Source organism: Cupressus sempervirens, chromosome 11, assembly GCF_028749045.1.
Source record: "Cupressus sempervirens isolate cs-2001-9-10 chromosome 11, ASM2874904v1, whole genome shotgun sequence".
Lineage (NCBI taxonomy): Eukaryota > Viridiplantae > Streptophyta > Pinopsida > Cupressales > Cupressaceae > Cupressus > Cupressus sempervirens.
In genome coordinates this window covers 44,469,701-44,613,879 of record NC_143128.1, presented here as the reverse complement: position 1 = coordinate 44,613,879, position 144,179 = coordinate 44,469,701, and the positions used below count along the sequence as shown (strand labels likewise).

Below are 144,179 nucleotides of genomic sequence, written 5' to 3'. Positions count from 1 at the left end.
GCTTTCATTTCTATTTCAATTCAAGATTTGCTTCTATAATAGATTTCTTGAATTTATTTTTGTTCTCTTCTTTCCACCATTTATCCTGCTCGGGTTTGTGTTTAATTGGAGTATGTCCAATATTGTTTAGACTTACTACTCTTTGTCCATATTGGCAGTCTATTACCTTTGTACAAAGTGGAATCGCATATTCATGAGACCTTAGAGAAGAGTGCAATCATAATAACAATGAGCTAATCTAGACCCAAGAAATCATTGTTAATCAAAGACTCCATGAATATCTCATGTTTCCCTAACTACAACTGCTAAAATTGCTCTTAGGCCAGCATCTTAAGGACAGTTTTAAAACGGGAGTGTGCTATGAATGTAGATCTATCAAAGTTTATGCTAGATCTATATGATAATGTGGATTATATGAAGATAATAACACTAAAAATACTAGAACATAAGCATGTGTAAGCCTAAATGATATTAAATGAATGCTAAAATGATATCAAAATGACATGAAATCTCTATAATAACAATGCCAAAATGGATGGTAACTCTAAATGTACCTATAGTGCAGATGCCTAAAACTTGGGTCCTTTTGCTCTTGAATTTCCCTCGTATTTATAGGATTTCAGAAGGGGGTTGAGGTAAGGATTGGGATTTTACTTTTGACTAGAGGGTAATGGTGAAACTATAAATATCTCATAAGGCACCAAGAGGAAGAGTCCAAAAGACTTAGTTTATGAGGATAAAAGAGGGTTTTCAATTCCTTTAAATGTAAAAAGGAGGATTCTCACTTTTGTGAGGATAAATGGCTTTTATTGATTTATTAAATGTTCCATTTATTTTCAACTTTTGTCTTTTCCTTTTTCCCTTTTTATTTCATTTTATGATTTTATGAATTTTTTTTTCCTCTTTTTAAAGTGATTTAGGTCCTTTTGGATTTGATAGGTGATTTGATTGATTAATGACTTGATGTTATCATTGATTTGAAAGTCTATTATTTTTCTATGTTATCTGATTTTATCCTAATTTGCATTGTTTGATCAAAATTTGTGTTGTTTTAGGTCTTTGCCAATTCTTAGGTGTATACAACCTTCTATCACAATTTTTTGTTCGATGAGGTGTCCTCCTTCTTTATTGTTAGTTTTCCTCCTTTATTTTTTGTTGTCCTCTATTCTATGCGATGACTAGGGGTTGCTTGTTTCTTCTTTCTTTTAGAGACAAATTATTCTTTCTATCAAAGATGAATTGCATTAGGTGATATTTTTCTCCAATGCTTCTAAATTATTTTTTGCAATTTCTATATCTTAGAAGATCTTTAATTGCTAGTGAATCACCCTCAATTGAGACACTATCGTTGTTTTGTGTTTATCTACACAAGTTGATCTTATATCTTGTTGACTCTTATCATTGATTGTTATCCTCTTATTAGTGTGTGTTTGTTCCTAGCTTATGTCAGCACTAATTCACATGACTTGGTTTGTCTTTGTGTGAGATGTATTGATGTGGTCTTTGTATTAGGCACTTCCTTTCATGACTGCTCGTGCTTTCTCTATGTACGAGAGTTATATTTTAATCACCTCCTTTAACTTTGATCAAGAGAAGCTCTGAAGAGTTTTATAGCACTAGCACAAGCACAAGCCCAAACCCTATCTTTGTAATGACCACTCATTGTTCACTCAATTACATTCATTACATGCTTGCTCAACTTTCAACTACATATGAATATAGATCTTTAATGTTATTTGGAAGTAGAAAAAACTAGAAAAATAATTTGTTGCCATCACACTTCGCTATTAAATTTGTAATTTACAATTTGCATATATAATTCATACTCGTTCTATAAATTTTTACATTTCATCCCCTATTGAGTATTTATATATTTATTATTATTTGTTGAGATTACTATGTGTTAAATTTGAGGAGATTCGAACCCAAGACCTCCCAAATGAGAGAATCACACTTTACCATTGTGTTGTACCCTCTTGCCCCACATTATTTTATTTTTATTTTTTAGATTTTAATAATAGATTTTAAGAAAAACTCTCTCTCTCTCTCTCTCTCTCTCTCTCTCTCTCTCTCTCTCTCTCTCTCTCTCTCTCTCTCTCTCTCTCTATGTATGTATGTATGTATGTATGTATGTATGTATGTATGTATGTACAATATTTTTTAACAACTTGATAAAGAAATTATTTGTAGCCAACAAAAATCTTTTTTTTCATTAAATGAATAAGGAAAAAATACATATTTTAAACTAAAATAAAATACGTATTTCAAACTAAATAAAATATAAGCATATTTGTGGGTCTATTCAACCTAAATTTTCAGTCAAGCCCTAGCCAATTTAATAATTTCTCTCTAAATTTTTTGTTGTTGAATTTATGTACTTGGTTAATCAGCTCTAATTTCTAGATAGAAATTCGGGAACATAAAATTCACAAAGGTTTCAAATCAAGCATAATCAATTCTATTTCTAAAATAAAAACTAGATTTATTCCAAAGTTTTCATCCCATCAATTCCAACAATTGAAACCAACAAGCATAAAAGACATAAAGTAGGTAGATCTTTCCAATGAATTTTCTACATTGGGCTCTCAAATCCCACATTAATCCGGTAGCTAAAACCCCTACACAATCTAGTGAAAACTCACAATCCAAAATACTCCTAAGCTTTTAAGGAATTATTTTGCTTTGCTCCACCCAATTCTCTCCCAAATCCTATGTATTCTAAAATGACCAAAAAGCCTCTAATAAAGAGCCCTAACCTTAACTAGGGTTTCTAACCCCTAATTTGATAAAAAAGAAATTACTTTTAAATTAAAATATTTAATGTCTTAATTTATATTAATTATTCCATGCACATTAGGCAAGGGCTACAACACAACGGTAAATTGTGAGTCTCTCATCAAAGAGGTCTTGGGGTCAAATCTACTCAAAATTAACACATAATAATAATTAATCTTAACAATAATAATAAATAGTCTAAGCTTCAGCAAAAAAATTCCATGCACACTCAATGTACTTTAATTTAAAATATATATTCATTTCTTTTCTCTATTATTTTTGCATGACACTTAATTTATTATTTTAATTAATAATAAGAACTAAAGTTCACTTATCATGCACAACTCCAATTAATTAAATATCATCATATTTTTATATTTCTTTTCTAATCAAATAATATTTAATAATTTTAATATCATATGATTAATCCAAGTATCATAATTAAATTATTTACCAAGTAAATCACATAGTCAAATCCACATAAAAGCAACATAAGCAAAATCGACCAAAAATCAAAATTAAACAACACGCGCAAAGATAAACTCATAGGTTTAAAAAAGGGTAGGTGGTCAAATACATGTCCTCCTTCTCAGAACAATAGTTGGGCTTAGGTTGAGATGGCATGAACATTAAAACCACAATCTTACCATTGAGTTATTACAATACGGCATGCTCATCCTAGCAATGTAGGAAATTTGATACTTGGTACCTACTTTCTGCATAAAAGATAAGCATGTACATGAACAGATATATCTAAACTAAACAGGCAATGGAAGGGAGTGGTACATCATGTAGATACTCACAGGTGACTATGACTCCCTCGCTCAACAATATCAGGCATACCAAACAAATGTAAATATAGACACGAACACCATACACATACAAACATGGGGAAAGTATAATAAATGAATCACGAGTATGAATAACATCAGCTTCTAATATAAATAATTGATCATTATGAAGGTACAGTAATCATCATTCTAACACATATCATATGACATTATCATGAAAGCAATTACATTTATTAACTATGAGTAATTAAAGCATCATCACACGAAAGTAATCATAATCATCAAATAACACATGAAATGTATCAACTATGTAATCATTACTAACATCAAATATAATCATAAAGTAGTATCATATAACTCTAGAATCAAACACCCTAGAAAGCCAACACATGCATGAAAACCGACCTAAAAGAGTTCGGCAATAGGAATTGAAAAAGCAAACTACTGGTGGGCACTACAGAAATCATGTCTTTTTTTGTTTTTAGAATCGCTTATTTCAAAACTAGATAACACTATTGATTGCATACATTTTCTCTTTGATGGGGTGAGTCTTCTTTAGTTTTTGCGGGGGAACCTTCTGATCCTCTTCTTCACTCTCCACATTATCATTCCTTGCAGTAAGATATGAGTGTGGATACTCTAACACAACATTCTGAAGAGATCACTTTGCCTTTAAAGGAGATATCTAATTCTTTGGACTACAATGTACATTGGTCTTCATCAAATTCTAGTTTTTCATATTTAGTAGTGGCTAATTTCATTATGACTACTTTTAGCATCAACATGGAGATTATAGAGAACTTTTCAAAGACATACATCTTGATTTTTCTTCCTAGATATTCCTTTCAAGAATGGGGAGATTCCATTCATACATATTTGGTTTTATTTCTTTCTAAAGGAAGGAATGTTGTTTGACAATCATGGACCACCTTTTACATACAGTTTCAAGAATCAACTATTTACTACACGTCATGCAGGGATCCATTGTCTTCCATTTCACTTTATGTGAGATCTTATCAAGTGAAGGATACTACAGCATAGCAATTGCCATATACAATACAATATATTTTGAGGGTGGGTTTTATTCCCACTAGGTCATTCCTCTTTCCTTTCTTTAGGTTTGTCTTCTTAGTTAGACAAAGGGGGGTTGTTAGCAAATAAAACTCGACATGCTTTTTGTTTTTTATCCATGATTTTTGCATAAAGCTTCTTTGATTAATGTGTAAGCTAACTATGGAATATCTCTGATTTTTTTAGTTTTACTCTCATTTTTCTTCTTCTTTATATCTTGAAGAAGCTTATATTCATTGTAATTCTTTCATTGTAGATTATGAGAACTTTCATTTTTCTTCTACTCTAATTTTTTTTTCTTTATACAACATATTTTGTTCTATCATTGTAGCTAGAATATTTGTTGGTTAAGATAAAACTTTACAAAAGCGAGTTGGGAGTGTCTTTTGGAGTATGTGCATGAGGAGGAGGTGATGGTCCATACAGAAGCAATGGCAAAGAAGGAACAAGGAGTGGAACAAATCTTTGAGCCTCCCAACTTCTAGTACAACAAGTCTATGCAAGTTGAGAATATGGACAAAATGATGAAGAACCCAATCTCTTTGAAATAAATGCCCTTTCTCTGATGTTTTATTATTTATGTTTAAAAGTTCTATTGTTCAATGTTTTTGGAGGTTGTTTGGATTATATGTAGCAATTTATATGGTATTTTGGAAAACAATAATTGTCTTCTATCAAGTTGTTTAATGCCCATTTTATTTAAGTGGCAATTTTATAATTGATTAGTGGGATATATGATGGTATATGTGGGTAGCAAGTCAACAATTATTTAATGAAATACTTATACATGTATGTAAATCATTATAGTATATTAATAAAAATATAAATTATTTTTACCAATTAAGAAAAATGAAGTGAAGAGTGTTAGAAAGATGACAAACAATGATATGTGTTTGTGCTTTGGTTGTTTTGTAGGACAACTTAGTCATAGTTTTGTCATCTAAAATTTGTGTTGTCAACATTTGTTGTGAAGGGTTGTATTGCCCTTTCAAAAGCTTGTTTTACCTATATGATTAAAAGCATATTGAAAATAACATGTCATCTTTTTTAACATCTAAATCAAGACTGGCACAAAAGTACTTTAATTCCATTAACATGATCATTCATTAACTTGTAATGTTGCATATTGAAAAAAGAAACAACAAATAATTTTTTTAATCAACCAATGTATGATGTTTTCATTAAAGAAAAACGGATTTTAAAGGGGACCAGCATATTATGTTATCTCTATCTATCATTGTCTTCATTCCTAGTGTGAAGATAAACACATTGATTATATCTTCATTATTATTGATAAACACACCAACGTATAAAATGAATAAACTAAAATGACCGACATACTTAAAATAAATATATTAAAAAAAAATATGATCGCATTTCAAATTTCAAAGCATAAAATGTCAAATTTATGAAAACATGCATGATTGCTTTGAACTACGAGACTTCTTCAATCTACAAACTTTATTATTGGTACTTAGGAAATTTTTTGGAGGTATTACAAGCTATTTTATATTTATAGATAGATTTCGATCTCATTAGAATGTATCAAGATAAGTTTCCTTTATTGGTAAATACAATTATGGGGTTGATTTCTTTTTATTAAAAAATGTGATTAGAATGTGTAGATATAACTTTCTTTTATTGGTAAAGAAAATTATAGGGTTAATATCTTTTAATAAAAAGAAGTGATTGATAAAAATAATTATGGAGTCGATTTCTTTTTATTAAAAAAATGTGATTCTTAAGGTGTGGTAGTATCAAGATCATCTACATTTATAAGTTACCACAAGTTCTCAAGATGTCACATGAGTTCTCTCAAAATGTCAATATACAAATGTTGTCTTGACATACATTTAATGCCCTTGACAACATATGCAACAACAAAAAATATCAATATAATGGATGCAAGATTTGCAACAAAAGATAAGGCCTCATCAAATCAATTATATTGACCTTAAAAAAGCTTTCAGCATGTAGTAATGCCTTGTTTTTCTTCTTTTACTCAAAAGTGCACATCTTGAAAACCAATTTCCCCCTACATGTTTCCTTCAATGAATTCAACCAACTCCCATGTCATGATTTTGTTCAAAGTCACCATCTCTTTGTCCATGGCTCACTTACAAGACTCTTCTCATTTAACTCAAATGCCTCCTTTATAGTTCTAGATTAATCATCATCACTAGGAAACAATGTAAAGAAAATAAAAATCAAGTGGTCCATACCTATTAGGATCTCTTGTTTCTCAAGTAATTTTCATTAGGAGTGGAGTATAGTTGTTCTTAATCTAAAATCTTCATGAAGGTTGCCTCATTCAAGGTGCTTCATAAACCTCCAATTCATAGTCAAGAAAAATTTTGTTGTATTTTTAGTAATAGATGCACTTGCTTTTCTCAAAAAAAAATACTTTATAAGAAAATATATATCATTTGTCACAAGATTCTAAAGCTTGCATCCTTCAACATCATTTACTAATATACATTTTGTCACAAGATTCTACCCCTTCAACATTATTGGTTCCTGTCGTAGGTAGGATACTATAGCATTCATTGAATGCAACTTTCCAATTTGATTCTCCAATCAAAATAATGCATTTTTCAAAAACGTTATGCAACCATATAGTTATACTTTTTTTTTTTTTCATAATTCAAAATAAATTATTTATCTAGCAACTTATTGGTTGATGTATGCTATAGTCGTGTGTCACTACTGATTTTTTTCTCACAAAAATCATAAATTGCTTTAAAAGTATTCCACTATTGTCAAAATGACAAGTCATAACATTGAAATAAATATGTACCAACCATTGACATAGTCTATGAATATCTAGTACAAATTATTTAATAAGAATTGATATTCAATAGAACTTTCAAATTTTTAATTAAGTTGGTTGTCTTGAAGAAATTTCTAGTGTCTTTACCAACGCTCAAATTTAATGCAGCTTTCCAAAACCATCTAATTGTATTAAACAATGGTGGTTTGCTGAAGTAAAAAGTAAGACAATATGCACACTTTTCATTGTTTTGAGACTCTTTCATAGTTTCACAGGTTTCTGAAGACTGTTGTAGCAATTAAGCAAGTGTTGGTTCTATCTACTTTGAGTTAAAAGTTGGATATATCATTCCATTTTCACTCTTATAACACTCTAGTGATCATTTCCATCTAGTAATCTATTCCACCTATTGCACTTTGCATTTTCCTCGACAAGATAGTGGATAATTTTATAAATTGCATCCATCTGAATGAATTGTTTGAGAATTCAAATTGAACGTAAGTTTGGGCGTTTTTGTTTAGATGTGTCCTATATGTGTATATCCAAAACATTTTATTTCCTTATCATTTACTTTTGTTTTTTAAAATAAGTTTACTATGGTTGGATAAATATGTCAGACTATTTGAAATGGAATAACACAAATTTGTTGTTAATTAGTTGCTTATATGAATGAAAAAATCCAATTATTATCGTATTTAATGCTTCATTCCATCCATGCATTTTCCAGTTGTTAAAGTTATTGGGTCACTGTTAATGAGGGTTGTATTTGGTCTCTAAGTGTGTACTTTCTCTTCTTGCCATTATTTAATGCATGGACTTTATAGGGAGCTTTTTTAAGACATTCACTTGTGAACAAACAAGGCTATGTGTTTTTTTTAAGATCTGTTGATAGCGAAGGAATAAAGTTGGTGTCAGTACTTTTATTGAAGCTATGTATCATGAAGATCATTTTAGAAATACTGATATCTCTAGCAATAGGCATTTTCGTAGGTAGGCTAAATGTGAAAATCCTTAGTTTTGTTTACAGCTTTTAGATAACCATCATTTTGATGGTCACCTCCTAAATTTTCAGTATTTGTTTTTTAACAAAATAAAAGTGAATAAGTGTCATTTCAATGTTGGAATAAAAGTGAAATGCCTTTTCATGCTTTCTGAAAAATGCCAACATTAGCTTGGACAAGAAAGGTTTTATGTTAGCAATTTTATCCCAAGAACACATCAACCTTGCAACTTTTGTTTGAAATTGTCAAAAACCTTAATATTTCTTGCAATCTTCCCATCTTGGTTTGTTGAAATTCTTCAAATATTTCTAATTCCTAACATCCACAAGTCATTACAAGCCTAGATGTTAGGCAAATTGGCCCAACTTATGGCTAATTGTGTTTTCCTTTCAAGCTTACCACCGATGATTGTTAGAAATCCCCATAGAGAAACATGGCTCAAAGAACCTTCCTGCCGCAACTTTCGTCTTCGGTTCTTCTCACCAACTAATAAGCGCACTCATGCTTTCATGCATGTTGGGTGGGTAAAATCCTTTTCAATGTCCTAACATATTAACAAATCATCAAATTGTGTCAACAAAAAATGGCAGATGGGTAGCAAAATCAATCTGCCTAGGTTGTCCGCCTCACAAACACCTATCTTTGCTAATATTCTATATTGTAATTTGTTCTTTTCAATTATTAAAAGACCCATTTTACATATTGACCATGAAAATGAATGTCTATTATTTTCAATCTCTATAATTCATGAATGAAGTAATTTTTGTTTGAAAAAACTCCATATCCTCTATAATTCATGAATGAAGTAATTTTTGTTTGAAAAACTTCATATCCTTCTTATTGTTTTGCTTAGGAATATTTGTATAGATTCTGAAAGTTTTGTTTTGGGTTATTTATTCTTTTTGTTTAAAACTTAATTATGATCTAATTTTAATATTTTTATTATATTTTATCAAGATATTCTATAATTTTAATTAATAAATATACACAAAGAATCATTTTTTAAAAATAAAATTAGCATACACTTAAACATGTTAATAAACAAATAATTTTGTTAACATTTACTTTAATTAATTTTAAATATTTTGTGATAATTTTATCTGTCATTTCATATTACCTAGTAGATTACTAAATAACCCTCTTTTCCCTTTGGTTAACCTACTCTATATATGACAATTTATTTATTTAGAAAACTTTTAATTTTTTACATTTAATTATTTTTTAATGATAGATAATGAGACAAAGAATAGTAGCCTAGTAACATTTTACTATTGCAACTGAAAATTAAAACAAAATATTTGAAAGTTAAATTCAGTCTAAGCGTACCCCTCATGCAATATCAATACTTTGACTACAATTTTCAACTCAATTTTTACATCGGCAAAAACTAGACGCTATATGTCCTTGTTTAGTTACAATTGATATGAAGCCCAACTTAGACCTCTTCTTTGAAATATGCATGTATGCATAGCAACCAAACACTGTGTGTGATTTCAAAGATAGGGCTTCTTGAACATCCAAACATATAAATAAGAAATGTACTAATCAGATAACAAACAGAATTCTTTTCCCAAAAAAATTCTGTCGAGCACACACCCCCGAATCATACAACCAGTCGTTCAATGAGTGCAATATTCAGCTTCTCTACATCTTCGGTAAAACAAAAATCAACATCATACTCGTTTTTGTAATTTCTAAATGTTCATGAAATATCAAATAAAAGAATAATTAACAAGCAGTATCTTTCAATTGTCGGCAATTAAATTGAAATCTGAATGTATAATCTTAAAGATGGTCTGCAAATCTGTTACCATTATTTGGCTGCTGCTTTTAAATAGCTGCAAAGAAAACGGAAGACTGCACTAATATGGAAACCAACCACCATACAATTGAAAACTAAGAACTAATAATTTACAAGCAATATATAAATTTAAGTGCTGGAAATCTTCTTAGATGCTCTTGTAAATCTAGCAGGATCAAAGGGGTTCAAATCTACATTCTTTGCCTGTCCATCAATAATAAGTTCAGCCAAAGATTCACCAGTGGCAGGTGCATTCAATATGCCCCAGCAGCCATGACCGGTGGCTACATAAACACCAAACATACGAGGAACCTTACCAATTAGAGGTTTCCCATCCTCGGAAGTGGGTAGAAAGCAAGCCTATTCTGCTCTTAGTTCAGCATTTCCTAAATGGCTTGAGACTGTTTGAGCTACCTTCTGCAGTGTTATTATTGATTGCTTGCAGGGTAGAATTTGCTGAGGGTCGTCTGGGACTTCTACTTCCTCTGACGGACCACAGATGTACACATCACCTGTTCAATAAGAAATTTAAGACAATGTCTGTCATTTTTTAAGTGCTGGTTTAAAACAATATTATAGGATAAGAATGAAATAAGAAACAATTTTGAATTCACACAAACTAGGCAATCAAGAAGCTATTTAGGGCTCCATTTGTTCTATCTTAGCCTCCTCGCTCGGTACTAGATTTCAGATCTTGTCCAATTGAAGTTTTAACTTCTGTGAAACAACAAAATAATATATGCGTGACAAACACCTATAGCTATTTGATCCTACTATTTGAGGTTCATATAGAAATCTTGGATAAAACTTTTGGAGACAGCATCAGAATCAAAGTTTCAGCATTTGCAAACAATAAAATCAGCAGCCAAAGAATCGAAAAGTACAAAGAAATCACAAAAGTTTCCCCAAACAAATGCACTGAAAACACAAATGACTTCAAGCAAACGGGCTGGAGATTTACTTGTGGTAATAGGCCGCTTGCTTTTGGACTTCATTCGGGTCCGTTTGGTTCGTGGAATTTAAAAAATTTGGATTTCTACAAACTTCGGTTTAGCCAAATCAAGGTTTTGTATATCTTCATTCCGATTTTTGGAATTTTACTGAAACCGTTTGTTTCACTAGGAAGATGTGTGTGAAGACACATTTTTTATGCGTAAGCTTGGAGTTGAAGGCAAATTTCAAAAAGTAGTCCAATCTATTGTTTTTACACTCCTTAAAAAACAAAACCAGGTTTTGATTTTCAATTCCTACTTTTTTTAGGAAGTTGGAAAACTTGGTTTTGAGGCAAAATTGGAAGTCCCATATACTAATTCCATTTTGCAAATTTTGAAACAAACGCACAAATTCTCAAATCCGGATTTTGAAAAAGCCAATTCCTGTCATCTTCCCGAAACCAAACAGACCCTCATATAAATTGGCCCTCCTCAAAGAATAATAAATAATAAAAGAAACAAAAAGAACAGCTCAATCAAACCTTAAGTCTAACGAGTAGAATGTGGATATTAAGTTCCTGAGCCATATATAATTTATGTTTAAACAGGGTGTTCCAAATGCAAAATCTCTGTTTATACAAATAAGCAAAGACATTTCAGTAATTGAGCACCTTAAATTGCAGGAATTGCCGTATTCATTGAAAATCATATGGATTAATCAAATCGAAATAATATCTTTAACTTTTCATAAGCATTTGACAGAGGGAGAAAAAACTATAGGCAGCAACCATGTGCGTCTACAACAACACTTCAAACACAATACATTCAATGTTTAGGGCGTGAAAAAAGGAGAAAACTAGCAAAAAAAATATAAGAAAAACCTGACCTGTAGGGCGCGGGTACACCTCAGGATCCATGGACACGCCCTCAGCTGTCTCATAATTCAGAAACAAAGCCTGCGGTCCTATGGCTTCCGGCATCTTTGGCCTCAAAACAATGCTATGCACCTTAACCCCCCATATCCTACAAAGCTCCGATATGACCGGGCTCTTAGCAGACCAGGGCCCCATGGCCAAAACCACACAATCCCCCAGCAAAACCTCTCCATCCTCCACCACAACCCCACTCGCAACATTACCCTCACTTAACCTCACATCCTTAACCTCTCCCTTAACCACAGTCACTCCATACTTCTCCACAGCCGTATCTAGAATCTTCCTGGTGAAGAGATATGGATGCAGCTGAGCTGTCGTCTGAGGCGTCCCAATGGAAGACGCACGCGTGGCAGGGCCATCGACCCAGTCTGGAAGCTTCACACCTCGCTTGGGAGAATCTGATTCCCGGATTGTTAGGGATAGGGCTTCGAGAGGGCGGAAGCCGTAAGCGGTCGGTCCGCTGAGGAGATCGGCCAGGTGACCGTGGAGCTGGAAGCTGCGGCGTGCTAGGGCTGAGAGGGGGCCATTGTCGCACCAGTCCAGGGCTAAGAAGCCGCCGGCCTTGCCAGAGGCCGCACAGGCGGGGGCTGATTTTTCCACCACGGTCACATGAGCGCCCTTCTGGGCCAGGAAGTATGCCGTGCAGGCGCCTATTACGCCCGCGCCGCAGACTATTATTTTTTTAGGATTTGCAGTTGGGTCTGAAGAGGAGTAAGATGACGAAATTGAAGATGATTGCATTGTAATGAGAAGAGTGGTTTATAGTCTGTGAAAGAATTTGGTCTGCCAGCAGACATGGGATCAGAAATGGTGTGCACCTGATGATTGCTGAATTGGATCAAGGATTGTGTATTGGTTTTTTTTAACTAAAATATAGCTTGGGAGAACCGATTGATATCAGTGATTTGATAGGTTCTGTTCATGAGTTTGTTCTGTTTATTTGAATTACGTTCACAGGCCGTCATGCCCATTTAAAGCCAGAAACTGTATCAAACTAAATTTTTCTCAATTAGGTTTTAGGTTTATCAAACAGTCCTCTTACAACATGTACCCAAAATTCACATAGGTTTTTCTATCTCTTATTTATTTGAAAGTATGGGCTTGACCCTCTCACAATTAAAGAAACTACAAATAGTCATGTACGACAAATTGAATTTAGAATTATCATCAATAATCTTTTTTAATGATTCTTTGTTTAAATAAAATAAGAAAGATATAGGAAAGAGGATTTATTAGTTGAGCAATCTATGTAGATATTTTGAGAAAAATTTAGGAGTTTTGCATATGATAAAATTGATTGATATTGTAATAATGCTAATAAAAAGTAGAATATTTTTCTATTGGGAAATGTAGAACTTGGGGTGTTAGTTGATACAGATTATGACCCAAATCAAATCAAACTCAATTCTTTATAGTGGCTAACTTGGCAAGTCATTTACAAGTAACTAGGCTTTAATGCCACATTCTCAAATATGATGCACAATATTGTGATTTTTGTCAAGGTGTTCAAGAAGGCAAAAAATAAAGTAGATCAATATTTGTGCATTAAGCCATGCTTTATTGGTGTGCTACTACAACATCACATGATTTGTTAGATTTAAAGTAATTTTTATTCAATTGTGTATAGTCATCCACAACCCTAACAACTTTAAAGTCTCTTACAAAATAACTTTCATGTCAAATATAACATTCTAGGTGGCTAGTTGTGTCATAAAAAGGAGTCATGTTGATTTATCTAGGAGATTATGCATTGCATAAGGTTTAAATCATACCACATTATAGTATTAGCTTGATAGTGTCTGTCATGTGATGGGAATAGTGATATGAACTTGTATAAACCACCTCCAAAGAAACAAAGTGGGGGTATGAAAAAATACAAAATATATGATATTTTATTGGTTGAAATTGGCAACGCAAAATGTGAAGTGTGAGGTGTTAGGTCATGTATAAAGTTCTAGTCTCTACCTAAAGGAAGAGGTTAAACAAATCAACAGAACCTCATCCCTTCTCTTTGAGGCTACATATGTATTGTCATGCATCTTCACATATTATGTAAATTTGAACTCTGGTGATATATGTAAATCCATCCAACAATAAACTTGTGAGATATAGCGAGCAATAGACCCTTGTATTTAATAGACCTAATGCATATCGATGGTCTATCAAGTTTGAGGCTTGTGGTTTATAGATTATCGAAGACAATGTTCTCTTCAAGGGTAGTGTATAGTGAGAATCAAAAGTAATAGAAATAATTAGAACAAGATCTAGGTCATCCAAATCACATAGTGGTAAACATCGTGATTAAACTTCACAACAAAAATAAGTTAATAGATCTAGAGGCCTACATCCATTCTCTTAGATAACAACTACAAATTCCCTTAGTACTCCACTGATTAAGCCTACAACACCTAATATATTTTAAGGGAGCATAACCCATTGCCTAATTAACAAGAAAATTGCTCATCGTCAATGTTTGTAACAAATCTCTCTTTTATTTACATCATATCAAGCAACAGAAACCCCAAGTATTTTAATAATTTTTTAAAATTTTGAGCAATTAACTTATTTTTTGGAAATGAATGTATAGATGACTACAATGTAACTTACTCTTCTTTTTAATGAATATCATCGATATGTGATATGAGAAACTCCAAGTCAATACTTTTTGGCCGCACATTTATTGTATTGGTAAAAAGGTTTTAAATTTGAAGTTGAGATTGTCTTTCATATTGTTGCCAAAAGATGTTTAGAGTAACAACTACATCAAAACCTTGAAACAACATTGTCCCATATATATAACCAATGTGTTCAAGAGGTAGCTAGCCCAAATCACCAATAAGAATAATCAATTGCCCACCAAAAGCACTAAAACATATTTCATCAATTTCACTAGCAACAAAAGAATTACTTGATGTAATATCTTTGTGTGAAAAGTGAAATTTAAAAAATGCTCTGCTCACAAATGCGATCTCAAAAAGAAAACTCTATAAATATGCATGTTATCTTGTATGAAGGAGAGAGCATCGAGTTACTTCTTAAAGACTAAATATGTAATTCAAACAAAGAATTCATTTGGCTCTTTAGATCTAGAGGATTATTTGGATAAACCTCAAGGATGCATTCCAAAGTGATTTTCTACAAATACCTTGGTTGGGTTATCTACTGACATAAATGATGAGGGGTGGATTTTGGTCAGACGCCATAACGAAGGAAATATAATAAATTTTCTTGCCAAACCTCAAGAGATAGGTGAGATTTGCAATCAACTTATTATGCATCTCAAGTTCCTCAAATTTGGCATCCTTAGTCACCTTTTTACCCACTATTTGAAAGCATGTTTTCCAAATCTTAGTATTTTGAACCCAGTTATCAATTGTATTAGCATGTACACGAGATGAGGAGTTGAACTGGTTAATTATCTTAGCACCTTCTTTGATAGCATCATCCTCTAAAAGACTGATATTGAGAGTGAAGAATTTTTTTTTCTTTGATCAGTAAATGGCGAAGGCCTTTATAAATTTTATTAAATCAAAATAAAATTAATAGTTGTCCTCCATTCAAATGAGCACTGGTAGGAAAGAACGAAGAAGAAAACCTCCAATCTAGCTTGGGACAATAGTCCTATATTACTACATTTTAAAAGGGGCATACCCCAGTAGAGTCTTTACTAGTTTTAAATTACAAAGAATATAGGAGCATACCCCTAATAGATTACATCAGTATTGAATACATGATCATTTTTTATGCCTGCTCAAATCCACCTTAGAGCTGACCAAGCCCTCCACGCTAAAAAAATATTTTGTCTACTATACTTATCAATCAACAAAGTTAGTGATCATAAAAGCTAGAAGGAAATAATCAACCATCAGCAAAGGATTCACCATCCCAAATAATACTAAGTTAATAATTTATTCATTAAAAAGATCCTACATCTAATATTGCAGAATTAGAAATCCTAAAGTAGCACCAATAATAAAACAACCAAAAAAGGAAATGCCTTGAAGAATTACCCTTTGATATCCTCTATGTGTTTAAAATAAATAAACTCCAGCACTGTGATAATGAGAATGCCTGCTGCCTTGAAACCATAGGGATGAATAAAAAAACTATAGAATCCATAATAGCAGATAGATTTAGGCCATTTAGCTATAAAAGAAGATACAGATTTTGTCCATCGCATTGAAATTGCCCCTTTAAGATATAAATCTTAAAAACACCATAGAAACAGACAAGCCAAATTAATCTTCATTATAACCAGAATTTATATTAGAACAAAACCAAGGAAAAGCAGAGATATTAGTATGAGCGAAAGACTAATCTACTGAAATCAAACTTAAGAGTCTTAAATCTCCAATAAATTTCGGTAACCAAACACAAATCCCATCTAAATCGTTAGAAAACCAGAAAAAACCAAAAACCTACTTATTGCTTAATAAAAGGAAAAAAACCCCACCGTGCCCATCTTAATGCCAGTCCATTCAAATATGCACTGGACTGAGCTCATTTAAAATTTATAATAATTTTAACCAGATTTATATAAGCTTTATGCCATTTAGTTATTTTACAAAGTAGAGAACCTTCAATATACAGATTGCTATACAGAGTATTTTGTCCAAAATCATGAGCCCTTTCCTTCCTATCTATACTTTAGAAAACACGACTAGGAGGGCTAATGTACAGTTGAGAATATCACAAATATATGACAAAAGCACCAAAATGCTACATGGCCAACCTTGTAGGAGCCTCCATTACTTTTTCCAATATATCATGATAACTTTGACCACATCATTTGGATTTTATGCCTTGAAAAAAGGAGGAAACTCGAAAGAGGACTTCTCCCTGCTAGTCTTCTCAATGTTTGGAGTACAAAAATTCACTCTATCAAGGTCTTCAAACATTACCCCCAAGTGGATGTATGCCTTGTGAATTTTGAGGTAATTTACCAACCACCCGTGCCCAACCACCAGCGCTATCTTCCTCCACCCCATTAAAAAATGGAAACAAGGTTCCATTTTGGGCCAAGCTAATATGAAAGCTACTCTATCTCTGATAACCAAAGCGGGGTGCCTAGAGATACTAGCAATAATCAGGCTCCCCGGAGAGTGCTCCATATACATTTTAGGGAGTGGAAGACATAAGTTTTCATCAAGACCCATAATTGCCTCCTCAATACCTTTACACCAAGTAGATTGGAATATATTCAGGCACAGACAAATCATGGCCCACTTTCTAAAAACAATTCTTGTCATGCAACCTATAAAAGTTCCAATGACATCACTATGTGTCCTCCAAGAGTGGTCATGTACTTGAATACTCCTTCTCCTATTGCTCGACTAACAGCAATTCTTGTCATGCCATCAACCAATTTGAGGATATTGTTCCATCATTCTAGCTTCACATTCCCCATAAAATCCATCATTCTTACTTCGGATGAATGAAATACACAGATATTAGTGTCCATGTGCTCTGTTGCAAACCCTTCCTACTAATGGCAATTCAAGGAAATAAAAACATAGAACCTAAGGCGAAGTCTCTCGAATTTTCTCAAAGCCAGAATAAAAGATATCACCACCACATCATGAAAAAATAGGCTATCATGTACTAAGGAAATCATCCACTATTGCTAATGAATGCTCTGTCCTTGTTCACGAATTTAGTGAACATCTTGTTAAAGAAAAATAGGGTTCAAAAATCCCTAATGTTGTGCCTAATCTTAAATAGACCTTCGAAACCTTATCGAAAGGATACCTAAATACTAATAGCAAGCACACATATCTAATAAAACATAAATAATAAACTTAGAACCCTCCTTTGGTACTAAAAATTAAGAGATGAAGGATTAAAAAATAAAGAAAGAGCCTAAGATCTAAACATGACTAAATGCTTTCCATCGGCCCCTATATTAGCTAATAAATCTCCCTTAACATTACCTTCTCTATAGATATGACAAATCCTTATCTCTTCGAATTTGTCAAGCAAGAGGATTACTTCTTGTAGTCTTGAGTTAAGAATCCAATTTGGAGTTAATCTCTTCCTTATAGCATTTAAAACAATTTGAGAATCACCCTCAATAATTAGCTTAGCAAGGCCTAACTAAAGGCAAGTATTCAAACCTTCTTCCAAGGCTGAGAATTTCGCTAAGTTATTGGAGGTTGGATTGATGGGTTTAGCTTTTTTGGCTATCCAATTTCCTGAATCATCATTAACAATGCATCCAATTCCAGCCACCCCTGGATTGCCTCTAACAGCACCATCAAAATTGAGCTTGGTCCATCCCTTCGGAGGTGGCGACCACTTACAATTTTTCCTAGCCTCCTTGTCTGTCGTAGGGTATACCAACAAAGGATTAATCAAATTAGGCCACAACTTCTTGATTGTGCCATCCTAGATGGAAAAGGAGCCTTCTAACATTCTAGATTTCCTAAGGTAGGAATTCATATTTTCAACTATACTAGTTTCTATCTTTAGAATCAATTATTTTTCCTTCATCTCTTCATTGTTGAAAATCTACCTGTTTCTTTCTTTCCAAATTTCCCACATGAGGATAGACAGGCTGATGTTCCAAATTTTACTATATACGCCCTTACAAATATTAGTTGGCCAACCTGTGAGAAAATCCTTAAAATTTGCAGGGAGCGCAGAGGACCAACCAAGATTGTTAAAGAGCCAATCCCAACACTTATGAGAAAAAGGACAATTGTATAATAGATGATCGACATCTTCATAGTTTCTTTTGCAAAGATAACATCTAGACAGACCTACCAAGCCAATTCTCTTAAGTCTATCTGTCATCAGAATCCTATTTTGAAATGCTAACCATAAGAAAAAGCCTGCTTTAGGTAAGCAAGTCGAGTCCCAACACAACTGAGTAGGAATCTCCACTTCCTCCCACCTTTTGGAATTAATAAGGGTGTTATACCCATTTTTCACATTATATTTGCCATCATTAGATGTTGCCCAAATCAATATGTCCTTCCTTTCAACATGTTTGATCACCCTAGTGGAGATGATCTCTTGATATGCCAGAACCTCCTCGGGATTCAGATCTAATCCATCCATAGATTTCCAGCTCCAAATGGAGTTGTTATCAGAAATGGACCTAGACTTGTAATCTTTAACTCTTCTTCCCCAATGATTAATTAGTTTTTGTTTAAGACTAACTAAGATGAGACCATTGTCTATCGGAGGATGTCCATCCCATGAGTCTTCCCAAAAAAGAGCTTCTTCACCATTCCCAACATCCCAAGTTAAAAATTTGTTGATTAAGTGTCGACACTTACTCGTGAAGTTCTAGCTTTCTGAACCCTTCGGTAGTGATTTCATTCTAAAAATTGAACTTGGATCATCTGCATTAAGGTACTTATTAAAGAAGATCTTAGCCCATTTTTGATCTCTATTAGAATAAAGACGCCAAATCAATTTAGCCCCTAGAACTTCATTTTTCCATAAAAGGTTCTTGATACCTAAACCCCCAAGCTTCTTAGGTTTATAGACTTTACCCCATTTAATGAGTGCCATTTTTTTGGAATCCGCACCATCTTTCCATAAAAAGCCTCTTAGTTTAGCTCCAAACTTATGGAACAAATGTTTCAGAAGAGGGAGACAAGAGAGAGGATAGGTCAAAATTGTTGATGAGACCAATCTTATCTTAACACTCTTGCCTACTTTCGTAAGCCATTTATCTTTCCAATTGTCAATCCTGGCTTCCACTTTTTCCAAGGTATTATGCCATACCTTCCCTGATTTCGAGCTTCTTTCCAAATATATACCGAGATACTTACATGGAAAGAGACCTTTTTTGTATCCCATAATTTGACAAATTTGATTTTCCATTTTTTCCCCCGTATTAAGGAAAAAAAATTCATATTTAGCTTCATTAACTTTTTGTCCTGACGCTTTCATATAGCTATCAATGATCGATTTGTAATTAATTGCCTCCTTCTATTTACTCTCCTGGTAGGATTGTATCATCTGCATATTGTTGATGGGTGATATTAGGCATGTTCCTAGTTACAGTCACCCCTTTGATGTCTTTACTTATATAAGCTTTTGAAATAGCTCTTCCAAAAGCCTCGGCCATAATAATAAAAAGGAACCGGGATAAAGGATCCCCTTGTCTTATTCCCCTTGAAACTTTGAAAAAGCCTTTAGGCGACCCATTGACAAGGACCAAGATCCTTGTGGTGGAGATACACTTAAAGATGAAATTGATCCATTGACGGGAGAAACCAAAGGCTTCTAAAGTTTTGCATAGAAACCACCAGTCAACCATGTCATATGCTTTCTAAATGTCCAGCTTCATAAACATACATGCTCCCTTATTCTTAAGAGCTGAATGTATGACCTCCTGTATAATTATGATGCCATCTAAAATGGATATGCCCGGTACAAAGCCTATTTGATCTTTTGATATAATTTTAGGCAGAATTAGTTTTAGTCTATTAGCTAAGATTTTGGAATAGATTTTATAAATAGTGTTGCAAAATGTGATTGGCCTAAAGTCACTAGGATTTTCAGGCTCTAATTTCTTGGGAATTAGGGTGATAAACGAGTGATCAATTTCTGACAAAAGGGATCCACCCTTTCTTGAATCTTCTAATGCCTCCAAAAGATCTCTTCCAAGAATATCCCAACATTTTTGGTAAAAGAAGACCTAAAATCTATCTAGTCTTGGAGACTTCTTTGGATTCAAGCTAAATACCATGCTTCTAACTTCTTCTAGTGTTATAGGTTGATTTAAAGCTTTATTATCTTCTGGGGAGATCAACTTGGGAATTACTTTCAGCATTTTGTCTTGCTCTACTCTATTTGATCCCTCCATGTTGTTTAAGAGTTGTTGAAAGTGATTGACAAAAGTATCAGCAATTTCAAATGGGTTATCAGTTATCTTACCTTCCTTATTTCTGATCCTCGCTATAGTATTCTTTGTTCTATTATAGATAGTTGAGTTATGAAAATATTTTGTATTTTGATCTCCTTCTTCCAGTCACCTTTCTATGCATTTTTTGTTTCTAGAAAACTTCTTCCTTAGTCAAAATATCTTCTTGTTTTGCTAACAACTCTTTTTCTAATTCATAACTATCATTATTTATACCATATTTAATGACTTCTAGATTCAATTCTTTTAATCTATCTTCAATTTCTAATTTTTCTTTAAAGATGTTCTTAAAATGATCTTTGTTCCATCTCAGGATGGATTCTTTAAGCATCTTCATTTTTGAAACAAAAAAAAACATTTTTGAACACTCAAAGTTGCCTTGAGACCACCATACTTTGATGTTTTCTAAAAAACTAGCATCCAAAAACCACATTTTTTCACATTAAAACACACTTTTGATGGGTTTTTGTGGTTTGGTCAATTCCAATCTAACAAGAAAATGATCAGAATCAGCAAATGGCAGAATCTCAGCCTGGATGATTAGATTATTGATATTTAGATCTCCTTTGACGAAGAACCTGTCTAATTTGTCCACAATATATGCAAAATCCTTCCTCCTGTTGTTCCATGTGAAAATCCCGTTACAACAAGGGATATCAATTAGATTATGATCTAAGTACCATTCTTGGAAGTCCTTCATGGGTTGAGAGATTCGTGCAATTCCCTCAGTTTCTTCATTCAGATTTAGAATTGTGTTAAAATCTCCTCCTAGAATTACTAGGATATTTTGAAAATTTCCCATATAGGTACTAAACTCTGTCCAAACTATTTTTTTCTCTAAAGTGTTGACTGGAACATAAATATTAAACATAATAAACTTAATATTAAATTTAACACTACTAACCATAACACAAATCCAGTTATTTTTAGATGTTAAGATATCTAAAGAAATTTTCCTATGATTCCATATAAACCCTAAACCCCCTGATGCACCTATAGACTCATGCATGCTACTACTCCAAAAACCTAACTTTTTACCTAAATTAATACCTTATGATTTATTTAACTTAGTTTCTTGTACTAGAATAATGTGTAATTCAAATTTATTTAGATTTTGTTTTAAAATTCTTTTTTTGTTAGGGGCGTCTAATCCCCTAACATTCCATGTGGTGATCTACATGGCTCCATGGGAAGGCTCTTCCCTTTCCCTTTATTAAATAGATGACTGATTTTTTGTTGTTTCTAAGCTTTTCCATCTGCTTCTCTAAACTCCTTGAATGATTTTCTACCTCCCTTTACTGATGTCTTCCCATAGTTTCCAAGTACTTTGAGATACCTAGTTGTTCCAAGTTTTCCTGTGTACAGTTAACTATTGCTTTTTATGAACTTTCTTTCTTTTCTATGACTACATCTGATTCAAGTTCTAATAATAATTGTTCTGATAGATCGTTTTGAAATACAGTTTCTATATCTTCATGCTCTTCAGATATGTTTCCCATCTCTGAGTGAATAATAGATTTGTCCTCTTGATCAAATGCTTGCAAATCCCTTTTGAGATGTGTAAATGTGTAATTTTCTCCTCCCAGCTATAGAACCTTCTTCAAAAGCTCATCTTTTTGTGCCATGTTGTTGTTATCTTCATTATCAGAATCAAACACTCTACTTAGTTCTTCTGACAATTGTTCTATATAATCACACTCCTTCTTTAGTTGATATGTTTCTATTTCTTTTCTCATGTCCACTTTCTGATTCAAGAACTTTTGAAAATCTTGAATAGGAATATCTTCGGAGGTTTCCTCTGATAGTGCTTTGGATCTATCTAAATGATCCTTCTTTGGGGATGGGGTTTGCTAGAATTTGGTCAAACTTTTAGTAGGTACCTTTCCATTGGTGTTCTTTGCCAGATAGGGTTTTGTCCTTTGACTTACTAGGGTTTTCTCTTTTGGTCCACTGCTATGCTCTGCTCTAACATCAAATAGTAGATCCTTTTCCTTATCCTCTAAACTTCTTGGAGTGACTGTTGGTTCCTTATAATCCTCTATGTTAACTTCTGCCTAGATTTCTTCTTTCCTAATAGTGCTTTTGATTGCCCTATTTTTCTTCAATTTCCTTTCTTTTTTCTTAAGCTTCCTTTCATCCACTATAATGCTATGTAGTCTTCTATCTATTTGATACTTTAGGAAACTCTTTCATAGAATTTGAGAAATCCTTTTGATCTGTCTGATCCAAGGGAAGATGCTTGGCCTCATTTCTATCCACCCAATAATCTATATCCTTCATAGGAGTCCCTTGTTTGTTTATTGCCAAAGTAAAGCCCTGACCTACTGATTTGCCTTATCATGAAGTCCTGCCTTATGGTTCTTTTTGCCATCCTTATCCTCTCAATCATTTACCCTTAAATTTGCAGAGTCATCTGTTATGTTGGTAAACCTAGATTTTCCTAATATCTGCTTGTCCTGTTCCAAGCATTTTTTCCTTTCGCCAACCTTAGATAGATAGTATTCTAGGTTGGAGGTTCTTGGGAGAAATTTGAATGAGGAACTTCTATCATCATCAAGCCTTATGATTTCTGAGATTTTGCCCTCATACCTTTGAAAATTTAGATTATATGTAGATCTATTTGTAATTAGCTTTACATGTTTAGGATTTGAATTGTTTACATTCTTTTTAATAAGAAGTTTTAAATTATTACAACTCTCAAAAGTAGCATCCAGTCCAATTAATTCACCTATTGCTCTACCGATTCATCTAATGATTCCTATGAGATTAGGTTCTGGTGGAAAAGACTTAAGAACAAACCATGTAGGTGTTATTAGATCTAAATTATCCTCTCTACAGTTAGGTATCCAATCAAAGAAACTGATCACATGTCCCTTGAACAAATAGTTAGAAATCTTCAAATATTCTTTTTAAATTTCACCATTCCTGCAAAGCATAACAATGAATCTATCAGAGTAAATTGAGATACTTACTTGGTGACCATAGAGATCCTCTAGCCATTCAATCAAATGTTGAAGTTTTTCTTTGGGGTCGTTCCAGTAAGCGAAAATATTGAAATCTTGGCAACCTTGCAAACATTCCTCACTCTCTTTGATCCGAAGGATATTTTCATTGAAATTTGAAGTATTTGTAAAACTCCAGTAATTAGTACCATGTTGAAGTCCTCACAATTCTGACTCCAACACAACTTGAATAAGCAAGATTGGAGTTTAGATGAAAAAGTTACAACCAGTCAAAGTTTGGTCAAACTAGGACCAAAGGCCATAAAAAGGTGAAAAAATAATAATCTCAATGAAAGAGCTCATCAAAAGTTTTCCAATGGCATTCGTTTCATCAAAAATGGAGGTCATATGAAAAAGTTATGACAACTTGAAGTTTTCAAGACAAAAGGTAATTTTGATGACATCATAAATCTAGTCACCATGTTGATGTGGAATATATATATATATATATATATATATATATATATATATATATATATATATATATATATATATATATATATATCCTCCTAAGTTTACTTACCACTACACCATTTTGTATTTAATAAAATGGTGGACATGTACTTTATTTCTTTAAAAAATGATGAGATTTAAAAGAAAATCTCCTCAAACTATAAACAAATAATCAAAAAAAATCCTAAACTTATCCATCCAAAAGGATTTGTTTATTTTATATGTCTTATAATTTACAAGAGCCAAAATGAGGTTTTCATATGGTTTTATATTTGTTAATTTGTTATGTTAAAATGGGAAAATGGTTATTATGTGGTTATTTGGTTTTAGACCAAATATGACTAAATTATATGTATAAAAGGGGAGTTACTCTCCTTTAGAAGACAATTAGACTTGGGAGAAGAACTTCTTGTGGGAAATTAGTCTTTGGGAGAATAAAAATTGTTGTGAGAGATTAATAGGAGGTAATTATTGAATTCTTAGGAGAGATTTTACAAGGTGTTATTCTACACCAAAAATTGTAAAAGAAGAAAGAGGTTGTGAAGGCTTGGACCTTGAAATTTGTAAGAAAGCAATTTTGCTTGGTAGATTTAATAGAACGGTCCCTCGGTTGAGAAGCTGGACCCGAAGACATAGTCCTGATAGGGCGAACTCTAAGATCAAATTTTGTTGTGCCTCTTATCTCTCATTTCTTTTCTACCAGTTGATTATGTGTTGTTATTTTCTCCATTTCAATTACATTAATTTGCTTCAGTAATAGTATTAAATTAATTTTATGTAATTGGTTAGAATTCCTCTATATCAGTTCTTAATTCTTCTTCTTTGTAATTTCAGCGATTTTAAACACATAGCCACACATTTACTACATGGATCGAGAAATTATATCTGATTGTTAGGATTAAGTCATAATCTTATAGATCCTAAATCAAATCACTCTTGATTACTGATAATCAAAACATTTTCTTCATAATCTTCAGAGTGGAGTGGAGGATTCTTAGTGTGGGTTTGGTTTACCTGGTCAGTGGGATGCTCTCTACGATGCGGTGGAATATAAATGGAAGGCAACTATAACTTGGCTGAATCTAGTTGATGCGGAGGGGTTGTTGTGAGTGGGCGAAAATTGAAACCCTTTTGCCTTAGGAAAAAAGGATTCAAATTTTGATTTGCATATTTGGTAGCATTGAAAACAAAGATTTACTTATCTAGGATTTCTATACTATGGATACCTGATTCAGGCTTACTATGAGAAACCACCGATTGGCTTAATGGAAACTGCTTAGGGCATTGAATTGCAAACCTCTTGAAAGACCCGATGTTTAAGTCTGTCAAGGGAGCAAAAGAATTTGAAGATTCATCCATGTACTACCCTCCATATCTTGATTCAAACCTTTATTTCTATGTAACAAGGTTGCTTGCATTGTACCATGGTGATCGATTTGCTCTAGCAAACCCTAGTTTTTTCCTTTTTTAAGACCTTTTTGGTAATCGCCTGCCTGCATTATGGGAATTCACAAAATTTGCATGTTTTGATTTTTTTGCTCTGCCTACCATTTTTTCTGTCATTTTTCTATTATATTGAGAGTGAAGAATTGATTGTGAGTCACCTCGTTATTTAGGTGGGATCTTATTCCAATAGTTGACACAATAGGATGGTGATAAGATAGGTTGTAGGGAATCACTCTAACCAATTTCCTTTCTTTATCCTTCCTAAAAATAAAATAAAATCCTTATTAGTATAGGATCAATCTAATATACAACACACTCTTATGCCCCCTTTTCTGAAAGTTGCACCATGTAAACCATATAAATGAATGTCAATCCTTGTTCCCTACCAAGGGGTCAACATAGCAAAGCTTATTTACCATTTTATTCCAAAAACAATTTCTTTTCCCTTCTATTTAAACTTATTGCATCCCCTCTTGTCTTGAGCACTCTTCATCATGTTGAAATCTCCCCCCAAAATCTAGGGGATATCATATGGACCATAGACCCACTTCTAGACTTCTAATCTATCCCACACCTCATTGGGGGCATAAATAGAGCACACACAAAATACCTTGTCTCCATATTTGATAATAACCAACACTACCTTATTTCAAGGGGAAATCTCTTGTCTTCTAATAACATCTTTCCATTTAGTACCAATAAGGATAAAAAAATCACCTCTACCTTATCATAGTTGGTGGTGAACTATCTTGTATCCCTCCAAATACACTTGTTAATATCAAGATTGGACTACACTATTTTGACTTCTTGTAGCATTAAATTATCAATACCTTTATTCACATTTAGAAACCTTTTGATGACATATTTCCTATTTGGGGATTCCAAGCCGCTTACATTCTATGATGCTATTTTTAGGTCCACAATTCATGAAGGGATAGTATCCATAGGGGTTTTAAAGCCCCTATAACATTTGGGTAAAAGACCCCTATCAGAAAGGGATATTTTTCTATTATTAGTTGATCTAAGAGGCATTTTCCTCTTTCTTTTAGGCTTGAATTTAAATGAGTATTAAGCCTTTAAAAAAGAGTTTGGCAATTTCTTTTCAATTAATACTTTCTTTCTATAAATTTTGTTTTTCTTCATGTGTGTAATATTAGATTCCTCCCTTCCAAATTACCAATCTCATTGGGTTTATTAACATACAAAACAATTTCCCATTGGTCCTCATTGCTAGTACCTTCCAAATTCTTAGAAGGAGAAACATTGTCGAAGGAGATCCCAAAATTATTGATAACAATGAGATAAGAACTAAATGAGGGGGTAGAAACAACAATGAGTATTAAAATAAGGGAAAATTATAATTGAGAGTCATTTGAGTCATAAGCAACTTGGATGTTTTTATAAGCGTTGTCAATAATTGTAACTCCTTGTGTATCATCTATTAAATGGGTGATTGTATCCCCTATATTTTAAGTCCCTATTTGATATCTATCAGTAGTCATGGGGTCTCCTCACTTGGAATTAATCCTACCAAGAAAGAGGGTGGTATGGATAGGGATACTATTATTGCCTCTTTAATGAATTTGAAAATAGATCTATCAACCAATGAGAAAGATACTAGGGTAGAGGGGGAACTTTGGTTGGGACAACCATTCTAATGTTTCAAGTGCCAATTGCTAAGAATTATTGATCCTATGAGAGACATGGTCAAATAGTGCATCATTATATCCTTTATATGGAATATCCAAAGGAGGGGGAGATGGGATTGTTTGATTGGTCTATCAGTGCCTACTTTAATTCATTGTGTTTACTATTTAGTGTTTAAAAATTATCAACATCTACATTATTATCACCATTTCCATTAAAGTTATGTGTGCATGTGACCATCATAATTCAAAATGTGGGTGGGGATAATATGAGTAGAGGGAGAATTAGGTAGGCTAGTGTAAACCCTCTTATTTTTCTTCTTAGGCTTGGGTTTCTTATTTTGCAAAATAGGGCAATCTCTTCTCCTATTCCCTTCTATCCAATACAAAAAAAAAAGCATTTAGCCCTCTTAAAATTTTGAAAGGGAAAGAAAGAGTATCGTGTCGCAAATAAAATTACAAGGTACCTACTAAGTCAACACTAGGGTTAATAGACATTAGAAACTTTGCATCTAAATGTGGAAATAGAGTGCTAGACTATTTCATCTAGATGACTCCATTGGTAGAAACAAGGGCCAAACAGATAAAATTCCACATAAACAGGGGAACATTTTAACAATGGCCTATTTAGGGCTTGATAAATACATAAAATCATCCTTATTGGACTCCTCTAACCATGCCATGACCCAAAAGGTACAAGAGCCACATTCTAGTATTGCATTTTAACAATTGCCTTTTGAATTTTGACAATATTAAAGAAAATAAAAAACCCTTCCTAAATCATTCTAAAATAGGAATCAACTACAATTAGTTGTTGACTATTTACCAGATCTTGCACTTTCTAGATCTAAACCTATGCATTCACTACTTGTTCTAGCACAAGGGAACATGGAGAAAATGTTAGGTTAAAAAGGGTTTTCCTTGGTCAAACTCTAGTTGAGGAATTGACATTGAAATAAAAATAAATTACAAAAAAGGAAAGCATATTAATATGAGGTAAATATTATATGTACCTTGTAAATGTATATACCTCCACAAATCAAATTGAGATCATGATGTTTGTGAAGATACTTGTATGTTGTGTGGATGCAATTGTATGATGACTTTGAGTCTTGGAATGTACAAAGGTTTCAAGTGTACCATCCTATGAATTTCCTCTAATTCATCAAGATCTTTGTTGTAAACAACAATATGTACCCAAAATTCATAAAGGTTTTTCTATCTCTTATTTATTTAAAGCTATGAGCTTCATCGTCTCACAATTAATGAAATTACAAATAGTCATGTACCGCCACACGTGTAAATTACAACGTAAAATTTGAATTTAGAATTATCATCAATAATAAAATTTGTCTTTTTTTAATGGTTCTTGGTTAAAATAAAATAAAAAAGATATAGGAAAGAGGATTTATTAGTTAAGCAATTTAACTTTGCACTTCTAAAATTTCTGTGTAGATATTTTGAGAAAGATCTAGGAGTTTTGCATATGATAAAATTAATTGATATTGTAATAATTCTCAATAAAAAAAGAGTATTTTTTTATTGGGGAATGTAGAACTTGGGGTGTTCCCTTTGTTAGTTGATATAGATTATGACCCAAATCAAATCAAACCCTTTTTTTAATTTATAGTGGCTAACTTGGCAAGTCCTCTACAAATAACTAGGCTTTAAGGCCACATCCTCAAATATGATGCACAACATTGTGATTTTTGTCAAGGTGTCCAAGATGGAAAAAAAATTAAGTAGATCAATATTTTTGTATTAGGCCATGCTTTATTGGTGTGCTAATACAACATCACATGATTTGTTAGATTTAATGTATTTTTTATTCAATTATTCATCCACAACCCTAACAACTTTAAAGTCACAAGTACTTGTGCAATGTTATAAAAAAATGTTGTGAATAAACTCAACAAGTGCTATGTCAACTATTGGAATGCATGAAATTGTTGGGTCCTCTTCGTTTAGAATAAGGAAATTAGTATGTTGCTAAGATAAAAAATGAAAAATATAACTAACACAATATTTATCTAAATTTTTTAGTTTATGACTTCTTGATATGATAGTCTTTCTAGATGCTCAACATTTCACGTTAAATTTATCTAAGACTTTATTCTTCCATTGGACTTAGATCTTCTTGTGTTCGTTTATATTTAGTTTTTTCTTTAAACTAACCTCTAATATCCAAAATGTTCTTAATCAATTTTAAATATTCTTGTCTTATTTCTTCAAACAACAATGCACCAACAATTTCTTCATGCTTCAACTTAAAATTCATTGAATCACTCATCATGATAAATATATCCAATCAAGCTTACCATGAACATGATCTAGAGTAATGCATTGATCATATTCAATAACAATAATATCCATTAATGTGAGTTTACTAGTTACAATTCTGAAAACATTCAAATATTCAAAAATAAAATTGCCAAATGTTTATTATCCTTATAGAATTTAGCTTTTTGAAATAATCGATCATAAGGAACCACCTAATACATTGTCCCTAATTTTGTCAGAGTTCTACTAGTGGTATCATTACTTAATACATATCTCACCCATTAATTTCACTTCCTTTATCTTACTTGCTACTCACCTTAGGAGGCTTTTTAGAAGAACTCTTTCAAGAGCCTTTTGTTGTAACACCAAAGCAAGTGTAGTTCCTTTACTTTTATCAAAATCTTAGGAATCCTTCTCTTAATTATCTAATATAATAGCCAAACTTGAGAAATATTTCACCTCTTTCCACCTACTTATTGCCAACATACTAGGATTCAATAAGGGAAAATTGGCATCCATTTGAGTATATAGGCCTCCAACTCACAAATTAATAGGGAAAATGTCATTCTTTTATATATAGCTATTCATTTCATCCTCATAGGTTCTTGACTAATGGTCATTATTTTACATACCTCTTCTAACAAATCCATATTTTATCGTACATAAAACTTGTTTAAAAGATCATTCATCTATCTATCTTTTAGAGTTCTCTTATGTCATCCTTCCTTGTTTTGAGACTAAGCTAAGATGGATCCCTCTTTTTTATCCACCATACATGTTTTTTTCTTATACCATTTGGGTAATAGGCGAGAGGAACAATTTCTTGAAGTCCCTACATGTTTAGATTTAGGGCACATCTATTGCAAATGAATTGTAACAACACAATAGAAGAGTTTCTTACTTAGTATGTTAGATCCAAGAGGTGGATCCTAATAAATTTCCATATAATATTGTCATAACTTACTAAATTAATTTCAATATAAAAACTAACATATAAGTTATTACATTTTTTACCGTATTTTGTTACGAAAAGCCCACTAGTTTTCTAAACGCCAGCACAACCAAGTGAAAAATGTCACGCCTCCAAAATTCAATAAGAACCATGAAAGTTGTACCTAAAATAGAACTTGCATTGAACCCAACAAGTCATGGCTTAATAAAAAGCTCAACTTGATTATAAAAATGAGTCCGCTCATCAAAAACCTTATTATATCTTAAAAAGCTCAAAACAACCATAAGAAAATAGTAATTGGCAACCAACGTTACCTCCATATTCATCCAAATTCCATGTGCAAGAAGCCCATGGTTCCAAAAAGGGTAGTGACACTTGAATCCTGGTGCAGGAGCACCCTGACCACCTCCCATGGAATTGTGAAGCATAATTAGCATGTTTTTGAGTCATTTTATATTAGAAGATTAGTTATTTCAATTCATGTTGGTAAGTGTTCAATTAAGGTCATGTTGATCGATTTTCATATTTTAAGCAATGTGGGTCAAAGTGAGTAAAAATGTGGAAAATGCCATGCAAGGGCATAAATGGAGTATAATGTATTGTTAAGATGTCATGATAAGATGTTGGACCTATTTAGGGTGTCTAGGAAGCTTGTGAAAACATAAAATGCAAAAATGTGGAAAAACATGTAAAAGTTGCTAAAAACTTATTGTCAACAATTTTTCCACAAATGACTAGTTTTGTGGAAGATGGACAATCATCCATCTTGGAGGACCTCTTAGAGGAGGTTAAAGGTCGTGTTATGATATAAAATAATGTAATCTCATGTGGAGACATAGAGAGGATGTGGGGTGGAGATAGGTAAAGAGCATGTGTATGGTTTTTGTATAATAAATCAATATTATGTGAAAATCTTTCTGGTATACTAGTATTGACTGCAATTATAATACTTCCTTCCTTATTCCTTGGTGGTAATGATCCTTGAGCTTCTTAGATGTATGGACATGAAGTATAGTAGAGTTATTGATATTTAATGTTGTCTTGATCATTAGGTGATTGGCAAAACTTACTACTCGTTGTTTACACAGTAAATCCTGCATATTTCAAAAGCAAGATGACTTAGTGATTGAATGCTCCCATTTCATGGAGTAAGGGAATATTTTTAAAGGTTTTGTATTGTTGGGATTATCCTCTCTTAAGTCTACCTCATAAACTTGTTCACCCCATATTAGCATGGCAGTGAATCAACATGTGATCTGTCGTTGTACGAAAGAAAAATAGGGAATCAACATTCTATAAAAACCATGATAGTGGCTTGGTTGAAGTTGCATGAATGCTTGGAAGGTTTCCTTTAGTCTTAGGATGTTGTAGAACCATTTGGAAAGGAAGAAAAGGCAGGATATTGGAGTTTGGAAACTAGTCATGCTATTCAACAATGAAACCCTCACTATGACAAGGGTTTGCAGAATCTATCATCTTGTCAAGGATTAGGACTTTGAAGAATAGAAGTTTGTAAGATCTTGAGAAGGTAAAGCTATAAACAAGATCATTTGTTATTGGTATTTGAGAGTTTTGGTGAGTTATAGCTTGAGGATGTGTTCTAAGCCTATTAGCCTAGATTAGGGCCTATAGGTTATATGCCTTATTGAACAACTAGGAATCTATAAATTTGGAATTGGAAGGAATTCAATAAGGGGTGTTTGAATCTACCTTTAGTTTTGGTAGATGGTTGGAAGAGTTTTATTTCTTACCTAATTCCCAAGGAAGGGCTACAAGGAAGAGCCCTCATTAGGTCTATTTGTAAGAATTGGTGTTTTGAAGCCCACCAAGGTGTCTAGAACCTTATGATTGTTTGAAGTCACTTAATTGGCAAAGAGTTAAGCCTTTGGAAGTAGTTTGGAATATGGTGTTGTGAAAGATTCTAGAGGGTGTAAGGTAGTGGAGGTGTTAGGTGTTGTGAGAAGTAGTTGGTTGAGTTTGTGAAGGGTTAGGTAGAGACATTTGGAATAGGTGAGTGTGGCAAGAGGAAAAGGCCAACCACCTTGTCTCTAGCCTAGGAGAGTCCTAAGGAACTGAATACAATTTGTTTGGAAGGCTTGGAAGAAGCCTAGTTATAGAGTTTGGTTATAAGAACAAGTATCAACATCTCCTCCTCCTCTACAATATTAGTTTGAACCTCAAGAACATGAGTGCATTCACTCCTTGCAAGAGACCCATTCATATTCAATGTCCAAAACCTCTACTATGGGAACTTTCCCAAATTACACTTAGTCAACCTAGAACTATGATTTTTATGCACAGTTGGTGATAAGATTCTCAATTAGAGCATGTTTGAAAGGAAAAATCTAGGACAAAGAAGAGCCTACAAGTAAGGCTATGCAAAGAGTAGAAAACATGACAAAAAGCCACCCAAGACCTTAAGAAATCAAATTAAAATAATTTATATATAGGCTCCACCTAGCCCCCAAAACAAGCATAATGCAAGCCAAAGCACACATAATATCGTCCAACTACAAAGAAGAGAGCATAAAGCTACTCTTTATTCAATCGAAAAACCCACCACAAGTTGCTAAAAACATGATACAAATCACACTCTTCATTAAAAAATAACCAACTCCCTCACCCAAGCACAAGCTAAACGAATTACCCAAATCTTTCACCCCAATTGCAACTTAGAACAAAGAGGAAATTATAGCTAGGCTAAACCCTAACTTGTAAAAGAGTAAACGAGTGCAAATGACATCAATTCAAAACCAAATTCATTAACAATATGAGATTTATAATTTTTACAAATCTTGTATTATTTGTTCAAGATATTCACACCTCACAACATCTACGAACAACAAAATAAAGTTGAAAAATAAATATTTATAAAAAGTAATAATTTAGATGATTAATTGTTCATTTTTTACTTTACAAATATACATGTCCTATTTTTTGATTGGTGAATTCTTCACGAGGGAGCCATACCCCAGTTATTAACCAGTAAAATTATAAGGTATAGAGATCAACAACCCTATAAAATTGTCCAAAACATGTTAGCTTTCTAAATTTAATGTTAATTAAGCTTATTATCTATCTATATGGAAATATCATAGATATCCCTTTACCATTTTCTTCAACAATAACTTCATCATCCTCTTCTTGATCAATCTGTCCTTCAAGTCCACTACAAAAGACTAGTCCATATCCCCAAAAATGACTCTCTTCCAATAGCTTTTGGGAATTCCAACTCCCATTTTGCATTCTACTTATGGACATCATTATTTTTGCTTACCACTTTAATAATAAGCTTGTTGCAATTAGTTAGAATAGTTGGCTATGAGCTTAAATTAGGATGGAACCCTAAGCCCAACACATCATTGTCCATTGTTTTCTTAAGGTCACCACATCATCTTGGCCAAATTAATGCTTTTGTGAACTACCCAATGCACTTCTTCACTTCACCTAGATAAAACTTCACCACAACAAACATTGAAGCAATATATGAGTTAATCACGTGCTTGCGAATTATAACCATGAATATGTCCCCTAATATCATTTTCACTCAACACAAATCACATTGCATTTTATTTTAAAAACTTTCTTGAAATGTAGCTCCACATTTCACTTATATGTGCAATTTGTCACACCTTTGCAAAGAGGCACACTTTTGAATCCATAAATCCATTTACAATGATAAATGACATCATCTATCTTTTTTCCTCCATTTCAATATATAAACTCATCATAACGGTCATAACAATAATGAACATCCATATACAACTCCCACGAGCAAGAGCACATGTCATTTTGAATGTCCAATAAATTTTCTAAATGCTTGATAGTTTTGTTGTTGGGGTTCACTTGTGATATCCTATAACACAATGTCCTCATCAAGTGACAAATCGACAAGTTTATTAAGCACAACATTTGTTTCCCTATACACATGTTCAATTTGGAAGGATTCAAATTTTAAGAATAACTCACGACTACAATGGAATATGTTTTTTAGTTTTCAATGTAGATGACAACCTCTATGAAACGTGTTAATTCTTGATAAAGTGTCCACTTCAATTATTAATTTTTTCACTCCCAATTTGAAACCAATTTTTGAACTCCCCAAAAATATTTAATAGTTTGCTTCCTTGTTAGTGACAATTGATTATTTTTTAAAGTGCAAAACCTAGCACACAAAATCACCATGATAACAATAAATATACATCTAGTGCCTAAAACAATGGATTTCGTCATTCGATGATTTTCAAACTGCCTTAACTTACTTCTACTATTAAGTTATTATACTACTTCCAAATAATGAGAGCAATAAACATATGCTATTATTGTTAGTCGCTTTCCCTAATTCATAAAATTTATTACTTAAGATTCGATTGTGTTTACATCAACATATTGAATCACACTTCAGGATGAATCAATAATATATCACAAAAATATAATACAACACATTGATGGAAAAAAAAAAAAAACACATTCCAATCTACAAACAATAAGTAATTTTTAATTTTTTTTTTCTAACATAGAAGTATCCCCGCGACCTAGCTCAGTGCTCAAAAGAGGCGAGCTGAGGTGAGACTAATCCTCTGTGGGTGGGGCAACAGGGTCATATGGCAGTCCCACTAGTTAATCGTGGAGAGAGATTTGAGCCCGAGACCATGGGGGTGACCCATAGCCTTAGGTCTCTACTCTCAAACAGAGAAGCTAGCACCTTTCGCCAAACACTAAATAAAATTACATTAAACTTAAAATCGATTCACAAATTAATTTCTATAAACAACATTATATACAAACTAAAAGAAACCCGTACTAATCTATACAATTTAAACATAATCCAAATAAATAAAACAAACCCATCAACGTAAGCCAGATAACCATTATAGGCCATGTTGCTGTCAATGGCACCCTTCGAAGTGAACAAAACCCTCCTCTCCAACTCATCTACTTCCCAAGCCATAAAATGTAAAACAAAAACAAAACATCAAGGTACTACACCACATTGGCAGTACTTCACCATTAATCTACATATTGGCAGTACTAGCACCTTTCGCCAAACACTAAATAAAATTACATTAAACTTAAAATCGATTCACAAATTAATTTCTATAAACAACATTATATACAAACTAAAAGAAACCCGTACTAATCTATACAATTTAAACATAATCCAAATAAATAAAACAAACCCATCACCCGTAAGCCAGCTAACCATTATAGGCCATGTTGCTGTCAATGACACCCTTCGAAGTGAACAAACCCCTCCTCTCCAGCTCATCTACTTCCCAAGCCATAAAATGAAAAAACAAAAACAAAACATCATGGTACTACACCACACTGGCCCATTAATCTACATATTTACACCTATTCCAGTCCCATGTCTGCTGTGGAGAAAGAAAACTTCGAGTTACCATAAAATTCATTCCATCAAAATGCAAGCATCATCGCATTCGTCGTCAGATCCAACAGAAACCCCTAAAAAGGTGATAGTTTGTGGCGCGGGCGTAATAGGCGCCTGCACGGCCTACTTCCTGGCTCAGAAGGGCGCCCATGTGACCGTGGTGGAAAAATCAGCCCCCGCCTGCGCGGCCTCTGGGAAAGCCGGCGGCTTCTTAGCCCTCGACTGGTGCGACAATGGCCCGCTTTCAGCCCTCGCACGCCGCAGCTTCCAGCTTCACGGTCACCTGGCCGAGCTCCTCAGCGGACCGACCGCTTACGCCTTCCGCAGGCTTGAAACCCTATCCCTAACAATTCAGGAATCAGATTCGCCCAAGCCTGGTGTGAAGCTTCCAGAATGGGTTGACGGCCCTGCCACGCGTGCGTCTCGCATTGGGACACCTCAGACGACAGCTCAGCTGCATCCCTATCTCTTCACCAGGAAGATTCTCGACACGGCTGTGGAGAAGCATGGAGTGACCGTGGTTAAGGGCGAGGTTAAGGAGGTGAGGTTGAGTGAGGGCAATGTTGCGAGTGGGGTTGTGGTGGATGATGGAGAGGTTTTGTTGGGGGATTGTGTGGTTTTGGCCATGGGGCCCTGGTCCGGTAAGAGCTCGGTCATATCGGGGCTGTGCAGTATATCGGGGCTCAAGGTGCATAGCATTGTGATTAGGCCACAGGTGCCCGAAGCCATAGGACCGCAGGCTTTGTCTCTGAGTTATAAGACTGCGGAGGGTGTAACAATGGATAACGAGGTGTACCCACGTCCTACAGGTCAGGTTTTTAAAAAATATTTTTTCATTTATATTTTTTAATTTCTTATTTATTTATTCAAAATATAACTATTATCTCAATAGTGCTATATTTTTTCTTAAAAAATTGACAAAGTAATACAAAGTTTACCTCATTCTAACAATAACAATACTCTATACTATTATTGTCCAATAGATTCAAGATATATATATATATATATAGATTTAAAAAATGAAAATATTAGCGTATTTAAAAATATTTTAAGTCTATTGACAAACTTAGTGAATGCATGAATATTATGCATTTATATCAAAGTAACAAGAATTGGAATTGGTTTAGAATCAACAAAGGTCAAATCGTGAATCGACCGTGAATCAAAATCGAATCAACAAATTTAAAAAGCCCTTACAATTTTAGATTTTAACAATTTAAAACTTATTTCATGCACCATTTATTGAATATAACTTCAACACACTATACCATCATCAAATAGAATCTAACATACATAAACAAGGAACATAAATGATAAGTCCATCAACATATGTAAAATATAAATTATAGCTTAAGTAAACAGAAATCATAGGATCATAATGAGTCATGACATAGATATATAGAATTATAAATGTTTGTCCATAAAACCAATGACATCAAATCATAAATGTATGTAAGATGAAGATCCATGAAACATATGTCTATCTGTAAACAAAATGAAAAGACAAGTCTATCTACTCTAGCTCTTGCTGAAGCCTATCTCTCACTTTTCCTCTCTATTTGTCATACTCAACAAATAGAAGGCCTTTTAGAGTTATAAGAAAGAGAAATGTGAAAAAAAAAATCATTAAAAAAGTTGTATTTTCTGTATGTTTTTAAGTTGCCCAGTTGGGTTGCCCGATTTTTCCAGCTAATTCATGGTGATTCATGCCAAGAAATTGTCAATTTGATTCATTGTTTCACAAAACAATCGCCTAGTTTGAATCTAACCACCAAATTGCGTGAATCACCATGATTCTTGATACTATGATTTATATGAACTAATAACAATAAAATTTCAAACAAATAAAGTAGTAATTAATTGAGAATTAGATAAGTAATAACTAATAAAGCAATATAAATATATATTAATTAAAGATATATATTAGTAACTAATTATGATATTGCTATTAGTATTCATCTATGTAGTTTTTGAGTGAAACTCATTGACTCATATTTCATGAGTAGTGGTTCACGAAACCCATCTCTCACGGGAATGAATGTAACACTTAACACTCATTGGATCTAGGTGACACTCATAGAGGTGATGGGACTTCTTGAGAGGTCACCCATCTTATTACTACTCTAGCTCGAGTGTGCTTAACTACAAAGTTCCCTCCATGGTTTAATTTTCTTTGCTTGCAACCCTATTTGCAAAACCTTCACCAAATATTGTGCCTTGTGAACCATTCATTAGAAAGTCCCTTGAGCTCATCAAATAATTTGTTCGTTGAGTATATGTTTTCCAAGGTTGATTGAATTTCTTACCACTTAAATGTTCCTTATTATAATTCTCAATGATTTAGGACAATCAAATGAATTTGTTGTGTTTTTATTCCTCTTGTGACGATGATGTTTCCTCTTGATTGCCTTTTTATGTCTGATACTACCATGCTGATTTGAATACTCCATCAATCCTCAGACGATTGAGTTGGAATCTCTTTCTTCCCATTTTATTTGTCTCTTATTATCTTGTAGACCAAGCCTCCTATAATTTGAGTATTCATTCCAATGAGTATGCAAGAATATGTAGATTAGATTACATCCAACGTGGATTGGGTTTCTCTTAGTCAAACCTTTCATGGATTATATTCCTCAAGCCATGGATCAATCAACAACAACCCTCAACCACATATTAGTCTGGGATCATTGACTCCTCTACTTTCCACCAACTAGGTTTCTTGCCTCCCAATGACCATATTATTTATGTTAGGATTGTGTATTTGATCATCCAACAACCGACCTGCTATGATACCATGTTAAAGATCTCAGTGAATAATTTTCTATTGTAACTTGTAATGACACTTATTTGATTTATGTGTGTTTCAAATTACCTTCTCAATGAATATGTATATAATATTAAGATACATGTCTCTTTAACTCTCATTAATTACTAGTTCTTGCCAAGGTAGGATACTAATGCATTCATTTAGTTCATTTCTTCAATCAAATTAACTAATCATATTACAATTTTTTAAAGAATTAAATACAATTTCTAATCTTAATATCTATTTTGCATAATTATTTAAATCTTTTTTTTCTTTACTTTGATTGGATAACATTGATTTTAGTAGGGATGAAATTTATTTTTCCCTAACAAAAATTATAGATGTTTTGAAGTATGAGAAGTCATTTTCAACACAGACTATATAAGCTAATTAATATGCATTAATTAGTGTGCACCTGAGCAAGTTACAATGTATAGGATTCCTGTGCAATATATTTGTCTACTCTTTTTAATATAACCTGTGTTCCTCAATGTGTTAATACGAAGGACAATGGAAGGTAAATTCTTGGGAAATAAAAAAATTTGTCTTCTAAAAAATTTAAATTTAAGATAAGGCTACATGGCATGGATGATTATCTGACCAAACTTTTAGAAATATAAATAATAATTTATTTAAGATTAGGATGAGTGTCAAATACTCTACTCATTGCCATTTAAATTATATTATTTGACCTCCATAAAAAAAAATTATTTGAAATAAATAAATAATGAAAATGATAGAACAAAATACATAGTTTGAAGGCTAATTTGCTTAGAAGATTGTTAATACATTTACATTACTTATAAATATGTAACAACATTATATTTAAGTGCTTTAATTTGAGAGTTTGTTATTTTTTACATTTTCAAATCGACTAAAAAATTAAGATGCAACCAATATATTTAAACTTTAAAACTATTTATTTAAGAAAGCAAATTTAAATATGTCTAATTGGTTTGTAAGATGGTGAAAGGGTTGATTGTGATTTAAAGGTTTTTTCAATTATATAAACCAAGAAGCAACAATATATTTTTTCAAACTTTAAAACTATTATAAATTAGATTTAATTAATTAATAAATTATAAACTAATTTTTATTTTACTCAAGTAATTTGAAAATATATTTATTTAAAAAGATATTGACATAATATATTTAATATGGTATTACAAAGGAAAGTATTCTTTACTTGATTATATAAATGCAATCAATTATGCACAAATACACCTAATTTAAATGGTTAATAACCAAAATGGTAAAATTATATTAATTCTCATAGATATTATAGAAAAGTAAATGTGTTGAATAGATGTTACTTATAAATATGATTAAAGAATGATTATTGTAACTAAAGTTTTTCAATTAGATTTTCATCTACTTCTAAAATGGTGTCTCCTCCTTAATGAGATGCCAAGCTATGCTGAGATGTTACACACACACACACACACACACACACACACACAAAGTGTAATATATATATACACACACACACACACACACACACACACACACACACACACTTTATGTGATATATATATTACACTAATATAATACTAGTGTAGGATAGATATCAAATTTTTGAGGCTAATAGGCCATGCAAACATTTGATTTCATCGATTGGAATCGCCGAATCAAAGCTACACACGTTAACACTTTCCAGTTTCTCCCACTTGACTTACTCCCTCACATCTCGAATTGGATCAATCCTTACCAATCCATAAACAAGCAAGTTTCCTTCATTCTTGTCCTATATAAATATTTATGTTGCATTGAGATTTTGAGAAAATGCTTGTAAGGGGGTGTATTTTTTCAATGATTTTTTGGAGGTCGTTTATTAGACTAACTATTGAAAAAGGAAAATTTAAGAATGTTGAAAATTTCAAATTCGATAACATTGACAACTAAAAGGCATTCAACATGTACAATATAAAACCTTATCATACAAGTTTATGGCTTAATTGAGGTTTCACATGAGAATCAACAAGTAAATTAAAAAATGTCAACACTTCATTAATTTTATGGTCAATGTACTTATATTTTATATAAAATTTACAACAAAATGCCCAATGTATGTGGTCACCCACACATGTACAAAATATGGTGCATTTCTATTTGGTATGTGAAAAGGTTTTTTTTTTTTTTTTCTCTCCGATTTATGGAACTAGAGTAGGGATCTATGGCTACTTAAGCATGATTGAGGGAAGTGCCCCTAATGAAGTTTGAAGGTGGCATCTTGAGTGCACCCTTAAATGCAATATAGGGTGGTGTCAGGGGCAAAGCCTGTGCTAATAGGCCAAAATTAAAGTCTTCGACACCACATAGATTTTCAAGTCACATGCCATTTTCATTCTATAATAACTAGGCTTTAGATGTCCTCTAAATCTTATAAACTCTTACATTTATAATTTTGTACTTTTAATAAGAGCTTCCCAATAACTTGCAACTTGTTAAATGTTATAATAAATTGGCTCCCATGAGTCAAAATTGGAATATATTAATGAATATGGTCCAATTAATAGGATTTGAAGTTGGAGGAACCCTTACAATGTGCCTTAAAGCAGAGCATTTTGAATTTTTGAATTATCTCTCCTTTAATTAGAAAATAGTTTGGTCCCTCATAGTTACCATCCATTTGAGAGTTGGAAATTTCGATCGAAGCACCATTATAGGTATACAAGAAAGGTTAAGTACATTTTTTTTTTGCATCAAAGTATTGGATCACACTTTGTGACCTGTCATAAGGATGATAGGGATCAAAAGATAAAAATCATTTGCAATCTAATCCCTCCCCCATTTTCTCTTCTACATCGCTTTTGTGTGCCTAGTTTTGAGGGCTCAATGATTCTACTTTTGATTATGCTTATAAGTTGTTTGTGGTGTGATATTTTACCTACTTGGTTTGGATTGTACTTTCAACATCGAAAAATGTGATTTAGTATGTTAACTACATATAAATTTTTGCTTTCTTGTTGAGTGTTTCTATTAGTTTTTTTTTTTATTTTTTACCAAAATTCATTTTTGTCCTTGCTCGACTTTCTCCTCATCCTCCTCTATATCCATCTTTTCAAGAGCTAATCTACTACAGTATTCACTTACTCCTTATGCTCTCTTTTACTCATCCAAAATGTTGATGCAAAAAAAGTTACACAATCAAATCCATAAATAATATCAATAGATAGAACATTGATATGATTTTGATTGCCAGTCTTATGCCTTCTTTGATAGTCGTTTAGACTATGATATATTAGATTTCTTCATAATTATCATGATTATATTGTACATTAGAATCTATTCTTATGTGTATTTATCTTTGAAACTTCTTTATTATTATGTATATTTTACTTTGAGAATTCTTTGACATACGTCACACAACTACACTTTATACCATTAATTTTACCCAAACGAAAAACCAAAAAAAAAGAGCTTTAAAACATTTTATAAACGACTCAAAATTAGTCCCTACAAATCTATTCAATTTAATATATAATATAAATTTTAAGCATAATCCAAATAAACATTACAGACCCATCAACATAAGGCACCCAACCATTGAAGGCCATGTTGATGTCAATCGACACCCCCACAACTTCTCACTGAACAAACACCACTTTCTCCGCCAACTCATCATCTCACAAAATATAAAACAAGAACAAGAAACAGCATGATACTTCCCCACAGGAGCATTACTTCTCCCCTAATTTGCAAATACACAACAATTCCAGTTCAGTGTCTGCCGGGGAGGAAAAAAATTTCTCCACACCATAGAATTCGTTCCATCACAATGCAATCGACACCATCATCTTCTTCAGACCCAACAGCAACCCCTAAAAAGGTGATAGTTTGCGGCGCTGGCGTAATAGGCGCCTGCACGGCCTACTTCGTCGCGCAGAAGGGCGCCCATGTGACCGTGGTGGAAAAATCAGGCCCCGCCTGTGCTGCCTCTGGAAAGGCCGGTGGTTTCTTAGCCCTCGACTGGTGCGACAATGGCCCTCTCTCCGCCCTCGCACGCCGCAGTTTCCAGCTTCACGGTCACCTGGCCGAGCTCCTTAGCGGACCGACCGCTTACGCCTTCCGCAGACTCGAAACCCTATCCCTAACAATTCAGGAATCAGCGCCTCCCAAGCGAGGTGTGAAGGTGCCAGAATGGGTGGACGGCCCTGCCACGCGCGCGTCTCCTATTGGGACACCTTGGACGACAGCTCAGCTGCATCCAGGGCTTTTCACCAGGAAGATTCTAGATACGGCTGTGGAGAAGTATGGAGTGACTGTGGTTAAGGGCGAGGTTAAGGAAGTGAGATTAAGTGAGGGTAATGTTGCGAGTGGGGTTGTGGTGGATGATGGAGAGGTTTTGTTGGGGGACTCTGTGGTTTTGGCTATGGGGCCCTGGTCTAGTAAGAGCCCGGTCATATCGGGGCTCTGTAGGATTTCAGGGGTGAAGGCACATAGCATTGTGGTTAGGCCTCAAGCACCTGAAGCCATAGGACCGCAGGCTTTGTTTCTGAGTTATAAGACTGCGGAGGGCGTGTCCATGGATCCAGAAGTGTACCCACGTCCTACAGGTCAGGATAAAGTATTGTCTTTTTCTTTTGAATTACTAGGTTAAAAAAATAATCTATGTTCTATGATTGAAAATGGTTCTTGATTCTTAGTTTTGAGTTTCCTTCATTCTCGTTTTAGTTTGTTCCTGTTTCATTGATCAGTGTGCTCCGGTTTTAGTTGTTCCTGACCGTCTATCACATGTGACGTTGCATGAATGCATCTACGGTATGTTTCTGAGGCGTGTCACTCACAAACAGTATGTGCAGTCAGTTCCTCTGCCATGGTATTTGGTTTTGCATTTTACTGCAGTCAAGAGTTATGTTTGTGGTTTGGAAGTAAAGGATTGCCAAATATGAAGTTTCATATTTTAGAGTTTTAGAGATCGATACTCAGCAGACAGGAAGCTCCCTATGCTACTTGGTTGACTGCTGATGTTCCAGATTGAAGTGCCAGAGAAGGTAACCGTGCACAAGCTTGTCCCAAAGATTTACAATAGCTATATCTTTACTACACTTTTAACTGAAGCCTTAGTGCTCTTCTTACAAATGCCTATAAAAACTCTTTACATGAAAAAAAGATCATAGCTCACGCAACCAAACACAATATTTTAGAAAGTTGCCTCCTGTAAACAATTCATACCTTGACTGTACACAAAGTAGGTGTGTTGCTTAACAATAAGTGCTTATTAACCACAGCCTTTGCCCAACCATACCCTTGGGTTAATGGCCTGTCCAATAACTACTATCGACAAGATGCATAACTAGATCTCACTTCTGTTGAGAGACAGTTGTTTATAAGATCTGCTGTAGCAACATTTGTATACATACATTCTTCCTTGACTGCCTGTCCCAAAACTAAACAAATGAAACAGAGACCCTGGTCTATCATGGCAAATATTGGGAGTCACAAGTATTACCTTTGTACTCACTTCCAGTCCAATAGCAGAGTGAAATAAACAGTCCTGCTAAAATTTGAAACCAAAAACTGAATAATGATTAGTTGAAACAGCATGAATTGTTTGCATTTTTAGAAACTGCCTTGGGGCAATAATTCCATTGGCAAGAGTAATAATGATGTTATCTAAAGCACTTACCATGACTTAAAACAGTAAATAGCCATAGATTGTTGTCATGGCAATAAATTCAAACTTAATGGAACCAGATCTGGAATCTTCGATTGAGAATGAGGGTTTAGATAGAATATATGGTGAGCTTAATTGGTTAATTTGTGTGAGTTCTAAATTGTTTATAAAAATACTGATTGTGTTGAAATTTCATTTAACAGGTGAGGTATACATCTGTGGCATGTCAGAGGAAGTAGAAGTCCCGGATGATCCTCAACAAATTCTACCCCGGAAGGAGTCTATAAGAATGCTACAGAGAGTAGCTCAAACAGTCTCAAGCCATTTAGGAAATGCAGAATTACAAGCAGAGCAGGCTTGTTTTTTGCCATATTCTGAGGATGGCAGACCAGTTATTGGTAAGATTCCTGATATGGTTGGTGTTTATGTAGCGACAGGCCATAGCTGCTGGGGCATTCTGAATGCACCTGCTACTGGAGAATCTTTGGCTGAACTTATCATCGATGGACAAGCAAAAAGTGTAGATTTAAAGCCCTTTGATCCTGTCAGATTCAAGAGAGCATTCAAGAAGGTTTCTGTCTTTTAGCTCTTTTACGATGCTTGTGCACTCCAGCTCTCAACTTTCGAAGGTCTAGTAGTTCATCTCCAAATCAGGGCACTGCGTGTACCTCTCATGGTGTGTAAGCCACAATAGCTAGCTACAAAATTCTTTCTGTGAATAACCTTAAATGAAAAGTACATTCCGTACCTTTTATACTTTTGTGTAGTCTAGATTTTATTCATAAAAAAGGAACCAATGTAATTCTTGACTTCCGTGTTGTACATAAATAAAAAATCTTAAGCACAGGTAGTTGTTGCTAGGATGATGGATCTTTGCCAATTGCAGAAGGGTTTTAATCTTCTTGCTCCTGTCCTAAATAATTCTTTGTGTAAACTGTTAGTTTAAATTTGCAGGATATTTTGCCTTTCACTATCTAAGGGTTAGATCAGGTTGTATTCAGCGAGGCTTTCACATGCAAGTTGATAGTGACATGACATGGAAACATGTTTTCTTGTCCCATCAATGCGATGCCTCACCTTGTTGTTACGGTTAGTTTTCAAATCACTCTTTATAAATACTATAGTATTTAGACATCGAATATTCAATTGGAAATTTATAAATCTTATCAAAAATTGTTAGATAATTGTCTCACTTTTACGGGCCAGTGTTCACCTCAGCCACTGAATTGGGTGAGATTTAACAATAACCCCTTTTTGCCTTCAAAATTCTGGATAAAATTCAATATTTGTTGTTTAATATAACTGTGAATTTTGTAATCCTTAATTGTTTAATGAAATCATGTTGTAAAGTTTTATACCAAAATCTCTCTTGGAACAAGGACTGAAATGTTAAACTCTGTGGCTTTCATTGGTCGAGCCTTTCCCTGTTTCTATATTGTTCAGTTAATGCCCCTCTTGTTACTTTAGTGTAAAATTGGGTGCAGTACTGTGTTGCTGCCTTTTCCCTGGCCTTGCAAAAAATGATTGTAGCCTGCCTGGCTTGAATAGCACATTTTGAAGTCCTCTTACCATGTTCTAGTAGTTTGAATCGGAAGGGGTCATAAATTTTTCTATTTTCAAGATTTTGTTTGTACAAACCAAAGCAACAAAATGTTGTAGAAAAGTGTAAGATTTCCAAAATGAAGGCTTTATAGCTGAAAAGAAGGAAAAAATGTCATACAATAGTTTATGTAGTGCTTCTCTCATTTGACTTTTGTAAGTGATCTTGATGAATGCAACCTTGTTGATCTCTTCTTGAGAAGGGATCATGATTGTGACCATGAGTGGTCTACACTATTGAGGTGATTAGATTTATATTATTCTATCAGTTGCTTTGATTATGCTTTGACTGATTTATGAGACTATGATGTGAGTTATGGTTCACTGAGGTTTGAGCCAATGGGTACCAGGATCGATGTGGTATCATGAGGTTGTTTCGTGATTACCTTAAGATGTGTGCAGAGATTGCACTGTGTACTTTCACTTGCTACATTGGACTAGGTTCCTGTAGCAATGTAAGTCATGTTTATGACTGTTCATTTATGTGTTTTAAGTGCCTTTTTAATGTTGTGTAAACTACCATTATTAAATGTTTAATTAGTTGGAATTGGATTGTCCATATTGGATTTATTAGGTATGTGCTACAGATATTTACCTTGTTAAATTTTGATTTGAGAGATATTTTGTTACTCATGTTATGTTTTTCATTTGAGATGACCAGAGGGTTGGATGCTATACCTTGATTTCAGTATCATAGATGTTAGACTAATATGTTGTATAGTTGATCATATTGCATGATGATGCCATTTTGAGATGACAATGTGTTTTATGATAATATCTGATTATTCGATATTTGGACATATCCTTGATTTTGTTATATGATGTATTTAATGCAATGGTTATTTATTTCATTCCTGCGTTGTTATGCTTTATGCGAACGTGAGTGATGTAAATAGATTATTTCAGTATAATTAAATAAATGGTTAAATTATGTGCTTTAGTGCATTTATTGCTTTGGCTATGTTATTATATGTAATTGCACTTGACCGTGTTGTTTAGTGTGTAGGATTTATATCTTTAGCAGTGGCACATTGGAGTTAGTGAATCAACCATTCATATTTTGCCAATGTTGTCCTTCTATGGTCGACGTATCCTTATTTTAATTGTTTAATTAATCCTTTTGGTGATTGTTAAATCCGAACTCATTTGCATTATGTGATTAGACCAGTAAGCGTGTCTATGCATTTAGAGGTTCGCATTGTGGCGAAAGTTGTTAAGGAAATTTATGTGTATTTGGATTTTATTTTATTTTATTTTAAATTTTTGGCAGCTTTGCCATAGATGAATTCTTATTACTAGGAATACCCTGTTTTCATTTAGGTCAATTTGGGATTTAATTAGGTTGGCTAGTTAATTGCCCTAATCGATTATTCACTCAAAAAGTGAATAAGTATCCAAAAAAGAATTTAATTCCTCACTTCTCACTTTTGAATTAGAAAGTTGGAGAACTCAAAATCCTCTTCATGAGGATTTACTGTTTTGTTCGTTGTGGGAGCTACGAATGTGGCATCATTGCGAGGTTGGCTTGTTGGATCCAACTCAGGGAAATATTGGATTGTTGCGATTTTTAGCTATTTCTACCCGCTATTTATTTTATGGTTCAATTTCCCGTTTTTGTCCTTTTGGTTGTGAGGCAGGGCTTTTTCGTTTTATTGTTTCGTTTTTGTTTCTGCATCTATTTTTGGTAGCCGCTTGTTAGGAGGTTGAGAACTAGTGTTTCCCTCCGTTTTTGTATGCTAGCTCTACCTGGTTGGGCGGGTATGAGCATTTCACTGCTTTTCAAGTTGAGGGTTTGGGGTTTTGCACTGTTATGCTGATCATTTTTGCATAGGGTGTCCAAACTCAATTATTTTTGGATTTTTGGGGTTTTTGTACCCAAAGGTCAAATGGGTTTAAATTTCAAAGTTTTTCAAAATTTTGGGAGTTTTTACGTCGTTTTGCGTCACCCTATTTTCTATGGTTTTCTTGGCACATTGTTGGTCATGGACGTGAATCATTCGTTTGGATGTCAGTCAAACCATTGTTTCACTTTTATGTTTGCTTTAGGATGTGTGTTGCATCCATACTATTGATGTCATGTTCAGTTGAGTGATTTTATACTTGTTGTTATGGTATCTTTTAGACTTTTGTTCTTGTTTTGTGGACATTAGGATTCGTGTAGAATTCATACTCCCGAATTCAGGCCGGTTGAGTGATTTCAAGATTTATAGTTTTATTGTTCTTTGAGATTCATGTAGAATTCGTCCTCTCAAGTTGTTTTCGGTTGAGTGATCTTTTGCATTGTGTTCTCATCTAGTCCTTGTGTTATGATCTTCGTGATGGTGGTGTGCCACACACGAGTACGTGCACGTATCTTTGTCAGAGGTCTTCGGGTCTCAACTTTCTGTGGTACTTCTAGAAGTTATGATCATTGGGGTTGAGATGGGAGTATGCATGCCCATGGGCACTTGTCGTAGGATGAGCATGGGAAAAGTAGGGTAGCATATGGAGGGGGCTTCTATCCCGCAGCCTAGTGATCATTGTGCCCAAAGGGTTTGCGGAGGTGAGGAAGTTTGAAATAAGTGATAATTAAATAAAATGTGTGAGTGGTAATAAAACTTAAGATAATAAAATGTATGTGTGAGAGCCTTTCCGTTGAGGGATGTTGTATTCGCACGATTCGAGCTTGGGCTTGTCCATGCCAAGCGATTCTCCATGATTTCAACCCATACTTAGTAGCCTTATGAGTGTCTAATCAGGACCTGTACCACTTGCATTGTCTTAGGTTCTTGGTTACAACAATCATACTCTCTGGCATGAGTGTTAGCCATGGATGTTGTGGTTGAATCATTATCTCCATTAGCACAATAGGTGTGGACCTACAGGTGCCATGTGGTTGGGAGGCGTAGCTACTCATACCACTATTAGGGATCGATGTATAAATACAATGTTTTGTCCTAGTGCGACCGTTGCTAGATGTTTTCACTTGATGCTTCAGGTTCCAAAGTATACTTTCTTGTGATTTATGCTTTCATTGGAACGCTTGGATATCATGTTTAGATGATGTTAAATTTTGTTAGTTTGTGGTGACTAATCAGGGAAGTACTGTACATACTCCATAAATTTTTTTGGTACTATTCGCCGATTCGCCACTAAAGTTTGGGCTAATATTTGCCAATTTATGACCGACATGTTGTAACCCTAAAGCAGTTTAATACTTGTATAAAAGGGCTTAGGATTAGGGTTGTTTTATATGGTGATGTGAAAATTAGCTTGTGCGGTATTGAGCTATAAGGGATTATGGATTGTAATCAAATTGTAATCACTGAATTGTAATAATATTGGACTTGTTGTTTGATGGACGTAGCCCATGGATTGGGTGAACCATGCTAAATCTTGATGTCTTGTGTTTTTTTTCTGTGATCTATTATTTTCTAATATTGTTTATATTTGCATGTAATTGTTATTTCTCTGAGGTTTAATCCTAACAGATTTGACACATTTCCTTATTATGATGATTAGCATGTGATATGTGATGTTATCTACTTATAGGATTATCTTATGCTTTACTTATATCATGTTAGATTTACTTATGCTTTTGTTATAGCATGTTTTAGTAGTGATGTCCCTATTACGATAGTACCGACAATTTGATTGGTGACTTGAGATGTTACGTGCAGGGGATGACTAGGATCCACGCTGTTCTTATGATGCTATTGATGGTTAGGAGGAATCATGTACTTAGTTTGGTTGTTTTGCACATTGTGATGTTTTCAGTTATTGTGATGTTATTTTTGTTCACTGTAGTGTTGCTTTCAGTACGTTCTTTTGTTGCTATGGCTTAGATGGATATATGTTCCTCTTTCTTGTTTCATGGCATTTTGTTGTTTTATGCACTTGAGTGTTCGTTCCTTGATTTATGTGGATCCGGTACTCCCCAGTGTGGAGGCTCTGAACTCAATTTCTTCCTATTGTTCTTAGGAGTTTTCTTTCTGTTCTTGGGCAACCATGTGTTGGCATGGGGCGATACAACATCGTGTCACACGCCCATTGGAGTTTTGTTGTGTGATAATTTTCAGTATTGCACCCCCATTGAAGAAATATCGTACGACACTTGTAAAGTATCGCACGCCCTTAAGAGAAGTCTTTCAATCTCTAAAAGTGTTGCCCTCCTTTTGTGAAATGTCGCGCGATACTATAAAGTATTGCCCAGTGCTGATTTTAAGTATCGCCTGGCTTTTGCGAAAACCTGTCCGAGCGGACAACAGACACTTTTTGGTAAGATTTGAACTTTTAGAGAAGTGTTTTGGTTACCCTCTTAGGTGTTCTTCAATCTTTTGGTGTGGCATTTTGAATTCAGTTATACATCTCTCATTGTCAGTCGTTTTGTTCAGTAGTGGCGTTTGGAGATTCGTTAGTTGCTCGAATTGTTGGTGAATCTTCCGTTGCGATATTTGTGATCCCTGTATGATGTTGTCATGTGCATTCATACTTGTAAAAATAAATATTTTGGCTTGAATTGAATCCTTTTTCCAAGGATCTTCGGGCAGGGCATTACAATTTATGTAACAATTTGTTCAGAAGATTTTATTGGTAATGATAATTGTATATTCAACAATGAAAACAAAGGCAATGTTATATAGGCAATTCTATCACGATGTTTCTAAAAGAAACAAATTTAAACATAAGATGAAAATAGAAACTACCTAAACTAATTAAGATCACTAAAGAAACATTACAATATTTTATCTTGCTCTCTTTTAATGGTCATCATTCTAACAATCTTATAGAAGATAATCTATAGGTCTTTTGATCACAAATGCATAAAAGAATGCCCCTTTTTACCACAAAAGCATATGGAAAGATGCCCTCTTATCTTTAGAATGCTTATGTGAAATGAGTCTGTAGCTGAAACTCTCTTTCATTTTGCAAAATTTCTACCAAGACGACCAAAATCTTTTCAACTTGATGTTCAAAAACAAAAACTAGTGATCCATAACTCACCGCGGGCTGCACGACTCAGGGTTCATGGGCTATGACCATGCGGGGTTCATGGGCATGACCAAGATTACGGTAGTCATGAGCTACCCACTTAAAAAACAATACAAAACATAATATTTTTCCTTAATTTGATTTACATATTCTAATGTGCAATTAGTAGGGAAGAAGACCATCATAGAGAATAGACATCACGAAGTCCATAACAAGATCTCTCAACTAATTTAGAAGAGATAAGTGTTAAATTTTGTAGATTTTGTTGGTTCGTTTGTAGACATAGAGATTTTCAATCTTTTGGTTTTTTAACTTTTGAAATCTCAAATATTTTTTATTAAAATATAAATTGCATACTTCAATGAGAAAAGTAGAACAATAGCAAGCCCTTGATATTTTTTAAGAAAAAAATGTAAACAAGTATTTACAACTTTTCTAAAATAAATGTTCGGTCTATTGATAGTTTTTAAAATATAATTTGTATTTTTGTGTGTAATTTTGTCTTATTGCAACAACTTTCATGATTTGAAAACATTGATCCTTTCGAATGCCTCAAAATTTTTGGAAATATATTGAAGAGTTCCTAGTAGACAAAACAAACAAGCAAAATGCATGCTTTGTAAAGAAATTTATCATGGTGGCATCAACATATTGTCAACATACTTGGTAATGATGTTGACCCTTGTTTGTTAGCAACTCTTCAGACAATTTCTTTCTGTTATGCATGGTTAGAAAAACATGTAAAATATAAGGAAACTTTAAAAAGGCAACGAGAAGAGATAAATGCTATCGGCTCCCATTTATCTACAACCACAACTGCTGAAGATTATAGCTATGATAGAGATCTTTACCTTTGATATTGCTATATGTTGAAATTAAGAAAATGCCCCTAAATTGTAGTAACAACTAAAGACGAGTTTTATGATGATATTTCTAAATGAGCACGACATGACATCCAAGATTCGCTAGGTGTCTTGCTCTAAATATCTAACATATTGTGCAAAGAGACTTGCATCATGTGAAAAGTTATGCATTTAGAAATATTCAGAGACTCAAATTTAGAAATTGTAGACTTTTTATGAGGATATTAAGAGTCTCTCCATTCTATATATATATACATGCGCGTGCACACACATTGTATTAAGTGGAAATCATTGTACTTGAACATTTTTTGGCTAGGTTTTTTCATTCAAGTTGAAGGGTTTTCCAGGATAGTTATTGTGTCTTTATGTGTCTATCCTTATTTTACTTTTGTTTATTGTTGTTTATCTTTATTTTAGGGAAAAATATTAACATGGTATCAGAGTAGGTTTGATAATAATGAATGAGGGAGTGTTGAAGCTAGTAGCTGTGATGTAGATCTATATACCTATGGTTGACTTGTTCGAAATGCTCTATTGTAGCTACTATGCTTGTAGCCGCTTCCTTCTGTATATGAGTTTGTATTCTTTTACTCAATCAGAAGCAAATTCTTCTTTAATGGCTTCTTGGGCTCGAGATGGAGAATTCCTCTTATTTTCATATCATGTGACCACCTCTATCTTTTGTGTTTTTCATTTTGAATATCTCTTGGCTCCGTGTCAAGTGATTTGGCATCGTGAGCATGCATTAATCAAACTATCGACATTTATCATATCCTTAATGAGCTTTTATTTATTGGCGGCATTTGTTCATTCTCTTATTACCATAGAGGTCTCTTTACTTCTAATAGTTGTATGAGATCATTCATCTACCAATGATTGAGTTGTTAGGCCTTTTATTTGATGGAAAAAAATTGTTTTCACGATTATTTTATATATGTCGTTATTCTGAGTTGTTTTTTGATAAAGTATTGTAATAAGTTTGAGAATCATAGAGGTTACATTTTAGATCGTTTGATAAATTGTCATCAGGCTTACTGATTGATTCACTCATAAGTGACAATCTTGTAATTGACTCAAGGATTCACTCATAAGTGACAATCTTGTAATTGACTTCAAGATTTTACCAACACTAAAGTTTGGAATCTACGAGAGGTAAGATTGGCATATAAAATCAAATCATGGAGCCTTCAAGCATGTAGTTAGGTCATATCATTTATTGTTATGGTTGCTTATAGTTTAGCAAGTGCTATGTTCATCATATTAATGTTGGTCTATGCTTATTGTTCCATATTATTAAGAGATCATTATGTAGACCATAAAGATAAGTATTCAGTGATTATATCTTTGAATATATCATGGATTTTTATTATATCATTGGGAATAGTGTATGCTTTCAGCATTGATATCTATATTTCTCTCCATCACTATTAATCTCTCTTGGTTGTAGGACATCAAGAAGCAATTTGATGATGAGAGATCATGTGCAAAGTCAACATGGGGATGCTACTTGGGACTGAATTGATGATACATATATTCATTAAAGAGGAAGAAATGATATTCAGAGGTAGACTATTCAACTTGAGAGGGAGTTTGCACAATAGAGGGAGAATGTTTGACTATCTGCAAGATTGTGTGGTTGGGTGACTACTAAAGCTTAATGTTTGGTCAACTTGAACTCAATGTTTTTATAATGATAATCAAAATAGTGAGAATCTTTCCCCTACTGAGAGGGAGTTTATGTTGGAAGAGAATTTCAGCCATTCTTATACATGTTGTTAGTGAGTTCTTCTTTCCAAGAGAAGTTTGAGGTGTAATACCTTGTTCGACGACCCTTTGTGAGTAGGTATGGTGGACCACCCTCTATGAGTAGGCATGGGGGAAATGCACTCTTCTCTAGGAGAAGTTTGAGGTGAGAGCCCTTGTTTTACCCTTTGCAAATAGGTATGGTGGATCCAACCTCTACGAGTAGGTATGGTGGAAGTCATATGTGTGACTTCATAATATACTCTTATACTTTTATGAAGTAGACATGGTGAATAATGTTATGTTGAGATAACACTGAGTAAATTTGTGATGATAAATTGTTATTGAGATCTTTGGTTGCAACTATGTGTACATGTCATACTAAATATTTCTCTCTTGTTAAGAGGGAGTGTTGAAGATTATAGTTGCGACAAAGATTTTTACCTCTGATATTGCTATATGTTGAAATTGAAAATTTTCCTATGTATTCCATTAGTAGCTAAAGAAGAGATTTACGATGAAATTTCCAAGTAAGCACGATATGTCATACAAGGTGTGCTACGTGTTTTGCTCTAAATATGTAACATTTTATTATATAAAGAGACTTGTGTCATGCAAAGAGACATGCATTTGGAAATATGAAGAGACATGCATTCAAAAATTGAAGAGACTTGGTTATGATATGAAGGCTCTGTGTGTGTGTGTGTGTGTGTGTGTGTGTGTGTGTGTGTGTGTGTACTTGAATATTTGTTATTTTAATTAAATATATGCTTTTTTGGCATAGCTGAATTTTTCCCTTTAAGTTTAAGGGTTTTCCTATGATAAGTTGTCTTAATGTGTCTATTTTTATTCTACTTTTGTTTATTGTTGTTTCTCTTTATTTCTAGGCAAAAAATTAACAACAATTACATCTACATTTGCAGGTTGTATTGGAGAGGGTTCTTCCATGTCCCTCTTTCAACCCAGTGCTAGTGCTTGGATTGTTGCTCCTTCTAGTGGCAATATTACCCTTGGCCACAGAGTTCAGAAATCAAAGCTAAAGAGTTATTTTGCGTCACACACTACACTTGGTGCACAACCTTCACTTGAGAACATGTGTTGGAATAAGGAGGTCCATGGTGCCACATTAAAACAAATTTGCAAGCTTAGGTACTTGTGCAACATTTCATTTGTTGCAACTTTGTAATTCTTTTTGATTTGATTGCTTTACATTTAAAATTAAAATTTATAGTTTGAAGATGAACTTTTCTTTGTCTGAAGAATAATCACAAACTATTTGTGATAGGTATCCTTATTGGCAAGGCATGGTAGATGTCATAACAAATTGTCCCCTACTAATGCTCAACTAAGTGCACCCCTCCTTTCCCCCACCTCCCTCGCTCCAACATTGTTGAAATTGTCAATGAAATGGAAGTTGAGATAAAGGACCACATAGAGTCTTGTAGTCAAAAGGGTTGCACCATTATGACATATGGTTGAATGAATAGGAGGAATAAGACATTCCTATTTATTTTTTGTTTTTCACAGAGGTGATTGATTATTCCACTCCTCTAAATGCATTAAATAATTTAATTTATATTTTGATTTGTTGATTGATTAATGGTAATTGATTAAAAAAATATTTATTTTCAGGATCCAACATGATCTTGAAGTCTGTCAATGCTTCCTCACATGTGAGGAAAGCTACATATTAATGTGAGGTCATTGAGAAAGTAATACATAAGACAAGAGAAGAAAACGTCATGCAAATGGTGATGAATAATGTAACAAATTATGTTGCTACGGGTAAAATTTTAACTTTTTGATGGAGATGCATCTATGAATTTATGTAATATTTTCTTAACACCTCTAAATTTTTAATTAATTAGAAAGTATTGCAGGTAAAGTTTTGATGGAGATGAACTCAAAAAAAAATTGGTCTCCATGTGCGACCCATTATCTCGACCTCATATTAGAAGACATTGACAAACTCGAATGGGTCACAAATCCTGTATTAATAAGGTCAAGAACATTTGTATGTTTATCTACAGTCATGCATTGGTCTTTAGCATGATGAGACAATCCACAAGGCCAAAGAAGTTGCATGTCCTATTACCATGAGATTTGCCTTGATTTTTCACACTAAACTCCTTGTTGAAATCAAAGTTAACTTTAAGACACGTGTTTGTTGGCGAGAAGTGGACTACCTAATCCTATGCTACGACAACTACATGGATGAATGTGGTATATTGTATTTTTTATGAGCCAGGTTTTGAACCCCTTGTGCAAAGATCATGTAGGTAAATATATTTTTGTTATTTTTGCAACTTCTTAATTTCTCTTTTTATTTTTTTTCAATCTACACTTTTGATTTTAATATTATTTTCTTAACATAATATACAAGTCACAAAGCCCTTTGTAGGTCTCCTATGAGTTGTTGATAGAGAAGCCCCTATGGGCTACATATACAAGAGCATGGATATGGTCAAGGAGGCCATTAGATCTAGCTATGAAGGCGTTGAGGATAAGTATGACCTCATTTGGGAGATGATTGAAATGAGATGACAAAACTAACTTCACAAGCCCATCTATGCAACAACATATTTTCTCACTTCGTCATTTTGTCTATTTGATAACTTGAAAGTTGATGATAACCTAAATATAATAATGTAAAAGATGACTAACACATATAGAGTGCAAGAGATAGATGCATTTAATAATGAATAAGGGGTGATTTTTTGCAAGCAAGATGTGCACAGATGCTTAGAAAAAAGTGTAGTTAGGTAGTAATATATGTTAAACTTAATATTCCAAAGTTTGTGGTTATGCATTTTGATTTGCTAATATTTCCTTAAAGTTGGAAATAAGATTAAATTTTTTACTTTTTCTCATTTTAGATAGATGGAGTAAAATGTTGCAATACCAAACCTTCAAAAACTTACTATCACTATTTTGAGTCATCCATGCAACGCTTTTGGATGTGAGTGCATGATGCAGGAGCATCTTGGATGTATGACAATCTTGCAGCACCCAAAAATATTTTTGTTTTTGTCTATATTCAATAAGGGTTATATCAGTGCATAGTTACTATTTGTGGAAAATTATTATTTTTATTAAGTGGGTCATACAAGCTCAAAATATTCTAATTTCACAAGTGGAGGTTCATGTTAGTCTTATCAACCTTCTAGTGCAACTTTATTGTCATACCATATGTATTGTAGAAGTTATTGAGGTTTTTGGGTACATAATCTTTGAGCTCAATTTTGAAGACCTAAAAGACTCTGCAACGAGATTGAACCCTAGGTAATGGCACTTATGTGATCAAGGCATTCTAGCTTAGTAGTTATTATTTCTTAAAAGTAATTATAGTTTCCAATCATAGTTAATTTGCAAAATTTATGGCCTTTGGAAGTTGGGATACCTAAAATTATAATTTGTAATTATTTTGAGCCAATTTTATGTAATAAATATGAAAATAATAATTATTTGGGGATCATTCGACCTCAAGGGTTAGGGCTAAATGTCTAGAACCTTGCCGAGTGGTACAAAATTGCATATATAATGAAGGCTCATAGTGTTGTTGAGCAGTTCTATGTGGTGGTTCATGGCTTTATCTTGAAAAATATTGTAAATAAAGTTCCCATGTGGCTCTGCATATTTTATTTCTAAAAAAGTCTATAATTCAATATTTTTGGAGATAATAAAAGCCCAATTTTGTTCATGCAAGATTTTGTTGTTTCTCTATTTTTGTTGTGTGTTTGTGGTATTAAGGGAGTACACTTTGTCAGATGGTATCCGAGCAGAATTTCCTGAGTGTAGAGATAGATCGTCGACTGTGAGGTTATTTGTACCAGGGCCATAGTTTAGAGTTTCAATGATAAGTGATGTCTCCACAAAGTGAATGTGGTAGAAGAGCCAGAGGTGTGACACTTGAGGGTTTTAGAGCCCTCCACAAACAAGCAAAAGCATTGCAAGAAGAGATTTATTGAGGATGAATCTGGTTGTAAAAGATGAGAGTGAGGATAAAAGAGAAGTAGAAGGAAATTTTGAGTAGGAAGAAGAAGGTTAAGTTCTAAACCAAGAGGAAGAAATTCTTTTTAGGGCCATTTCCAAGATTGGGAAAAGATCTAAGTTTGAAGTTTCCACATTTCAGGAAATCTTATCCTGAAGGAATTAATCAATTAGATCAATAAACTAGAAGAATATTTTGAGTATGAAGATATTAAGGATCCTGATAGGGTCAAGTTTGCGAAGGCCAAACTAAAGGGTCATGCAAAGATTTGGTGGGAGGAGATCTAATTGGAGAGGAATAGAAAAAGAAAGGATAAAATCACAAGATGGGATCAAATGGTGGATACATTTAAGTGGAAACTCATTCCTATTGATTATGAGCTTGATCTGATGAAGAAAATGCAAGGTTTGAAGAAGGCATGAAGATTTGTTTAGGAGTATACAAAAGAGTTCAACTGAGTCCTCATCAGAAAATGCCATGTAGAAGCTAACAAGGAGAAAGTTTCCCATTACCTTGACGGATTGAGGACAAGTATTTAGGAGGAGTTGATTTTGGTTGGAATGAAAAATATTAAAGAAGTATACTAGTCTTCCCTAAGATTAGAGGAAACATTGAACAAGAAGTTTGAGAGTCAATAATGCAAAAGAGGGCATGGTGGAAGACCTAGCAAATGATCTTATGGAGATCAAAATAAAGATCATAAGAAGAAAGCTGAGGCCAATAGTAGTAGTTAGAATTATAGGGGAAACAATTTCAACCATTTCCATGATTAGAATCATAGGGATTAAAGAGGAAGGGGAAGAGGACAAGGATCAAGAACATGAGGCTTCCATGGAACATGTTTTTACTATGGAGGTGGTCATAGAGAATTTGAATGTCCTCAATGCCAACAAAGGATAAACAGGAGAACTAAAGGCCATGCTAGAGTTGCACATGTTGTTGAAGATACCAAATCATCACATTTTGAAGATGTTGAAAGAGTAGAAGTCTTGGTTAGCAGAAGATTCCTACTAAGTGGTGAGAATGAACCATATCAAAGGAAGAGCTTGTTTCCCACTAGGTGCAAGTGTGAAGATAGGTGTTGTGCTATGATTATTGATGGTGGAAGTATTAACAAGTTGGTGTCAGAAGAGATGGTAAAAAAGATAAACCTCAAGAACTAGAAACACCTGCATCTATACCCAATTGGTTGGTGATGGATGATCACAAGGTCATGGTCAATGAAAAGTGCGTAGTGAAGTTCAAGATTGGGGGTTACTATGATGAGGTACTATGTGGTATCCTTCCCATGGATGCATATCATATGTTGTTGGGTAGGCCATGGTAGTTTGACAAGCATGTTGTACATGATGGTCATGCAAATGCCTATTCCCCAATGAAGGGTAGAGTGTGACATAAGCTAAAGCCATTGAAGGACATAAAAGAAAAGGTATGTAGTACTACCAAAATAGGTTTTGTTGATGGAAATAATTTCCTAGAAGTTATGAAGCACAAGACTGTGTGTTTTGCTATAATTTTGAAGGAGGGTAAAGAAGAAGTATAAGATGTACCTATAGAATGTGTGGATTTTTGGGAAAAATTTCATGATATTGTATTTGATAATATGCTTGATGGATTACCAATAGTAAGGAAGATAAATCATTAGATGAACTTGATTCTAGGAGCCAGTTTTCCAAATAAGGCAATGCACATAATGACACCAACAAAAAGTAAAAAGCTAAACAAACAAGTACATGGGTTGTTGCAGAAAGGGTTGACTTGAGATAGACCAAGTCTGAGTGTTCTACCAACATTATTAGCACCAAAGAAGAATGGATTTTGGAGAATGTTTATAGATTCTTGAGCTATCAATAAGATCACAATAAAGTACTTTTTTTTATTGCCAAGAATGGATAATATTATGGATTGTTTGAGTGGGGATGTGTATTTCACAAAGATATATATGAAGAGTGGATATCATCAAATTTAGATAAGATAAGGGAATAAGTGGATGGCTGCATTCAAGACAAAGGAAGGAAATTATGAGTGGTTAATCATGCCTTTTTGGATAACTAATGCACCATGCACTTTTTGTAACGCCCCGCCAAGGGATCCAAAAGAAATAACCTAAAGTTTGACTAAGTTTGATAGCATTTTTTTAAAAAAAATAAGAAAGTATAACATACACATCAAACACAAAGTAGCGAAAGCAATAACATACATAACAGGTTACATTCCTTAAAGATCCCATGACGTTGAATCACATTTAAATCTAATCTAAAACTAAGTCCATCAATTACTACATCCATATGAAAGAATAATGAAAAGTCCAATGTCCATATAATATACAATTGTTCTGAATGCCTCTTGGCAAATTAATTCGGAATGCTCATTCATCCACTGTACATGTCACAGGGTATGAAAGGCTTAAAAGAATATACATAAGCAAGATAAATATACATCATCCTCTTCGGATACATGATACACATGCAATAAAATAAATGAAACCATCCATCATACATAATAAATCCATACATCAAGAGATATACATCCATCATAAAATGATACAACATCCAACATATAATATAACCATCTATCATAATGATCCATGAACAGAATGAAGGTATATGCCAACAAGAATACTCTAGCCATGGTGTCTCGGACGGATCTCAATGGTAAGAGTAAAAAGCACTACCACCCAACCATGTGGAACCTAAACGGTCCACTCCCACCACGCTGAGGAGATAGTCTTAAGTCCCAAATAGGATATCAAATCACCTGACACAAGAACTCTCTAAGTCCATGAAATCCTATAAGTATGCTAACTCAAAGGTTCCTAAAATAGATCGACATCTAAACCTAGAGGCACCACAAAGACACATAGGTATCTACTATGTAAGTGAGAAAGTGTCATCACACAAATCAAGTTCGGAGTTACCCGAGCAGTCCCTTAGGACTCTCGGGTCCCTAGTGATCCCTACGGCCACTAGTATCCTCTCGCACTGACAAGGCATGCTACGGAATGCAAGGTCGAAACCAAGCATTCTCTCTACTCCCATCCTAGTCTGTAATAGCACTCATGGCATGGGCGAGAACATACAATTATCTCTTATTAGGTTCATTTAAGTTAGTATTAAGTGTAAAGTTATCACTTATTAAACAACTTACAATGGGTTACCCCCAAGACCACTTAGGGTCCCCGACCCCCATTGCAAGCCACTTCCCAACATTACATAAAGATAACCTACCCTAAGCTCATGAAATCACAAATCATATAATCATAGCAAAATCACCTCAGTCATATACAAGTGACTGGAAAGTATCATAAAGATAATCATAGTAATCACATCAGTTCTCTACGAGCAACTGGAAAGCAACAAGATAAATCAAAATATCCATCGGTTCTCAACAAGCAACCAAAAGTACTCAACAAGCAACCAGAAGTAATCCAACAAAACAAACATACTCATCATAAACATACCATCACATACATGGTTGGGCAATAATGATCAAGATTGAGTCAACATGATACCACACTCACAAAACCCCCAAGCCTTTGGTAGACGTCCTATAATTGGTCAATACTCTAGTCAACCCAAAAATCCCAAACATAAATAGCATAAGGAAAACAAGGTACAAGCACATGTTTTTAGTTTTAAGTTAAATGTGGGGTTTCAGTTTCCATTTTCGAGTTTGCTAACAAGTGATGGAATATTTTCATCGTTTTTTCCTTATAGTAAATTCCAATATTAACTTAAGTATAAACAAATATTTACCCCATGATCAATTTCCCAAATTTAGTAAGGTAAATATTATTATATTAACTTTTAAGTTGCTGATGATAAGATTCCCGTTGATTCTCATTGATCTAGACTTAAATTAATGTTCATCTATTTTAAAACAATTAATTAATATCATTGATTAATAATATAGTTCACAATATAAATCTTATAAACAAAATATTATTAAATAATATTTTATTTAACATTTAGAATATATTAATAATATTAATCTTGTTAATGATAATTATTAATAAAAATAATAATTAAAAATTAATATATATTAAAAAAGCTATTAACAAATTTTAATAAATTAACAATGATAATTAAATAATTAAAAAAAAACACACACATTTAAATTCCATGTGTTTATAGCCCGCGTGGCTAAAATTACTGTCGACTGCACAGTATATGCTGCAAAAGGAAAGTGGGGACGGGGTGGGGTAGAACCCCCCCTCCCAAATTCATTTATATTTTTTTTAAATAATTTTTTTTAATAAACGAATTTAAAAATCGACGTTTTTATAAAAAACGTTTCAACAACAAAATTTTGTTTTTTAATAGTTTTGAAAAATAATGAATTTGGTTATAATTAAACTTATTTTAGATGATTATATTTTTATTGTGTAAATATATATTCTTTTACTAAAATTCATAATTGAATCTGATAGACAAATACTAGTTACCCATTCTTTATTTCCTTATCATTATGTATTTAAAAAAAGAAGATTTTCCAATAAAATTTTTACCCTTTCTGATAAGTTTTCTCAATTTATAATCTACTAGAGAGAAATTATATTGAACAATTAAAACATTCCATGTACAGAATAATTTCTCAATATCCAGAATTCACAAATATGATATATATTCTTTACCATAATTATCCAGACAATCATTTAGCAAACACGAAAAAGACAGGAATTAAAAGAACGTATTTAAATTATGCAAATCTTCACAAGCGTGTACCTGGACACTGATGCTAATTTGCTACACTCCAAAAATATGTAGAAAACAATTCTCCTTTCAAAACTTTCTCCTTCTCTGAAAATTTCTTTCTTCTCCTCCAAAATTCTCAACCTCTTAAAAAATGAACCCCCAATTTGTGAAAAAGGAGTTCTCTCCCTAAAATCAGGGCACTAATTGTGCATTCCCCCAGAAAACTCTTACCTTTTTAACTCTTTATTAACTTTTATTTATCTTTCTTTTATCTTTTCCATGCACATACAATAATCCATTAAATTAATTTATTTAATTTTTACTTGACCTCTTTTAAATTGATTTATTTAATTTAGTCTCATGCACATATTATGCAATCATAAAACTTTTAATAATTTAATTTTCTTTTCCCACTTCTAAATTTATTTTTGAACAATAATTTTGATAACTATCCATTAATTTAAATAATAATATTATTTAGCATTTATTTAAAAATGCACTCCAAATATATATATTATTATTAAATTAATTAAATATTATCATGTTCAAATTTAAACTTATAGATTTATTCTCAAATTTAATTTTTTTATTGGACTCTTTTAATTTCTCAATTAATTAAATAAAATATTAACATAACATATAATTTTCCATTTAATTAAAACATTAATTAAATCTTTTTAATTAGACTTAATTAACAAAAAATTCACCAAAACTCATAAAGTAAAAACACGAAAAACCCATCATAGTAAAGCACATACAAAAACATACTAAAAGTTTAAAATCACGAACTAACGTCATCTGACGCATTTGAAAGCTACATGACTCAGATACTTGTCCTAATTGTCAATTAAGACAAATGACCCAAAGGTAAATTTATCTCCCCTCTCTTACCAATTGAGATAATGCGATAGGGTACGCTCATCCTGGCAATTCAGGGAAGTCGATACCTAGTACCTGCAACCTGCATAAAATCTATGCATGTACATACACAATATATACTAAGCTAAACAGGAAATGATAGGAAGTGGTGCATCGTGTAGATCTCGACTAGCAGGTGACTACGACTCCCTTCCTTAACCACATCATAAGCATCATACATAAAGAAAAAAAACACGCACACCATACACATGCAGTATGGGGTAAGTATCCACAAGAAAACACATATGATAACCCATCTAACTAAACATCATCAATAATTTAATAGCATTATAATAATCATCATGCACACATGAAGTATAGAGTACCAAGTAATCTCATCATATATCAACTGAGTCTGAAACAATATCTAATAATCTCAAGATAATGCTACTAATCATCAACATAAAACTGGCCTGAAAGAGTTTGGCAATAATAGCAGAAATGTAAACTAAAAAATGTAGACTAGGGGCAGGCACTACATCCACTCCCCCTAGGATTAGGCTTACTCTTGGAAGCCTACAAACAAATAGGGATATAACTCCCGTAATCTAGGCACGCATCCTCCCATGTAGCTGAAGAGTCATTAGTAGGGTCCCATTGGACCCTTACCTGCTCTATGGTTCGACCCTTGAGGGTCAACTCCCGCTGCTCCAGAATACAAACTGGCTCCAAAGCCAGCTGCCCGTCCTCTACCTGCAATGCATTCCAATCAAGAATATGTAGAACATCAAGGATATACTATCTAAGTACTAAAACATGGAAAACATGATGAATGCGAGCAAGGCTAGGTGGTAAAGCAAGACGATAGGCAACTGGACCAATCCTCTCAAGAATCTCGAATGGTCCCACAAAGCGAGGTGCTAGCTTCGAGCCCTTTCCATAACGGATTAGACTCTTTGCGGATGCACTCTCAAGAAAACTTTCTCTCCCACAACAAACTGCTTATCTGTCCTATGTGCATTAGCATACTTTTTCTGCCTATCCTATGCCATAGTCAAGTGCTCTCGGATACGCACAACCTGTTGCTCCATGTCATGAAGCATCTCAGGACCCAACAGGATGCGATCCTCAAGACTATCCCAACTCAAAGGTGTACGACAAAGACGTCCATATAAAGCCTGGAAAGGTGTCATGCCAATAGAACTGTGATACCCATTATTGTAAGCGAACTCCACTAGGTAGAGATAGTCCTCCCAATGAGTTTGCCTATCCATCACATTCATCCTCAACATATCCTCGAGAACCTGATTCACTCTGTCTGTCTATCCATCTATCTTTGGGTGATATGTTGAACTAAAATTCAACTACACTCCACGATCATGCTATAGTGATGTCCAAAATGCAGAAGTGAAAACATGATCCCTATCCGAAATGATCTTTCGGAGAATACCATGTAGTCTCACGATGTCGCGCATGAAGACATTAGCTACAAAAGCTGTAGTGTAGGAAGACCTGATTGGTGAAAAATGTGCCACCTTAATCAACCGATCAATGGTGACCATGATAACATCATGACAACGAGAAGTCATAGGTAATCCTACTATGAAGTCCATAGAGATGATGTCCCACTTCCATGAAGGAATGAGATTCGGCTACAAAAGTCTTGCCAGATGCTAGTATTCTGCCTTAACTCTCTGACACTCAAGACATCTAGCCACAAAATCAGCAATGTCGTGCTTCATTCCGGACCAATAGAATAAACATCACAAGTCTACATGCATCTTCTTGACACCTGGATGTGCCAAGTAAGGTGCATGATGGGCCTTTGATAGGATCAATATGCGAAGCTCATCTAGTAGCAGCACATAGATCCTTCTTGAATGTCTCAAAAGGCCATCTGACTCTAGGACATAGTCTGAAAAGTTACCCTCCAAAGGTCTCCCTAAATCTATCTCTCTGCACACCTCCTGATACCAAGAATTGGTAGGAAGTGCCTGAAGTATTTGACACCTCAAATCAACACTAAGAGTCATAGATGATATCACATGTTTCCTGCGACTCAAAGCATCAGCTACTACGTTCTCCTTCCCTTGGATATACTTTACCTCAAAGTTATACTCACATAAAAACTCCATCTAACGCCTCTACCTAGCATTTAGATTAGGCTGCGTGAATATGTACTGAAGACTACGATGATTGCTATGTAGTTCAAATCTATGTCCCAACAAGAAATGTCTCCATCTCACTAAGGCATGAACTACTGTTGCTAACTCAAGGTCATGTGTAGGATAATTCAACTCATGACCCTTGAGTTTGCGTGATTCATATGCAATCACTCGTCCATTCTGCATCAGGACTGCTCTAATCCCCTCAAGGGAAGCATTTGTACACACCATGAAATTACCTTCTAGATCAAGTACTACTAAGATCGGTGCACTGGTCAAAAGATCCTTGAGCTTTCAAAATGCTTCCTCACATTTTTCTGTCCATAGAAACTTCTTTCCTTTCCTCTGAAGGGAGGTAATAGGATGTGCTATTCTAGAGAAGTTTTGGACAAATCTGCGATAATAACCAGCTAGACCCATGAAACTACGAATGTCTAACAAAGTAGTGGGTGCAGGCCAATCTACTATTTCCTGGAACTTCACAGGGTCTACAAAGATACCTTCCCCTGAGATAACGTGTCCTAAATACTATATCTCTGATTTAAAGAAATCACACTTCGCCGCATTGGCATAAAGTTGATTATCTCTCAAGCACTGTAAAACCAAAATCAAATGTTCCTCATGTTCCTTCTAGGACTTAGAATATATCAGTATATCATCGAGGAACACAAGAAAAAATATATCAAGATAGGAACAGAACACCCCATTCATCAAGCACATAAAAATTGATGGAGTGTTCGTCAGCCCAAAGGGTACCACTGTGAACTCATAATGCCCATAGCGAGTTTGAAAGGCGGTCTTATGAATATTAGCTTCCTTGATGCAAAGTTGATGGTATCCTGACTTAAGGTCAATCTTGGAGAACACTGTAGCTCCCTTGATCTGATCAAATACATCATCAATCCTTGGTAGAGGATACCTGTTCTTTATTGTCACCTTGTTCAGCTGTTTGTAATCAATGCAAAGGTGCAAAGAACCATCCTTCTTCTTCACAAAGAGCACTAGATCTCCCCATGTGATACACTAGGTCAGATACTACCCTTGGCCAAAAGTTCCTCTAACTGTAAACGCAACTCACTCAACTCCTAAGTGGTCATATGGTAAGGAGCTCTAGAGATAGGCTCCACTCCTGGAGTGAGCTCAATGCTAAAATCAATGTCTCTCTTTGGAGGCATGCCCAGAATCTCACTCGGAAAGACATTTGCATACTCCTGTAAAATAGGGTGATCTAGAGTCTTCCTTACAGAGTCATCTTCATCTAGCTCATTTACCGTAACAAAAAATACCTGACATCCCTTATGAAAGCTCCACTTCAATTGTATAGTAGAGATCATCCGTAGAGATATAGGTCTCGGTATCCCCACAATCTCAACATCCTTCCCTTGGTCATCTTGACACATAATGGTCTTCTTTCTGTATTCTATACTAGCCCTATGAGAGCCAAGCCAATCCATACCTAAGACCACATCGTAGGAGCCAAGAGGAATAACTCGAAGGTCAATTGAAGTCTCAAACCCTCCTATGCTAAGCCCACACTTATGAACTATAGAATCTATGGAAACTTTAGCGCTTGAGGCTAGTTCCACTTGCTAACCATGATCTTGCTTAACTGCTTCCAACTTACACTTAACAACTAGAGATGGAGAAATAAAAGAATCTATAGCACCTGAATCAAAAAATACAGAGAGAGGTGTACCTCAGATAGCTCTTGTAGTCTCAACTACTGTCCCTTGATGGTTCGCCTGACGGTGATCTAATGCTACAAATACTCTATGGGCTCTACCTGCATCTCCGACTATAGGCTCAGATGCTGCTGGCCTAGGTCCTGAATACTGAGATGCTCATTGTGGACAATAAGCTGCAATGTGACCCATCTATCCACACGAATAACATCCTGTGCCTCTACCAGATCCTCTCCCTATAGGTGGTGCATTTGATTGCTGGTGGCTATCCCTGCTAGCAAAAGACTAGCTGCTTTGTGCAGGCTGAGCTTGCCGATTTTGTTTATTGCATTGAGCATTGCGATTGTTCCTAGAGTTAGAACCACCACCACCACTCTGTGCCTGAGGGTAAGATCCCTTTTTCTACTGAGACCGCTGCTGAGACTGATTTCCCTTAGGGAAAGGAGGGTTCTTGTTCCCACCGTAGTTGTGGTTGCCCTTAGATCCTGCTATAGTAGGCACTCCCACAAAACCTCCATGTCCAAGGTTGACACTATGCTCTACAAGGATGGCTCGATGTACTGCATCCTTGAGGGTTTTAGGCTCAAATACCTTAACACCCCCAACAAAATGGTTGTTCAAGCCTCTAATGAAATGTTGTTCCAACTGTGCTAGGTTGTCATTGAATCTCGAAAAGGGCATGAGCTCATAGAACTTGCGCTCATACTCTACAACAGTCATAGTGTACTGTCTCAGGTTATGGAACTCATTTGCACTATGTTGCTTCCATTCCTTTGGTAGGAATCACTCATGGAAGCTCTCCAAGAATTTATCCCAAGTGACACTACTCATGTTTATGCCCAACTTATTTTCCTCAATAGTCCACCAGGTGGCCCCAAATAACTCTAGGTTGGTAATGGAAAATCTCGCCTTGACATTACTGTCAAAGTCCTACATAGCAAAAATCCTATCAAGGGCAATAAGCCACTGCTCAGCTACATAACCAAAACCTTGCCCGTTAAAGGGCTTGATCTTGGACCTTTGAAGGTCCTTCATCCGAGAAGATACAATGGATCTATGTCGATCCCTTTGAGGGCTCCTAGACCTGTGCCTATGCTCATGTCCTGCCTGATGTGCTCTATCCTGCTCATGAACAAGAGGTAGGCAATCAATGATGGTTCACATCATTTGCCTCAGATCAACCCCCTCAGAGTCAGCATGTTCCTCTCTGTGGTTCTCTTCTTGATGCTCACTGACATGCTCTTCCCTATTCTCTTCCTGAATGGGGCTCTCGTGGACAGACTCATGAACACTGATATCTCTGCCTCATCCATGGCCTCTGCCACAGCCAAGGCTACGGCCTCTAATGGAAGATCTCGTGCTAGATACCATCCTACAATAATGTCCAAGATACAGAATACTATAACAACCATAATGCATAAAATTGTAAATCACATATATATAAAAGACACATGTTTTGCAAACAGTAAAAGTGTCATTTTTAGTTTAATGTTTAAGTGTTGAAGTATGAAAAATATACAATTAACAGTTTAAGTTCTGTTTTCAGTTCAACTAGTTTCAAGTTTCAGTTTGGAAGAGTTACACATAATAGTTTAAATTTTTTTTTTGTTCTTGTTCAACTAGTTAACACTAGTGGCATTCCAATATACCCAGAGCTCCCAATGTAGAAACTCAGGCTCTGATACCAGATGTAACGCCCCGCCAAGGGATCCAAAAGAAATAACCTAAAGTTTGACTAAGTTTGATTGCATTTTTTTTTTTAATAAGAAAGTATAACATACACATCAAACACAAAGTAGCAAAAGCAATAACATACATAACAGGTTGCATTCCTTAAAGATCTCATGACGTTGAATCACATTTAAATCTAATCTAAAACTAAGTCCATCAATTACTACATCCATATGAAAGAATAATGAAAAGTCCAATGTCCATATAATATACAATTGTTCTGAATGCCTCTTGGCAAATTAATTTGGAATGCTCATTCAACCACTGTACATGTCACAGGGTATAAAAGGCTTAAAAGAATATACATAAGCAAGATAAATATACATCATCCTCTTCGGATCCATAATACACGTGCAATAAAATAAATGAAACCATCCATCATACATAATAAATCCATATATCAAGAGATATACATCCATCATAAAATGATACAACATCCAACATATAATATAACCATCTATCATAATGATCCATGAACAGAATGAAGGTATATGCGAACAAGAATACTCCAGCCATGGTGTCTCGAACGGATCTCAATGGTAAGAATAAAAAACACTACCACCCGACCACGTGGAACCTAAACGGTCCACTCCCACCACGCTGAGGAGATAGTCTTAAGTCCCAAATAGGATATCAAATCACCAGACACAAGAACTCTCTAAGTCCATGAAATCCTATAAGTATGCTAACTCAAAGGTTCATAAAATAGATTGACATCTAAACCTAGATGTTGAGATAATGGGTGTTGGACACATTGAATAATATTGTTATATTTTATTTTATTTTATTATGTAATGTTGTGCCTAGATGGACGTGCAACATATAAAGATTTCCATGAAATATTCTTGATGAGTTGTATTGTAACATTGTGAAAATATTTCATGTAATTATTTAATATTGGGGGAAAGAATTAAATGCCCAATATTAAATGTGGGGTCAGTGGGTTAGGTAGCACATGGTTTTAGCACATGGTTTATGTAATATCACTTAGTGGTTTTGTGGGACTTGCTACTATATAAGCAGCCACAAGGGTAGTTGTTATAGAGAGAGAGTAAGAGTGAGAAAGGCAAGAGTCGAGCGGGACAAGGCTTGACAGGTTAGCCAAGGGAGCATTTGTGAAGGTTGGAAGCATGGCATGGGATGTGTGGATTCATGCTTGTTCACATAGTTTTCTCAGTTGTGGCTATGGCCATGAAGGCTTCCATGGTTGTATGGAAATGGTATTTTTGCTAAATAATACATGGTGATGGATGCTTTTGGAGGCTGGGTTTTTTTCCTCAATGAGGGTTTCTCAGGGTATATCTTGTGTCACAATTTTGTGGGTATGTTGTCTATTCTTTTGCATGTGGCTTTTAATTTCATGTTTATTTCAGATCTATTATGGGTTATGTGGAAACAGTTATATTCTTTCTTGCCAAGTTTCCTTACACCAGAGGCATCACAAAGACACGTAGGTATCTACTATGTAAGCGGAAAAGTGTCATCGTACAAATCACGTTCAGAGTTACCTGAGCAGTCCCTTAGGACTCCCAGGTCCCTAGTGATCCCTTGGTGGGGCGTTACACTTTTATATGGCTCATGAATGAGATACTAAAGAAATTTCTAGGTCAGTTTTTCATTGTTTACCTAGACAATTTTTTTAATCTTTAGTAAGATATTGGAGGAGCACATAATCCATATTCATATGGTGTTTGAGAAGTTGAGGGAATACAATTTGTTGATTAATATGAAGAATTGTAGTTTTTTAAACAAGAATTTAGTGTACCTGAGATTTGTAGTTTTAGTAGAAGACCTAAAAATGGACCCTGAGAAAGTGAAGGTTATCCTCGAATGGCCTACCCCAAGGAGTGCTACTGAGGTAAGATCTTTTCATGGTTTGGCTAGCTCTTATAGAAATTTTATTAGAAGTTTTAGTAGTGTTTGTGGATCCTTGACAAAAATAATGAGGGGGGATAGGAAATATTTTAAGTGAATGGACTACATGAGCAAATATGAGTTTCAATATATTGAAATAAAAAGTTATATAACAAGTTATATTAGCACTTCCAAATTTTAATGAGGTGTTTCAATTTGAGTGTGATGATAGTGGTACTACAATGGGAGATGTTTTGAGCCATGAAGGTAGACCTGTTGCTTATTTTAGTGAGAAGTTAATGAAGACCAAAAGGAAATATTATGTTAATGATAAGGAATTTTATGCTATAGTTAAGCCATTGATGAAGTGGAGATACTATCTTCTTCCTAAAGAGTTCATTTTGTATACTTAATCATCAAGCTTTGCAATATTTGAAGAGTAGAGGAAAGTTGAATTAGAGGCATTTAAAGTGGTTTGTTTTCTTGCAGAGTTATAGATTTTTATTGAAACATAGGAGTGGGAAGTCTAAGATCAATCTGACCTAACCCTAAGATCAACAATGATGTTTAAGCAAAAAAAGATCAAAGCCACATATTTAAGGAGGTATAAGGATTAACTTAGAGAGGTTAGCAGTTGTTAATTTTGTTGACTAGTGAAATAGAGTAAAAGGCTGTGAAGGAGTAGAGAAGAAGTGAAGAGTGATTGCTTAAGGGGTTTTCCAAGCAGACCAGAGATAGTGATGGAGACATGAATGGAGTTCAATCAATGACTTTGCATATGAGCTGCATTGTGATCTGTATTTGCAAAGTAAGTTGTATTTATTAGATCAACCTACTATTAATTTCTAAGCATTGTAGCAGTTAAAATTCTTTAATGAAGGTTTACCTAATAGTCACTTGTAAATCCTTTAATCAAGGTGACATTCTAATGGAATGTTCTTAAGTCCATTAACAAGGCCACTCCTAACAAGTTGATTAAATATTTTAAGAAGGTCACACCTAACAGTGTGTATTATAACCTTTAATAGGTAGGCTCCTAATAGAGTTCACTTTAGAAGAGTGAAAAATTGGTAGCATGTTACTGGTGGTTTTTTCCAAATTGGGTTTCCACATTAAATCTTGGTGTTATACTTGTGTGGATGTTATTTGAGATGTTTTATTGCTTTAATGTTTTACATTCAACAAGTTAGTTATTATTGGGACAATGGACTACAAGTTTATGTCACTAATAAGTTATTATAGTGACTGAGTGGACTAATGAATAGATCTAAGTTTTTTGAAGTATTCAAAAGTTCAAGTGGTATATTTGAACCTAAGGATAATTGATTCACCCCTTTCCCCCTTAGTTATTCTAAGTCATTCTGACAACTTGGTCTAGACAAGAACCCACAATATATCATATGAAGGGTTTTTGGTTCTGCAAATTATGTTTGGATTCCAGATGCCAAGCACACCAAACTAGAGTTCAAGACTCAGAAAATAATATTTACAAGGTATACTAACTCTCATAAGGCATATATTTATATTGATAATCTCCTATTCAATCAATATGTGGTGTTGATGAAGAAAGAGGTCCATTTCAACCTTCTCTTATTTTTAGCCTTGAGGATTAACATCTAAAGGGTACATATTTGGATGATCAACTTCCTCCCACTTAACTTGATGGGATGGGACATATTCGTATGACAGTATCTCACCCACATTTCCTTAGGACATTCAAGGTCCACACCAAAGACCCCTAGTGATGTTGTTCCTCATGCAATGATGTCACTTCTACTCTTTGACCAAAGTGGTTGGCCAAGCACATTAGAGATCTTATGATGATAAACTTATTGAGGGTAGTTCAACTAGGAAGGAGAAAACATTAGAAGATTAGAGATTGTTGTAGAAAAATGAGAGCAAGAGAATGCACATATTGTAAGAAAGAGCCAAGAGAAAAAGATAGAGACCAAGATCTCTTTCCAACAAATATTGAATGAGATTAAAAGATGGATTTAAAATAAGAGAATATGTGAGAGAAAGAGGATTTTAGGTTATTCCAAAAGGTTTTGAGCTATTTATAATGACCAAGATAGGTGCCAAGTGAAAAGAAATTGAGCACTAACATTTGAATGTTAAGATGTTTCAAGATGAATGCTCTGTAGATGTCGAGGAAACATGCTAGTATCTAAGTAACCCATGCTCAAAATCATCAAGTCGCAAGGAAACCATGCAACTCATGCAAAGATTTTGTTGAATTACAATTGTTGATATGGATTTGGAGCATCTTGAGAGTGAAATGTTGATGTTGTTCAACTTACTAAAAAAATGAGAGAGGAAGGGGGGTGAATTAGTTATCCCACGCTATAAATTCTCTTCTTTATCGATAAACTATTAAAAAACAAAATAATGACTTATGATCTATCACATAAGAAAATTAAGCATTTAGAGAGAATATAAACATGAAAGCACATAAAGATCGACATAGATAACACTAAGGTTTATGTGGAAACCCAAACAAGAGAAAACTAAAAAGATGCTAATTCTCATGAAATGAAATACTTGTTAGGGTGACACCAATTAAGTTGATTTTTATATAGGATCAATTCGTCTTTTTCTCACTACAAGTTGACTTACTAATGGTTGTGTTAACTACTCTTAAACATGAATAATATTATTGTCAATACAAAGAGGCTTATTACCAAGATACATGAAAAAAAATTGAATCCACCATTGAGATCATTGTCACCAACACTCTCATCAACACACATATCTCCTATCAATAGATTCATAATTACTTACTTAAGCTACTCAAATGATTGAAATCCTCACTCTTCTTATAATGCTTGATTTTACTAACCATGTTGACCAAAATACTTTAAAATAGGTCATACTAAGACATTTTCATAGTGGTAAGATATGACATGTGAACCACAATAACCAATATGACTTTCTTTGTGTATGTCAACATGAAGCACCATCTCCAAAGCCATTGGTTCCAATAGAGATAATAAATACATTACATAATAATAGTTGGGATTGAAACACAAATGAACATGATCCAAATGGGGTCAACACCCCAAAAAATGATCCTCCATGGATATATTGCACACAAAGTAGTACTAAAGCTGAAATAGGTAAGGATAAACATGTGAAGCACATATTTTGGTGAACACTTCTACCAAAACCCACATACCATTGGTATAATTACCAATGACACTAAGACTATCAATACACATAATCAATATAACCAAAACATAAAAATGCATAGGATATGTTAAAATCAATGACTTCCAATAGTAACATCATCATTAAGGATAAACATGTGAAGCACATATTTTGGTGAACACTTCTACCAAAACCCACATACCATTGGTATAATTACCAATGACACTAAGACTATCAATACACATAATCAATATAACAAAAACATAAAAAAGCATAGGATATGTTAAAATCAATGACTTCCAATAGTAACATCATCATGAATGACATCAACTTCACATTCTAACAATCTTCCCCTCTGTCGTTGATGGCAACATTCATCAATAACAAAATAAACAATGCCAAATAATATTAAAGTTCACTTCTCTTCAACTTCTCCAACTTTCTTCCCCTTTGACAACAATGGAAAAGGACCAAGAAAACTGCCCCTTATAAAATTACCCATATCTCCATAAGAGGAATTCACCAAAGAAAGATCAAAAAATGAATACACATGCAAAAATTTGGAGTAATGCATACACTGATGCACTCAATGAACACTACGATTGGGTAGAATTCCCAACTTCCAAATTAGATACTCAAAAGTATCCTTGCACAAAGGTTTTGTGAATATATATGATCATCTTCTCCTTTGTAGGAATATACTCAAGATTTACTTTTCCATCCAACATCTTCTCTCTAATAAAATGCTACAAGATAGATACATGCTATGTTCTATAATGATGTATTGCATTCTTGACATACTTATAGAACTAGTATTATCACACATGGTTGAAATTGGTTCATCAAAAGTAACACTATATCCTTGAAGGTATATTTCATCCATAATACATAAGTACACCATGAGGATCTATTGCAATATATAATGATTTTTGTAGCTAATAGAGTTATAAAATTCCACTTCTTCCTTGATGAAGCAACTAATATCCAAGAAAGTAATCTCCACCATCAATACATCTTTAGTTGTCCATACATCCTACCCAATCTACATTGGTATAAGCTATCAACATGAAATCTAAACCTTTTGGAAACCATACTTGAGAAACTCTTCCATACCTTTCAAATATCTTAAATTCTTTACACTACCATAGCATGTGATTCTTTTGGTTCTTTCTAAAATCTATCTGCCAACATACAACATATATGATATCTAGTAAGGTAGTAGTCAAGTACAACAATCTACCAATAATTGATCTATACTTACTTGCATCTTTCCTTGGTGACTCATCTTCCCTAGTTAATTTATAACTGATTACAATTGATTACATACTAGTTTGGAACTTTCGAACCCAAACTTATTCACCAATTCTTTGACATTCTTGGATTGAAAAATTAAAATACATTTACTATTATGATTAATGTACAATACAAGAAAGAAATTCAACTAATCTATCATAGATATATGAAATTATTTCTACATCTCCTTTGCATATCTCTTGCACAAATCATCCTTGCCTCCAAAAGTAATATCATCAATGTAAACAATAATAATCAAGATCCAATCTGAATATATCTCACAATACAAATTACTATTTATAGAACATATTTGAAACTTGTTTCCAAAAAAAATAATTGTCTAATTTGCTATGCCAGGCTCATGATGCCTACTTGAAATCACAAGATGCCTTCTTCAATCTACAACCTACTTCTAGTTATTCTTCTAATATAAAACATTTTGGTTGTTCAATATAAACCTCTTCCTTCAAATCTCCATTAAAAATTGCATATTTCACATCCATTTGATAAACTTTGAAATCCTTGTATGCTACAAAAGGTAGAACTATCAAAATTACCTTTGTCCAAGCTACATGAGCATAAGTCTCCTCAAGGCTAGTTCCTTCAATCTGAGTATTAACCTTTGCATGCTAACCTTGCCTTGTTCCTTAGACCTTGTTTCTATGCACCCATTTTGTACCAATGACATTTTTTATTACTAGTCTAGGGACAAGTTCCTAGGTATTCTTCTTCAAAGTCTGATCATATTCTTCCTTCATTACTTTTACCCAATTCTGATCATTGCATGCTTCTTCTATAGATCTAAATTCAACCTCCAATAGTAGACATAAAAATCAGGATATTGTGTTGCCCTAATTTTGGAAATAACTCCTTATCGCCAATAATCAAATTCTTAAAATGTTTTCTCTATACATACCTTGGTTTCTTCATTGTATATGTTGGTGCCAATTGTGTTTCTTCCTCTTTTTTCTTAATATATTTTCCTCTTATCTCTATATCAAATTCATAATCAATATATCTTCCAAAGCCTTCTAAAAGTCTTTTTTAACCTTCACATTCACACTTTCCACAATCTTATTGGATCTTTTGTTGTAACACCGGTAAGTGTTGCTTCTTGAAGAGTGACCCCTAAATATGATTTCATCATCTCTTCAATCATTTTTTTTGAGATTATCTTCATCTTTTTGAATATACCACTTGGTTCCAAAGATTTTTAAATACTTAACTCTAGTTTCTCTCCCATGCCATTACTTATATGATGTTTTCCATATTTCTTTTGGTACAAAACTTTATTTAGTGCATATACATTAGTATGCACTGCTTCTCTCCAATAGATTTATCGTAAACTTGCTTCTTTCAACATTGTTCTCTTTGCCTCTTGAATCATCCTCTTCATCCTTTCCACTACATCATTTTTCTATGGTCTAGCCATTGAAATTCATCAATGCCATGTTTGTCGTAGTAACTTTCAAATACATTAGAAGTAAATTCTCTTCCTTTTCTATATCTTAAGTATTTAATCATTCTACCACAATTATTTATGACTTTAGCCTTTAATATTTTAAGCTCGTTAAACACCTTTGATTTTCCCCAAGAAATAAATTATGATTCAATCTTGAAGAGTTATCAATAACATTAGAGTATCTCCCACCTTGAAAACTTCTTGGTCTAGTAGGACCACAAATGCCAGTGCGCACTAACTCCACTAAACTAGTAGATGAATAGTCTTCTGCTTTGAAATATTTTCTCTTCAATTTTCCTTCTTAAAATCCCATACAATTAACATTATTTGGTTTTCATGATCTAGGTAAGTCTCTTACTATACATGTGAGTTTTGTTAAAACCAAAATATCAAAGTTGATGTGACACATCATCCAGTGCCAAAGTCAACATCATTTGAAATAATAAACAACACCCTTTTGAAGCTACTTCAAGTTGGTACATGCTCCTTTCCATCCTTTTTCCAACTGTAATTACATCTCCAGATCTCTTTCAAATCTTACAGTCATAGTTCTTGAAAATAACATCATATTCATTCTCACATATATATCCAACACTCATAATATTGTGATATAAGCTCTTCACATAATATACAATACATCAATATTATTATTTACATAAAAAGTAACAATCCTTTGTCAATAATGTAAGCAATTTTATCATCATCGAATCTAATAGGGCCATCATCATACTTGTCGAGTGACACGACTTCACTCTTATATCTATAGTCATATGATGAGTAAAACCACTATCAACCAACCATTCATTTTTATTTCTTATAACATATAAACTGGTCTCAACATGATGATCAACCTCAAAAAAAATGTTAGAAGTGTCTATTTCCTATTTCTTATCTTCTCTAATATAAAACAAACTATCTTCTACTTCTAACTCATCATTTGAAATATTAGCATCTTCCTTCATATAGTAAGCCTTCTTATTAAACTTCTTAAACTTCTATCTAGGACCCTTCCTTGGACATATAGTTAGTCAAATAGCCAATTTTACCACATTTAAAATATTTTATGGGTAACATAGCTTTGCACTTTTTGGTACAAAAGTACCAACAAGATTTTCATCATCACTGTTAAGTTCTTTGTCTTATTTAGTTTTCTTGAGAAGTGTCTTAGATATTCTCTTCTCTTTTCCAAATTTCCTTAGCTCAAATGCAACCTAGGTACCATATAACTACTCTTTAGTAAACTTCTTTGTATCATACACATCCTTAATCATCAAGATCTTATCAATGTAACTATCTTGTAATGTTATCAAGATTTTTTCAATGAAATCCTTACACAACATTCTCAACTCTTTAAAAGTAGCTTTTATGTCTTCACTATCTACCATTATCAAATTCTCATAGTGTCTCTTTATTGTTATCTTCTTATATAAATTAACCTTATCATTTTTGTCATAAATCTCTTTTAGCTTTTCCTAAACTTCACAAGAAGTATTCAAAGAAATACTAGTAATAACATACCTCTCTTTTACATTCTCCTTATATGACTTAATTTCATCTTAAGACCATTATGAGGAAATACATGTCTCCACATGCTTCGAGGTTTTGTAATCGACCAAACCAAATGAAATTTCATCTAATCTTTCATGTGCACCATTGAATTTTCCTGAAGTAGTTAATCCCTTTACTGAGGACCCAGGCTTTGATATCAATTATTAAACACACAAAATAATTAAGAGGGGGGTGAAATAGTTATTTCCACATACTTTATATTTTTTTCCTCTATTGGTAAAATACTAAACAACAAAAATAACAACTTCTGATGTATTGGTAAAGCACATTAACCATTCACAGGAAATTTAAAGATGAAAGTATAGAAGCATCAACACAAAGAATACCAAGATTTAAATAGAAACCAAAACTGAGAAAAGCCAAAGAGAAGAAAATTCTCATAAAATTGAACAATGATTATGGTGACATCAATTAAGGTTATTTTTACAAAGGTTCACTTTTTTTTTTTTATCACTACAAGTTATCTCACTTCCATTTGGGATAACTACTCTTAAATATGAATAGTCTCACTACCAATACAAAGATGCACACTACCAAAATACATGAAAAACAATCAAATTTACCACTGAGATCACTTTCACCAACACTCATTAACATACAAAAATCTCATGTCAATAGATTGACAATCAATTTGCATACAAGAAACACTTTAGACACAAAAATACTTGAAATCCTCACTCTTCTTATACTGGTTGATGGCACCAACCATGTTGAGCAAAAATAATTTCAAATAGGTCACATAAAAATAAATTTTCCATGATAAGGAATGATATGTTGGGTACCTTGACCAATACAACTCACCTGGTACATGCCAACATGCAACATCATCTCCAAAGCCATTGGTTCCAACATACATAAATAATACATTACATAATAATTGTTGGGAACAAAGCATAAAGGAACATATTCCAAATAGGTTTGACCTAAAATAAATGATTCTCACTAAAAATCAACAACCAAACACAAACTATTATCACTCATATTATAATTTTACCATTTTTACTTCCTACAAATAGATAGAATGATTATATGATGTATAGATAAAACTTTTAAAAATAAAAAAATGAGTAATTTGAAAGTAATATATTTTCTACAATAACACTAATGAATTTTATGCAATGCTAAATTATTTTTTAACGTTGCCCCAAAAACTAACTCATTACTTATTTAAATTTTAAAAATTCTTTTATTATAAATTGTCAATTCTATATATAATTAAGCCGAGAGGCTTTTTTCTACAGTGGCAACAATCTTCAATGTAAACATTTTTCATTTTGGAAAAAAATTGACATTCATTTACATGTAGAAAAACAAAATAGAAATAGACTAAATTTAATTAAAATCGTGAAAATTAAGAGAGGAAATGGAAGTAAAAATGAGGTAGATCAAGAATTTCAAATCATTTCCTCACGCCTCTTAGACTCACATAAACATTGGATGATGAAAATTATGGGATTATGAAAATAGGCACCTCGAGAAGGATATCTCTTGGCTTATATATATATATATATATATATATATATATATATATATATATATATATATATATATATATATATATATATATATATATATATATATATATATATATATATATATATATATATATATAAGCTAGTTTATATAAACAAATCAATTATCCTTTATCTAAAATTTATTTTGTTAATTTAGATTTATATGATTTTATACAATATTTTGTCAAACAATAAAATTAATTAATGATAAATGAATACTTGATAATAAAATTAATTATTCATTAAATATGTTTGATATAATTTGACATTTGATATCTATCTATTCTCGTAATTTTTTCTATTATTTTAAGTAATTTTAAAATATTAATAAATATTAATCTATGTTTTTAATCAATATCATATTCTTATGATTTTTTGATAAAATACTAAAATAAAATTTACGAATCCAAACATGTACATTATAAAATAACAATAATGGATAATCAAGTCTAGCCTATTTATATAAATATTAAGGAACTTTATTATAGTCATATTAATTATATATCTTTAAATGAAATTGTAATAAATAATTTTTTATCAAAATTATCACAATTATATTCTATTCAGAACTATTACATCTACATTGTATTTGAAAGCATATGTGATATGTAATATTGCATTTGTGATATGCAAGACAAATTTTTAACTAAAATAGTTCAATTTCAAAGTGAAAGAAATATTGAAATTTCCTTACTACGATTTATGATACAATTTAACATTAGTTTTTATTAATTTAATTAATTGACCTGACATTTTTTTTTAAAATATAAAATTACAATATTACTAAAGATTTTATATATCTATATCAATCATTACTATTGAATTAATTTAGTAAAAGGATTCAATCTATGAAAACAAAGCATTAATTATCTTTTGAACATTAATTAACGTACACTTATTTTTAATATATTTTTAAGTCAAATTTTGAATTGTATAATATATCAATAAATATTTATATGTTCAATTAGTTTATTATTTATAATAATTATTTGCTTCTAACAACCATCCATATTGATACATAGCTTAAAAGTTGAAGTTGTTTTCAATCTAATATACTTGAGATATTTCATTAGTACTCACATATAGCAATCCACTTCACATATGGAGATAAATTGTATGGAATTCCCTCTTATTCCACTTGATGTGTATTTCTTGTATGTACATGAACATCGACAATTAATTATACATGCAAGAAGGTTGCAAAATTCTTTTTTGTCAAATTCATTGTAAAAATTGCTAACCCATATGACTAAGGTAATTCACTAAAGCCATTAGCAAAACTGTCATTTTTTTAGCTTCTCCTATTCCGTTCCAAATTATTTAATTGAAGTGTAAATCCAAACAAAACTCATAGCTTTCTGTCATTTGCAAGATGTACATATTCAAAACCAAAATTAAAATTTGATTGCTGCAATTACTGTCATCATAGAGAGTTCAAGAGGTTCAATGGAAAAATGAAAGGAATTGTTTTTTTATAATCTACAATATCTTTTATTATAAATTTGTTATCAATATATAGTGTAAGAATTTGCCTTAGGGCTAGGGGAATGCACTTAAGCTTATGAAAACTAGGATGAAATGCATGATAGGTCCTAGCTACTAGGCCATGTTAGGTACCCGTGCATATAATGAAAATGCAATCTCTCATAAAGTGGAGAAAGAGGGAAAACCTCATGGGAAAAACCCTCCCCAAAAAAGAGAGATGAAAGAGAAGATGCATGGATGGATGAAGTAATCAAGACCCCCCCCCCCCCATTATGACATACATCAATTATATACAAGAGAGAAGAAGGACAAAACCCCATAAGAGGAAAATGTCCCTCCCATAAAAGAGGAGAAGAAGGAGACAAGGTAGTCCCCCCCCCCCCCCCCACTTAAATGTAGTGTGCCGATCAATGAGAGCTACTCCAATGTAGAAGTTGATCCATGACCACTATATAATGTTCCTCCCCTTTGGAAGAAACAATGGAAAAGGTATAGGTGAGATGCTTCCCCTATGTGTGGAAAGAATCTTGATGATGAAAGGTTTCTAAAGCCTACTCAACTATCCCTATGTCCATATTGATGGTGGCTCCTTCCAAAACTAATGAAAAGAAGAAGTGCAAATCTAGCAAGGATGAATGTAGAACATGTCCCAAAGAACAAACTGTCTCCTCAAATGATAAAGAAACCTCCTGAAACTTTTGTACATAAGAATCCACAATCACATCAACCTACGAAGCTGGATCATGTAGAGAATGGACATGAGGGTCAGAGTGAGCCCTCGTAACAACTATAGAAGGATCATCTTCAACAAAGAGAAGATGGATATCATCAAAGAAGTCTCCCAAACCTACTATCTATGGCTTCCTAAAAAAACTTGAAATATCTATCAAGAAATCATCACCTAAGGCTAGAACTGGAAGACAAAGTGTACCCTATTGTGTTGAAGTACATGAATCTATCACTGTGGCAAGTGATGAAGCATTCGCCTCAACAAAGAGAAGATGAATATCATCAATGATGTCTCCCACATCTTTAATGTGAGACTCCACAAATAACACTGCAATGTTTGGAAGGAAGTCATCACATGAAAGTAAAGTAGGAAGACATGAAGGTTCTTGCTGCACTGAATCTGAGGCATTTGTAGGTAGAATTGGATCAGTAGTAGCAACAGGAGTATCAAGAGGTGTGATCTCGTCTGGAGTTGAAGGTACCATGACTGGAGTGACCAGATGAAGAATGTCCTCTAGAAATGGAGGAACACATGAAGAATATCCTCTAGAAATGGAGGAACACACGGATCTCCATATGCATCCCAAAGAGCCATCTAAAAATCATGAGGAAAACTTGCCACTCTAAGAGGAGAAAATACTTCCTTACTCACACTATTATACAGAAAGTGATGAAGTTGCAAAAGATGTATCTAATTAAAATGTGGTGGCAATGAATAGAGATAAAGAAACACATTTTGATGGTCTCTTAGATGATCAAGTATCCAAGCACACCATTTGTGATAGTTCCTTGTTGTCAACTTTGGTATAACACCAAACTGACATGTGTGACAAGACTCCATGTATGCACCCTCCAAAATTGATAAATAATCAATCAATCCCACCTAATGTATGATTTGACACTTAGTGTGATAACCACTTGCCAATTTAGGGCCTATTTCTAAAAATAGTATTTTGTCCTTAGAACCTATAATTTGATTGCAGATCTAGAAAGTAGACAAAAAAAATGCACTTTCAAAAAAATGGAGCCTGATTTGGAGTCCAAATGAGCCCGTACTAAGCATTTAAAGTAACAAAAAATTGGGATTTGCAAGTTGCAAAAAAGTTCAAGAACAAAAATCTCAAACCAGCTGCACCAATGTGTAGATTACAAAATTCTAGCCCAAAAAAAAAAAAAATTGGTCGCAAAAAGGAGACTATACGAGGGAGATATCACTGTTTGAAAATCACCGCTGTTGTTATTTTTCTTGAATCATTGTCGTGCCTCCAAAAATCAAATGACTCTATATTTCACCTCAGATGTCCAATTTTGGTGAAACAAAAGTCAATTTAGGGGTTTTTTGACCTTCTAAATGTGATGCAAATATCTGATTTGCACCAGTAAGCACCAATCTTCACCTGCAAAAAATCTCTCCTATGGCCCAATGGCCAATTTTTTTTTGAAAAATAATGCAAATCCAAAAAAAAAGCATAGATGCAGATGAAAAAAATGTAGATCTGAAATGATCATACCAATTCTACAAGTCGGGCCTTTGGGTGCCAGTTTGCAAAAATAATTTGCCTCAAATTTGACTATAGCCTAGTGTAGGAAAAATGATAGTTAAAATTCATTGAATTAACATGCTAGATGCAATGGCGAGGTTTTCTTTAGCTCTAGACACTCCCAATGACTACGATACTTTAGATCTGGGCCAAGGTGCTGAAGCAAGAAGATGGTCTTGAATGACTATGTGGAGATAGATTCTCCAAGAGCTCTAATACCATGTAAGAATTTGGTATAGCTCTGATGCCTTGTAATAATTTTCCTTAGAGAAAAATTCACCCAAGATCGAAGAACTCAAACACAAGCACAACTGTAGACCAAAAAGTATAATCAATAATCAAAGAATTGTTGGCATTATATTGTATTTGTCATTAATGTCAACACTTATTCAATTCTGAATGATTATCAAGATCATCACTCAGTCTACAATGTATACCGAGCATTCAGTGGTTATCTTGTAGGTTCATCACTTGAGCAGTTCACACCGAGCATTCCTGAAGCTACCGAGTAAGTGTGCAGTCCAGCAGTTCACACCAAGCATTACTGAAGCTACCGAGTAAGTGTGCACTCTAGCAGTTCACACCAAGCATTCTTGAAGCTACCGAGTGAGTGTGCAACCTAGCAGTATCTATCGAGCCTACAGTGTTCATCAAGCTTCACAGTGTCTATTAAGTCATCAGTTTGAGTGATGGAAGCTAGTGTTTACTGAGTGATGGAAGTATAGTGTTTACCGAGTGAAAGCAAGGTAAACGAAGGATTCAATTTTTATCAAGTGACACTATGTCTACCGAGTCTCCAATGGTTACCAAGTTCCAAGCTATGTTTTGTGATTAGTATGAATTGAGCTTCTACTTCTACCAAGTGCATGACAATGCCGAGTAATGCATTGGATGTCGAGTATCAGAAGGTTACCAAGTTAGCTTGAAGAACCCAAGTTTTCTACTGTTTGGCTGACTCAGTAATATTTTGTTCACTTGTGTTTTGGTCAACCTTACAATTGTAATTATTGGAATGGTATGTATGTAATGTATTATATCATTTGCAATGCATGAATATTTTTTTTTAAGGAATGAACATGTAATGCTTTGAGAAGAATAAATGTGAATTAGCAGCAGAGCAAAGTATTCAACAAAGTCTACAAGGAGCAGTAAAGATTCATCCATCACAAGAGGTGATATGTACTTCAAGGATCTAATCAGCAATCAAGTTGTAAGTAGATCCACTGTTTCATCCTAATAGGTGAATCAGTTTTGTAAATCCTTTAACAGGGTAGACTTAATAGTCTCTATATAAATCTCTTAATAGAGTGCATACTTCATTGTATGTTTGTAAATCCTCTAACAAGGTGGATCTAGCAGTCCAAATTGCTCTTAATAGGGAAGATCATCAGAAGTGATCAATGCAAGCCCTAACAGGCTAACTTCATTCTACAATAGCAAAGTTTTGTGGGTATCATCCCCACCCCAGTTTTACTTTCTATTTGGAAGGTTTCTGGGTCACCAAAATTCTGCGTTCATGTGTTATAAATGTTTATCTTTCTCATGCATACAGTAGATTAGATGAATGAATGATGAATGGATCAAGTATTGAATTGATTTAAAGTTTTTGAGGTTACTGTTTCACCCCTTCCCTCTTAGTAAACTAGCTAGTCTTGATTATTTCCAACAAGCATGTCCTCATACGTCGCTCTATGTACAAACACACTAGGAGTGCTTGTATATGAAAGCCTCTCAAGATGCATCTAAAATGGGTCTAGAAAGAACCAGGAGATAAGATAAGCATGACAACTAAGCACATTTCTTATCCTTAATTCTAGATGAGAGGATAAGAATGATGAGGTGTATCTCAAGTGGAGATGTTGTAGATACCATGTGCATAAAAGAGGTGCGAACTCCTATATTGTCAACATGACAGCTCACAAGAGTATACATACTCCTAGGTGACTAATAAATAAATAATAAAATAATGCATTAACCTAAGTAAACTTAAGTAAGTGTAAATAGTAAATACTTATTTACACCAACATATAGTGATAGTAATATGTGACTATTCTTTACTCCTTACTACATTGTATACTTGGTGTAGATATCCTACCTCCTTGTGAAATTTAAACTTTAGATCTCTCTTTCAAGAGCACAAGTTCCATACTACAAGGCCAAAAAAAATTTAATAAATGATGTGTTAGCTATCCCACACAAGCCATCTAATCAATCAAGGCTTAGTATGTTTTGGTTAAACCTAATCAATTCTTTATTGTATAAAATTGTATACATGTCATAGGAACAATTTAAAACTTTAAGTGTGTTGTAGTTCTTACTGGTAAGAAACATATCAGGTAGGTTTAAATCTAATACTAAGAAGCATAAGACAAGGACTAGCATAAGGATTAGCTAAATCCTATACAACAAGGCTAAATCTTAATTTTGGGCCAACATTAACAGAGTCCTCAGGACTCACTTCACTTTAGGCTCTACAGGGCCAAGGCGAGCAAACTTTAGGGATTGATCTTATTAACTTGACACTCTTCCCTTCAAAACTATCCCCTATGGTAGAAAATGTTTAATATTCTTCTATGATTTTCTTATGAACTTCCCGATCACAGTAGCTAACTATAACCAAAGAGAAGGTAAGAGCAAATAAGAAATGACCCACACTTCTAGCTCTTCAATACATAAAATGGTAAATTGATATTCAATTGATGATTGAATCAACATAACCTAGGTATGCAACAACAAAATCATGTAACCTCTAAACTGACTAGTCCCTTATCCATTGGGCATTCAATAAGTCAAAAATAGACATATGAATACTTGAAATATACTCATATAGCTAGACATCTGATCTATCTATCTAGCTTGCAAATAGACATCAATTTTCAAATGAAGTTCATATTTATCAAATCCTCCTATGACCCCTGCAATTCTGTCAATGCAAATATCAAGAAAATTACTCAGGTCCTTGACCTGACAACAAGACACAATGGCATACAACTTCAAAACAAGATGCAACTAGACAATGTGCACTTTGGGCATATATCACATAAAACTATAGATCCACAGAAAAGGAGATAAAGTTTAGAATGAAATTGTCAATGAAAACTCTAAATTGAAATCCTTGAAATCAATACATCATCTGTATGTCCAAACTCAGAAAATACATAAAGGATGATTGTATATTAAAATGCTTCAAGAAATTATAATGCTGCTATTGATAACAGATGAAATACTAAGAAAATGTGGAATTACAGTTGTGGAGGAAATTTTAGTTAGGCTAGAACCAATAGAGTGGTCACACAGCAATGGAAAAAGTCCAAAACCATAACCTTTATAAAGAGAATAGAGGAGAAATTTATAAAGAAGGAGAAGCTCCTGGATATGAATCTGATATTGCCATGTGTCTTGATGAAATTGTCTTCATCTTGATGTTGTTGAAACTGATCGTCCTTCATTTTTTGGTAATCAAAATTTATTAATTACTATCAAAATATTTGATATATCCCCTAAAAAGTGATCAGAAACACTCTCTTTGAAGGAATATCAAATATATGTCATAATATGTATTGTAGCTTCAAATCTGATCTTGCTTTGTCTAGTTATGCCTTTGTCGTGAAACTCAATTGTATTTGCAGACAAAATCCTATCACTTCCAACTGCCTTCAAAAAATTCAATTTACTCTTTATGGTCATTAGTGCATCTAATATTATCTAAAGATAATCCAAATCTGATATTATTTCATTTGCAAACATCAAATCTACATTTAAAATGAGGATTCCCCAAAATTATAAAACCTCTTGTAGCTTTTGTCCCTTGAAACCTATGCAAACATTGAACCTAGAAATGAAAAATACACCTTCTCCCAGTTCTGGTAGTATATTATACTATATATTTTGGGTAAAAACCATGTCTCTAACGTCTATTTGAAATTCCAGGCCCTGAGCCATGAACAGAGCAATTAAATGGAAAAATTTAAAATACTATATAGTATAAAACATTCTTATGGTAACTTTGAAGCTCTCAAATTCACCTCCCCAATCTTACAAATCATAGCATCTTCACTCAATTTTTTTCCTTTCACCTCCCAAAAATTTAAAATACTATATAGTATAAGATATTCCTATGGTAACTTTGTAGCTCTCAAATTCACCTCGCCGATCTCACAAATCATAGCATCTTCACTCAAATTTTTTTCTTTCACCTCTCGATTATATGATGAGATCCTAACATTGTAGCCTCCTTTGCTATGGTTTGCAATCTTACAAGTTCCTTGTAATCCACCACATGGCACCTACTCCTCAATGTTTGGATGGTCAAAAAAATGTTGACTTCGCCATTCAACTAACCTCAGAGAGCCCCTCCATGCAAGCTCTACCTTCAATAGGTAGGTGTCTTTTAAGACACTGATGATTTGAGTATTTGGGTATAAAAATAAGAAAAGTCTTCCTTACACAATACATGTGGGATAAACACCCCTAGTCCATTCCTTAGTTTGAAATCTGCAACACTTTTCAAGTAGCTCTACAACACCTTCAAGCTCCTAACAACATTAAATAAAACTGATCTCTTTGCAATAGTTGTAGAAGTATTGCCTACAACACATGATACCATTCTTGTGAATGAGCCCATAAGGATTTCCACAAACCCAATGGGTATGGGAGCTTAACCCATAGGTCTTGGGTACTGCTATAAATTCTACTGTAATAAGTTCCTTCGCCCATTCTCACAACATGACAATCTGACAACACAACGATGCCCACATGAGAACATAGAGAGTCCACTTCAAAAATTTCATGTAGCTCCTTGATGCTATGTTCTACTCCCTTCTTGCATGGAGCCCTCCATCTCCAACACCGTGGGAGCTCTGGCTTGTTTGGCTTCCATGTAGCCTCTTACATGGATTATTCTCCTCTTCACTTGTCGTGGGTTGTTCTTCTTTTGAAATGTGGGTGGTCTTCCTTCTCGTGTGGAGGTGGGTGCTCTATTTCCTTGCCCTTGTAATGTCTACTCCTAGCCGTGGATGCCCAACTCTCCTATTGTGGAAGCTTCTCTTGACTTGATGTCATGAGATGCCTTGCCAATGGGTGATTGATGTGCCATGGAGGTTTATTCCCTTTAACGTTGTGGGGCTCGTCTTGCATTTCATCCCTTTTTGGCTTTTAACTAGCCACTTGGGGGTAGTGGAACCTCAAATAAGCACCTCACACTCAAGGCCACTCTATAAGTGCAATTCATACTACCAAACTAATGACCAATCATTAAAATTAACAATTTTTGGCAAGTTCTCAACTATGGCATACTTCCTTGCAGGTTCACTTAACAAGAAGTCTGTAGTCCTCATGATTTTACTCTTGTCATGTTTCCACACACCTTTCTCTTCATGTAGAGAGCACACAACATAGTCCAAATTCCAATGCCACTCTTTATGGATGGTGCATATACTACACCATTCTTCAACAATTCATTCTAATGCACTCAATTTCCTATCACAAGGATACCCCCTTGGTTAATGGAAACAAATCAAAAACTCGATAGACAGTACATCCATATTCATACTCAAGGTTCGGTCTCTTCATTAAAATGTTGCCTCCAAATAGAAGATAACAATATTCATATATTGGTTTAAACATCAATTTATCCATTGTAGCTGAAACATTTTAGTGTACACCTTTGACCTATACAATCATAGCAAATGGTCCATTGCACATATTTGATTCCTTTATCATTCATAATATGTCCAGTCTCGCTCATTCATTTGAACTCAAATAATGACATACATATGGTGAAACATTGTAATACTTAGAATCATTACAATTTCCCTTTTAAAATCTTCAATTTGCACACAATCTTCATCAATCTAATGGAATCAATTGAACCCCAAAGTGGGTTCGGCTAAAAAAAAAATTATTTTCAAACAATTGACATTGCAAACTGACCCATTAAACAATTGGTACTACTTGGGTTCAAATTCAAGCATTGAATCACCATTTAAAACTTGTTTACCCTATTTTCACAAATTGCGATTTTCTAATAATAGGGCTTGTCAGTTGGCTTTAAAAACTGACAGAAACACCTGACTGGGCCTTGGGATCTAATATACTACTTCTTTGCTCAATATTCTTGTACCTTGTCAGATCTTGTCTTATGAAGATTTCAGGGTCAAAAGATATTGATCGTCAAAGTTGCTCAATTAAAACTGTCTACAACAAAACATATTAGAAATTAGGAGAGTGCATTTGGATTTGGTTTTGAAAATTGGGAAAACTGATACTTGAGGATACAAAAAATTGGGAAAATAGTTCATTGCCATGAGGAAAATATAAATCTATGACTTGGGCTTATAAAAAATAACAAGACGCATTTAGTGAGCACGCAAAGTGGGGTACTCAGAATTGCAAAATAGAGGACATCAACATAAATGTGGTGCAAATGGAATGGACTTGGGGAAGTGTGTAGAGTGATTTGTCAAGAATTGCAAATTAGCACACTTGGAGATTTTTTGGAGTAGAACATAGTGGTACAATCCATTTGATCTCATCAATCATAGATTCAGAGTAATAGCATCCTGAATAGGGGTACTGATCAATTTGCATTTTATGACACTAGCAAAAACTTATAAACTACATTTGGAATCACATTTGAAAACTAATCAAACAGATTCATCATAAGCTCAAATCTGAAATGTAGCAAGTATGTGATCTCTAGAATGCAATACAAAAGAAAATTTCTTATTAGGATCAATTGGGTCAAAGTTATAACCAGTCAAATAGGGCCTTCCAAAATTCAAAACAATTCGCATCAGCATGACAAAGATAAGTAATCAACTTTGAGGGATTCAAAACCTAGTTAAAACATACCAAAATAACATGAAAATTGAAACATAGGTTCATTGATATGTATGCTAAAGAATTCCAAAGTGGCAATTCATTAAACATAATCAGGTGTAAAATATTTAGATAGAAACTAGGCCTTCTGTCATTGTTTGACAGATGCAAAAATACATAAATGAACACTACTCATAATAGAACTTCATGGAATGACTTAGAATGATAGTTTATAACTATAGGATGCATAGACATACTGAATCTAAGGTGTTAGAAACATAAAGGACCTCACAGGCCTCAAGAGGATAGTCAAGTACACAAGCATTAAAATGCACTTATAGGGTTTATTTGGACTCAAAAGTTTAGAATGGTACTCAAAATGAGAATGTAATTTTGAGTCCCATCAAAGTGTAGGAGACATTTGATTAGTTTGAAATGAATTGATATAAGAAAATGATTAAATTTATATTAAAATATATATATCAAAATCACACTTATAATTTTTCATTGAACAAAATTACATCCACAATTTTAGATTGAACAAAAGAAATAAATAAAACTTTATAAATATTTACAACTTATAGAAACCTTTTAGTCTAAAAGTGGACACAAAATAATTAGTTTGAATTTAGTTGACCTAACATATGATTATTTTTTATATTTGAAAAAGTGGAACAAGAACATGCAAGCATAATGTTAAACTAATGCGAAGTTGCATTGGAAATCTAATGGGAAAGTGAGATGCTAAGAGGGGAAGGGGGTGGGTGGGGTGGCGGGTTGGGGAGGCATGAATTCGATGGGGGGGGGGGGGTATGATGGGGATGGGGTGGGAGGGGGTGAATCAGGAGCTTTCAAACTTTTACTACTTCAAGAATGAATCATATTCAAACTTAATTCACCACACATCTCAACCTTAACCTTAATCATGCATCATCATATATCAACACGTAATATCAGATCTAATATCTAATAGTATGAATAACACATATAAGAAATAGATAAACACATAACATTAGATGCAGTAACACAAAAACCCTTTAAGGTGAAGTTAAAGCTCTGGTGGAGATGATACCCACGAAGTCTTCACCACTGCATCAAGAAAGTGTGCATGATACCTCTCTATATGCTCTCAATACTCATTCATGCACTTTCAAGTATAGTTAATTGATGTATTAATATCAAATAGGCAGAAGAATTCATAGGATAAATGCCCAATTGAGCTCTGTTGTTGTAGGTGGAAGCCAACTTAGTATTTTTTGTGGTATAGTGGCAGTTTGCAGAGAAGAAGAAGAAGAATCATCAAGTAGATTAGAGGGACAACAGTTGACGAGATGAGTGTCCTGCCCAGTGATTCAAAATCACTGGGTATATGATCCAAGGTTGAGACCATGGTGAATTTGTTGGAGAACACCCAAATTCCAACTATTGCAGTGATTGGAATGGGTGGGGTTGACAAAACCCATCTTTTGCAGCATGTCTATGATAGGAGAAAAGAAAGGTATGATAAATATGCATGAATTTCAGTCCCTCAGTTCTATTCTATTCCCAAGCTACAACATGATTTAACCTTCCAATTAGATGGAGAATTATGTAGGAACATTAATGTGAGTGGAGTTAATAAAGTGATAACAACAGAGTCAATATATCAGTCTTTGTTAGAGAAGAGGTGTCTTGTAGTTCTAGACAATGTTAGGAAGGAAACTAGAGAAGGGGATTTTCTAACCAGACTTGGTATCCCAATTGAAGGCAATAGTCAATGTAAAATTTTTTAAGCACAAGGAGTAGAGAAGTTAGTGTAAATTTTAAGTCAGCTAGATGAGTTTTTGAAAATGGAGGATGGAGCTATGTTATCTCTTGAGAAGCTCGAATTATCCCAATGAGAGAATTTGAATAAAGTAGGAGAGGGACTAGAGCAGCTAAAAAGCCTCAAGTATTTCAGGATTACAGTAGGAACAAATGAATTGAGGGAGATGTTGAAGGAAGGCAAAATTTACTAGAACAAAATTAAACACAACAATCATAATATCATTATTAATGTTGTATGAGTGGAGTTTTCCTTATATATTGAGATATTTAGAAAGTAAACACTTCATAGATATTGATAAAAAATATTGAATTAGATATTTATATTATACCTCTTCTTTTTTGGGTGAATAAACTAATAGAGAAAGGACTATTCATAAAAAAAAATTTATAAATGTTATGTTTGGTATAGTTCATGCGACATTTTTTTTCTTATGTTGATTATGATCTAATTAGGATCTAGGACTATTATAGAGGAATGCTTAACATAATTACATAATGTTAATTCAAAGCATTAATTAGAAAATTAACATAAATTAAATGCTTAAATGAATAAAGCATATAAAAGTGATAAACTGAAAGAAATAGAGTATAGAGATAGAAGACAAAACAAAAATTGATAATGGAGTTCATCTGCAAGTTGGACTACATCTCAAGGTCCCTCTCCAATAAGGTGATCGATCCGATTAACTCCAAGAATCAATTACAAGTGTTTACAAGATCATTCCCTTCAAGTACACCAATATCACAATATTTTGAAGTACATGACTGACAAAAAAATCACCAGAGCATTCTCTCCTTCTCATCACCAGAATGCCTTCCAAAGGCCTCCAACCCCTGCTTAAATACATGAAATTAACCATGTTTTGGCTAAAACTACTAATTACAAAAATAATCTCTTTTAGCTGATTAAATATTTGTAATAAAGGGTTTACCAATTTAAGAACTTTGATTTTGCTCCATAAATAGAGGTTTTTTTAACTATATACCCTTAATTAACTAAGGGAAGGTGGGAATCCTTATCTTTAAATATAGACTACCCAAATTTGATGCCAAGCACTATTAATAGTGCAACAGTCATATGTAATTTTGGTTGGTCGGTTGTTAAGGATTACAACCTCATAGGATTCCCTTTTGCCAACTGACTTCTAGCTATCATGTTAGCATGATGATGTCATACTGATGTCATCAGGGTCCCATTTTTTCATCAAATTCAAACTGTCTCAACTTTCACATATGGACTCCAATTTTGACGAAACAAATGTCATTGGAAAGTTCTTAGTGAGCTCTTTAATTTGAAATCCATTGTTGACCACTTTGGAGATGATTTTTTTTTCACCTTTTGATGACCTTTATTTCTAATTTGGCCAAACTTTGACTGACCATAACTTTTGCATCCAAACTCTGATTTTGCCCATTCAAGTTGCATTGGAATCAAAATTGTGAAAAATTTGCAATAATGTTAATTGTTGGAGCTTTGGGACCTCCAATTTCAAATTTTACTAATTTTTATCCCTCAAATCAAGCCTCCCCAATACATATCCTTTGGACCTCTAAAAGTTTGATTACTCAAAAAGTGGGGGTAACATTCCCTCACTTTACCAATCTCCATGCCATTTTCCTTGCTTGGATGCATCCCCTTCAATCCCACTCAGACATATTCAACTAGTCCTCTTCATGAAGTTCTGACATTCCTATCAAGGATGACATCTTCTAACAACTCTGACATGTACTTTGGTGAAAGATCATCAATGGATGGAACCTAAATGTTAGTGTCTTCATCCAAGAACATTAGAGATTTGTTCAACTCTAGGTTCTCAACATTGACAACAAAGTATATCTGCATGTATCGAAAGGAAGACTAAGGTAGAAGGCATTGTTACCAATCTTCTCTAAGATTTCAAAAGGACCATATTGGATAGGCTTGAGCTTCCTTCCTTCACCTTGATTCTTTCCTTGCTGATATGTAACCAAACTCTATCATCAACTTAGAAATGGTGATCGATGCAATATTTATCATGGCTAGCCTTATATTTTGCCTAGCTCTATTTCAACTGTACTTCTACTGCCCGATAGATAGCTTGGACTTTCTGGATGAACTTTAAAGACTTTTCTCAATATGTCATCCATCTACAACATTGTCCTTGCCAAAAGCAAAATCCATCGATGTCTTTGGCAAGTACCTAAAGCATGTCTCAAAAGGAGACCTCTTTGTAGAAGAGTGTGCTACATGGTTTTAAGCGTGTTGCACATAGTGAAGACTTTCATCCCACAACTTAGGATGTTTTCTACAGTAACCTCTAAGTAGATGAACAACTATCTTTTTGACTACTTCTATCTATCTATCAGTCTGCTGATGGAAGGTTGTACTCTTCTTCAACTTGATGTCCATTAGTCCCCACAAAGATGACCAAAATTCCCCCAAGAATCAAGAATTACAATCTGATACAATAGAAGTAGGTAACCCAAAATGAATCCATACAAATTGAAAGTACAAATGAGCTATCAATTTAGCAGTAACTTGCTTTTTACAAGGCATTGAAATATACATTTTGTTGAATCGATCAACTACTACCACTAGTACATTTGGGCTCATTTTTTGACCTTTATTGGTCAAATTTTTTACCCATTTTTTGACCAAATTTGACCAAACCGTTGGTAAAAAAATTTCTTGTCGAAATATTGACCAACATACTGGTTGGTTGAAATGTTGACTAATCTATTGGTCGAAAACCTTTCATAGCCATTGTCCAAGTTCAATCAAGAATTGGTCAAAATTTCAACCAATGAAGGTAGAAATTTCGACCAACAAAGGTAGTATGAAATTCAGGCCTTTGTGGAAATTTTGACCAATGAAGGTAGAAAGTTTTGACCAATGAAGGTAGAAATCTTGACCAACAAAGGTAGGAAAAAATTCAGGCATTGGTGGAAATTTTGACCAATGAAGGTAGAAAGTTTTGACCAATGAAGGTAGAAATTTTGACCAACAAAGGTAGGAAAAAAATTCAGGCATTGGTGGAGATTTTGACCAATGAAGGTGAAAAGTTTCAACCAATGAAGGTAGAAATTTCCACCAACAAAGGTAGAAAAAAATCTAGGCATTGGTGGAAATTTTGACCAATGAAGGTAGAAATTTCCACCAACAAAGGTGGAAAAAAATCTAGGCGTTGGTGAAAATTTTGACCAATGAAGGTGGAAATTTCGACCAATAGCTAGGTGTAAAATTTTTTTTAGGCATTCTATAAAATAGTTTACATGCCTTACATATGATATGACATTTTTCATGCATCCTACACTCTCTCATCCGGCTGATGATGGATTACGTAGACTGATCTAAAATCGTGATTCTAAAAAAACACACACAATCAAATCCAAAATGAACTTGCACTACAAATGGATTGTGGAAATCTGATATTGTTAATTTTGCTTGCATGTCTACTAGGACAAATATATGTTTAAGTTGTGATTGTCCTGGTAGACATGCATGCAAAATTACCAATATCAGATTTCCACAATCCATTTGTAGTGAAAGTTCATTTTGGATTTGATTGTGTGTTTTTTAGCATCATGGTTTCATATCACTCTACGTAATCCATCATCAGCCGGATGAGAGAGTGTAGGATGCATGCAAAATATCATATCATACGCAAGTCATATGAACTATTTTATAGAACGCCTAAAAAACATCGACAGTAACTAATATGAAGAATATATAATTAGTTATATGATTGAGACAAATCATGTACATTGTATGAAGGCAGTCCATGGCTGACAAGGCCCACCAAAAGATAAAACATATGATTAAAAGACTTATTTTCAGGTTTTGAACATATGGGGTACACATAACATGACTAATTATTCCACAATTCAACTAAGTTCAATTAATTTCCACAGGGATTGTCCCCATTTAATGGTGAACATTTTGCCACATTTCAAGTCTTTTGATTATATAAAGAAATGGATAGCATGAAAAGTTTAATTAATGCCAAGCCATTTATTTACTTGAAATATAACGTGAATAGAACTATTATGTTGCTCAACAACAACCACCAAATAAAATTATCATCATGTACCCAAAAAGGGGTGGATGGAATGTCGGAACTGACCTCTAACTAACTACTATCACCATCCCTCTATATAATAAGTTATAGTGGTGCTCTAGATTTTCTTTATTCCATCATACACTTACATATCATGTGCTTTACCATAGTCCATATCAACAAGGTCAGAGAGATCAGTTTCATTTGACTGGTATGTGGAAGACCTTGATGTTGAGAAGTTGTGTGATTCACATGGAGTGGAAGGTGTTATGACCCCTTGGAAAGAAGCTTCATCTCTTTTATCGACTTCTTTATTTTTACTTGGAGAAGCATATTGCTTTGAATTGTCCCCATGGCTCCTTTTAGATGATGCCAAGAGTGTCCTTGCTATTTTCTTCTTCCATAACATAATGTTCACAAAGTGTTAGAATTGTCTCTAGATGAAAAGCTCAATTGACATGTGATCTTAGTTAATGTAGAAGATAGATTATGAAATATCATCTCAAATGTTGATACAAAAGTCTAACTAAAACAAAAATGTAAACCATATCACTTAGAAAAAAAAATGTAAATGATATCAATCCTAAAAATGATTTATATCATTAATCAATGTAAAAGAGAGTAGAAAGAAGTCATAATTGATACTTAAAATGTGAACATTGTAGGCATTTGATCCTTTGAAATGAACATGTTCTCCTGATGAAAGCTTAAACTAGTCTAGATCCCTACGGAAACACATGACATGTAATTGAATGGATAAAAATTTATAGTACAAGCACTTGAAACACTTAGACTAGATACTATAGCTCAAGTGCCAAGGTCTTGAAAAATGTTGAACACATTTACTTATTGGTGAAGTTTATATGCAACATCAAGCAAAAGTTTGTTATATGGTGCAACACATTCACTCAAAGCCAGTGATCAGAACAACAATCATCTTATAGAAGGATACTAATCACATTAAAATTGCATAAGATTAATGTTAAAATTGGCCATCTTCTAGCTAAAATCATTTGTTTAGCAAGAAAAACTATTTACTATTTTTCCCATTGTTCTTTGCACCATCAAGTTTTATTTTAACTATTCTATGTGGAAAAAATGTAATCTGGAGAACAGTTTCTGTTCTACCAATAGGTTCCATATAAATAAATGTCAAGGATTTTATATTATTCCAATCTAAACTGATTAGAAAATTTACCTCAAAGTTTTGTAGATCTATCTCCAACCAGGTGGAAGCTATGTAACAAAGTAGTTATAGATAAAGCAAGCTTCCATATTAAGATGTTGAGGAAGATGTCCTACCTCTATCACTGGGAGCTTGTGTATCTTCCTCATTACATGCTTGGGCTAAATATGTTACTATAGGATCACATGTCTCACCTATAAAAAGAATATAGTGTATCAGCATGGCAAGAAGGCTTCCATCTTCCAATAATGCATTTAATGAATTGAACATCTCAATTGCAACCAACATAGTTTTGAGGGCTACATCCCAAATGATCTGGCTAGAACTTGTGTTCTAGGCCCAAATGTTGCAAATAACAACTTATATGCCTTCATCTGTACACAATGTCTTTCTAGTTTCTTTCCACTTGCATGCCTATTTCATTTCATATGATCATCTAAAAATTGTGTCACTCTAAGATCTCAACTATTTCCTCTTGATTGATCATCTGATAATTGTTGAATAGAGCTTTGGGATAAGCTATAGGCATCCATCAAAGCATAAAGGATTTTGTTAGGCGGTGTAGATGAAGTAGTAGCATTTGCCTTGGGAGACATGCTTGTAAAATGGAAGCATAGATAAGTCATGTGAACTATTTGACAGGATTCCTGAATGTAATGTGGTCATCAAAAGTCATGGTTGTTGGATATGCACAAAATAGATATATTGAGAGAATATATTTGTTTAAGTTGCAACTACCTTGGTAGACATGCATGCAAAATGTGGAGTCCTAGACGAATAGTTCAACTGAATCCTCCTGGAGGAAGGTGAGGCAGCAGCATCAAGGCCAAGGATGAAGGCATAAGAAGACCCTAGAGGAAAAAATATATCAACATGACCATGATGGATCATTGGTTGTAATAAGACCATGAAATGGTCCTTCAAATATGTTTTATGATCATTTTGTATTAAGATCAATTATGTAAGCCTTAACGGCATTATGAGGGTTAGAATGTACCTATGGGTCATTTATAATATGTCAGGGGGATGGGAGTCCTAGCATGTACTAGGAATCATAGATGAGGTCAAATAGTTATAATGTGCATATAAAATGCAATCAATTTAATGTAATAGCAAAATATGTCAAATTGTCAAAATGGTAACAATAGGCCACATATGGAAATCCAAGTGGAATCAAGAGGATAAGTGAAGTCCTTAGGTCCTTTTAAGCATAGTTAGTCATTTAGAAAAGTTTTAAAAAGTTTCATATTATCAAATGTTAAAACAAGAGCAAATTAGTAAAATGTTGTTAATAAAAGGTGATAAACTATCAAGTGACTGTTATGAGACAGTTAGGGAGTTTTTGGTTGATTCTTTAAGGTTTGGGCAGTTAGAAAGAGGAAAATAAGTCAATAAATACAATGTATTTTGTGTTCAAGAGATATTATGGTTGAAGATCTCATGTAAAGGATTGAAAGAATCAATAAAAACAACCTCTATTTCACTGTTATGTTCAGACTGCTGTAAAACAGTGACTATTCCTTTCATTGTTTTTTGGATTGGAGCAAAGTTTATTTTGTTTCAAAGCCTTATCTTGAATCTAAAAATAATTTAGAATATTTTAAAGATTCCTTTCATTTGAAACAAGCCATTTGTTAAAGGATTTTGTACAGAAAATAAGTGATTGTCACTGTTACGTGACAGAGAAGTTAACTGTCTGAAATAATTTACTATTTTCACCTCTCCCACTGATGATGGATATGTAAATCATGGGAGAGGGTGTTATAATTTCTAATGCACTTATATAATGAGGTTGTATGCAAGATATGCAAGAGATTGAATAAGGAGGTCTCTAATTGAGACAAAGTGTTGTCTTGGGGTTACATGGTGATTCGACCAGTCAAGGTCAGGAGATTCCATCCACATAAGGGCTACATTTTATTGTATAGAAGGTCAAGATATGGTCATTATATGTTTTTAGATCCATTGGGAGGATCTGGAAGTGACTGGAGAGGTAAGTTTGGCAAAACCCTAGGCTTAGGCACCTAGGAAGGAGGGTTTGATGATTGGGCAAGAGAAACTTGATGGAATCTCCTATGAATGGGAAAATCCTTTTTTTGGGATGGTATTAAAACTTTTTTTAAGGTTAGAAGGTGTGTGGTATGAGATCTATTAGTGTTTTCTTTGTAACAGGAGGGCTAATAGAGGGCTAATTATGGAGCAGTAGTAATGGTTTGGGTATTTAGTCCAAAGGAATAGTATGAAACTTTAAAGTATGTTGTGTAACTAGGGAAAGGGTATTTAGATATGGTCTTAGATTTTTGAGTGTTTTGGGAAAAAGTGGATGAAAACCTTGGAAAACTAAATAGGCATGGCTAATTGGGAAATAGGCCTAGTGAAGGGCTAGAATTGAGTTTTTGTATCAGATGATGAGTTGAGGGTTTGGGAACCTTGGGAACATGTTATTTGAAGTTGTTTGAAGTGTGTGAAGGCGGAGGAAACACCTAGTTAAAGAGAAGACAAGTTTGGAGCCTATTATGGCATTGTAGGCATTTGATAGTTGTTGGAAAAGATTGCTAGCATTGGGTGAATCCATTTGAGGGACTTGGGGATGATCTCTAAGATGTAGAACCTATGGTAGCACAAGAATTTATATGTGCACTCTGATTTGTGAACTAGTTCAAATGGCCATTACTCATTAATTTGTCATTGGCAACGAGCCTCATACAGTTTAGAAAATTCACACTCTTCAGTAGACTTGCAATCAAATTAAAATTTGTTATCAGCCCCATTTTAGCCCTTGAACTTTGATAATGTTCATAGTATTGGTTACTAGCATGTATGTTCATAGTTAATGTCTTCATGGTATGATCACATAACACGTACTAAAATAACTTGCTGCCTACAAAAACATGAAGAGCCTGCCTGTAGTTGCTTCGCCACTAGCATCACCAATAATCAACACAAGAACAGATCCCATCCTTTAAGTGTTGAAATCGGTTATTGTCCCTCAATACAATTTCTCACTTAACAATATTGCACATAAACTTGATAGTAGTATGGCAATCACCGCACATGTGAAGGTTTTTCATTATTTTAAGGGGTGTACCATCCAGGGTGTTTATGAGCCCAAAAGTAATTGCTAGCTTTTCACTGTGGTAGGCAAGATATTGTTACTTTTCATCCATCTCAACTTTATGAAGCACATAGTTTGTATCAGGAAAGTACCTTGCCTTCTTCATTTCTTCTATCAATTTTTCCAACTCAACATTTATTTCCTCCATCTATGGGTTTGAGGGGTTGCCAACCATGAAGAAATGAACCTTCTTTTTCACTTCAATCAAGCTGCATCCTGCTTCTTTTCTGACCCCATTATCTCTCATCAGTTTCCTCACTTTTGCTACTTCATCCCATTTTCCTACTACAACATAGATATTAGCCAGTATCACATGTGATACATGGTCTTTCGGATCAATTTTGAATATATGCTTTACAACTCAAGCTCCAAGGTCTGAGTTGTGATGGACAATTTTTTTTGCAAGAGGTGCTCATGTTAAAGCTAGAATGCATTGGCTTAAAGTTGGTGACCATGCATTCAAAGAGTTCTTTCTTGTTCTTGATGAATTCCATTCTTTGTTAGGCATAATTTTTTTTAAAGAAGGCTAAGTGGTACTTTTTGAGCTACCACAGATTCACCAAGGTCTAGTTAAATGTTATGGACTGCAAGAAATTGTTATTGTCGTCAACCTTATGCTTACATTCTCCTTGCACAATGATGTCTTTACTACTACCTTGGGTGTATGCGCTAGAAGAAGTTCTTTCTTTTCTTCAATCTACTGTCTACATAACATTCAGAAAATTTCCAACAAAGTAGACATTCAAGACACTATAAGCTCCTAAATATTTAGATAGTACTCTAAAACAACTTTGAGTGTCCTTGTTGCTTTTACTTTTTCATGAAAACTAGATAAAATAAGTCTTTATATACAAGATCTACATCAATCTCCATAACATCTAGTAATTTATCCTTGTGATTCCTTTGAAAAATTTCAACACTCACTTGTACCACAAATTTATATTTATGAATGCTCCCTTCTGAATCCATGAAACTCTGTCAAGATGTAACAATAAAGAAATCATACCAAAAAAATGTAGTGCACTAAAACATATAATTAAGAAGGTATGGTCAATACTCACTGATTAATTGTCTTTACACCCAGAGTCTTTTCATCTACCAAGTTGCAAATACTTTGATATAAAGTTTTGGTGTCAAAACTATGATGATCTACAACCTATCATATAAAACTATAGGATGTGTCAACCCCCATAGTATTCTTAAATGATATTTTTCCTTAAATAGTTCTAACAAAAAATTTAATACCCATGGATGCACTTAAATTTTTACTAAGATGGTTAAATGAGCATGTTAAACGAGAATGTCTTTGATGGATGCACTTAAATTTCCATTCTCATCAAAAGTTGCATGTTTTTGTTATCATCATTTGTTTCTTGTTGTTGTTAGAAGCATTGTAGATATATAATTTGTCAAGTGTCAAAGGAAATGACAGAAACATAAAACATTACTGAAGATTTTTTTGCATTCTTGTGCTTTTCCAGTGCATCATTCTGTAACATCATGTTGGAGAATTAATGTTGAATCATTTTTTATGATCCATTTTAAAGATATTAAGAGAAATTCTCTTCTTTGCTATCAATTCGTTATGGTAGTTAATGGAGTTAACCCTGACTATTTATGAAACAAGCTCACAGTCAAATGCAAAAAAAATTCATGTTATAATATATAGAGAATCATTAAAATAGAATATTTTTTGTGCTTTTAAGTTAAAAAATCTTCATACATATTGAATCTTTCAATAGTCATAGCTATAAAAAAATTTGTCTTGCCCTAGATTTTATGTACTCAAAGATACAAAATAACAATGTACCTGAGCTAAAATTATTCTATTGTGAATAGATTGAAAGGAAAGAAGACCTTTCATTTTGTTCAACTGTAAAATTATGCATAGAAAACAATAATGAATTCATTGGCATTTACAATAAGAGAGGGTTTACATTCTTACCAACTCTTAAGCATTGGTTGCATTTCCCAAGTCTTTGCATGTAGATTATATAACCACAAAATTCCACATTTTCATATCTAAAACAAATGCTATCAATAAAATTACTAGATGGTTAAATGAGCATGTCCTTGATGGATGCACTTAAATTTCCATTATCATCATCTGTTGCTTGCTATTTTTACAACATTTACCAATGGAATAATAAGACTAGTTTCTTTATCTTTTCATTATAGATGGAGGGAAAACTAGAATAGTTATAAAAGGGTTTAGTTTAAATAGAACATTCTAAGTATAGCATATGCTATGTTTTAAATAGTTAGATGAGATAGATGTTATTGGAGAAGTCCTCATGTTCCTTGATCACCTTTTATGAATTCTCCTATTTCTAATATTTTAGGATATCCTAGTTTCTGTTGAATATAATTTGATGAAGCCCCATTTTTCATTCAATAAATTTTTCAGCTTTGGGTTTAATCACTGTATGATATCATTATACTTAATATTTTAGGATGCCTTAGTTTCCACTCAGTATTACTTGATTGAGTAAAAGCAACCCATGATTCAGGAGTAGGAATAATTGTATGGAAAATTGTGAATAAGGAGATCATCAGACACGACTGTGGTCAAATCAACAAATTTAACACTCAATATTGAAAAGGTGGCAAAGAAGCTGGATATGAGGCAAGGAATAGAGAATGAGACCTTAACTGTGCTAGGTCAAGCAATTGGAAGAGTATGGAATTTCACAACATACTCCTATGCTTCCAACCCCTAGTAATCTATCAAAAGAAGATGCCTTGAAGATGAGGCATGAACTACCAAAGGTTAGAGTGAAGAATAAAAAGCCATGCTAATGTGTAACTTGAAGAGTATCTATATTAGAATGATCTTTTCTTATCATTTGGTGGACAATAAAAAAAGCTGACAAATATGATAGATGAAGGGTCCTTGATAAAAAGGCACTTGGCACAATATGGTTGTGCTTGGTAGCATCAACGGTTTCAATTTATCAAAACAAATAATAATGTAGGATATAATGTTGATGTTGTTAGATTAGGCATGTTTTTTATTGATTCCAAAAGGTACTATCTCAGAGTGTTGTTTGTGAGATGTTCAGAATGCCTTCACTAGCTATACCAACTTATGAGGATGACAACTCTTGGGCAGTGTTTGTGTGTTTCAAATCTATTCATGACACTATGGAGACAATGTGAAAATTGTGTTTCAAATCTATTCATGACACTATGGAGACAATGTGAAAATTGTGTTTCAAATCTATTCATGACACTATGGAGACAATGTGAAAATTGTGTTTCAATATTGTTCATGGCAATATGGTGACATTATGATGCAAAGACAGGATCACTAGATGGTTGTCAATGGTGTTGAAAACACAATGTGTTTAACACATGATGTGTTTTTTGTTGAAGTCAAAACCAATAGTTCTCAACAAAAGATGAATGGACAACCATTGATTATTTTCAAATTCCAACAATTAGTAGTTGAAGAGTCTCATGGTCATGTAAGGTTTCAACAGAAGCTCTACTAAACCAAAAAAATCTAAAACTTTCTATGATTTTGATACCAAATCTGAAACTTGCTATGCCCAGTTTAGTTAAACTAAACAAATATGAAAATTTCTATGTGAGAGGAGTTTGATACCAGTCCACTCATTACTCTTTGTAAAGTCGATTCCAAGAATCAAGTTTGATGACTTGAGCCCAAATTCTCTTAGGGTAGCTATCACCTATTAGTCATATTCAACAATAACAAGTTTAGTAGGACTCAAAAGTTAAAATTGCTAGACCACAATGACTTTTCAAAATCTACCTTGAGAATGTAAATATATAAAGGGAAAAAAATGATAAAATATCAAACATTGTAGGTAGCCACACATTAATCCCATATCACATTTGCATTCTATGTTATGGGCAACAGTAGTCATGGATCATTTTAGACCTACCACATGCAAAGTGTCCATTTTATGTTAGTTTGAGCTTCACTTGGTTTCCAAGAATACTATAATATTCTCTACTTAACAAGGCCAACCACATGAAGGTGGAAGCTCATCTAGCCTCACCCCCCTCCCCCTAACATCAATCTAAAGTACCCATTATCATCTAATTACATACTCCATTCATCCATTCATCCATTTATGAACTATAACATTCAATCAATACAATCACATAACATTCATTAATATGATATAAAATTCATTAATACACAATACTAATCAAGACTTCATTAACACATAAAAATATTCATTAACATAAAATAAAAATTTGTATTAATACGCATCATTCATACATAATTACTTTAACAAATTTCTTTCATTATCCAACAAGGTTTATCAAAGAAGATTTTTAAAAAATCATTTATTTTTTTTGGTTTTTTGAGCTTTCTTAAGAAAAGCACTCATAGGAGCATCCATATCTGCATCATTCTCCTCCTCTTCTGGCACGTGTAATGTCAAATTATGATGGCTCCTTCTCTTTGGAGGAGCAGGAGGCTGCTGCACTAAAGGGGGCTCTGTTGCAAGAACAAGTGAATGGGATAAATTGGCATACTCTTTTTTCTTTTTCTAACTATTACAAGTCTGTAATTAAGTACAAGTACAACATAACATGCATTTTTCTTACCTGACAATGACACATCATGTACATTAACATTTTGATCCACTACTACATCAACATGTTGAACACTTGGAACATGGTCCACTCCTTCAACATGATGTTCAACATGCTCTAAAATATTCAAAAAAAGGATACACGTCAAATTGAAATTGAAGATGTTAAATTATATTCATAATTGTATAATTAATTTCCAATAGCAAATTAATACCTCCACCACTATAATGCACATCATGGCCTTTTTCATGAGCAAGTTCTGTGCTAGGATATGAAGGCTGTAGTAAAATGTTATGCACATTGTTATGTAGTCAATTTACGTTTAAAACTAATACCAAAAAAGAATCTTCTCAACTATTCAATTTCATTTACTTTTCATCTGACCAATTTACCTATGAGATATCATTTGGTGCACTAGATTCTTGGGCAAGGCTTGTAGATTCTTTGTGTAGGCATGCAGCCACAACTTTATAGCCTTCCTTCAAGGCAATTTTTCTATCTTCATCTGAGACCTCCACATTGAATTCTGTGCCCTATATTTTTTTCTTAATATCGTCAGTTTTCCATGTATGGTTTCATTAAACAAAACTATTTGCAACATTATATTTAAAAAAATGAAATTTCATTGCTCCTACTTACAAGTCGAGACTGGAGATTCATATAGCCACCAAAGCCAAGTTTGTGTTGGCCAAACTTTTCTACTCTCACTTTTGTAGCCATGGATGTGTCCTACAATCTATGAACAATTTCAAACATCTTAGATTATATAGTTACAAATATCAATAATTAGTGCATGATTACAATGTACTTAAGACTATCATGACATACCTCTTTTTTCCCTATGCTGCTTCATTATCTCTATCTTCACATAGCCTTTTCTCCTTTGCATCTTCTATTATTTCATTTGACTCCATTAGCAGAATCATAGGAGGATGGTTTAACTTTGGGTTATCCTTAAGAGCCCTTCTATATTGATCCTTCGCAGTCTTTATATGCTTTGCTACTCTTTTGAGAAGTAGCCCAGTGTCAAAAATGTTTTTTTCCAAATTTCTCCTTTAAAGATGCAATCAGCTGATTTTTTAATTTCATAGCTTGTACATTCCACCTTTTTAAAAACAAATTGATTGTTAGATCAATAACTTTAATATATTAGAATAAATGGAAGAAAAGAAAATTTATGTAGCAATGATATAAAACTATGTACCTTTTACATATGGTGGGTCCAAATAGTCTCAATGTCATATGAAAAAGATGTTCAAAGAAAGCATTATTACCTACAAAAACATAAAGGATTTATCAGTCCAAAATGAGTAATGTAAAAGTAAACTAAATTTACACTTTGAATAATAACAGTTTTAAAGCACCTAGAAGCTTTCGTTCTTTTAACATAAACATAGTTTTCTTATTCAACAACAATGTCCCTTCATATGAACTAGTTTTAATCACATGAACTACTCTAGGAAATGGATTAGCTTCAACAATACTACTCTTTGTTGGTCTATCAACTGAAACATCATGACAATTAAAGCAGACACCAAATGAATTAAACAACAGAGAGACGCCACCAGTCAAATTGAATTCATAGTAATAACAACAAAAATGAGAAAAAATGTCTCCAGAGTTTTAAGAGCTTCACAATACAAAGGAACTATAAGTTGCTAAAATGAATATTCATTATCATGAATGGAGATAACTTCTAGCCTAGCATGAAAGAGAAGCATAACCAATGGGCTACAATATCTAGAATATTAGTAAAGTAGTTCAAATTGGCAACTATAATCTTATAGAATTGAGAGTGTATTTTACTTGTAAGCTTTAACGACATAATCATTTACAACATAATGGAAAAGATAGTATAGGGAGAAATAGTCAAGGGTCATGAGGCCAAAAATGTCGAAAGTGAAGATGAGAAGTCATGAGGAAAAGGTATACAAGAAAAAACTAAAAGTCTACCTCCCTGCCTATCTCCATGTCTCTCTATGTGTGGGTATATATGTATGTATATATGTATGTATGCATGTGTTTGTGTTAATGTAGGCTTCTGTAGACATCATTTAAGCACTGATATGCTACTTCATTGTTCATAAACTTGTAGAAATACATTACAAAATATAGCACATTACAAAATATAGAAAAACAAGGTTTTACTAGTTCTAGTGGGCATAGACGAGGATGTTTGCATGGTCCTTGTTGCCAACAATGCACCAGGCAATACTGGACCACCAACCGAAGGAGGAGTCCACACTTCATCATGAGCTGAAGAATAGAATATTGTTAGCAAAGACATTTTCAATGGATAAAGATAAAATGGGATACTAGCTAGAAACATCCACCAAAAAAAAGGTAAGTGTTATAATGTTGATCAAAACAAACAAAGTGTTACTTACGCAAAGGTTGTGCACAACAACCCTCACCATGTTCATCATGTGATGTCGCAACTGCAACTGGCACATATGTCTATACAAGAACACATAAAATTAGAGATCATGATCCATAAGATACTATAAAATATTAATATCTATTCAACTTCTATTACTACTTTAGTCAAATTACTGCTTACCTTCAAAGATTGGATTATATAGTTCAATTTTGTTCTTAGTGCTGCTTTCTCCTCACTTTTGTCACCCTCGATGATAATGTTAACAAGTTTATCAATGTATCTTTTCTTAATTTGTTGGGTGATAAACACAGGTCAGTACTAAGGGTGATGTCATGTAGATATGACACTCATATTTCAGATTGCATTTGATTAGTGATCATTCTAGCTTTTTTCTAGCATTTGTGACATCAAATATCAGTATAATTTCATCAAATTAATCCAAAGCCATAAAGAAAAGAACATAATAATATGAAATTTGTTTCTATATTAACATTAAAATTTACAATAATTAATGTTTACCTCTATTGAAGGTGTCTGAGATGGTGCATCCATATCGCCCTGTGAAAAAAATTAGTAAGTCTTAGAAATTAGCAGCAAAATTAAAGTAATAGACTTACCCAAAAAAATATTAATAATAAAGTAGATTGTATATGTAAATCATTTGTCTTAAGTTAAAAATTTAGTGCAACTAATATTTATATCTAAAAAAATATTTGACATGTTCTACTTAATGTTTATATGTACACATATGGTTTGGAAAGAAAAATTTGGTCATACAAGACCCCATCATAGTTGACATTGATCTTACCTAGACATTTCATTGATCATCATGATCTTCATCCATGTCATCATCATCATCATCATCATCATCATCATCATTATCATCATCACCATCATCGTACTTGTCACTTTGATCGTCGTCGTCACCACCACCATCTTTATCACCATCATCATCATCTTCATTATCATCATCATGACCATCATCACCATGATATTCACCATCTTTATCACCATGATCATGATTTTCATCAACATCATCATCATCATTATCACCATTATCGTCAGCATGACCAAAATCATCACCATCTTCTTCTTCTTCATCACTAGGTAACTGTCGTTTCTGATAATCATTTACTTCCTCTTGTGCTTCTTTAATATCTTCTTCTTTGATCACATTATACTTTACCAACCTTCCTCTTGGGTCATGTCTAACAATAAATGACCAACCTAGTTTGTGTGGAACACCAAAGTAAAACACTTGCTTGCATTGGCTTGGAAGAACATAGGGCTCATCTCTGACTAGCTCAGATGACCTTGTATTAATCATAGTAAATCCACTATCGTGTTCAATAACAATCCTATCAGGATCATTTCGATTCAGTCATAACCTAAACCATTTGATGACAAATAGAACTATTTTGAATGAATTAAAGTTGCACTCAAGTATATCATCCAAAATGCCATAGTATCAATTTTCAGATTGTTGAGGATGTATGTTAGTTCTAGATGAAATATCAGTGATCGCAAAGACAACACTTATCCCGAAATCACATGTTTTCTTCGTTTTGTCTAACTTTTTTGTGTGGTATTTATATCCATGGTAGTACATAGTTTTGTGGTTTTTTACCTGCAATTATTTAAACATGTCAAGAATCTTCTCATTGATCTGTGAGTTGATATTAAACTTATGTCTCATGATTAGTAATCTTATGCGTACCTTTGTATCTCTTAAGCCATATATTAGATCAAGTACCATTGACTTAACATTAGAATCTCCATTACGATGAGCTTCTTTAACCAATGATGCAACACCATCCTGTGTTAATGAGCGATCATTTTCTTGAGACTATTCAATCCATACTGTCATACAATCAAGATTGTTTGCAATATACAAGTGTAGTGCATCCCACTCATGAACAATTATAAAGAAGACAATTACACTAGTTAAAAACAACTTATGTATATTGATGATGGATAAGAATTATTAAATTACAAAAAAAAATTATAATTACCTCTCACCCTCCTCAACCTACCTTTCCCCGTTAGGTACTCCCCTTTGAATTTGTCATTAAAGTTGGGATTCCAAATGCAATCTACATGGATATCTACTACAAACTTTGGAAGATATTCACTAATGTACACCATGGTCTGGTATATCATATAATCCTCTATCATAGAACCCTCAGGATGTGCTCTTTATCAAACCAAGCCCTTCATAAATTTCAAGTGCCTCTCAACCATCCACATTGATCTAGATTGTACAGGTCCACACAATTCAATCTCCTCAACTTGATGTATGAAGTAGTGTTCTTGAGCATTGAAAAATGTTGGAGATAAACACTTTTGCATTTCACACATAAGTTGTGGAATTTTTTCTTCCAATATTTTATATCTTTTTTTATCAATTTCTTTAGATGATAACCACCTAAAAGAGATTCAACATGCAAAAACACATAAAAGAGATTTCAAATAAAATTATACAATAGATTTCAAATAAAAAACTACAAATCTAAGAAAAACCAGTTCTAACCTCATGTATTTTCCAAGATCATATATAACTTGTTTAATATTATTGTCAAACTGTTATGGAAGGGATAGAGGTAGGATGAACTACAATCATTAAAAAATGATCATTTTAATATATTATTAAATAATGTAACTAGTAGTACATTCAATCTTACAAATATACTGTAAATAGAGAACATGACTTACCTTGACGAAGGTATGCCAATCATGTGTTTTCAACCCTAGCCCAAAATCACCTTTCTTTGATAGAAGAGTGCTTATATTTGTAGCAAATCCTATTGGAAATTTTGTTTTTTTATGACTTATTTTAATGCATCACTTTGTTGCTTCGTTAATAACTAATGAAGGCCACTTGTATTTATGCGATCTCTATTGCTATTTGATTCAATGAAAGCTTTTAGTGCATGCTTGGATTCATGAATGTTAGTACAAATTTTGGCAATTTGTTCTCTATCACACTTTCCATCCAACATTTTTCATAGTGTCTCTGTTACATTCTTTCCAATATGCGTAGCATCAAAAAAATGTGTGATTAGGAGATCCTTGTAGTATGGTAACCTACTAAATTGAGTAGGATAACTTTTCATTCATCTAGGAAGTTGGTCATTGATGCCTTGACGACCTTCATGAGCATCAATTACAACATTAGTAAATATATGACAATATCAAAATATAAATTTTAAACTTCAAACGAAAAACTAGACATTACCTTGACGATTTAGTCGATCATATTCCAACTTCCATAAATGAGGTGTCATTCTTCGTGGCCTTGATGATGTCTCTTCTTTCCCATTGAAAAGATATTTTTTAGTAATTTGATACCTATGATTATTGTGGACAAAGTCTCTAAACTCATCAAACACCTGCTTTCCTAAACTTCTTGAATGACAAGATTTCATCTTCGGACCGCAAACTGGACATGCAAATTTTCCCTTTGTTTGAAGACCTAAAAGATCATATATAATTGGATCATGTACAATTATCATGCATAAATTAAACATTTGATATTAATGTGTAAGCACTATAACAGACCAAAAATATGTGATCTCAACAATATACCATACGACAAAAATGAGTTAGCCTAGGGGCATCATGTATTGTCCATACAAGCATTGCATGGAATTGAAATTGTCAATGTCCTATCATTCTAGAGATGTCATACATAGTGATGTCATTCCATAACTTCAAAAACTCATTAATTAGGGGCTCAATATACACATTCATATCTTTAACTTGGTATTTACTTAGAAATTGAATGAACATAAACATTACGTAATTATTATGACCATTTTCATGCACTATTTATAAATTAATTTAGATAACTATAAAATGAAAAAATACCTGGCACAATCATTGACAACATTATGTGCTCCCTCTTTATGGACATTCAAGGAGGAATGTTATTGTTAATAACAAAAATAGGCCACACTAAGTAAACAGATCTCATATCTCCATATGGATTGACACTATCTGCCACCAATGAAAGCTTCAGATTAAGAGGTTCTTCTTTAAAGTGTGACCATGTTTCTTCTATCTCTTTAAATGCAGAACCATAGGCAGGCATTCACATAATGTCATCTTGACTTCTATTGTGTGCATGGTAATCCATAAATTGTGCCAAGCTAGTGCACCTAAATAACCATTGAAGACATGGAATAATTGGAATGTACTGAAGAACCTTGTGAGGCACTTTTTTTGTTATTTGATCTGACCGATATCTACTAACATGAAAATTAGGGCATTCTATTGCAAATTCATGTTGTTTATGATATAGAATGTGATCATTAGGACATGCATGTATTGTCTGATACTTCATTTCAATATGATCCATAATGTTAGATAACTCTCGGTACAAATGAGGCAAAATGTTTGATGGTGGTAAGAAAAACTCACTAATCAACCTACAACAACAAATATGTATTGTTAATATAATGAATAGTAATTGTATGCTAACAATGAAGATGACAAAAATGACATACCTTAGCATACGTGACATTGCTACATTGGATATACCATTCATAACCCTTAAGTTCACAAACAACACTATAGCCAAGAGTAGAGTTGTTTGGGAGCCTTTGTATAAGGGCTCGTGTACCTTCTAAAGTAAAGGTATATCAAGACCATCTTCATCATCATTATCAGATTTGCTAGTACCATCATTGTGAGCATCTTCATTACCTGCCTTAATACCATCTTCTTCAATCATGTCCTCTGGCATATTATCATCTTCTTCCATGGGAGTGTTATACTCAGGTTGGATATTCACACCTCCATGTTCCTCCAATAGGAAATCCACATTCAGCAATGGACGAAAATCATGGCCCCCTTCAACATGACCATGTTGCCTACAATGACTCTAGGCTATTGTGATTAGAATTCTTTGATTCTTTAAGCCCTTACACTTTTTGCAAAGAAAATTACATTTATCAAGTTTTGTTTGGAACTGAGCCCATAATGCAGCCATTGTTTCATTATTTTGTTTTGGGTTCATATTGTTAGGCATGGTCTTTCTTCACAGGAAAATATACCTGCAAATAAATTGGACATGTTGTAGTTAATGTTTATATCTGCACATATGGAAATTGTTGATTTATGTTTTCAAATGTAACTAAAATGATCCTATAATTTCTAGAAGGGCTAGATGTTTGTAAAATGTGGATTTATAGACAATGTATCTTAGTTACTTAGGTGCTAACAGTAGCATGCCATGACTAATCTTGATAGCAATGACTAATGTGATTAATGCATCAACTATTGAAGATGACTAAAAGATCAAAACATATTAATGCAATCTTCAATCAAGAACATGTGAGCTCAAAAGATGGGTAAATTTCAAAAAATCGTGAGCCTAAGATCATTACAATTTTAGCCATGACATAATTGCAATTGAAATTTATTGAAAAATAGGCCCGAGTGGGTTGGCCTAAGGGTGAAAAGAAGAATTCAAACTTCACTTAATTACAAATAAATTAGCTTATGCAAGTTTGGCCTCATGGTGGTTGTACAATTTTAAGAAACTTAATCCTTAGACCATTTGGGCCTAACATCAAGGGACATGAATTTAGGACTCAAATGTCTATAAAGGTTGGATGTTGAAATTCTTTGGAACATCCAAAACAATTCCATAAGCATAGAAGAAGAGCAGATTGGTGAGTTTCACCTTAGAGGATGATTTTGGAAAAGAAATTAGAGATCAGGATATCTAAACTCAAATGGATTTAGTGTTAAACTTAGAGTTTATAAAGGAATATTATATTTGGAGGGTTCAAATGCTTGTAGATCTGAGTTTAGGAATGCAACATTTTGTTACAAGCAACAAGGTAAGTGTTGATAAATATTTTGTGGGAATCCATAAATGAAAAAGGAGCTATTAATAGATATCTTCTTTAAGGAGAAAACAGATTGGATGAATTTTGTGACTAAGTGTTCTAATTGAAATTCTCATTTTTTTTAGAAACCACAGAATGCAAATTATATTTAAAGAATAGATATTATACTCATAGAAATCATCTAAGTAGGATGTCTTCATTGGATTTTGCTTCTTAGCATTTTGATTTTAGATGAAATATGAAACCCAAATGTTTGACAGGTGGTGTTGTCTTGTAGTTTAAAGATGTCGAGAGCTAAAGGTGGAATGATTTCAAGGCAGGAAAGCAAGCTCCAATAATTCCTCTTTAGAATTGTAGCCAGAGTCCTAACCATTCCAATCCAAGTGATTGTGTATCAATAAGATTTAACACAAAATAATCCTAAGAACATTAAGTAAGTTAAGCTGAAACATTTAAGAAAATGAATACATGTTCCTACAATCGAATAATGATTATCCAAGATTCACTAGTTAAGGGTTAATCAAGACTAAAATATAGATGAGCATAAACTTTGAACAATAAGGAGAAGATCTTCTGCTTGATTTTTACCATTACAACACAATAATGTTTTGTCATAGGAAAACAAGTCTTATTTTGATTCACATTACTTTTTGTGTTGTTTTCATTGTATTTGTTCTTTAAATTTTGTTTCTAGAGACTATCCATAATTGTCCCAGATCACCATAGACTAGGACTTCTACATATTTGTATTCTTCATTTCCAACTAGTCATATGTTTGCTCCGTAGGGTGTAGTTTAATGTATATGAGAATATATAGGAAATGTAATAGACAGTAATGTTAGAGAACTCACAAATTCTTCTTTATTAAATCCATCAAGTGTTTAAAACATATGACACCAAAATGCAAGACAACAATTACCACAATGCCATCATTACAGTGATATCTTTGGGATGAAAGTACATGACATATATAAGTGTCAAAGGGGTGCAAGCTCCAGTTATTTTGATATTTTGATATCCCTCGAAGGAAAATTAATTCCTCATTCCTTTTACCTAGAATTCCACTAGACAAATTATATCATTGAGTACAAAGCCCTAATCATGTGGGTACATGTCGTGATTCCTATAGAGATTAAAAGCCTTCATATACATAGAAACTATATGTTGATAGTGAATCCAATAACAACTTAAGGGGAACCAATCTAGGTTGTCTCAGTATATAGAATTACCCTTGATCTTAATCAATTCTATTACTACACCATAGATAGTATTTCAAAGAGAGAAAATTGGTATGCGGATGCAAAGGCTAGTGTAGCCTCTTTGGTCTAACCTGAAATCATCACCAATGAATTTTAATTTGTGCTACAAGTGTGGAGATCTCATGTAGTGTCATAATTGCCAAGCCTTGATGATCCCATTTGTGTACATGTAGACTCAGAAGAATGGTTTGTTGGCATCTATGGGTATCTAAAGAGAAAAAAAATTCATTGATAGAGTTGATGAAAATTCTTATATTAGGATAAGAAAACTCTTTGGTTGCTATCTTTTCTTGTCAATATGTCTTGTATCGAAGATCCTATAATGGTCTCCTCCAATGATACTTAACCAAGGGTGAGATACCACTCATTTTTTGGGAGGGTCATTTAGGCCCCACTAGAGGACATATAGGTGGTAAGGTCCTAGTTCAAAAGGTAATTCATGTGCAATACTATTAGAAAATGATGGATAAAGACTCCTTTTAATTTATCATGAGTACTCACAATGCCAACAACATAGAAATTTGATTTAAGCTCTTGGATAGGCTCACTAAGCTCAAAACTCTCTGTGACCCTTCTAGACATGGGGTTTAGATATAATTGGAAAAATATCTCTGCCACTATTTAAAGGCCATATTTTTATCATCATGACCTCATAGTATTTTAGTAAGTGGGTGGAAGGGGGCCCATTAAGGTCTACCATCACTAAAATTATCTATCGATTCGTACTAGACAATATCAATTCTAACCTTGTACAATTTACATTGTTCTATGAGCCCTTGCCTTAGTATGTGGTATCTTGGCTCTTATCAAAGCCCATTATGTGGTATGTGGTAACCATATTTTTGCTTTCCATATTCTGACCAATAAGGAGAATATTATAATCAATAACTAAAGGTTGATTAATTATTGAATGAAAGGATGCAAATCTAACAAGGAAAAGGTGCATATAGAAAGGATCATGAAGGGATACAATCTTTATTATTAAAAAATGTTATGCTAACTGATCTTATTGTTAGAAGACTTATAACAAAAAGGTGTAATTAGAAAAGGAAATGAAGGGACATGAGACATGTCGCATACAATGGCACTCCTCACTCAAGGATGCAGATATAAGAAAGCTTTTCCATTGATCATTCAGAAATACAGTACAAATTAGACAAAACACAAAACAATTTAATACAAATGTCTTATATTCATTTAAAGAGGTTCTTCTAAATCTATTTCTTCTTTTAGTCATTTTATCTTTATTATTCCTAGCTAAAAGAAATGAATATTTCTAAGTTTTGAATCTACATGAACAATGCACAACTTTTATTCAATAGAGGTATGAAGAATACTCGTGATAGATAGTCATTGTTAGTATGCTCCAAAATACTGCCAGCTAGCTTGTTCTCGTATGTTTTGATTGTCTCCAAGTAACGAGCACACTCTTCCACAGTGCAATCTCCAAACAACAATCCTAATTAAAGACAAAAAAAATCTCCCATTTAAAAGAAAAAAATTGCACAGGTTATTTACAATAGGAATAAGGGGCAATATATCCTCAAAAGGTGTGATTAAAAAAAGCACACATAATGAAATCGGTAACTTACATAAATTGCAATGAGATATTTCCTCAAGTGGCATGTGCAGAAAATTAAACATTAAAATCAATAGAATATTTATATTCTCTACAAGAATATCAATAATAAGCTTATTTACATGTATTTCAACTTTAACTATCTCTGATTTATACATAACATCTTGGTGTTGATATCTAACCAACACATTATTGAAAATAAGTCCAAATAAATGTTTTTTACTAGATTATAGTAGCATAGAGAATGCACAGGTGTCCTCACAAGGAATTCACTTTGTTTTAGCATATGCAAAAAGAAGGCCTCCAGCCTGATCGATTTACATCTATCAGTGTACTTATAGCCTGTACACAAATTTGGAGCTCTATAATAGGCTATGGATATCCATGAAAGCAAAGACATCTTGTGAGATGTTGTACTTGCAACTGCCCTCATATGGGGAAGGGTAGATAAGGAATTTGAACTATTTGATAGAATGCCTACCCAAAATGTGGTTCTATGAAATGCTATGATTTTAAGCTATGCACAAAATGGGTTTCATGAGAAAGCTTTAAACAATGAAATGCAATAAGAAGGTGTTTTGCGAGAATCATTTATGCCTAAGAAAATTCAGAGATTTGAAACTGGGTATGGAAATCCATCAAAGCATGAAGAATACAAAGATGTTGTCAAATATTGTAATTATAACTGCTCATGTAGACATATATGTAAAATTTGGAAGCATAGACAAGGCACATGAGCTATTTGATAGAATGCTAGATGCATTCTTGTCGACTATGATGTTTGTAGATTATGAACAAAATGGATTTATTGAAAAGACTTTAGAAACATTCAAGGAAATTTTGATTGTATGGATATATTTACTTGGTTCTTGCAGTTTTCAAATGAATGTAGGCTTAGGAGTATTCACAATGAATCTACTTTTTAACCCAATTCTTAAAACATATTGAAGCAGAATGCAAGCTCTGCCCATGAAAGAAACTAACCAGGAAAAGCTTCTAGCCCAGATTATTGGTGAATTGATTAATATATAACATGGAAATATAATCAAATGTTGAAGACATGACACATTAGTAATATTTTAAGGCTATCAATGTTGCTTGGGCTTCAAACCCTTTTGATATGCCAACAACAGGTAGAGGAAGGGGGTGAGGTCAACTAGATTTGCTATCCCTTTGTCATAAGAAAAGCATAAATTCTCGAAGAAAATTCAAGTTAGGGTAGAGGATACTATAAAAACAAATCACAACATTTAATAATATTACCAAATCAACTATTGATCATTGGTCCCAATTCTTCCATGACCCAGTAGCTAAGGTGGTAAAAGTACATGAGCATTACGATCCAACCCACAATCAACATCTTCCACGAAAGCAAAGGTAGCATCAGAAGAAGTAGTAGATTTGATCATCACATGAAACAATATCTGGAAACACCCTTGTGAAAATCGTATAGCTTAAACTTTGTCCAAAATAGTATAGAATCTGCATAGCCCTTGCCATACAAGCAATATATAATGCATGTATGATTATAATTAAAAGAAAGAAATTCGGTGTCAAATTGAATCAATAATACACCCTTACAAATATTTGCATCGAAAATTTATACCCCTTAAATCTTCAAAATGATGCATTCATTCAAAACTGATTTCTTGCTCCCCTCACATCTCCAGTTACAAAACTTAAAGAAATAAAGCTTATCTCCAAAATATTGTTATAATATTTGAAGTGAATAGATATTTGATCTATCGTATTCAATGATTTCACAAGTAATTATGAACTGACCTATTCTTTAGGAAATTTTTTTTTAACAACTTGAACAAAGACATTCAAATACTTAACTATATGTAAATATAGCACTAACCTACCAATGCCAAACATCCAAACCACAAACCTGTAACAAAAATAGTCAAAGATTGGAAGATTAAGTCACAAACCTATTTTAGGCAGTTTAACTATTCATTCTTTATTTTCTAGAGTCCTTCATGTTTTTAAATCAGGTGGTACAAGGAGGCTCCTATCAGGTGAATCCAAAAACCATGAGGGTAGAACATTTGACAATAATCCATTCTGTGAAATTTTGAATTGAAGATATCAATATATCAATATGAACCAAGATATCAATATGCTTGCAATTCGAAGACTTACTTTCCCTTTTACTAATACTTGTGATGTTTCCTCATAAATTTTTGCCACTGTCATTTATTGGATACATGGCGGGGTCGTGGCTATTCCATCTAGTATATCCTCTACAACAAAAATATGGGATCATAGATAGTAGACTTCAATCTGATTTTTGGTCATTCTAGTAGAGTGCCAAATATTGTCACTGTAACAAATGTCATTTCTTGATCACACTAAAAACCCCCGCATGTGAAACCATTGTGAAAATATTGAAAACCTGCATGGGTGAAACACAAAGTGAAAGTAAGGAATGTTTTTTTTTTAAATTATGTATAAGCCTTATGTTGGTCAAAATTTTGACCAACACGGGGCTTATACATTAAAAAATAAATTCTTTTCTTAACATTTTGACCAACCTAAACTTATTTAGTTAATGGTCAAAAATTTTGGTAGAAAAATGAGGTTAAATGTAGTAGTGTGCAGAATCCATTTGATGCAAATGAGCTATTGAGTCTCATATATATATATATATATATATATATATATATATATATATATATATATATATATATATATATATATATATATATATATAACACTTTTTGACTCCTTATTAATCAACAAAGGAACCTAAGTGTATGTGTCTTGCATTGTAGATGATTGTTCTCAAAAGTCTAACTCTTAATTTTGTCTATGAATGTCTAATGCGTATGTGTTTTATCATTGTTACTTTTGTGGACTAGTGATCCATGATTCATAAAGTTCTATTGAGTCTCATATATATAACACTTTTTGACTCCTTATTAATCAACAAAGGAACCTAAGTGTATGTGTCTTGCATTGTAGATGATTGTTCTCAAAAATCTAACTCTTAATTGTGTCTATGAATGTCTAATGCGTATGTGTTTTATCATTGTTACTTTTGTTGACTAGTGATCCATGATTCATAAAGTTCTATTGAGTCTCATATATATAACACTTTTTGACTCCTTATTAATCAATAAAGGAACCTAAGTTTATGTGTCTTTCATTGTAGATGATTGTTCTCAAAAGTCTAACTCTTAATTGTGTCTATGAATTTCTAATGCATATGTGTTTTATCATTGTTACTTTTGTGGACTAGTGATCCATGATTCATAAAGCTCTATTTTAGTTATAAGAGGATATATGTTGAGCATGAGACTTCATTTCTTTTATTTCCTCTACCTCTTTTTTCCTCCTTTTGTTTACAATAAGGCTTATGCTGGAACAGGTGAAGAACTAGCCTTTTAATCATGGATATTGACTCACAAACCTATCATGCATTTGCATGGCTTTCCATGATTGGTAGTTAAGCAGGATGGATTTATTCTAAACAAATATTTAGACCAACAAGTCAACCCTTGATCCATTGGGAACAACCTCATTGATCTTGGTTTACCACATATAATTTCAAAATCCAGAATATTAAAATGTAATTAAATGACACAACCATTGCACAATTGTTAGACTCTTGTATATGATGACACACAGAATAAGCCACTCCTTTTTCTATCATCAAGCCTATGTTACTGAAATGGTTGCTCTGACAAAAATACATTGCTAGATGTTATTTCCATTTTACATTTATCTACCATCAAAAGAAAGTTTGTGGAAATGATTGTTGAATATCTTCTAACACATGGCCTAGCAAAATATGCAAGAAGCAAATGATGTCAGTTTGCAGTCTCATTTCATTTGAATGAGAAGTTGTTGCTTCTAGCATGTATCTTACATTGACAACAAGTAGTGGCATGTCCCTAAGACACCAACACATAACTGGTCCCACATCAGTGGCCTTTCCTACTAAGAAATTATGTTGTAGTTGTTGTGTGATCAGTGTTAGTTTTTGAAGGAAGATGATCCAACCATAATAGTGGGAACTCATTTGCAGATTACTGGTTTTACCATAAATTTATGTGCAATATACTTTTGTGCTTCTCTTGCTCTTCATCCTGATGATGGATCACGTAGTGTGATTCGAAACGTTGATGGTAAAAATCTTAACACAATCGAATCCAGAAACATACTAGTACAATATAATGGATTGTGGAAATTTGTTCTCTTTAATTATATAAGAAGTAAAATGCTCATCCAATTTTTGTGAGATATGAAAAATATGAAATGCAAATCATTGCATAACAATAAATTACAAGGGCAAACAAATATAGAAACTCTCGTCACTTGTATTCAAGCAAAGTCCTTCAAATTTTTAGACATTATCTTCCCTCAATTGTTTTATTGATCAGGAACGCATCTAGATGCAACTATGTGAGAGTTATATATATCGACAGTTTGGTCATACTATATGATGTAAACTACTCAAACACTTGCCCAGACACATTCACAATTCCTCTAGATTTGACATTATTTTGTGTCAAAAGGTGGAAATTTCTTTTCAATATATAAAAAGATAGAAATGTAGATGAAACATGCATGAAACATTACCATTTGGAAGAACTAACTGAAAGAAGTAGATTCAACTAATAGAATTAGAAAAGTAGTCTAGTTTAGGTAGGAGATGTTTTCTATTTCCTCTTCCCGGCAAGACAAAGATGCCTCAAATCATTGATGACAAACATGCAATGTTTAGATGGCTATTTGTAGATGATAATAGAATGCATTGAAAAAATGTGTACATGTTGCCTTATCTATTGAAAAGAGAATGTACATGTCTACTTCAAGAGGCCAACTTAGACCATTTACTTCAAAGCATTATTTATACACAACTAACTATTTTCCCTCTTGTTGATTTCATGCACAATTGAATATTTTCTAACTTTGTAGGCTATAGAACTTTTAACCACAAAAAAATTGGTTTTTCAATTTAAGGCTATAAACTAGTTTACATCAATGTTGCTTGCTTATAATGCATATTTCAGTCAAAGCATGTGCACCAAACTTTCATTCAAAACTTTAAATCACTTGATATGTAGATCTTTATTTTAATTCATTGTATACTAATTACAATCATTTTGGTTGCTGCACAGGTCCATGCAAAAGCATATGCTTTTTCTTGTTTTGTAGACTTGTTGAGTAATTTTTTAGACCATTTTTCCCAGAAACTAGACAATAGTGTTGTAGGCATTCATTCTACAATGGTACAAATGACAAAACTTTTGAAGATACACGATGAAATGTTGTTAACTAATTGCAAAACATCTAAAAGTTCTTCTCTTGTATATTTGCTTTGTTAAACTCTTCTTAATAGTTTGAGTCCCTCTATTACTTTAATCACATTTACCCAATTATCTCTTGTTATTGTAACGCCCCACCAAGGGATCCAAAAGAATTAACCTAAAATTTTACTAAGTTTGCTAAACATTTTTTTTTATAAAGTAAGAATGTATAACATACACATCAAACACATAGTAGCAGAAGCAATAACATGTAATCATCAACAAACATACATAACAAGTTACATTCCTTAAGGATCCCAAGACGTTGAGTCACATTTAAATTTAATTAGTTCTAAGTCTAACAACTACCACATCCACATGAAAGAATAATAAGAAAGTCCAATGTCCATAATATACATTTGGTCCGAATGCCTCTTGGAAAATTAATTCGGAATGCTCAATCATCCACTGTACATGTCATAGGGTATGAAAGGCTTAAAAGAATATACATATGTAAAAATAGAAATGCATCAACCTCCACAAATCCATGATACAAAGTACAACAAAAATAAATGAAACCATTCACCATACATGATACAACCATCCATCGTAAAAGATAAAACATCCATCATAAAATCTAACCATCCATCATAATAATCCAAGAACATAGTGAAGGTAAATTCCAACCAAGAAAGCTCCAGCCACGGCGACTACGGACGGATCTCAATGGTAAGAATAAAAGCACTACCACCCGACCGCGTGGAACCTAAATGGCCCACTCCCACTGCGTTAAAGAGATAGTCTCAAGTCACAAACAGGATAAAAAATCACATCACACAAAGCACAAGTACTCTCTAAGTTTGAGAAATCCTAAAAGTACACTAACTCAAAGGTTCCAACATAGATAGACATCTAGACCCGGAGGCACACAAAGACATGTAGGAAACCTACCATGCAAGCGAGAAAGTGTCATCGCAGAAGTCATGTCGAAAGTTACCTGAGCAATCCCTTAGGAATCCCATGTCCCCTATGATCCTGCGACCACTAGTATCCTCTCGTACTGACGAGGCATACTACGGAATGCCAGGTCGTAACCAAGCGTTCTCTCTACCCCATACTAGCCTGTGCTAGCACTCAAGGCATGTGAGAGAACATATAGTTATCTTATTAGGTTCATTTAAGTCAGTATTTAGGTGAGATGTTTTCACTTATTAAAACAAACAACTTACAATGAGTCATGCCCAGAGCCACTTCGGGTCTCCTGTCCCTCATTGCAAGCCACTTCTCGACACTACACATAGATAACCTACCCTAGGCTCATGATAGCACAAATAAAATTGCCTCATTCCTATACAAGCGACTAAAAGCATCATAAATATAATCCACAATAATCACATTAGTTCTCCACGAGCAACTGATAAGCATCAAATAATAATCATGATGATCACAACAGTTCTCTATCAGCAACTGAAGGCATCCATGATAAATCACAATATCCAAAGGTTCTCCAACAAGCAACTAGAAAGTATCCCAATAATAAATCACAATACTGATCGAAGACTCCAAAATGGTCAAGTCACACATGTCACAACATGACATCATCAAGAGCATAGCAGTAACACTTCAGTCCCATCAAGGCGATTGGAAAGCAACCCAAGTACAACTGATTGATGACTCAAAAATGGTTAAGTCAAGTAACTCAAATACATACACCATTAGCTTCTCACAAGGAAACTGGAAAGCAATAACAACCAGTAAAAAAATTCATATCATAGAGCACTCTATCACATTACCATGGTCGGGTTAAGAAAGATCGAGACCAAATCATCATAACATCACATTCACAACCTTGAGCCTCTGGTAACAACCTAAACTGGTCAATACTAGAACAAACCCCAAAACCTCAAAACATAGACAACAAAATAATCTCATAGAAAAACAGAGTCATCACACAGTTGGGTCTGAACGATAATATATTGTTGAGTTAAGGTAAGGTTTATGTTCCAGTTTAACGTCTATTTCAAGTAACTAAGTTTTCACAACTACCCCTTATGATTAACCCATTTCTATAATAACTTCCATTAAATCAATAATCTAAATCTACAATTTAATCAAATAATATCCATTATTAATTAACTTTAACTAACCTAATTTTAATTAAATTAATCAATAATTACTGTTCTAATTACTTATTTTAATATCTTCATTAATTATTAATTTATTAATATTTATCCAAAAATTATTAATAAATTAATACTTACAAAAACTATATTAAATGCATTAATATTTAATTATTAAATATTAATAAAGATTATTATTAAAACATTATTAAATAAAAACATATTAAAATTTATTAATAAAAATTTTAAATAATAATAAAAACTTTTTATAAATTAATTAATTTAAATATTAATTAAAAATAAAATATATATAAATAAAAAAATCGCGTATTTTTAATAAGCCCGCCGGCTTAACAAAAGGGTCGCCTGCGGCCTGCGGCCGCCAGCAGTACTCTGTATTGCCACTATTGCAGTACTCGGGGGGGGGGGGGGGGGGGGGTGGTGTGGGTATTCCCAGCCCCTCCCATTAATATATATAAATTTTTATTTTTATTTTTTAAAAGTTTGTTATTAAATAAAAACAAAACTTTTCTATACTAAATCATACAATTTCTTTTAAAATGAATTTTATTTATTTTACACAATTTATAAATATTTAAATTCATTAAAAATCTTTCTTTTATAATATATATATATAGTTTTCATCTTTACTCTGAAAGAGAAAGTATTTTTATTCATCCGAGTTTTCAATCTTAATTCCAAACCCTTCCCAAGTTAAATTCTAATTTTCTTTATTGTAGAAGATGAAAGTTTCTAATAACTCTACTATTCTTCACGTATACAGAAATTATCGACAAGCAATTAATAATTCACTATATTGAAAAGTTTAAACTTTCATCATAGAGAATTTGGATTTACAATCCACAAACACAAAGAAGACAAGAAAGAGTAATTGCATATTTAATCAACAATCAAAGCACAAGACCCTACCTGGTCCTGATGCTAATATGAAATCCCCGAAAAATTGTGAGAGAATTTGCTCCTCTTCAATTACTTTCCTCTGAAATCTTTCCTAGAATTCTTCTTCTGAAGTTCGCTTCCAAAAGTTGTCTCCCGAAAATTTTGTGTCTCCAAAATTCACGGTCCCCCAAAATATGAACCCCAAAGTTGTGATAAGGAGTTTTCTCCTCAAATCGAGGCACTAATTGTGTGTTCACCCGAGAGGACTCTTTGCTCAACTGAGTTAACTCTAAAATTAATTTGTATTAATCTTTGCTTTATCTTTTTAATGCATATTAAATGAATCATTAAATAACTTTATTTAATTTTTCCACTTGACTTCTATTTTTAATCTTTATTACTTTTAAACCCATGCGCACTTTATGAAATTAAAACAACATTATAATTTTCTCTTATTTTATCTTTTTAATTAATTTCTTTTATATTTTCAACTCATGCTCGCATCATGCAATCTTACAACTTTTTAATAATTAATATATTTTCACTTTTTAATTTATTTTAGAAACTTAATTGATAGAATATTTAATTAACTTAAATAACAATAATATTTAGCATTTATTTAAAAATGAACTCTAAATATATTATTATTAAATTAAATAAATATTATAATGTTCTAAATTTATCTTTAAACTTTTATCTCCAAATTTAATTCTTTTATTTAATTAATTTCTCAATTAATTAAATATAATTAAATATGAAAATGTCATAATAATTTTCCATTAAATTAAATCATTAATTAATCTTTTTAATTAGACTTAATTAATAGAAAACACATCAAGGACTCATAAGGCAACATACGAAAACCCATCATAGAAAAACACATACTAAATCAAACAAAAGGGTTATAATCACGAAATTACATCATTTGATGCATTTGGAGGGTACTTAACTCAGATACTTGTCCTAATTATCAATTAGGACAATTAGGTAAAGCGTTTAGGATTTGGACTTAAGAGTTTATCTCCCATCTCTTACCATTGAGATAATGCGATAGGGTATGCTCATCTTGGCAATTCAGGGAAGTCGATACCCGGTACTTGCAACCTGCATAAAATCCACGCATGTACAAACACAATATTCTAAGCTAAACAGACAATGGTAGGAAGTAGTGCATCGTGTAGATCCCAACTAGCAGGTGACTACGACTCCCTTCCTTAACCACATCAGAAACACCATACATAAAGAAAACAAACACGCGCACCATACACATGCAATATGGGGTAAGTATCCATAAGAAAGCACATGTGATGATAAACCATCTAACTAATCATCATCGATAACTGAAACATTGAATAATCATCATACATGCATGAAATATAGAGTACCAAGTAATCTCATCATATAATAAACTGAGTGTAAAACAACATCTGATAATCTCTAAAATAATAATACTAATCATCAAACATAAAATTAGCCTAAAAGAGTTTGGCAAGGATGACTGAAATGCGAATTAGGGGCAGGCACTACAGTTGTGTCATAGAATTAAAAAATATTATATTTTATAACATAGAATGCCTCAAAAAGTGCCATCCCAAGGGTAGGATAAAGAAAGTTATGCTACTAAGAGAAAGTATTCTTCTCTCTTGTATATTTATCCATGCAATACATCCTAAATATGCCAAAGCTTGGTTAATTCTATCTATATGACCATTGGTCTCAAGGTGATGAGGAGATCTATATTTCAAATTGATCCCTGATGCTATTTGTAGATAATCCAAAACATTGACATCATTATTGATTTTTATCAAGTATAAAAAAAAATTAGGTACATTATTATATCTAAATATCTTAGACAAACCTTTTGCTGAAATACGGAAATCATCAATCAATTTCTAAAATAAATTGGGTAACTTTTGTAAAATTGTTTAAAAGTCCATAGTTTTGAGACTTGAACAAAATTTTGATTGACATAGGGTAGGCTTTGTGCAAAATCCTAGTCAAAACAAAACATAATTTTAATTCATTCAAAAATAGAGAAACTTAGGGAAAAAAAAACTAAAAAGGTACTTTGCATAATGCATTGCATATTAAATCAAATTTCAAATAAACACAAAATTTAATCAATTACATCCACCATACAAACATACATACAAGAAGGGATAAAATTAAAATAAGATATTGAAAGTTGATAAAAAAAAGAAAAGTTTGTTATGCATCAAATTGTTTTCTTGTATACAAAATTGGAATTAGAAATCTATGTCGCTAGAATCAACAAGAAAGGTATACAATTGAGAAGAACCAATCCTCCCAAAATTGGTTCAAAGATGTTGGAACCTGCCATTTTTTACATATGTCAGAAAAGTAGTTGCAACCATCTTATTCATAAAAGAGGTAGCAACAGGATTATTTTCAATAACTTGTTCGTCTCTAGTTGTACAAGCTCACTCCTCCCCGAATCGCTCCATCACTACCTAATGACCAGCTTGAGTCAACTGGTCACCATCCTCAATAATCAACTCAAATGCAAAAAAAATTTCAAATCAATATCTGTTATCATCTACAAGCTATGCTTTTGCTAATTAGCTCTCAAACTATTTTTAATCCAAACCATACTATTCGAATTTTTAGTCAAATGATTATGGAGTTTTATATTCAGAAATCAAAATAGGAAGATAAAAGAAACAATCGAGCTATAAAGAGGCAAAAATTTTACTATATAAACCTCAAGATTGGGACAACTAATTGGAAAAGGAAATCACACATTTTTTCAAGCTTCTTTAGATTACTTAAAACAATTACACATCTAAGAAATTCAAATGATGTGTTTTCTATATTTCAAGTATTCTTGAGTTTTGAATACTTTTGCCACACAAGTTGGGTAGTCATCATAGTCTGCCTAGCATGGTTTTTATGTTGTGCTCTCACTTTCTCTATACTATGCTTCATAATTTGGTATGTAGCTATCCTGAATCCTGTAATACAATCTGCTCATGATCCAATTCACTATGGGATGCCTTTGAATCCTCACATTATCCAATTCAACTTGCTCATGTCCTTAAATTGATGTTGGACAATTCTCTCAATGCATAAGAATTTATAACTACATTTGGAAGAGCAAACATCTAACAGTTGACATCAAATTTCATTTTTCATCAACAAAACCCCCCTTCGTGAAAACCTACACCTTCATTATCATTTGGATGGTTTCAAAACTACCTTGGCCATTATAGCCTACCCTGACAAGATCTGACAATTTCAAATTACCACTTGATATTTACAAATTGTCCTTTTAGTAATTTCCTCCATCTTCCATAAACCAAACTTTTAGATATAGACTTAAATGAAGTGCTCTTTTTTGGAATTGCATAACTTTTTGAAAAGAATAAGAATAAGTAGAAGTATTCAAATTTGAGTGCCATCAGAGTACTAAGTTTGGTCCTACAAGACAATTGCATCTACAAGGCCAAAACTGTGTCCATCCACACCAAACAACCATTGAAATCATATAATATTTGAGCAACAACAACAATGACAACTATGTGGCAAATCACTATGAAGCCCTTTTCTTTGCTAAAAGTGGATTCCCCATCTTATGTTATCCAAAGCTTCCCTTCTTCATTTTGTGAATGCTCTAGTTCTCTCATGTTGCTACATACAATTGGTACCAACTTTCATTCTCTTCTATACACACAACAAGTGGAACAAATGACATGTTGCAATGCTATTATTGCAATGTAAACATATGCATACTTACAACTGCTTTTAAATGTTTGTACAATTATCCATGCTCCCCAATGCAATCAAGTAACCCCATGTATCCTCCATGCTCTAAGATCATACATGTTCTTCAACACTATTAAAGCTATTTTTGTGGTTAATTTAATTATAAGCATATCATAATGTGTTCATCTTCAAGGAAAGAAGAAGCAAGATGGAGAGGCATTTAGGAGTAAATTTCGTAAAAGAAAGAAGCAAGATATTATCATAAGTAGCTTGGAAATTGAATCCCCTTTAGTCCATAAGAGGTTAATGGGCTTTGGGAATCCTGGCTATCCTGCAAAAGGCCATTCCAAGAAATTGAAGGAGTTTATGCAAGGGCCTCCATTCTTCTATTTCAAAAATGTTGTCATTGCACCAAAGGATGTTTGGAAGACTATATCTTGGCATTTTGATGGTATAGAGGTGGATTTTTCTGACTCCAAGTACTTTTCAGCTTCAAAGAGACCAAGAGGCTATGTACACAACCTTCCAATAGAAGGTAGATTTCATCTATTGCCTCTGCCTCCTATGACTATTCATGAAGCATTTCCTCAAATAAAGAAATATTGGTCTTCTTAGGATCATAGGAAAAAATTGAATTGCATATGTGGCTCATGAGCCAGTGATGTACAATGCCAGGAACTCAGGTCAATAGTTAAAAGATCTCATGGTAAACCATCTTTGAGTGAGCAAGCATACATACTTCACATGTGCAAGAAGAACAACTTAATATAGGTGGGGCCAAATAAAATGGCCCCTTTGGAGCCTCACAAGATAGAGCTCGTATTGGGATTTGAAAAAGATCATACCTGGGGAGTGTCATCTACGATAAAATGCCTTTAGTGTTTGGGAAATGCATTCCAAATTGACACAGTAGCATACCATTTCTCTACACTGAAAGCATATTATCTCAGTGGAATCAAAGTCTTCTCTTTATTTTTTGGTATAGGTGAAGTAGAGGTTGCTCTCCATCAATTAGGGATAAACCTAAAATGTGTTGTATATGTCAAAATATGTCCAAAAAATAGGCTTACACTTAGTTCCTGGTGGCAAAAAACACAACAAACAGGCACATTGATTCAGAAGGAAGATGTGCAAGAATTGACCAAAGCTTACCCTAAATGACATAGCTTATGTTAGTGTGGTTTAGCTAATATGTCCAACAAATTGGCTTTCAAAACCAAAAAAAATGCATAGTTGAACATTAAAATTTTTTATAAACCAAGAAAAATGTCTAAATAAATGGCAATGAATGTGGAATACAGTGTGAGAACAAGATTTTTTAATCAAATGTCAATCTATAAATCAAAACTTCAAGTCACCTTTCTAACACTAGGAAGGAGGCTCTTCAATGTTGCCAAGTGTGAATTAATCCTTTCACACTGCCTTCTTTCATCTTCACTATGACTCTTTGATGCTACAAAAGCCTTCACTTCTAAAATCTCTTTCAATGTCAACTTTGAAGCATTCACAACCTCTCCTTTGTTACAATCAAGCACCAAAGAACCCAAGCTATCAAACCCTGTTGGCATTGAAACTGTAAAACCCTTTTGGCATGTACTCCTGGCCACAAAATGCAGTGTAGGAAATGATTAAGCACACAAGCTAGCTTCCCACAGTCACATAAGAATGAAATTAGGGCAGAAAACAAAGCTTTATTTTATTTTGAAATAGTGTATAAGACCGTGTTGGTTGAAATTTTGACCAACACAGACTTGTATTTAAAAAATATATACATATATGCTGCCTTGCATATTTTGACCAATTTGACCCCATTTTATTAGATGGTCAAAACTTTTGGTCTAAAAATGGGGTCAAATGTACTAATGTACATAGAAATAATTATGATCCTTCCTAGACATAGGTAAACCCCCTACAAAGTCCATAGTTACACTTTCCCATGGACGAGATGGTATAGGTAATGGTGTGTACAAACCCAAATTCCTATTACTTAGTTTACTAATTGCACACATTACACATCCTTTTATATGCTTAGTGAGAGTTTCTTGTATACGAGGCCAGTAACAATATTTTTGTAATTGAGCCAATGTCTTACTCACCCTGAAATGTCGTGCAATCAAAGAGGTATGTGCTTCCCAGATTACATATGCCTGTTCAATTTTAGGAATGCATAGTTTTCCCAATTGGTACAACAAATTATCCTACACATAGTAATCTTTCTCTTCTATATGTTTATGCTAGATTAAAGTTGCATAGATATCCTTAAAGTTCTCATCATTAGCATATTGTTCCTAAAAACTTTCATGAACCATCGAACTATTTTGAAGGATTATCAAAGCATTCATAATAGGAGGCCTAGAGAGCATATTTGCTACTTTACAAACTTAATAACCAAATGAAACTATTATAGAAAAATCATCAACCTAAAGTGCCTACTTTTTTGCAACTTAGATTGTGAGTGCAAATATTGTAGTGGCTGATGATCAATGTGGATTATAGTTTCTTTCCCCATTAAGTAATGCTTCCAATTTTTAACACTCTGAACCAAAGCATAAATTTCCTTATCATATGTGGGATAGTTAATTGCTTCTCCTGAAAAGGTTTTAGAGTGGTAGTAGACTAGTTTACCTCCTTGCATTAATATAGCTCCCATGGAAAACCCACTCGCATCTATCTCAATTTTGAATGGTTGGTGTAAATTAGGTAGAGCTAGAACTAGTGCAGTGCTCAATTTTTCCTATTAGAAATAATAGTCCACCAATATAATTGGGGGGTGAATCAATTATCTAAGAATCTTAAACATTTATCCTCTTAAGCAATTTCAACCATTCAATCAAAGTAAACAACAATCATAAAGAGATGTGCATACAAAAATACACTAGATTTGTTGACCAGGGAAACCCTTTATCAGAGGGGAAACCCTGGTGGGAATGATGCCCACAAAATGATGCACTAATATGAATATTCCTTGCTAGAAGATGGACCCTATTAGGATTCTATTACAACACTTAGTACAAAGAGTCCCTATTAAGAGACTTTGAATCCTTGTTAGGAGATTCCAACCCTAATAGGAGTTGTAGAAGGTAGCTAAACCCACTGCCCAAATAGCTTTAGGATCATATCAATGAACCCACTATCCAATTGACCTTGATACTATTCATTTCAGAATAATAGATGTGTGACAATATTTTGCTTCTTCCTTTATCTAGTACATCAAAATTCTTCACCTTCAGATCATGCAATTAGATTTGGAATCTGCATTTAGCAACAGTAACCCTTAAGGTCACTTACACAAATAACCAAATCACTCTACTCTATTGTTTCACAATTTTTAATTCTCCGCTGCACACCGATCTCATTCATGATATCTAAAACTTGGAAAACATCTTTCCTTTATACCACACTCAATATTAAGTCCTTGAGTCAGTTTCACACTTTACAATAAGTTAATTAAATGAAATACACATTTAATTAATACTATCAACTCACAATTATATCCAAACTTTCACACGTGTGACTTCCATACCTGCACACTCATTGACATCATCAGTGGTCAATGTACTAGCTCTAGTTAACTGTGCAACACTTCATTCCAAGTACAATGCTTTGTATGGATCATACACTAGAAACTATTTTAGCAATACTTTGTTTCCATGTGGCTCTCTATAAATCATCAATATCTTTCATATGTTGTTGACTCAGGTTCTGTGCACTTTCCCATGTGACAAATACATACTATAGTATGTAATGGTAACTACACATAAGTAGATAGGTAATGTATTGTCCTTAATACAAAAATCACAACCTGTTGCTCTGTCAATCTTTTACAAACTTATTACTATGTTGTCATCAATAACAAACATAGTTATACATATATCATAACAATGTTCTACAATACTCCCCCCTAGCATCAGCATACATGCTAACAATCTCCCCCTCTGGCATTGATGGAAAAATATTTGAAAAACATCTAGTTCCAGAATACCAAAAAGTCTCTTCATTAATTAGATCTTGCTTCATGCAAATCCTTTAATAGCACAGACTCTCTCCAATGTTTTTCATGTCACTCTCTCCCTCATTGACATCAATGTCAAAGATAGTACAACAATCTATCAACACAACCACAAGCCCTTCTGTTGCTTTACAACTTTTGCATATTACTCTATAAACAACACAAGTGCCTAAAGACACTATTGCATACCAATTACCAATTATCAATTACCAAGAGTCCTTGACTGACTTTGTTCATCACAGATACTCCCCCATAGAGAAAGCATCAACATTCAATCTAGTCTAAAGAATGGTGCTATGCACCCTAGACTGATGCAGCTTTGCATCTTCTACTCTGAACTAGGCAAGGGCATAACCCCAAGCATGCCTCTTAGGTACTCAAATGTCTCCTTTGGTAAGGCCTTTGTGACAATGTCTACAATCTTTTCCTTAGTGTTGATGTACTCTAGTCTAATTTCTTTCTCTGCAACTTTCTCTCTCAACACATGATACTTTATAGCTATGTGCTTAGTCTTAGAATACAAAACAATATTCTTAGACATGTTAACAGTACTTGTTTTATCACAGTAAATGATAATAGGTTCTATGCATGTAATTCCAATATCATTCATCATCTGCTTCATCCATATGACTTGATTATAGTTGTTTGCTACTGTAACATACTCTACCTCTGTAGTGCTTTGTGAGGTGCAATCTTGCTTCTTGTTGAGCCAAGAAACCAATCTTCCACCAAGAAAGAATGGTCCTCCACTGGTGCTTTTTCTATCATCCCTATCTCCAGCCCAATCAACATCTATATAAGTGCAAAGAGTGAAATCATTGCTTCTGTCATATCAAATGTCATAATCTGATGTCCCTTTTAGATATCTGAATATCCTTTTTACTACTGCATAGTGATATTCTTTGGGATCAACCTAAAATCTTGCCACAATTCCAATTACATTAGCTATATTAGGTCTACTATGAGTCAGATATGACAATCCTCCAATCATAGATCTATACTTCTTTTGTTCAACAATGGGTGTCTCATCCTTGCATGATAACTTGTGACAGTTACCATGATAGGAGTTCCAATAGGTTTACAATTTTCTAGACCAAATCTTTCAAATACTTGGTTTGAGAAATAAAAATACCTTCTTTGTTCTGAGCAATTTGCATTCCTAAGAAAAAATTCATTTCTCCTATCATACTCATCTTAAACTCGTTCTTCATATCTTCTGAGAATTTGTTATTGGCTTCATCGTTTCCTCTAAAAATGATATCATCAACAAATATAGTGATTATCAACAAACCATCTTCTATTTCTTTCAAGTACAAGTTACTATCTATTGTTCCTTTAGCAAATCCAAGCTTTGCTAAGTATTTATCTAACCTTGCATACTAGGTTCTTGGTGCTTTCTTTAATCCACACAAGGATTTCTTTAGTCTGCAAACCATAGCCTTCTCTTTTGTCAAAGGAAAACCCACTGGTTGTTGAATGTAAACTTCTTCTTCAAGTTCTCCATTCAAGAATGTTGACTTAACATCCATCTGATATACCTTAAAATTCTTATTTATTGCATATGCCAAGAATATTTTGACTACTTCCATTCTTGCTACAGGTGCATATGTTTCCTCATAATCAATTCCTTCTTGCTGAGAGGAACCTTTGCATACAAGTCTTGCTTTGTTTCTTATTACTTCTCCCTATTCATTCATTTTATTTTTGAGTACCCATTTTGTGCCAATCACATTTTTTTTCCTTAGGTCTAGGAACTAATTCCCATGTGTCATTTTTAATTATATACTAAAGTTCTTCCTCCATTGCTTTTATGCAATGATCATCTTTGATTGCTTCATCTGTGCTCTTTGGTTCTACTTGAGATATTAGGCATAGTTCTTCATTAATTATGCTTCTTGTCATAACTTCCTTTTCTTTACTTCCTATAATCTGATCAATAGGATGATTTCTTATCAAGTTCCTATTTGAGGTAGGAGTTGTTGCTTCAATTCTTATTTTAGGGACTATGCTTTGTTCTACTCTTGCTACTTCAGTATGCACATTATTCTGCAAGTCATTGTTAGTTTTGTGAAATAGTTCATTGCATCTATTGGTCATTCCAGAATAATCATCTCCATCAGAGTTATAATTCATCATCTTTTCCTTAGTGCCAAACTTTTCATCAATTTTAACATTTGTGCACTCTACTATAGTTTTTGTTCTATAGTTAAAATATCTGTAAGCTTTACTTTTCCATGAATAGCCAAGAAATGTACCTTCATCGCTCCTTGGATCAAACTTACTGATATCATCATCTCGTTTAATGTAGCATTTACTTCCAAATATCCTAAAGTATTTGACTGATGGTGAGTGACCAAACCATATCTCATAGGGAGTTTTGTCCATATCTCTTCTAATCTATACTATGTTTAGTGTGTATATTGTTGTATTAACTACTTCTCTCCAAACAGTTTTTGGTACATCATTCTTGAATAACATAGCTCTTGCTACTTCAGCAATTGATTTTTTTCTTCTTTCAACAATCCCATTATGCTCAGGTGTATGGGATGAGGATAGTTGTCTCCTGATACCATGCTCTTCACAATAGATATTAAATTCTCTAGAAGTGAATTCTCCTCCTCTATCTGATCTTAGGATTTTGATTTTAACTCCAGATTTGTTCTCTACTTTGTTCTTGAATATCTTGAATATCTCAAATGTAATCTATACTATGTTTAGTGTGTATATTGTTTTATTAACTACTTCTCTCCAAATAGTTTTTGGTACATCATTCTTGAATAACATAGCTCTTGCTACTTCAGCAATTGATTTTTTTCTTCTTTCAACAATCCCATTATGCTCAGGTGTATGGGATGAGGATAGTTGTCTCCTGATACCATGCTCTTCACAATAGATATTAAATTCTCTAGAAGTGAATTCTCCTCCTCTATCTGATCTTAGGATTTTGATTTTAACTCTAGATTTGTTCTCTACTTTGTTCTTGAATATCTTGAATATCTCAAATGCTTCTAATTTTTCCTTAAAAAAATCTACCCACATCATTCTAGTAAAGTCATCAACAAAGATCATAAAATATCTTTCTCCATAGAATCATCTTGTTCTTGTAGGACCACTTAGATCTGTATGAACCAACTCCAACTTTTGTGTATCACAAAATTGCTTGCTGGGAAATGAGACTTTCTTCTGCTTACCCAAGATACATTCCTTACAAATAATGTCAGCAGGCTTAGTGATCTTGGGTAAATCTCTCACAACAAATGTATTACTTTCTTTCATAATGTTATCAAAGTTAAGGTGACAAAATCTTTTGTCTCATAACATACTATTGTCAATCTTAGCTACCAAACATGTTATTTTAGTGGAGTTTAACTAAAATACATTACCTTTGGTTCTTGTGCCAATACCAAGTAGTTTTCCATCCTTGTTTTTGATAATGCATGAGTCATTACCAAACTGTAATTGGTAACCTTTGTCCATAAGTTGTCCAACACTTAACAAGTTATGTTTCATTCCATCAACAAAATAAACATCATCAGTATATGTTTTACCATCAAGTGTGATAGATCCAATTCCTATAATGTGACAGGTTGCATTGTTCCCTACTTTGACAATTCCTCCATCACGGCTTCTAAATTTGACAAACTTGCTCATGTCACTAGTCATGTGATGTGAACAACCACTATCAATGATCCAATCTTTCTTTTCAACTTGTGAAATCAGCGCACTTTTTTCTCTAATTTCTCTGTCAGGATCATCCACTTTTATAGCTATGAGTCCTAATTCATCTTCACTCTATATTGATTAGATTCTTCTTCCTCTTCTTCTTCATTAGCATATAAAAAATTTCTAGGTCTTCTAGATTTGAATTTTCCCTTATACTTTCTTTCTCTTTTAGGACACTTAGATGCATAGTGACCATACTCATTACATGTCCAACATTTAAAGATATTCTTACCATCCTTTTCTATTTCCACAAGAAGAGCCACTCCTTCTTGAATCTTTTCCTCAATAGACTTGCTACTGCTAGCAATGTCTCCCTGTGCTTTTGTGTTCCTTGTTGGACTAGGTTTAATATTCAATGCACTGAATGTTGTCTCAACTTTTTCTAGTTCTTCAAAATGTTTCAAATCAAATTATGCAGCTTCCAATGTACCAGGCAATGTTTCTTTGGTGAAATTAGTAGTACAAGGTATCACTAGCTAAATCATTTGTGCTACTATTTTGAAAGGTGGTGTTAGACTTTTAAAGATCTTCCATATTACTTCATCATCATATTTCTTTCCACCAAGAGATGTGATTCCTACAAAAATCTCAATTATTCTGCCAATATAGCTCCTTATAGGTTCATCTTTCATCATTCTAGCATCATGGAATGCACAATGCAAATTTTGTAATCTAACCCTTTTTGCATGTGTATCACCCTCATAATTAGCCTTTAAAGTTTTCCAAATTTCATGAAATGTTTTGAATTTTTTTACCTGAATGTACTCACTTTCAAGTAGAGCTAATAATATTTCTTCTCTTGTCCTTATGTTGCACATAAATACTTCTCTCTGCTCCTTGGTACAGGTTTCAAGATTGTCTTCTTCTGTAATGTTTTTAGATGCCTTGGTTACAAGCCAATATCCTAGACCCATGCACAAGAGATGAATTTTTATTTTATCCTTCGAGCAGTTGTAGTTTTTACCATCAAATCTAGGACTTTCCTTTTTGAAATTTTTTTCCATGGATCTCCCAAAGTTGTTAAACTTTTCCTTCAAGGACCCAAGGCTCTGATACTAGTTGTTAGAAATAATAGTCCACCAATATAACTGAGAAGAGGGGGTGGTGAATCAGTTATATAAGAATTTGAAACATTTATCCTCTTAAGCAATTTCAACCATTTAATCAAAGTAAATAGCAACCATAAAGAGATGTGCATACACAAATACACCAAATTTGTTGACTAGGGAAACCCTTGGTCAGAGGGAAAACCTCAATGGGAATGATGCCCAAAAAATGATGTACTAATATGAATATTCCTTATTAGAGGATGGACCCTGTTAGGAGTCTGTTACAACACTTAGTACAAAGAGTCCATGTTAGGAGACTTTGAATCCCCGTTAGGAGATTCCAACCCTATTAGGAGTTATAGAAGGAACCTGAACCCACTACCCAAATAGCTTCAAGATTAGATGAATGAACCCACTATCCAATTAACCTCGGTACTATTCCTTTCAGAATAATAGATGTGTGACAATCTTTTGCTTCTTCTTCTATCTAGTATGTCAGACTTTTTCACCTTCAGATCATGCAATCATATCTGAAACTCTACATTTAGCAACAATAACCCTCAAGGTCACTTACGCACATAACCAGATCACTCTACTATACTATTTCACAATTCACAATTCTCCTCTACTCATCGATCTCATTCATGATATCTAAAACTCGAAAAACATCTTTCCTTTATACCACACTCAATATTAAGTCCTTGAGTCAACTTCACACTTTACAATAAGTTAATTAAATGAAATAGACATTTAATTAATGTTGTTGGCTCATAGTTATATCCAAACTTCCACACATGCGACTTTCATACCTACGCACTCACTAACATCATTAGTGGTCAGTGTACTACCTCCAATTAGTTGCACAGTTGACCTTTAATTCCAAGTACAATGCTCTATATCGATCATACACAAGAAACTATTTTTTCCCAGTGCTCTAGTTTCCACGTGGTTCTCTGTAAATCATCAATGTCTTATGTACGTTGTCAACTTAGGTTATACACACTTTCCCATGTGACAAATACATACTATAGTATGTGTTGTTAACTGTAAATAAGTAGATACATAATGTATTGTCCTTAATACAAAAATCACAATCTTCTACTCTGTTAGTCTCTTACAAACTTATTACTATGTTGTCATCAATGACAAACACAGATATAAATATATCATAACAATGTTCTGCAATACTCCCCCATGGCATTAGTGTACATGCTAACATTTCCTTCAAAGTGTCAAAAGCCTTCTGTTGTGGACCTCCCTATTGAAAAGTTGCCTTCATACTGGTTAATGCATGCAACAATGATGCAATGTAAGAGAAGTTTGCAATGCACTTCCTTTTGTATTGAACTGTACCTAAAAACTCTTGACTTCTATAACTATACTTAGCTTAGGCCACTTTACAATACAGGCGACCTTCGTAGGGTCTACTTTTAATTGACCAATCGCTACGACATAGCCTAAGTACACTAATGATGTCTTAGGGAATTCACATTTAGACATCTTTACATAAATCTGAATACAAGGATATCATCTAAATAGACTATGAAAAAATTATCAATAAAGGTATGAAAGACATCTTTCATGACTCTCATAAATGTAGCTCGTGCATTACAAAGTCCAAAAGGCATGACCAACCACTCAAATAGCTCTTATTTTGTCTTGAAAGTAGTTTTCTAGTTATCATTATCTACAATTCAAATTTGATGATAGATCCACTATGCAAGTCTAGCTTAGTGAAATAAATTGCATGTATCAACTGATCAAGTAAATCATCTATTCTAGGAAGAGGATACATATTCTTTACTATTATCTTGTTTAAAGCCCTATAGTCGATGCATATTCTCCAAGTTCCATCTTTCTTTGGAACCAACACAATAGGAGAACCACAAGGAAAAGTACTTCGACAAATAACTCCTTTCTCAACCAGCTCCTAAACCTACTTTTTAATTTCCTCCTTCTACAAAATTGATAAAGGATACATGCCAATATTAGGAAGTGGCACATCTTGTTATAACTGAATTTCATGTTGAATCTCTCTCTTAGGAGATAACTCTTTTGGTTCCTGAAGCAAGTCATCATAAGCAAAAATAATCTTGACCATTTCAGATTTATGATTAGGATCACACTCCTTGAATGCCTCAGATGTTTCATCTTCTTTGGCTTTTACAAGCATTAATACAAAGTTCTTACTGGAATCGACTAACCTTTTCATCTGACCAACATTAACTAATGCAAGATTAGTCTTTATCTTATGTTCTCATACAATGTATTCAACCTTATCTTTGAAAAGATGATATTTTTTCTCCCCCTATAAATGATAGCTTTCCGATCATATAGGTTTGGACTCCAAAGCACAAGACCACAAATATCTAAAGGCACTACATCAACTTCTACCTCATCTACAGAGTTTGTAGTGATAGAAAATCTCAATTTACATTGCTTAGTTACTTGTAACTATGCATCATTGCAAACCCATCCAAGCGGATATGGTTTTGGATGAGGTGTTGTAGTCAAGTTAAGCTTTTTAACAACCTCTTTAGTTATCAAACTAACTTGAGAACCCATATCACACAAAGTATCAACCTTAGTATGTTTGATAACAACCCAAATATGAAATAATTCATTCCTAAATGCTTATCATTCTTAGGAGAAGATTCTTTACTTGTACTTTCACTTATATTTGAAGAACTTGTAGCTAGAGGAAGAGATATAGCTTTTCCTTTACCTTGGATTCTAGTAGCAATAATCTTTGTCTCATCTCCAAAGTCAAATCCAAGATCATGTTGAATTATAGCAGTAGTCTTTTGTTTGCCTTCATTTCCACCATATCACTTTCACCTTTTTCTTGGGTGTAGCTTCTAGTACTTAGAATCATCATTCCCTTCTTTCTTGCAATGTGAGCATGTGGGGTTTTCACCCTCTTTCTTCACTGTAGCTATCTTTTTCCCCTTCCTTTTGTCTTTGGATTTACCTTCAAACCTAGATGGCTTCTTATCAACCTTATTAATGAATGTATCCTTACCCCTTGACCCTAAATGTGTAGCCTGTACACATACTTCATCCAAATTACATGGATTAAAAACCAAAATAGAATGTCTAAGGTAAGAATGAAGACCACCTATGTACTTGAATAAAGTATCCTAGGTGTACAATGGAACATTTAATGAAATAGCCTTTTTACAAAATTCATGGATGTACTCCTAGACAATTTGACCTTTTCCTTGCCTAAAATGTTGTCAGTCCATCACTAACTATTGCATATGGCCTAGGGGGTAGAATTGCTTCTTTAAAGGAGTAACAAATTCTGACAAATAAAATTTGAACTTACCATGCTATGAAGTTTCATCCTAAGTCCTACTCTCCCACTAGGTTAGAGCTACACCACCTAACTGAAGAGTGGCTAACTAAATTCTATCAACATTATCTACATGGTTTTGAACTCTATAATAGACTTCTACTTGCTAAATCCAATCATCTAATTTCTTGTCATTTAACTTCCCACAATACTTTGGGCAAGTCAAACTTTATATCCAACTTGATTCGAGGCTTATGTCCACCCTTAAAAATGTTAGAAGAGTCAGAATGGGTAGAAGAAGGAGAAGAGGGGGAAGAAGGAGAAGAAAGAGAAGAGGGAGGTGTGTTTGGAGGATCACGATCATCTCCTTTATTTTTCCCTTTGTCCTTCCAAGATGCACATCTTTGCATATTTTCTTCTCTTTCCTGTACCAAAACTTCTACCATTGTTTGCAAATTTAGAAGTCTTCTGGATGCTCTTATCTTGAAAGTCCACCATCTTCGTCTGTCATTTGTGATGATGGCTTAGTCGTTTGTTTTCCAATCTCAGGATTGTATTCCTCAAGATTTCCTTTGCATTTCTCAATCCTGGATCTTGTTAGCATTCAAATATGCAATACTAGTCACACAAGACCTCTAATACCAAACTTGATTTGATTAGGGTCTAGGAGTATTACAAAGGAATGCTTAACATAATTACATAAAGTTAATTCAAAGCATTAATTATAGAATTAACATAAATTAAATGCTTAAATGAATAAATAATATAAAAGTGATAAACTGAAAGAAAGAGAGTATAGAGATAGAAGGCAAAACACAAATTGATAACGGAGTTCTTCCATGAGTCAGACTATATCTCTGGGTCCCTCTCCAATAAGGTGACCAATCCAATTAACTCCAAGAATTAATTGCAAGTGTTTACAAGATCATTCCCTTCACATACAACATCATCACAATATTTTGAAGTACAGGACTAACAACAATATCTCTGGAGCATTCTCTCCTTCTCATCACTGGAATGCCTTCCAAAGGCCTCCAACCCCCGCTTAGATACATGAAATTAACCATGTTTAAGCTAAAATCACTAATTAAAAAATAATCTCTTTTAGCTGATTAAATATTCGTAATAAAGGATTTAACAATTTATGGATTTGATTTTGCTCCATAAATAGAAGTTGTTTTAACCATATACCCTTATTTAACTAAGGGAAGGTGGTAAATATAGTCTATCCAAATATAACACAATTTTGGTTGGTCGGTGGTTAAGGGTTCAAACCTCACAGGATTCCTTTTTGCCAACCAACTTCTAGCTATCACGTCAGCATGATGATGTCATCAGGATCCCATTTTTTTGTCAAATTCAAATTGTCGCAACTTTCACATACGGACTCCAATTTTGATGAAACGAACGTCGTTGAAAAGTTCTCGATGAGCTCTTTAATTTGAAATCCATTGTTGATCACTTTGGGGATGATTTTTTTTCATCTTTTTGAGGACCTTTATTCCTAATTTGACTAAACTTTGACTGGCCATAACTTTTGCATCCAAACTTTGATTTCGCTCGTTCAAGTTGCGTTGGAGTTAGAATTGTGAACACTTTGTAATAATGTTAATTCTTGGAGCTTTGGGGACATTTCAAATTTTATTGATTTTTTTCCCCTGAATCAGATTAATATTTCTAATTCCACTCTCTAAGATTTGGAACCACCTTATCTTCAAATATGACTTTATCCTCTTATTTTAAGTATATGTATTTTAGTATTTAAAATAATTTAATGGTATCCTATTATATATCTTAGTTAAAAAAAATTAAATAGTCAATGGGCCCGTGGTTTACTAGTGAAGTTGAATGCCTCGTAAAGAGCCCACCAGGGATCAAGTCTTGCTAAGTACAAGGCTCTGACACCATAAGGGATGAGCCTGGGATCGTGGCTCGGATGCCCCTCTGAACACTCCATACAAAAAATGTTAAATATTTTTATATAGTATATGATTAATTATAATTTACATATATATATATATTATAAATATTTAAAATTAATTTTATTTAATTTTAATTTCTCAATTGAATTATATTGTTTATTTCTTTACGAGTATAATTAGAGTAAAAGTGTTCAATAAAATTATTTAAAAAAATAATAAGTTCAAAGTGTTCATGTGACATTTGTAGTTCGTGATCGTGGCAAAGAACTCTTGCCTAGGCTTCAAAACATATTCGATGATTAATCTTTTACCATCTGACAAATCATATTTCCTCATTGTCCTCCCATTATATCTATCTCCAATCTTCCTCCATTTTAAATAGTAGAAAGAGATGTGTGCTTGTTACGGTCAAGTAGTCTGATTTACATGCTGGCACAACTCTTCTAGCCAGAATAACAGTTTAACACAATCTTATACAAGAGAAGAGCCGGAAATCAAAGAACTATTGGAGTTAGTGTTATAGGATTCTTTGGACTATGGAAATGGTGGGTTTGTTAGTCATGTGGAATGCACAAATACACCAACTAGTTACTAGAGCAGCAACGTCCGCTCCATACAGGTGAGGCGTGTGACCAAAGTGGATTCCTCCATGCATCTCGATCACCACATTTCTTAAATAGAAGATGCATGCACACAAATCCATCTATGAATACTTTACTTTTCCTTGTGCATAATACAGAGAACATAGGAGCCATGGATATACAAAACACCCTAGTTTGGTGATGTCGGAACGTACGAGGTGTTCTTATTTTCCCATTATTAGTTCCAGTATTATCATTTGTTTTATAGTTTTATAGAAACTTTAACAAGGCAGACTCTTAGACGACACGAGATGATCATTCCTATCACTTGCTTGCTTCTTTTTTTAATAGAGCATTTATTTTCTGGTCTACACATCTTATATTTAAAACAGGATCTTCTTCTATTCATGTGAAAATATGGCCCTACTAGTCTATTATTCACCTCTGATAACATTAGAGAATTTTTCCATGTCAGAAGGCCCTTATTCTAAATTCTTCGCAACCCTTACTATCATTGAAACTTTCTTGCGCAATGGGTTTGGTCATTTCACTCGCCTGCAATTTTTGATAAATTGTAGATCATTCTGCCTCCTGTTGCCAGCACCTATCCTTCACTTTCAAGAAGAATTCATCTTTCTTTCCCACCAACTTCTGAAAATAAGAATTTTCTAATTGGATCTGATGCAGAGGGCAGTCTCTGAAGTTGTTAACTATTTTGTTCAAAAGCAATAAATTGCATATGTCTGATATTTAAATTGTGTGTACAGGCGAAGTCTTTTGCAGCTATTGCTGAGCCTGGAAATGTAGAAGGAGTGAGTTACTATTTATTGCATTGCACTGCTGAAATGATGAAGATAACTGAACCTGAAGAAAGTGATGGAATGGTATTCCCTACAGGTACGTGTGCATTAAATTAACTAAAAATTATGAGTGTGTTTATATTTAAATGATGAAAATTTATTTATTACATACCTACTTACATGTGTTAAATTAAATTTGAAATGCATTGTCTGCAGGTTCAGTTGTTTTGGAGGGAACATATCTCAGGCAACAAAAATTAGTGAAACATGGAATTCACTTTGTTAGTGACAATAAAGTGCTTCAATATAGTCACCATGTTATTGCTACATCCATTTCTCTACATCCAATTAAACATAAAGGTGGATGTTGCAAGTGGAGATTATATCTTAAGGACCAAAAGAGAATATTAAATATTCTCCATAAACGTGCGGAACCACTTGACATCTATTTCATATTTGTAGAACTTGCTAAAGATATTTCATATTTCCAGAACTTACTACACTTAATACTCATATTTCTACTATCACTTGCTTAAAGATATTTTAATTTAATCCATTTCATACATACATGCATATGTTCATTATATGTGTCTAGAGTGTGTAGAACAACTTAGAACCACTAGAACCACTCGACATATTTCATATTTGTAGAACTTGCTTTAGATATTTCATATTTCCAAGACTTGCTACGTTTAATACTTCATATTTCTAGATCACTTGCTTAGATATTTAATATTTCATAGTTAATTTAG

At 33.5% G+C, this 144,179-nt stretch overlaps 2 protein-coding genes and 1 pseudogene across 4 annotated transcripts; 2 read left to right on the top strand and 1 right to left on the bottom strand.

Moving 5' to 3' along the window:
* Window positions 1–10,149: 10,149 nt before the first annotated feature.
* LOC149528169 (D-amino-acid oxidase-like) lies at window positions 10,150–12,922 on the bottom strand. The gene is made up of 2 exons (XM_089809033.1): window positions 12,028–12,922; window positions 10,150–10,721 (listed from the first exon to the last, which is right to left on the bottom strand). Exons 1-2 carry the CDS (start codon window positions 12,815–12,817, stop codon window positions 10,570–10,572), a joined length of 942 nt encoding a protein of 313 aa, XP_089665159.1. The 5' UTR covers window positions 12,818–12,922; the 3' UTR covers window positions 10,150–10,569.
* A 22,946-nt stretch (window positions 12,923–35,868) lies between these two features.
* LOC149528168 (D-amino-acid oxidase-like) lies at window positions 35,869–45,392 on the top strand. 3 transcript variants are annotated; one of them, XR_016358491.1, is made up of 3 exons: window positions 42,461–43,487; window positions 43,645–43,925; window positions 44,752–45,392. XR_016358491.1 is itself a non-coding variant. In XM_089808880.1 (2 exons), exons 1-2 carry the CDS (start codon window positions 36,022–36,024, stop codon window positions 45,132–45,134), a joined length of 1,296 nt encoding a protein of 431 aa, XP_089665006.1. In that variant the 5' UTR covers window positions 35,869–36,021; the 3' UTR covers window positions 45,135–45,392. The 3 variants fall into 3 exon arrangements, 2 of the variants coding, with proteins under 2 accessions (XP_089665006.1, XP_089665007.1); XM_089808880.1 differs by lacking the exons at window positions 42,461–43,487; window positions 43,645–43,925 and adding an exon at window positions 35,869–36,934; XM_089808881.1 differs by lacking the exon at window positions 43,645–43,925 and having other exon boundaries at window positions 42,441–43,487.
* A 4,916-nt stretch (window positions 45,393–50,308) lies between these two features.
* On the top strand, window positions 50,309–129,209 carry LOC149528167 (DNA (cytosine-5)-methyltransferase DRM2 pseudogene; annotated as a pseudogene).
* Window positions 129,210–144,179: the final 14,970 nt, after the last annotated feature.

Bases quoted from the DNA above. Each gene is read 5' to 3' on its own strand.
- LOC149528169 (XM_089809033.1), bottom strand. From the start codon at position 12,817: ATGCAATCATCTTCAATTTCGTCATCTTACTCCTCTTCAGACCCAACT. The intron at 10,722-12,027 runs GTCAGGTTTTTC...CTTATTGAACAG, and splicing joins GGTGTACCCGCGCCCTACAG to GTGATGTGTACATCTGTGGT.
- LOC149528168 (XM_089808880.1), top strand. From the start codon at position 36,022: ATGAAAAAACAAAAACAAAACATCATGGTACTACACCACACTGGCCCA. The intron at 36,935-44,751 runs GTCAGGTTTTTA...TTCATTTAACAG, and splicing joins GGTGTACCCACGTCCTACAG to GTGAGGTATACATCTGTGGC.